This window comes from Oryctolagus cuniculus, unplaced genomic scaffold (genome assembly GCF_964237555.1).
Source record: "Oryctolagus cuniculus unplaced genomic scaffold, mOryCun1.1 SCAFFOLD_83, whole genome shotgun sequence".
NCBI lineage: Eukaryota > Metazoa > Chordata > Mammalia > Lagomorpha > Leporidae > Oryctolagus > Oryctolagus cuniculus.
The window spans coordinates 269,942-413,898 of record NW_027208362.1 but is presented as its reverse complement, the minus strand read 5'-3'; the positions used below and the strand labels follow the sequence as shown (position 1 = coordinate 413,898).

The 143,957-nt window shown below is 40.9% G+C and overlaps 1 protein-coding gene, 1 long non-coding RNA gene and 1 other non-coding gene across 4 annotated transcripts; 1 reads left to right on the top strand and 2 right to left on the bottom strand.

Moving 5' to 3' along the window:
- Window positions 1-23,526: 23,526 nt before the first annotated feature.
- Window positions 23,527-82,674, bottom strand: LOC127488235 (uncharacterized). Of its 2 annotated transcripts, none has more exons than XR_011386118.1 (3): window positions 82,566-82,674; window positions 47,822-47,989; window positions 23,527-23,846 (listed from the first exon to the last, which is right to left on the bottom strand). It is a non-coding gene; the product is annotated as an uncharacterized lncRNA (long non-coding RNA). The 2 variants fall into 2 exon arrangements; XR_011386119.1 differs by lacking the exon at window positions 23,527-23,846 and adding an exon at window positions 44,311-44,757.
- A 6,218-nt stretch (window positions 82,675-88,892) lies between these two features.
- LOC127488240 (U6 spliceosomal RNA) lies at window positions 88,893-88,998 on the bottom strand. Its single transcript, XR_007915788.1, has one exon. It is a non-coding gene; the product is annotated as a U6 spliceosomal RNA (small nuclear RNA).
- A 21,343-nt stretch (window positions 88,999-110,341) lies between these two features.
- On the top strand, window positions 110,342-115,947 carry LOC127489976 (uncharacterized). The gene is given in 4 exon segments (XM_070067839.1): window positions 110,342-110,361; window positions 110,835-112,109; window positions 112,111-112,325; window positions 112,328-115,947. Coding segments are annotated over 4 exon segments (1,602 nt in total). The 3' UTR covers window positions 112,420-115,947.
- Window positions 115,948-143,957: the final 28,010 nt, after the last annotated feature.

Genomic DNA, 143,957 nt, shown 5'->3' with positions numbered 1-143,957 from the left:
AAATAATTTTCACAATTTTAATAACATAAGGCCTGTCAAAGAAATAAGTGTACCTTTCAAAAAAAAAAGAAAGAAAGAAAGAAACCACACATAAAATAAATGAGTGGCCTACATTGTGGTACAGCAAGTTAAGCTACTGCTGAGACACTGGCATCCAATATGAGTTCTGGCTGTTCCACTTCCAATCTAGCTACTTCCAGTGTGCCTGGGAAAGCAAGAGAAGATGGCCTGAGTGCTTGGGCTCCTATACCACACATGGAAGGACCAAGCCAGCCCCAGCTGTTGTGGCCATTTGAGAAATAAATGAGTGGATGGAAAGTATGCTTTCTCCCTCTTTCTGTAAGTCTGCCTTTCAAATAAGTAGATAAATCATTTGAAAACAGAACATTTAAGGAGAAAGACCACCTTGACATTTTTGTTAAGATTGTATGTTTTATTAAGATTGTTAAGATTGTATGTTTTATTAATCCCTAAGAATGCTGGAGGACACTGGCTCCTGTTTTTAATGATACTATATCTGGGATTGTTTCCTCATTTCTTTTTTAGATAGTTCATTGTTAGTGTATACAGATGCTTCCAATTTTTTTTTTTTTGACAGGCAGAGTGGACAGTGAGAGAGAGAGACAGAGAGAAAGGTCTTCCTTTGCCGTTGGTTCACCCTCCAATGGCCGCCATGGCCAGCGCGCTGCGGCCGGCGCACCACGCTGATCTGATGGCAGGAGCCAGGAGCCAGGTGCTTTTCCTAGTCTCCCATGGGGTGCAGGGCCCAAGCACCTGGGCCATCCTCCACTGCACTCCCTGGCCACAGCAGAGAGCTGGCCTGGAAGAGGGGCAACTGGGACAGAATCCAGCGCCCCAACCAGGACTAGAACCCGGTGTGCCGGCGCCGCTAGGCGGAGGATTAGCCTAGTGAGCCGTGGCGCCGGCCAATGCTTCCAATTTTTAAAATTTTATTTAAATAATTTTTGATTATACATTACTATAGTGTACAATGCATTTTTTTTAAAGATTTTCTTTATTTGTTTGAAAGAGTTATACAGAGACAGGGAGAGACAGAAAGATAAATCTATCCACTGATTCACTCCCCAAATAGCCACAATGGACAGGCAGAAACCAAAACCCAGGAGCTCCATCTTGGTCTCCCACATGGACATCAGGGGCCAAAGTACTTGAGGCATCTTCTGTTGCTTTCTCAGGCACATTAGCATGAAGGTGAATCAGAAGTGGATCAGCCTGATCTTAAACTGGCACTCATATGGGATGCTGGTGTCACAGGCAGTTGTTTAACCCATAGTTAACAAGGCAATGCCTACTTTGGGATTTAAAATAAAAATTTTACATTATAATGGCCTAGATAATAAACATCTGAATGGCCTTCAAAACACATAATTACATGAGTCATTTGTAAGAGACTCACATTCCATTGAATTTAATTCTTTTTAGCTAATTTGTCATTAATATGTGACAGTTGCCAACAGAATTAAGAATTCATGAAGCATACAAACATTAAAGTTGATTCCCAGAGAAAATTCAGAAATGACAGTGAGTAGTTGTATGTACCCTTATGTTATTAAAATTGATGAAAATTATTTAAAACCCAAACAAGAAACTTTCCTAGTAAAATCTCTGGAAATGTTCCAAAAGACATACTGAAGAGCCAAAGTGACTCCATTTTTAAACAACAAAAAAAGCAGCCTACATTTCCCATAGCAGACCCAAGTCCTTGTAAAAGCAGGCATTCAGGCATTCTGGAGATATCAAAGCTTACCAGGGACAGCTAGCTCGGTAGACCAAGACAGCACAGTAGAGATTGCTGAACAAAGTAACTCCCTGTGCCCAAAGCCTCCGTGCTGTAAGCGCCCGCTGTAACGCCCTGTACCCAGAGCTTCCATGCTGTATGTAACTCTTTTCTCCTGCTGATGTAGCCCTTTTTTCCTTTAAAAACTCTCCCAAACAAAGACCGGGGCCTCACTCCTTCCTCCTCTGTGCTGGTTGGTTGGATGGGGTCCCTGTCGTGGCTTGTACTCCCGAATAAACCTTGCTTTTGCAGTTCAGTGTGATCGACTCTCTGGGGGTCTCTGCAGGGATCTAATGATCTGTGTACAACATATTTGGGGGCTCGTCTGGGATTGTGATCCCCAAAAGCCCCCCAGTGACCTCGACCCCAAAGGTTTGCTCCAGTCAACTGGGTGAGTTCATTAGTCTATCTGTTCGTTGTTTAACTGTGTCTGAGTCTGAATCTGTAGCATTGGCTGCCATTGCATCTGTATTCTGAATCTGTGGAGGGTCACTGTCCGAGTGGACATGCTCGCAGGGCACACCCTGGAGGAAATGGGAGACAACCCAATTCCTCGTCTGGGACCTGAGGAGGTCCAATCTGTATCTGGGGACCTGGGTAGGTCCGATCTGTATCTGGGGATGAAGAGAAGTGGGACTGCTGCAGAGTTCTCATCCCATCCATAAGGTCTTTGGTCTCCTTCAAATTCCTGGAGGTTTGCCCTCAGATGATCCCAGAGGTTCACCCTTGGAGCAGTTGAGACCTTCTGTAATATGACCACCTGAATCTGTTCGTGGAAATTCTGTATGGGCCCTGTGTTTGTTTGTCTTTTGTTAAGTGTTGTTTGTGTTATTTCTGTTGACAATTGACTTAACTGGACAGAACATGGGGGTGACTCCATCCTCTCCACTGGATGTAACTCTTGCACAGTGAAAAAATGTAAAAAAAAAAAAAAAGTGGCTCATGATAATGTAGGTTAAGGGCTGGGTCGGTCAGGCTGGAGTTCGAAGCAGAGTTGCAGAGTTGGGCGTGCGCCGCAGCTGGACAAGGCACTCCCCCCCCCACCCCGCACCTGGGGAGCAGGTGGCGGGGACTCTGGATGCAAGCTGGGCCCTTCCCATGGATCGCCCCAGCTGCAATAGGAGTTGCGGCCGCCTTCAGGGAGCCGGCAAGCGCTGCGCATGTGCATGGCGCTCCTGGGATCCAGATGCGAGGAGGAGACCACGCTCCTTTTCCCCTGGTGCTGCGTGGGGCGCACGGCCCCTCCCCCCCTGCTGGGCCCACCCCTGCAGTCATGGTTCTGTGCAGCGGCTTGCCTTGGTGGGCACCTAGCAGCAGACTTAGTACTCATGCGGACCAAGGGAATCCAACTGTTAAAGCATCGTGAGGGCCCGTGGCATGTGTTGACACGATTTGATTTCTGCCCAGTGCTCTAAATGTCAAAGTAAAGAAATTCAATGAAGCACAGAAAGCCAGCGGGAGCCCTGGGGGGCTGCCAGCGGCATCTGGTGAGCTCTTGCTGGCCCTTAAAAATCCAGGGAAGAGGGTGTAAATCTCACGCCGAGCGGTACCCATATCTGCAACAGGTCTCCAAGGTGAACAGCCTCTGGCATGTTGGGACAATATAAATGTTAAAAAGGACAATTACAATTGTGTTAATTTCCCTAAAGGAGAGAGACTCCATGTCTATCACCAGGCTCTGTTGGCAGGTCTCAAAGCAGCTGCGCTGTGCACAAGATTGACGCAAAATTTGAATTTGGCCTTAGAGACTGGTGTGGACTGGGTAACTCTCCTCCCCCTTGCCTTATCTCAGAATTTGAACTTTATCTTAGAATCAGGTCTGGTCCAAAGTCTACTCTCCCTGTCTTATCAATGAAACAAATCTGTATCCCACCCTTCTGATGGCTGTTCTATCTCATGTAAGCCAGAAGATATTGCTTTGTAACTTGCTGAACTTATTTTGCAATTTGTTTTAAAAAATTTCTGGGTGGTCAGTACTCAATAAAACAGTAATAGGTAATTAGCACTTGTTTTAGATAAATACAATTTTAATTTTAATTAAATTCAGACAGAGGTATATAATATCAGCATCTTAAGTCATTTAGGTGTAACTGCTAATTTAAATTGGGTAAAGACAAATGAGATAAGTGTCTAAATGTAAACTTTGGTACTTTCAACACCTTATGTTCTATAGAAAAACTACTTGAATTTGCTAGCATGCTTTCATAGATTGTCCATATTAAAAATAGTCCAACATCACTTAAAAGTAATTAATGCTGAAATTTGATGTGTTACCTTGTTTAAAAATGTTATCTTGATTTAAAGGTTTTTAATAGGTTATTTAAAAATATAAAGCAAGAAAATTGACAGATAAAAAACATCACAAGTATAAAAATAAAATGTTTCAAGTAAATTAAAGAGGGTGTGTAAAAGTCACAAAAAGTTATAAGGAAAATAATTTTGGACACGAAAGCTATTACTGATTCTCTGTTAGAGCAGTAAGTTAATCTTTGATGTTCTCTTGATGTCTCTGTTAAATTCTAGTTGTTTAAAAACAACTGAATTTTTATTAAGAGCTATGGGTTATTTAAATATGTGCTTATTTTCAAACCTTTAAATAATTACCCTGTAACAATGATCAAATTTGGTCTGTATTATGTCATGATATAAAATGGTATTAATACAAATGGCTGAAAATTATAAAGTCTGGTAATCTAGTGTTACTAATCATAATGGTCATCTTGGTAAAGGGGCCCCAGAGGCCTAAAAAAGTTAAGTGTGCCTTGTAAAATCCTACAGGTGCTTTCAAAAATGCTATGTAAAGTAAACCAGTGTCTCTTCTTGGTTAACAAGTTTGTAATTTTAAATATGACAACTTAAGGTCTTTTGTCATCCACAGTTTTGTATATCAGATTTACTGCTCATAAAACTAAAGCATTGTTGGTTCTGTGTTTAACTGTCCTCCTATAGGTTGCAATGGACTTTTTCCAGCTACATCTATTGTATTCAGTACTTTGGAATGACTCTGTAAACTGATAAGGCCAATAATGTATTACAGGTACCAACTGGAAAAAAGTAGTTAACTGAGGATACTAAAATCAGAAAGTAATTCAAATCAATTGATAATTTACAAAAAAGGTTTGAAATTTTAACAACTATCACTAAAACTACTTTATTGTTTTGATGTATGTGACCCTGTAGTTTGCTGTGAAACTAAATGTGTCTATCTGAATATAGTTAGCCTTTAAATCAACTCCTCTGTATCATTTATGTATGTTTTTCTAATGTCTCTGCTGGTCTAAATGTTCTGTATACAAAAAAGTTATCTCAAGTGTTACATATTGCTGTAGAGCTTGATTATATTTTAATCTGTAACAAAATGTTTCCCATAAGTTTAAACAGCTAAAGTTGATTGAAAATTCATGTAACCTAAATCTCTATAAACTTAATTAAAGAAAAAAACCTGAAAACAATTTATATACTTGTGCTTAAATTTGCTGGTTAAACAAGCTACACCATGTTGGGTATTTAAGAGATGTTTCCAAGTACATGTATTCTTAACATTTGTAAAAGACATTAAACCTTCTGGTAGGTGTTTTCCTAACTTGTTGTCTAATAATTAGATCTTCTTACTAAGTTTTCATTTGATATTACTCTTAAAATGTTTGTATATAAAAGAGCTGCCCTGCCTTTTTGACCCTACTGCAATATATGATTATTCCTTGTGAGATTACTTAATTACTTGGATTAAAGACTAGCATAGAAAATTAAAGCCACTGCCAGGCAACACAGAGTAATGTATCTGTTTTGCCTCTGGTGGTGCAAGGTTTTTAAGCATGGCTCATAACTGGTAAGATTTTATAGTGACAATCTGGCAGTATCCTTGAATAGCTATTTGGGTAAGAACATAAGTCAGTTCCATTAAAGGTCAACCAAGTTCAGAAATCAGAGTAACTCAGCCCAGCTAAATAGTCATCAGAAACATGCCTATGACTATAGACTTCTAGTCTAGGCAATGAAAATTAGAGGTGGGACTGAGTACCCCCTTGACTTGTATTCTGTGGTCTACTTTAACAAGAACCAGGAGGAAAAGAAAGCTGGACATCAGAAACAATGTAAAGATGGATGGCAGGCCTATTACAGGCAGCTCTGTACAGTGATCTGCCCTCAAGGAGACCCAACAGGCCAGTCCACTGCAGTGGCTTTCGATGTGGTAAGCCTGGGCTTCAGCAGAAGTCAGCTTATAAAGAGCCCTGGCAGCTCTGCCAGCCAAGAGTTGGATCACTGGAAATGGACCTGCCCTGGAGTCGAAGGACTTCAGGTCAGAGCCACAGATCTTATTGGCTCTGAGCTGAAAAGCCCTTCACTTAGCCCAGCCTCCAAAGTGACCACCACTGTTGAGAGAATGGCCAAGTAGGGGCCAGTAACATTGCAGACAGAGTTGCAAAATTTCCTGTTGGAGATGCCACCTGCCTTTACCTGGCCAGCTATCCTCCCAGGCCAGGTAAGTAATAAGAGTCAGCAGAGTGCCTTCCCCAAGGAGGTTCACACCTCCCTTAAAATGTACCCTATATAAAAAAAAAATAGGTCTAGGTCCTTTAACTTACAAGGCCTAAAGCCACCAGGTTATTATCAAGCCCCTTCTATCAGGTTCTTTTTGCCTCTCAATCGGAAAACTTATTTGCAATTTGGACAACACCTTCCTTGACTCCTCTAATAGCAACTCTGTCCTTTGTTCTGGACCCTGTCTGGCCCACTCCTGGGCCTCATTCCTTTGTAATTTTGTTGCTTATTAAAGTCAGTGGTACACAGACATTCTGTACATATCCTGTGGGGGCAGCAGTAGTATCTCTTAAACAGTATTACCGCAAATAGTGTACTTCAAAATGTAAATTACCTTGTTTAAAACTATGACTTTAACATCTGTATAATTAGTGCATACGGTATCTACTTTCCATTATCAGAATAATTTATTATTAGGTAAATTTGGCTAGTAGGAAATACAGTTCTGTGAACAGTGTTTCCTATTAAATATCAACTACTGTCTCAGATACACATAGCAGCAGCAGCTCCACCTTGTTCAGGAAAAGTAAATGCACAAAGTTAAAAAGTTAAAAGAAATGCATGCAAATAGTCATTATTCTGTGTATAAAAGTAGAGTAGAAATTAAACACTGAGGATTTCTGTAAATTCTTTGTTCTCGGTAGTAGATTGCCATTTATACTCCTAACATGTGTGTACTGGTAATCCTCTCCCACACTAATGAGTGGCTTTTCTCCCAGTTTTGGCTGGAAGCTGCTTTATTCTCATCCTGTCTCTATACTACAGTGTCTGTTTAAATGTTTGCAGCTGGTAATGGAGCGAACCAAGGCCTTCAGCAACCAGGCAGTCAACCAAATGCAACTACAGGAATGTGCTCGGCTCCCCACGCAGGAGACAGCAGCTTAAAACATCACCCCGTGGCAGCGAAGAGTGCCTTGTTGCTCCACATCAGCAGGGGTGGCTCTGAAGATGGATTGTCATCCCTCTGCACCTCTTGGACTTCTGGGACTGATGTGGTGGGCTGTGTGCCACTCTGGAAAAGAATGCTGCTTTTACACTGATCACTCGGGCCTAATAAAAAAATAATATGGCTGGCTAAATCAGGGAGGGGCTGGCAAAACAAAAAAGAGAACAGGAAGCCTCTCTGGGGTGGTTTGAGTCTTGGTTCAATTTTTCCCTGTGGCAAGCCACCCTACTATCAGGACTCATAGGGCCGTTATTCTCCTGATTTTAATTTTAACGTGTGGCCCTTGCTTTGTTAACAAACTTGTACAGCTTATGAAACAGAGATTGGGTACCATTCAATTAATGGTCCAACGGTCCCAATATAAACCCTTAAATGTTTGTAAAACCTATAAAATGTCAGTCCAAAACCCATGATTGGGTTTTTCAAACATGTACAAAAACAAGGGGGGAATGAAGAACCAAAGTGACTCCACTTTTAAACAATAAAAAAAGCAGCCTACATTTCCCATAGCAGACCCAAGTCCTTGTAAAAGCAGGCATTCAGGCATTCTGGAGATATCAAAGCTTACCAGGGACAGCTAGCTCGGTAGACCAAGACAGCACAGTAGAGATTGCTGAACAAAGTAACTCCCTGTGCCCAAAGCCTCCATGCTGTAAGCCCCCGCTGTAACGCCCTGTACCCAGAGCTTCCATGCTGTATGTAACTCTTTTTTCCTGCTGATGTAGCCCTTTTTTTCTTTAAAAACTCTCCCAAACAAAGACCGGGGCCTCACTCCTTCCTCCTCTGTGCTGGTTGGTTGGATGGGGTCCCTGTCGTGGCTTGTACTCCTGAATAAACCTTGCTTTTGCAGTTCAGTGTGATCGACTCTCTGGGGGTTTCTGCGGGGATCTAACCATCTGGGCACAACATAAGACATACAATGAGTAAAGCAATACGTACTGAAGAAAATGCCTTGTACTGGGCATGAGAACACTTGGATCCTGTCTTCCATTACATGTGATGTACACAGTAAGTACATCTATAGGAACAGCACATTTGTGTTGGCTTTGGTTTGGGAGAATTGAGGATAGGGAGGAGATAGAAAAAAAATACTACATTTATTTTATTTGTTATTTATTTATTTGAGAAGCAAAAGGAGAAAGAGGAGAGAGCAAGAACAAGAGCAAGCCGGAGCCGCGGCTCACTAGGCTAATCCTCCACCTGCGGCGCCAGCACACCAGGTTCTAGTCCCGGTCAGGGTGCCGGAATCTGTCCTGGTGGCCCCTCTTCCAGGCCAGCTCTCTGCTGTGGCCAGGGAATGCAGTGGAGGATGGCCCAAGTGCTTGGGCCCTTCACCCCATGGGAGAGCAGGAAAAGCACCTGGCTCCTGCCATTGGATCAGCGCTGTGCGCTGGCTGCAGCGTGCCAGCCATGGCAGCCATTGGAGGGTGAACCAACGGCAAAGGAAGACCTTTCTCTGTCTCTCTCTCTCACTGTCCACTCTGCCTGTCAAAAAAAATGAGAGCAAGACCAAGTACTCCCATCTGCTGGTTCACTCATCACACAGTTAAAACTTAACTATGTCAAAGCTGGGAGCATCAGGACAGTCATTGCAGTACAGCAAGTTAAACTATCAATTTGGATGGTCACATCCCCTTTCAGAGTGCTGAATCCGTTCCTGGATATTCCTTTTGATCCTTCTTCCTGCTGATACATATGGGAGGCAACAGATGATGACCCACGTACTTGGGTTCCTGCCCCTCACAGGGGAGAATCAGATGAATGCCCTAAAGGCATTCCGATCTGGCTGAAAAGCCCATGAGAGTATTTCAGGCATGGAAAGCCAAGACACTCTGGAAAAAAAAAAAAAAACACCTAAATGAAAGATCTCTGTGAGTGAGATCCCAGTGGAAAGAACAGGTCTTCAAAGAAGGAGGTACCTTTCTCTGAAGGGAGGAGAGAACCTCCACTTTGACTATGACCTTGTCTAAACAAGATAAGAATCGGAGAACTCAAGGGGCTTCCATGGCCTTGGAAACTCATGACTGGTGTATAGGGAGATTACTGATGCCATAAACAGGAGTGTCAATTTGTAAAGTCAACAACAGGAGTCACTGTGCACTTACTCCTCATGTAGGATCTCTGTCCTTAATGTGCTGTACATTGAGAGTTAATGCTATAACGAGTACTCAAACAGTATATTTCATTTTGTGTTTCTATGGGGGTGCAAACTGTTGAAATCTTTACTTAATGTATACTAAACTGATCTTCTGTAAAAAAAAAATAAGAAGAAGTAGATATTATCAATTCCCAACTTGACGCTCACTGGGATTAAAAATGACAATAGGTCTGATCTGATTTCATCATCATTTAAAAAATCATCTATTATTTTTCACTTTATGTTTCTGTGTGGGAGCAAACTGTTGAAATCTTTACTTAATGTATGCTAAGCTGATCTTCTGTATATAAAGAGCATCGAAAATGAATCCTCATGTGAATGGAAGGGGAGAGGGAGTGGGAAAGGGGAGGGTTGCGGGTGGGAGGGACGTTATGGGGGGGAAGCCATTGTAATCCATAAGCCGTACTTTGGAAATTTATATTCATTAAGTAAAAGTTAAAAAAAAAAGAAATAATTCAATTTTTATAATATTTATAATTTAAGTGCTTCAAACTTAAATCCACATAAAATGCAAAACCCTTCTGTAGGCAACATAGCATCTTTATAAGTAGATATGGATAGAAATGCACGAGAAATTGATAACACTGTAGAAATGGGGTAATTAACATTGATTGATTCAGGTTGGGATTCTTAGGAAAGGTGATGTTAATGTTACCTGTATATCCTTTACAAATATATTTATAAAATAAATTAATATAAACAAAACATAGTCGGACAGCATTGTAGCACAATAGTTTGGGTTGCCACCTGTGATGCCAGCATCCCATATGAGCACCAGTTTGAGTTCCAGCTGCTCCACTTCCAATGCAGCTTCTCTTTAATGTGCCTCGGAAAACAGCAGAAGATGACCCAAGAACTTGGGATCCTACCACCCATGTTGGAGACCTGGATGGTGTTCCAGACTACTGACTTCAGCCTGGCCCAGCATCAACCATTGCAGCTATTTGAGGACTGAACCAGGAGATGGAGCATCTCTCTACCTATTTCCACCCCCTCCCACCAATTACTCTGCCTTTCAAATAAATAAATCTTAAAAAAATTACAAGCATGTTCAGATTCAACATGGACATGACTAATAGTATTGTTAGTGATGAACCAGAAAAGAATGACCTCATGTCTTAGTGCTGCTTGGATCCTAAATTAGTCCCACTCTCTGTTTATTATTCCCTTTATCTTTACCACAGGGACAGTTAATTCTTCTGCATTTAGTACAACTTAAATATTAGAGGGACCAGAGCTGTGGTGTAGCTGGTTAAATTGCTGCCTGTGATGCCAGCATCCCATATGGGTGCTGATTTGAGTCTTGGCTGCTCCTATTCTGCTCCAAATCTGTGCTTATGTGACTGGGACAGTAGTGGAAAATGGCCCATGTACTTGGACCTCTGCAACCATGTGGGAGCTCCTAGCCCTGGCCATTGTGGCCATTTGGTGAGTGAACCAGCAGAGGGATGATATTAATTCTTACTCTCTCTCTCTCTCTCTCTCTCTCTTTCCACCTTTCTCTGTGACTTTGCCTTTCAAATAAATATTTTTTAAAAAAATCAAACATTAGAGGGGCTGGTGCTGTGGGCTAAAGCCCTGGCCTGAAGTGCTGGCATCCCATATGAGCACAAGTTCTAGTCTCAGCTGCTCCTCTTCCAATCCAGCTCTCTGCTATGGCTTGGGATAGCAGTAGAAGATGGCCCAAGCCCTTGGGCCCTTATACCTGCATGGGAGACCCAGAAGAAGCTCCTGGCTCCTGGCTTCAGATCAGCACAGCTCCAGCCATTGTGGCCATCTGGGGAGTGAGCCAGCAGATGGAAGACCTCTCTCTCTCTCTAGACCTACCTCTCTTTATAACTCTGTATTTCAAGTAAAGAAAATAATTTTTAAAAAAATCAAACATTAGAGTAACTTATGATCACTAAGTATTACATGGAGCTAAGAGAGAAGTGGTTACTTAAAGTCGGCTAACCGTAAGTGAGTATTGTGTTCCCACTTTTACAGTAATCCTCATGGAATCCACATCTCTAACCTTACTATGAACAACCCCTGCTAGTGGAAGTATGTGACCACCAGTATAGGAGCAATGACTCCTAAGAAAAAACAAAAGGATCAACTATTCCATGGTGCCAAGCTAGTTCCTTAATCCCTGCACATTTATTTTCTATTTCAAGGAATGTGACTTTGAGACCTTTGTGTTCAGGGTACAATTGTGTTCAGGGTACAATTGTGGAGGTACCTAGGCTTGGACGTTTGAGACTGGGATTCTTTGATTAGCAGAATAAACTCACTGAAGGACAATGTCAGGATCAGAGAAGACACAGGAATTAGCACAGGGAAAATTGTATCTTAGACATAGAGAAAACTAGACATTGGTTGGGGCCCAATGCCCGTATCCCTATCACATCCCCACTCAAGCCCATACCAACACTGACCAATGCTTATCATTTGTAGAGGAGTAGTGATTGCAGTCATATCTCCATGAAACACTTGTGTTGACCTTGCTGGATTTGTGGCAAAAATCAACAAATGGAGGGAAAACTGAAGTCTAGCTTTCAGGACAATAAGTGAGGATTTGTTAGAAATTTAAATGGACAGTCAATGGGTACACAAATGGATTTCAGGAGTTCCTAGGTAAATAAATACCAGACATTGGAAGTTTTGCATTTGTACAATGAATTTAGGATGAACCCACATTAAAACTTGGTATGCCATTCCAATATATGCAGTAGAATATTTTCCCAATGGGGGAACAAGATCCATGCATGGTTCAGGCATTCTTTTAGTAGATGAGAGCAAGCATCTTATTAAAGGGTTAGACATGAGTTGCTATAGCAATATTAGTTTTTTGTTTGAGGATATTAAAGTAAAATAGAGTCATTGTGATTTTCCTCGTGCTTTAAGCAAGCATCTGTAATAATTAGATGTGTGTTCTATATGTACAATATAATTATCAGAACTAAAAATGAAAATAAAACAGAATGACAGTTATTAACAAATACTCTACATGTATTTGAATTTCTCAATTGTTTGTTTTGCTTGCTTGCTTGTTTCTTTTCCCTCTTCACCCACCCCCATTTCTTTTTTCTTTATTTTTACAGATGTATTTTGTTATTTGAAAGAGTTACAGAAAGAGAGTTTTTAAAGATTTACTTATTTGTTTGAAAGGCAGAGTTACAGAGAGGCAGAGGGAGAGAGAGTGAGAGGTCTTCCATCCACTGGTTCACTCTCCAGATGGCCACAATGGCTGGAACTGCATCAATCCATGCTAGGAGCCAGGAGCTTCTTCCAGGTCTCCCACATGGTTGCAGGGGTCCAAGGACTTGGGCCATCTTCTACTACTTTCCCAGGCTATAGCAGAGAGTTGGATCAAAAGTGGAGCAGCCGGGACTTAAACTGGGACTTAAACTGGGATAATGGCACTGCAAGCTGTGGCTTTATCTGCTACGCCACAGTGCCAGCCCCAGGAGATCTTTATCTGCTGGCTCAACCCCCAGATGGCAGCAATGGCCAGGGCTGGGCCAGGCTGAAGCCAGGTGCTTCATATGGGTCTCCAACATGGGTACAGAGGTTCAAACACTTGGGTCATCTTCTGTATTTTCCAGACCATTAGCAGGGAGCTGGATCGAAAATGGGGCATCCAGGACTTGGAATGCCAGCATCAAAGGCAGCAGCTTTACCTGCTATACCTCAACACTGACACCCCACCATTCTTTCAAATGTGAGTTTCACAAGCCAAGAATTAATCATCAGAATTCCCTATGGCTGGCACATGGATGAGGACCAACTCTGATGCATCATAGCTGGTCTCCAGGCAGCAGGGCTGAATACATGAGCTATGCAAATCCTTCTACTTGTTTCCTAATGGAGAGGTACAGAAGCTTGTGTAGTTTCACCCTCCATGACATTTGTAGCACAGAACCATGGGAAGGGCCTTCTCTGATTGGATCTGAGCATGGACTGTTCTGCTTTCATCTCAGAAATTCTGGGCTCTTGTAGCTCTCTGATCCTGCAGCACAGGCTCTGAGTGGATTATGTATCTTTGAAATTTGGTGTCAGGAAGAAAGATGGACCCAGCTGGTCATAGGGAGCCCTACTGAGTGGAATATGTGTTCTCCACTTTAAGGGGTAGAAACAACAGTGTCTCAGGTGGGCAGTATTTGACATGGAGTTGTGATTCCCAGCCTGGGCCTATGGGGGAAGTCAGTCTGTCATTGGATCCTCAGACCAGGAACAGGGCAGGGATACCATGTGCTGTACTTTCAGTGATTGCATTTTTTACAATTTTATTCTTATTTTTTCAGTGATTACATTTTAATAGGTGAGTATTCTGCCATAAGCTGATGTGTTCTTTTAGAGATACAGAGCCCGGTTTCAGAAACTCCATAAATGGAGTGGTCAATCCAAGATGTCTTTTTTTGGGACATATTATAGCCTTACCATATTTCAAGTTCCATGTGTTTTTTGGTCTTTTCCAACCTATTGTTTAGCTTCAGTAGATTTTCATTTTAGTAACTATATTTTACACCTCTAGAATTTAATTATTTTTCTTTTTTGTTTACTTTTCTCCTAGTAAGCCCTATAATTTTTTCAAGTACTTTTATATAATCTTTTAAATACTAGAAGATATTTAGAGGCTTTTAACCATCTTGCCTGCTAATTGCAGCATTTGAATTAACTTGAGTTTTTCCTTTTAATAACTTTTCCCCTTGATCATGACTGAGATTTTCTTTTTTCACATATATAGTGTTTCTGAATTTTGTCCTGGGTGTTGTAAATTCTATGTTCAGGAACAGTGGATACTGTTGAACTCCTTAGAAAAATGATTTATATTTTACAAGGCAATTAATTAGCTGGATTCAGATTCCAAACTCTATTCCTTTCAGTGATCAATAAATGAACTTAGCTTCTGGTGGTTGTTTTTTATTCTTGCATCTGAAGTCTTCCATTATACATGTGTAGTGTAGTAGTCAACAATTTTGGTGAGTTTTTTTTTTTATGTCAATTTAAGCACTTAAGTTATTTTGTTCTCTTTCTTGCAGGGCTTATCTTCCTCCATGCTTTTATCTTACCTTCTCTAAGTTTTTAAAACATATTTATTTATTTGAAAGAGTGACAGAGAGCAAGATCTTCCATTCAGTGGTTTCCTTTCCAAATAGGTAAGCCACACTGAAGACAGAAGCCAGGAACTTCATCAGATTCTCCCATGCAGGAGGCAGTGGCCTGAATACAGTAGGCCATCTGCTGCTGCCTTCCCAGGCAGATCTGAAGGGAGCTGCTTTGGAAGACAAGCAGTCAGAACCCAAACTGGCACTCTGCTAGGAGATGCCAGCACGGCTAGCAGCAGGTCAACCTGTTGCACCACAATGCCTGCCTTTCTTCCTCCATTGTTCACTTGTCTTCTTTGCCATAGACTTTCTGGTACAATATACCAAGTCATTAAAACTGCAGCTTTTCCTTCCTCGTTTTCTATACAAGCAGAATTTCCTGTGATAAAATATCCCAAATATTTGACTTTTTTTCTTTACAGCTTTCCTGCCTTTTGTTTTGGTTCCTAGTCAAATCTCCATAGAGCTGTGCCTTAAATTTTGGTTGAATTGCATGTTTTTTCTTTCTTTTCAAGGGTTCATCTTGTAAAATATGTTGTCATCAGCATGATAATTTTCTGGTGCTGATAGTATAAAATCTGTCTTCTACAATCTAATCTCATAAGTCATTATTTCCACCCTGGATTATTGCTTTAGATATTGTCCTGTTTTATTTTTTCTGTTCAAATTGTCTTCCTTGCATAATGACTTATACAAATAAATATACATGTCAGATTTCACTGAATTCATTTTTATACATGGACCTATGTGCTCCTCTTTTGGTTTACTGATTGTAACATCTTAAATAGTAGTTTTGTTTTTTAGTAGTCATTGCTTTTAATATTCATATGTGTATTTGAAAGGCAGAGTTAGTAAAAGGGACACACACATACACACACAGATATCTGCTGTCTGCATGCTCACTCTCCAAATAGCCTAATGGCCAGTATTGGGCCAGGCTAAAACCAGGAGCCAGGGACTCCATCTGGATCCCCTACATTGGTGACAGGGTCCCAAATACTTGGATCACCTCCACTGCCTTCCCTGGTACATTAGCACAGAGCTGGATTGAAAGTGGAACAGCCAAGACTTGAACTGGTACCCATATGTTATGTCAGCATCATACATAGTGGCTTAACCCACTGTGTCCCAATGCCAGCCCTGAGTCATCATCTTTTACTTGCAAATCATATTATACATCTTTGGGTATGGTATAATAACTGAATTACTATACATCCAGTTATCTTTTCCTGGTTTCTATATAATGCTTGTCCTACATTTTACCCCTACATGTTATTAAGTCCTTCAATACATTTTTTCTGTCTTGCTTCAAAAGGTCAGTGATTTCTTTTTTAATGGTTCATTTTATATATTTTAAAGGCAGGGTTACAGGGAGAGAGAGGGAAAGATAGAGATCTTTGATCTGCTGGTTCACTCCCCCTGCAATGGGCAGGGCTGAGACAGACCAAAGCCAGGAGCCAGGAGCTCCTTCCAGTTCTCTCACGTGGGTGCAGGGGCCCAAGCACTTGGACCATCTTCCACTGCTTTCTCAGGCTATTAGATTGAAGCAAAAGTGCAGCAGCCAGGACTTGAATCTGCACTGACACGGGATGCTGGCATTGAAGTTAGTGGCTTTACCTGCTACACCACAAGGCGAGTCCTGTCAATGAATTTTTAAAGAGTTTGAAAATAAAAGGGAAATATATATATTTCTATGATTTGTATTTTATTTTTAATTAATTAATTTTAAGGGATACAAATTTCATAAGTACATCAGAAATGTAGTTATTCTTTCCACCACACCTGCCCTCCCAACCACATTCCCATCCCTCCCCCTCCTCCCTCTCCCATTCCCAGTTGCATTCTCCATTAAGAGTCATTTCCAGTTTACTTTGTACATAGCAGACCAACTCTGTACTAAGTAAAGATTTCAACAAGCACACACACACACACACACAAAGCTGTTTGTAAACTGGTTTCACAGTTAACTCTCATAATACAACTCATTGAGGAGCGAGGTCTTGCCTCCTAGAAAAGGATTGAATGTGGGGAGGAGAGAGCTGACTCCTTAGAGAGAGAGGGATACCTAAGAAAGAGACATACACAGAGAGGCTACCTGAGAGACCTCTCCCTGACCACAGTGTAGGGTGAGAATCTGGGGGCACAGACAGAAAATATCTGCTATGCCAAACTTCTCATCAGTGCCCAGCCCTATCAAGAGCCATGTGTATTCACTGTGAAAAAAAATATTCCAGATGAGGTTAGTGGGACAAATGAAGAAGGAAAAGGAGGGAGATGTTTGGCCAAGGTTCAATGTTTGACCCCAGGTTTGACTTACAGGGTGGCAACTAGGAACCTGGAGGGGCCTTAAAGCTCTCTTAACTCCAACTTAATTTGGATTTCATTCATTCCCTAACCAGGACCACACCTATTTTCCTTTGGTGGCTCTGTTCTCTGATAGCCACAGCCCTTCCCACCCACTGCTGCACTAATGGCTGAGCCTGAGGATCCAAGAACCTCCATGGCCACTCAGACTGCTCTGCTGGCCCACTTACCACCCTCACAAGTGAAACTTGGGCTTTTGGCCTTAGCAACTCTGTCTTAGGCCTACCTCAACCTCACTCTGCAACTCCCTACCCTGTGCCTAGCACCTTCCCTGATCTATGTTACAAAGTCCAACTGTGAACACAGCACAGCCCCTGCCTGTTGCCAGGGAAGGCAGACATGGACTTCCAGGCTAGTAACTCTCCACCTCTTTGTCTTTGCTCCTCCTTAGCCCCTCTCTCATCTTCTCCCTGTGCCTCAATGCAGTAGCCCCTGCATGGCCAGATTAATCCTGTGTCTTTCCTCCTAGCCCTCCCACAGATCCTCTTCCTGTCCAACCCCAGGAGGGCATAACCAGCTCCCAGCCATCTTTATGGGCTCCAGTCAGGAATCCCTCTGCCTTGGAGCCAAAGGGGAGTAGAAGCTGGAATGGGGCACCCACAGGTCCACTGGTAGCAGCCACTGCATGGACTTGGCCACATTATGGGCCTGAGTATTTTGGCCCTGCCCAAAAGCTGAAAGATGTAGAGTACTGGGATTTCTGGCTTTCATCCCCTACCAGATGGCTGAGAGAACATGTGCTTATTGAGACTTTAGCCATAGAAGCTCTTAAGAAACACAAAAGCCACTGGCTCTAATCCTCATCAACATGCTGGGCAACACAAACCTGATGTGGCACTCGAATTTCATGCTCATAGCTTGACACTGGGCCAGGCCTGTGCTGCTGTGCTCAGACCCTATGGAGCTGGTTGCCTTTCTACCTGCCCTGTCAGCACCTTGTACCTTTTGGCTTCACACCTACTCCTACATTTTTTTAATTTTTTTTTATTTTTTATTTTTTTGACAGGCAGAGTGGACAGTGAGAGAGAGAGACAGAGAGAAAGGTCTTCCTTTGCCGTTGGTTCACCCTCCAATGGCTGCCGCAGCAGGTGTGCTGCGGCCGGCGCACCACGCTGATCTGATGGCAGGAGCCAGGTACTTATCCTGGTCTCCCATGGGGTGCAGGGCCCAAGGACTTGGGCCATCCTCCACTGCATTCCCTGGCTACAGCAGAGAGCTGGCCTGGAAGAGGGGCAACCAGGACAGAATCCGGCACCTCGACTGGGACTAGAACCCTGTGTGCTGGCACCGCTAGGTGGAGGATTAGCGTAGTGAGCCGTGGCACCGGCCACCTACTCCTACCTTTAATGTAGCAACTCTCTTGCATGCATTGGCCACTCCCTGGAGTACCTGTTGTAGGAGTGCACTAATCTGGCTGTTCTGTGAAACTCATTGTGGTGAGCTGGCCTCCTTTCCCATGAAGCCTAGGGAGCCACCAAGCCTGGCCTTGCCAGCTCTTGTTCCCCCTTAGTCAGAGAACTTCGCTCTCCTCTTTCTGAATCCCTCTGTACCCTGAAAGTGTCATTCTGTTTAGCCCAGGAAGTGGTTGCCCTTAGCATCTCTTCCCTGACTCCTTTTAGGTAATCAAGCATCTCAGCATGGGCAGTGAAGAAGGCTGGCCCTAGGTCTAGGGGTCGGTCTATGGTTACTCTGCTCCTGGAACTTGGAATTTACTATAGGAGTTGCTTTGATGCAGAAGAGCCATGTCTCTCTCTCTCTCTCTCTCTCTCTCTCTCTCTTTTTACAATTTTATTTATTTTATTTGAGAGTTAGAGTTACAGACAGTGAGAGAGAGAGAGAAACAGAGATAAGGGTCTTCTATCAGTTGGTCCACTTCCCAGATGGCTGCAAAGGCCAGAGCTGCACCGATCCAAAGCCAGAAGCCAGGAGCCAGGGATTTCTTCCTGGTCTCCCACGTGGGTACAGGGGTCCAACGACTTGGGCCATCTTCCACTGCTTTACCAGGTCATAGCAGAGAGCTGGTCTGGAAGTGGAGCAGTCGGGACAAGAACCAGCACCCACATGGAATGCTGGTGCCGCAGGCAGAGGACCAACCCCACTGTGCTACAGCACCAGCCCAAGCCATGCCTCTTGAAAGTGCTCATAGCCTCACCTGCTGGTCAGTCATATCCCATTTACTTTTACTTCAATCTCATAAGAAACACCTGCCTGTGAGATTGTGCCCTGGGCTTTCATGAGAGTGAAAGAGTTGGAGTGACAGACACCCAAGAGTGTCCAACTTCATGTGCTTTTGTGGAGGTTGGAGTTGGGGCATTGAGATATGGGTGTGAGCATTGAGGAAAGAGACTAAGAATGGAGGTGTTCCTGCTAGCATGCTTACCTTGACAAGAGGGAAGTCATCCTGTCTGCATGCAAACTCCCTGATTTTAACCCAATGGGGCATTTAACCCTGGGGAAGAGCTGCTTACCAATCCCAAGGATGGCATTGACAATGAGCTGGAGCTTGGACATGCAGGAGATTACATCCAGGGACTGACTGTTCACACAGGAGAAGGTCCAGTGAAGGACTTTAAGGCCCTGAGTGCAACAGTCATCAAAGACATTTACCTCTGTAGCAGCAGACCTCCATCTGTTTGTGGTGCAAGACAAGGAGGCTGGGCCTTGACTGTTAAGTCCCCTAGAGACAGACCCTACTAGTAAGCGTGCAGGCATTGGACTTTGCTTGTTTCTTTAATCTGCTGGCTATGCTGTTTATTTTATTTATTTATTTATTATTTTTTGACAGGCAGAGTTAGAGAGAGACAGAGATAAAGGTCTTCCTTTTCCATTGGTTCACCCCCAAATGGCCACTGTGGCCGGTGCACTGCAGCTGGTGCACTGCGCCGTTCTGAAACCAGGAGCCAGGTGCTTCCTCCTGGTCTCCCATGCAGGTACAGGGTCCAAGCACTTGGGCCATCCTCCACTGCCTTCCCAGGCCACAGCAGAGAGCTGGACTGGAAGAGGAGCAACCAGGACAGAATCTGGTGCCCCGATTGGGACTAGAACCCAGGGTGTCTGCGCCACAGGCAGGGGATTAGCCTAGTGAGCCATGGCCAGCTGGCTATGCTGTTTTGCACTATATTAGGCATGCTAAGAAAAAAAGCTTTTGGAATTTGCAGTCTCTCTAAGAGTTTTCTGTGTCCTGTGTTTTCCAGAGAAGAGTCTTGCAGGTCCCACGGGCCCAGAGCCCCCACAGGACTGAATGTGCAACAAACGAATGTCTGCCTGTGTGGATGACATGAATGTGCGGCACATGTGTGAGTGTGGGGAAGTACAGATGTGATTTAAAGGCCTATAGGAAGAACACTAAAGGAGGAGCCAGAGAAAGGCCCCTAAAGTTACCTCATTTTCTGTGAAAGGCAGAGCTGACTCATCCCAGTTCTGGAAGGAGTTGCAGTGCAAGATCTCAGCTGGACTGGGCAAGAGACCTAACATTGACCCTGAGGTCCCAAAGACTCCTCTCTGCAGAGAAGACTCCATTTGTGGTGGGGATCTGAGTACAGATCCATAGCCAGGACGATCGTCACTCATCAACTGATTGGGCTTAGGTTAGCCGCTGGCTAACATGTTTTTGTGTACTGACAGCAGCAGCAAGTACACTAACCTGTAGACACCCTCCTTCAGCCCACAGCACCATAGACCCTAAACTTGCTAGTCCTCCAGATAGAACCAGAAATCCCACCCCAGGGACCTCTCATTTTGTTCCAGAAGCCTCAATAACTGTCTCTCCGCAGCTGAACTTCCTGATACCATCTTGTAGCAACTTGTAGTTTCATATCTTTGGACCCAAGCTTTGATTCAAAAGTCCCCTGATTCTCTAGGGGCCCCTATCCCAAGACCAAACCCCAGCCATAGCTATATCTATAGCGTAATGGAATGCTGCTTGTCCTAGCTGACTGCATTGGCTATGCTGTTAGGAAAGGATGCTATGGAATTACATATATATCTGGTAAGGGGCTAAAAGCATCCTTGTCCTCGGGGCTTCAGGAGCTCCTAAAGTTGTCTCCCCCACCCCACTTCAGGACTTGTGAGTTTGTCCCCCAGCAGTACTAGGACTGTGCTAAATTTGCCCTGGGTCAGGAGCAACCTTACAACATTCCCTCCTCCAGGGAGAGAACATCAGTCCACCTTTGTCTCCAAGTCCATGGGCAAGTGGTCCTCACTGTGGATACTGTAATCTTCAGAAGAACATGTCAGTTCACATCTCAATTTAAAAAGGGAAGTATAGCATATGGAGATGGCAGTTAATGTGCTGCTTGTGATGTAAGAATCCATATGGTTATGACTGTTGGCTACTCTGCTTTAGATCCAGCTTCCTGATTGTGTGCTCCCTGGGAGGCTGCAGATAATGGCTGGAGTATTTGAGTAGCTGTCACCCATTTGTAAGATCTGGAGAGGTTCCAGGCTCCTGGCTTCATCCTGGCACAGCCCTTGCTGTTGTGGTCATTTGTGGGAGTAAACCAGTGGTATTTGAGGTCATTCTCTATTTTTTTCTGATATCCAAATAAATAAAAGAAATGAGTCTATAAAATGTATTGAAAAATTAATCATTAGAATTTAATAAAGAACAGGACCATGCTGCAGTGACTCTGAGGGAACATACAAATGTTTCACTATGAGTTAAGTTGGACTAAAATATGCTGTAGCAGCAAACATTTCCCACATCTTAGTGAATTCCAAAGGAACTTTCTGTTTGCGTACAATGCACATCTGGCACAAACAAGAAAGTAGCTACTCCATCTAGTCCCTCAGGCAAAAGTGGGCTCCATCACCTAGAAACCATTTGCCTCAATAGTAACTACAGTTTAGATTTTCATTGTCTTAACCTGGAAGGCATGAACGTATTTTTGATTTCTTAAATGTCACAGATTTCATGGACTATTTTAGAGTTTCAGATATAAGAAAAATAAAGCAAAATTTAAAAGTAGTCAACAAAGGGAGACTTAAAATTTTTTGAAAAGTACATGACTACAGGTAAATCTTAATATATACTAAATATAAATTAGGAAGTACATATTTAAAATCCTTGATGAAATAACAGCATGTAGAAATCAAAATGACACCTTTATAATTCAATAAGGTTTATCCAAAATTGTCAAGGAATATTGGGACATATGATAATACAATATTTGACTTTGAAAAGTCAGATAAAATAGATAAAATAGTTTACTAACCTGATTCTTGAATGGCCAAAATACATCTTACATTAGACAAAAACACAAGTAAATATCTTAGTGTGATAAAATATATTTACTAGAAACTACTTTTTTTTTTTTGACAGGCAGAGTTAGACAATGAGAGAGAGAGAGACAGAGAGAAAGGTCTTCCTTCCATTGGTTCATACTCCAAATGGCTGCTACAGCCAGAGCTATGCCAATCCGAAGCCAGGAGCCAGGTGCAGGGCCCAAGCACTTGGGCTACCCTCCACTGCCTTCCCAGGCCACAGCAGAGAGCTGGACTGGAAGAGGAGCAACTGACACAGAATCTGGCACCCCAACCTGGATTAGAACCCAGGGTGCTGGCACCACAGGTGGAGGATTAGCCTAGTGAGCCACGGCACCTGCCTCAGAACTACTTTTCAATATTGTTATTAAGAAATCAATGCATTCTATTTACATTATTATTGTATTTATTCACCTTGCACTAATTTATGAATGCTATGATTCTATTGGTGTTCTATTGTAGGTTAAAGTTTGTTTTCATCTCTAATAGCTACTGTTGTCATAGGTTTTTGCTTTATATTGGAGGGAGAAATATTAAAGTGCTTGAAGATGGAACCCAGTGATAGGAGAGAGTATACATTGGAAAAAGCAATCTCTAGAAGTGATAAGACAAGATATTAGATAATAAGAAATTGATAAAGTGTGCTTACAGCTGATATTTGGGAATAGATCAGGTCAAATTCAGATAACATTTTCAGAAAATAAATGAAAGAAACAATGACCTGTCAATTTGTAGTTTAGTGTTCATAAAAAAAAAATCTGTGCCCAATGAAATTCTATTTGAAACAGAAGCATGGTCTCGATTTTGGAAACAAATAAGCAGGCAGAAAATGCCAAAATGCAGTTTTCCAATATGAAAGAACAACTACAATGGAATAACTAAAAAAATTCATTCTAAAAAAACATCTCCAGCCTTCCTCTTCAGAAGTAGGGTAACTGGACACTCAATCAGTAGTTGCAACTGGTTCCTTTACTTTTATAAAAGAACAGACATTTAGTCATTCACCCACATAAGTATATAAACTTTCTTTTATTAACATAGGACTGGACTAGAGACCATGGTAGTAAAATGTCTCATGTTCAACTTTTGTTAAAGTTCAGGCAGCAAGATATATCTATATATAACAGCTTACAAATTCTAACTGAGTTACTCCATATCTGCTATTGTTTCCTTGAATTAGGCCAACGATTAGAAACCTGGCTACCTTGGCTGCTTCATTTCTCTCTCTACACAACTGTCATAACACACCTATACTTTTGCACAGTCATATTTTATAACATTGAAGGTTGTTGTAAAAGTGAAACAAAGAACTATCTTTAGAACTTTTTATTTCTTTTAATGAAAGTATATAGCCATCCACATTTTTCACATCCTTAATTTTGTTTCAACTTTGAGCTCCATATCTGAACTTTTTTAAACAAAGGCCCAGCAAATGATTTTTCTTCACTTCTGAGAAATTAGTGTATTTGGATCTATTAGTTAATGTGAATCCCACCTCTGAAAGTGAATCTATTTTGTTTCAGTAGAATCAGCAATTCATCTTTAACTCAGTAGGACTTTGGCTGATAAATCTAAATCTTCTATTGCTCCTTCCTTTTGACTGTTTCTTCTCTTTGTATTTGTTGTTTATTTTCTCCTACATTAGTTCATTCAAGACTCCTCATATCTTCTGTGAGGTCAGCTGGACTATAATTTAAAGAGATAAGGCAGAAAACTCTCCTAAATTATTTCATATTTTCCTGGATTAAAGGTGAGTATGTAGATAAAATCTTCAATGGGGAAATGTGAATAAACATTATGAAAATAACATTTCTAGTACCAAGGCTACTTTTGAGGGACCTGAGGTAATATTTAGGGTTCAATAATTACTTTGTGGAGTAGTCTTGAAATATTGTATACTTGTACATTAGGAGAGTGCCTTCTCCCAGATAGCTCAGTATTCAGCAATGTTTGTGCAGAAAGAAGGAAAACTTTCCTTCCACTTGTAAGTTTTCACCATCCAGTCTCTTACAATTTGCATAATATGGAAAAGTATGTAATACTCATGTGACAGCAAGAGTCAGCCTTAGGCTGTGAAATTTGCACCTCAGTCACTAATATTCTTGCAGAGCTCTCAGCCTGTATCAATATTTCAATGTTACATCCAGGTGTCCACCTGCTACTTATGTCGTACCTCAAAAATGTGATGACTCCTGAAATTCTGTAATTTCTTTGTATTGAAATATTTTCAGACATTGATTTACTTATTTTAAAAATAGGAAATAATGAGTTACATAGGTGTGCAGTAATATTTCTCTGGCTTGGAGCAAAATGGAGAAGAAATATTTATCAGGGTGATTTTGAAAATGAATTATTCCTGTTTAAGTGACAAGCCAACATTAGCTCCCTTAATTTGGATTGAAGTCACACATAAATAAATTTTAGCTGCTATTAATAAATGGACTTAATTCACTCTTTGTGTACATGACAGTTTGTTGTTTGTTTATTTGGAGTTATACTGTTTTCAGGATTTTTAAAAATTTGTTTTCAAGGGTTCTTTGGGGAGGGGAATATTTCTTTTGTATTTTCAATTTAAAATTTTAGTTAATTTTTAACAGATTCAATATAGTTTATAGATAAAATTATGAGAATAAAATGATATTCCCTTCTTCTCTCCCTGTCCACCTCCCTCCCCCTCTCCATCCCACCATCCTTCTCTCTCCCTTTCTTGCTTGCTTTCTCATCTTACACTTGAAGATAACATATTTTAAATTTACATAACAATAAAAGGCTTATTTATTCACCAAATGAGAAGTTTAACAAGTAAAAAGCAACCTAGTTTGGCAGGAATATAAGCAATGGCTATACACAGTAGTTGAATGGAAAGAAGTGACCATTTCACTCATGTAAAGTGCATTTTAAAGCAATCACAGATCATGAAACTATAGTAGTATAATAGTCCTAACCACTGGTTTGGCAAAGCTAAAAAGCAACATTTTATAAAATTATATTTCCATCAATACTGATACACACAGGTATTTCTTGTTTCGTTTTTATTTTTTGATGGGCTGATTTTTTTAGATAGAAACTTCTAGCAAATCCCTCCACCCCACTCCAATCAACCTTTTTGTTTCTGCTTTAAAAAATAATGCAAAAAAATCCACAAACCCTGCTCTCTGTACCCAAGCCCTTCTATCAGGAAAGCTAGTCTAACTGTGAAATCTCACACTGTCTTTGTAGTCAGATAACAGTAACAATGACAACAATAATAAATAGAACAAGACAACTGGAAAGTACTATTGGTGTTTACCAACTGATGTTTCTGTTTTGTGCAAGCTGCATGGAAAGGGCAGGAACCTGTGTATTTCAGGGCAGCACTTGAACCCCAAAACCCACTGTGGTCATGGAACCAGAGACACCTGGCCCACCTTCAGAATTCCACTCCAGCCAAGACCTCCACTGCAGTCCACTGGCAACACTGTATCTCCTGGATGCTGCTGCCACATCTGTCACACCCACACTTCCCTGCCTCTCCAGCCTCTCCTCCCTTAGTGCTCTGGAGTAGAGTAGGAGAGGCACCCAGGCAGGATGGCTAAGAGTTGGAATATGGAAACTGTGGCCTCATTCTGGCCCTAGGAGCCTTGCCTCCTCATAATCCTGTGTAGGGGCAGGGTGAGCTGGTATTTGTCCTTCCTCTTTTCTTCATCTTTCTTTTGAAAGATGGGCTGTTGACCAGAATTGCTTGTCAATGCTTTCAATAGGATGGAAAAACTTGGTCTAGCCATGGGGGTGCAGGGAGACCAGCAACCAAACAGATGTGGTCTGCTCTTGTATTTTATTTTTGAGTACTCACAAACTCCATGGTGGAGGCTGTCTCTTGCCAGAAAGTGCATGTTAGGGGCCCTCACCTGCCCTCACATTGAAGCCTCTGTGTCTCAGCCTCAAGACCCCCAGATTCCTTGTGTATTCATACTCACTTCTCTGCCCTGCCTCATTGCTCCTTGTTTCATTGCCCCTTTCTGATCTGTGTTTACCATATTTTGTGAGCTGGCCTCTGCCTGAGAAAACACCCTGTGCATTGGAAAATACAGGGGAGAACAGAAAAACATATGTTGCACTTAAGTAAAATTAAAATTTTGTGTAACAAGTGATTCTATAAACAAACCAGAAACACAGTTCACAGAATGTAAGAGTACACAGGGATACTTAAGTTCATGGAGAGGATGTGTATTATAAGAATAATGTGTGTGGATTTCAAAAAACATGTTTTGTACCAAAATAAATCCACCTTTTAATTCCATCTCCCACACATTTTAAAGTACTGTCTTACCTGGAAATTATATACTGATAAGGAATTAGTACCTAGTATATAAAAAGAACAATCACCACCCAACAACAACAAAAACCCTGAATTTAAAATGGAGACAGGTTCAGAATAAACTTTTCTCCAAAAAACATTCACAGGTTGCAAACAAGTACTTGAAAAGATGCTCAGAATCATTCATCACAAGTCTACTTGTGAATTCACCTCCATATAAATTACTACAATAAAAATTAAAAATCATTGGCAAAAATCATGGAGAAATCTGATGTTTATATATCGCTGGTAGTAATGTAGAATAGCACAGCCACTGTGGAAAATAATTTTTCAGATTATTCTTCAAAATTCAAACACAGAATTAGATCGTTCTTCAAAATCCAAACAGAATTGTCATGCAATCATGTCATCCAACTCCTTAGTATATACTCAAAAGAATGGCAAACATTTTTATACAGACATTCCTGGATGTGTGATTCTCAGGAGCCAAAAGTGGAAAACAAGCCAAATGTGAATCAGCTGATGAGCTGATGCAGTGGAAATTGGCAACAAAGAGCAAGTTAGTGCTCATCCATCACAAGCTGTTGAGTGATCCATCCATTGATGAAAGATCACATATTAGATGATTTAATTTATATACCATACCTAGGATAGACTAATACATTCAAATGCATTCATGGTTTCCAGGAGTTAGTGGGAGGGAGAAATAGAGAATGATGGATAGTTGGTATAGTTTCTTTTTGTACTGATGCAATATTGTAAAATGCAGTAAAATAATAGAACGTTGTTCCCTTATTGTATTAGAGTGGTCCATTTAAGATTTTTTTAAATGAGATTACCTAAATAATGCAAATTTAGGTCATATTTATGAATGGAAAATTTTCTGTCATTTGATTTCCAATTAGAAGTATTAACACTTGGCCAAGACCATAATTTCTTCTTTTGTAAACACAGACAGATTCTACTTTCCTCAACTCTCATTTTTAAAATGTTGTTAAATGCTTTGAGAATGATTTATCACCAACAATCTTGTCTTTATTTCCTTGATGATAAGATGATTTAATGGGAAAGATGAGTTGTCTTGCATAAAATAGAAAAGGCTTTCTTCATGCTTGCTACAAACTTGGAGGTTCTTGGTTTAGAGCCAGATGCTCACATTTACACCAGGTCTTCTGTATCTTTAAATACATGTGCAGATACTTCTTTTTTTATTTTTTGACAGGCAGAGTTAGTGAGAGAGACAGAGACAAAGGTCTTCCTTCCATTGGTTCACCCCTCAAATGGCCACTATGGCCAGTGTGCTGTGCTGATCCAAAACCAGGAGCCAGGTGCTTCCTCCTGGTCTCCCATGCGGGTGCAGGGACCAAGCACTTGGGCCATCCTCCACTGCATTTCCGGGCCGCAGCAGAGAGCTGCACTGCAAGAGGAGCAACCTGGACAGAACCAGTGCCCCAACTGGGACTAGAACCTGGGGTGCTGGAGCCACAGGTGGAGGATTAGCCTAGCAAGCCACAGCACCAGCCTGCAGATACTTCAATAAGTCATTCAGATACATATATACTGGAACTAATAATCCTGGACAAGGCATTTGTAAAATTTTATGTATTTTGAGAGACACAGAGAACACACACACACACACACACAGATGAGAGGGAGGGAGGGAGGTGGCGGGAGAGAGAGAGGGAGAGAGAGAGAGAGAAAAGAGGAAGAGGAAAAAGCATGCAGATAGAGAGCACCCATCAACATGTTCACTACTCCAATGTCAACAGCAGCCAGGTTGGGCCAGGCTGAAGCTGGGAGCCATGAACAACTCCCAAATTAGTGGCAAGATCTACCTACATAAACCATCATCTGCTGAATCCCAAAGTGTGCATTTAGCAGGATGTTGGAATTGGAAGTGGTGCTTTACATGGGTTATGCACATCTCAACAAACTTCTAAAAGTCTGCTTCCATGTAAATGGAATGACATTTTTAAAATTTTAAAATGTAAGACATTTTTAAAAACTTAAGACTCACAAAACATTGTTGAATTATTGATATTAATCCAAGAAGTTGCTAAGCTTTGACCTCATCATGTAACTTGCTTGTGGCCCAGTGATTTTTGCAAAAGAAGAAAATATTTGTAGAACAATTTGAAAAATATTACTGTTACTAGAAAATGTTACTGTTGAGAATGATATTGATAAATCTTTTTATTTATTTGAAAGGCAGAGAGAGAGAGAGAGAGAGAGAGAGAGAGAGACTTCCATCTGCTGATTCACTTCCCAAATGGCCACAAAGGCCAGGGCTGGGCGAGGTCAAAGCCAGGATCCAGGAGCTGCTTCTGGGTCTCCCATGTGGTTGCAGAGGCCCAAGCACTTGGGCCATCCTCCACTGTTCTCCTATGCCATTAGAAGGGAGCTGGATCAGAAGCAGAGCATCTAGGACTCAAAAAGGCACCTATTAAGGATGATGGTGCTGTAGGGAGAGGCTTAATCTGCTATACCACAGTACTGACCGTGAGAAATGATATTGGAAAATAGAAGTTCTGGGGGCAGGCGTTTTGGCATAGCAATTTAAACCACTGCTTGTGGTGTCTGCATCCAATATATGGAATGCCTGCAATTTAGTTTCACCTCTGCTTCCAGTCAAGGTTCCTCTAAATGCACCTTGGGAAGTACTGAGTGATAACTCAAGTACTTGAAACCCTGCCACCCATGTGTGAGACCTAAATGGATGTCCCAATGCCTGGCTTCAACCAGGGTCAGTCCTTGATGTTACAGACTGTTGAGGAGAAAAAAGATCTCTCCTTCTTTCTATATTTTTTTCTTTTGAAATGCAGTTTTAAATTTATGTAATATTTAACAGATTCAATATGATATACTTGCACATCTAACAACACAATAATATAACCTTCTTCCCTCTTTGTCACCCTCCTTCCTTCTTTTTTTTTTCAGTTTTTGAGACAACATATTTTAAATTTACATTACAGTAAAAAGGGTTAATGCATAACTGAGTAAGAAGTTTAACAAGTAAAAAGCTAAATGTCCCTAGATTAATGGGAATATAAATAATGGCTATGAACAATTATTGAATGGAAAAAAATGGCCATTTCACTCAAATATAGTAAATGTTTAAGTAATCATAGATCATTCAAACTACAGTAGCACAATATTCTTAACCACTGGTTTTATAAATGTATAAAACAGTTTTACCCAATTATATTTGCAGTGATACTGATACACACAGACACTTCTTCTTTTCCATTTGTTTTTAAAATTTTCACTCCCACATGTAAGGTAGAACCTGTGTATTTTTCTTTCTGGGTCCAGCTTATTTCCCTCAACATGATGTCTTCCAGTTGCATCCATTTTGTTACAAATGGTAGAATTTCATTTTTTATAGTTAATATTCCATTGTGTATACATACCACATTTTCTTTATCCACTCATCTGATGATGGACAACTTGGTTGGTTCCAAATTTTGGTTACTGTGAACAGTCTTGCAATTAACATGGTGGTTCAGGTATCTCTTTTATACATTGTGTTCAAGACTTTTGGGTGTATACCCAATAGTTGGATTGCTGGATCATTTGTCAAGTTTATTTCTAGTATTTCCACACTGTTTTCCTCAGTGGCTTCACTAATTTACATTCCCACCAACTATGTTTAATATTTCCTTTTGTCCACATCCTCACCAGCATTTATTAGTCTCTGTTTTTAGCCATTCTAAGAAGAGTGAGGTGATATATCATTGTGGTTTTGATTTGAAATTTCCTGATGGCTAGTGATGTTAAGCCTTTTTTATACATTTGTCAGCCATTGATATTTCTTATTTTGAGAACTGTCCATTGATGTCCTTTAACTACTTCTCAGCTAGATTGGTTTTCTTTTGTTGTTAAATTGCTGATATATTTGGGTTATATTTTGGGTTATTAATTAATTTGTGTTGTAAGTGAAGGACATTTATACATAGACTATGTTCATTATTTTAGCATGTATTTATATATTTAGATGATAATTCTAATTGATTTATCTACTTCACTGACTTTCTAGTTTGCCCTTACAGACACTATCTTGTCTTTCTGTCTTAAATTATTTTCTCCTGGTGCCTTTTCATTCTTGCGTAACTTTCTATTATCTTTTCCTAATTTTTAAAACTTTCTTTACTGGTTTTCTTGTTATTTGTGTTCTACTATATTTTTTCATATCTTCCAGTTAATATTCCCCATTTTTCTATAGACAGAATAAGATCACATTGAATTTTAAGATTTTAATCAATCTTGCAGACTAATGAAACAGCATTTATTATTTCCATCTGCATTTAACATATGATTCAAGTGGTTGTTCAAATTAAGCACCCAAAATTTAAAGCACATAATGATTTATCTGGATACAATAAGTGGCAGAAATTAGGTATAATCCCAAGTTTCTTTTTTCTAAGTCTGCTACTCTTCTTTGTAATTATACAGAAACGAATTTTTTTTAGTGTTCTTACTAGATGAATAAAAATGGAAGAAGCAGTTGAACCCAATGGAAGGAAGTTTAAGAAGAAAAGGTCAGATTTGAAGAGGAACATTATTGACATGGATAGGAAAAATGCTTTAAAATGTTCTTTCTCATTTTTTATCTATTGTTATTATTTTCTATTTCTTTTTTGTTGTTGTTCTTTACTTTCTGTGTTCCTTTCCCCTCTTTTCCTTTTATTTTTTCTATTTTCTCATTTTTTCATATCCTCTAAACTTTGTTTTTTATTTTCTCTTCATCTTTACTTTATAAATTTTTTTCTTTAATCTTATTTTCTTTCCTCCTTGTTTTCATTCTCCTTTTTCACCTCTCTCTCTCTCTCTCTCTCTCTCTCTCTCACACACACACACACACACACACACACTTTCATTCACCTCTAGGTAATACAGTCTAATTCCTATGTATTGATTTTTTTTAACTTTTATTTACTGAATATAAATTTCCAAAGTACGACTTATGGATTACAATGGCTTCCCCCCATACCGTCCCTCCCACCCACAACCCTCCCCTTTCCCACTCCCTCTCCCCTTCAATTCACATCAAGATTCATTTTCGATGCTCTTTATATACAGAAGATCAGCTTAGCATACATTAAGTAAGGATTTCAACAGTTTGCTCCCACACAGAAACATAAAGTGAAAAATAATAGATGATTTTTTTAAATGATGATGAAATCAGATCAGACCTATTGTCATGTTTAATCCCAGTGAGAGTCAAGATGGGAATTGATAATTTCTTTTTTTCTTTTTTTGTTTTACAGAAGATCAGTTTAGTATGCATTAAGTAAAGATTTCAACAGTTTGCACCCCCATAGAAACACAAAGTGAAATATATTGTTTGAGTACTCGTTATAGCATTAAATCTCAATGTACAGCATATTAAGGACAGAGATCCTACATGAGGAGTAAGTGCACAGTGACTCCTATTGTTGACTTTACAAATTGACACTCCTGTCTATGGCATCAGTAATCTCCCTATGCTCCAGTCATGAGTTTCCAAGGCTATGGAAGCCCTCTGAGTTCTCCGACTCTTATCTTGTTTAGACAAGGTCATAGTCAAAGTGGAGGTTCTCTCCTCCCTTCAGAGAAAGGTACCTCCTTCTTTGAAGACCTGTTCTTTCCACTGGGATCTCACTCACAGAGATCTTTTTGCCAGAGTGTCTTGGCTTTCCATGCCTGAAATACTCTCATGGGCTTTTCAGCCAGATCCGAATGCCTTTAGGGCTGATTCTGAGGCCAGAGTGCTATTTAGGACATCTGCCATTCTATGAGTCTGCTGAGTATCTCACTTCCCATGTTGGATCACTCTCCCCTTTATTTATTCTATCGGTTAGTGTTAGCAGGTACTAGACTTGTTTATGTGCTCCCTTTGACTCTTAGTCCTTTCATTATGATCAATTGTGAACTGAAATTGATCACTTGGAATAGTGAGATGGCATTGGTACATGCCACCTTGATGGGATTGAATTGGAATCCTCTGGTATGTTTCTAACTCTACCATTTGGGGCAGTTCAGCTTGAGCATGTCCCAAATTATACATCTCTTCCCTCTCTTATTCCCACTCTTATGTTTAACAGGGATCACATTTCAGTTAATTTTCAACACTTAAGAATAACTGTGTATTAATTACAGAATTAAACCAGTCATATTAAGTAGAACAGACAAAAAAACTACTAAGAGGGATAATGTATTAAGTTGTTCATTAACAGTCAGGGCTATGCTGATCAAGTCACCGTTTCCCATAGTGTCCATTTCACTTCAACAGGTTTCCTATTTGTTGTTCAGTCAGTTGTCACCGATCAGGGAGAATATATGGTATTTGTCCATTTGGGACTGGCTTACTTCACTCAGCATAATGTGTTCCAGATTCCTCCATTTTGTTGCAAATTACTGGATTTCATTGTTTCTTACTGTGGTATAGTATTCTAAAGAATACATATCCCATAATTTCTTTATCCAGTCTACCGTTGATGGGCATTTAGGTTGGTTCCAGGTCTTGGCTATTGTGAATTGTGCTGCGATAAACATTAGGGTGCAGACCGCTTTTTTGTTTGCCAATTTAAACTCCTTTGGGTAAATTCCAAGGAGTGGGATGGCTGGGTCGAATGGTAGGGTTATCTTCAGGTTTCTGAGGAATCTCCAGACTGACTTCCATAGTGGCTTGACCAGTTTGCATTCCCACCAACAGTGGGTTAGCGTCCCTTTTTCCCCACATCCTCGCCAGCATCTCTTGTTGGTAGGTTTCTGTATGTGAGCCATTCTCACCGGGGTGAGGTGAAACCTCATTGTGGTTTTCATTTGCATTTCCCTGATTGCTAGTGACCTTGAACATTTTTTCATGTGCCTGTTGGCCATTTGGATTTCCTCTTTTGAAAAATGTCTATTGAGGTCGTTGGACCATCTCTTAAGTGGGTTGTTTGTTTTGATGTTGTGGAGTTTCTTGATCTCTTTGTAGATTCTGGTTATTAACCCTTTATCTGTTGCATAGTTTGCAAATATTTTTTCCCATTCTGATGGTTGTCTCTTCACTCTCCTGTTTCTTTTGCAGTACAGAAACTTCTCAATTTGATGCAATCCCAATAGTTAATTTTGGCTTTGACTGCCTGTGCCTCCCGGGTCTTTTCCAGAAACTCTTTGCCTGTGCCAATATCTTGAAGGGTTTCTCCAATGTTCTCTAATAACTTGATGGTGTCAGGACATAGATTTAGGTCTTTAATCCACGTTGAGTGGATTTTTGTGTAAGGTGTAAGGTAGGGGTCTTGCTTCATGCTTCTGCACGTGGAAATCCAGTTTTCCCAGCACCATTTATTAAATAGACTATCCTTGCTCCAGGAATTGGTTTTAGATCCTTGATCAAATATAAGTTGGCTGTAGATGTTTGGGTTGATTCCTGGTGTTTCAATTCTGTTCCATTGGTCTATCCATCTGTTTCTGTACCAGTACCATGCTGTTTTGATAACAACTGCCCTGTAGTATGTCCTGAAATCTGGTATTGTGATGCCTCCGGCTTTGTTTTTGTTGTACAAGATTGCTTTAGCTATTCGAGGTCTCTTGTGCCTCCATATGAATTTCAGCATCATTTTTTCCAGATCTGAGAAGAATGTCTTTGGTATCTTGATTGGGATTGCATTGAATCTATAAATTGCTTTTGGGAGAATGGACATTTTGATGATGTTGATTCTTCCAATCCATGAGCATGGAAGATTTTTCCATTTCTTGGTATCCTCTTCTATTTCTTTCTTTAAGATTTTGTAATTCTCATTGTAGAGAACTTTAACGTCCTTGGTTAAGTTTATTCCAAGGTATTTGATTGTTTTTGTAGCTATTGTGAATGGGATTGATCTTAGCAGTTCTTTCTCAGCCGGGGCATTGCTTGTGTATACAAAGGCTGTTGATTTTTGTGCATTGATTTTATATCCTGCCACTTAGCCAAACTCCTCTATGAGTTCCAATAGTCACTTAGTAGAGTTCTTTGGATGCTCTAAGTACAGAATCATATTGTCTGCAAAGAGGGATAGTTTGACTTCTTCCTTCTTGATTTGTATTCCTTTGATTTCTTTTTCTTGTCTGATGGCTCTGGCTAAAACTTCCAGAACTATGTTAAATAGCAGTGGTGAGAGTGGGCATCCCTGCCTGGTGCCAGATCTCAGTGGAAATGCTTCCAACTTTTCCCCATTCAATTGGATGCTGGCCGTGGGTTTTTCATAAATTGCTTTGATTATATTGAGGAATGTTCCTTCTATACCCAATTTGCTTAGAGTTTTCATCATGAAAGGGTGTTGAATTTTATCAAATGCTTTCTCTGCATCAATTGAGATAATCATATGGTTTTTCTTTTGCAGTCTGTTAATGTGGTGAATTACATTGATTGATTTGCGAATGTTGAACCATCCCTGCATACCAGGGATGAATCCCACTTGGTCTGGGTGGATGATTTTCCTGATGTGTTATTGTACTCTATTGGCCAGAATTTTACTGACGATTTTTGCGTCTATGTTCATCAGGGATATTGGTCTATAATTCTCTTTCAGTGCTGCATCTTTCTCTGGCTTAGGGATTAAGGTGATGCTGGCTTCATAGAAAGAATTTGGGAGGATTCCCTCTTCTTCGAGTGTTCTGAATAGTTTGAGAAGAAATGGGATTAGTTCTTCTTTAAATGTCTGGTAGAATTCAGCAGTGAATCCATCTGGTCCTGGGCTTTTCTTTGTTGGGAGGGCCTTTATTACTGTTTCAATTTCTGTTTCAGTTATGGGTCTATTTAGGTTTTCTATGTCTTCATGGTTCAATTTTGGTAGATTGCATGTGTCCAGGAATCTATCCATTTCTGATAGATTTTCCTGTTTGCTGGCATACAGGTCCTTGTAGTAATTTCTGATGATTCTTTTTATTTCTGTAGTGTCTGTTGTTACGTTTCCTTTTTCATCTCTGATTTTATTGATTTGGGTCTTTTCTCTTCTTTTTTGAGTTAGTTGGGCCAATGGGGTGTCAATTTTGTTTATTTTTTCAAAAAACCAGCTTCTTGCTTGGCTGATTTTTTGTAGTGTTTTTTTTGGATTCAATCCTGTTAATTTCTTCTCTGGTTTTAATTATTTCTCTTCTCCTACTAGATTTGGGTTTGGTTTGCTGCAGTTTTTCTAGGTCCTTGAGATGCACTGAAAGCTCATTTATTTGGTAGCTTTCCAATTTCTTGATATAGGCACCTATTGCTATAAATTTGCCTCTCAATACTGCTTTTGCTGTATCCCACAAGTTTTGATATGTTGTGTTGTTATCTTCATTTACTTCCAGAAAGTTTTTGATTTCTCTCTTGATTTCTTGAATGACCCAGTGTTCATTCAGGAGCATGTTGTTCAGTCTCCATGTGTTTGCATACTTTCTGGGGTTTCCTGAGTTGCTAATTTCCAGCTTCATTCCGCTGTGGTCTGAGAAGCTGCATGGTATGATTCTAATTCTTTTAAATTTGCTGAGACTTGCTTTATGGCCTAGTATGTGATCAATCCTAGAGAAGGTTCCATGCACTGCTGAGAAGAATGTGAAGTCTGTAGACGTAGGATTGAAAGTTCTGTAAATATCTGTTAGATCCATTTGGGCAATAGTGTCAATTAAATCTGCTGTTTCCTTGTTGATCTTCTGTCCGGATGATCTGTCTATTTCTGAGAGTGGAGTATTGAAGTCCCCCAGTACAATTTATTGGAATCTAAATCTCCCTTTAAGTCCCTTAACATATCTTTTAAATAGACCGGTGCCCTGTAATTAGGTGCATATACATTTATAAGTTACATCTTCCTGTTGAATTGAACCCTTAATCATTATATAGTGTCCCTCTTTGTCTCTCTTAACAGTTTTTGTATTAAAGTTTATTTTGTCTGATATTAATATGGCTACACCTGCTTTTTTTGGTTTCTGTTGGCATGGAATATCTTTTTCCAACCTTTCACTTTCAGTCTGCATGCCTCTTTGTTAGAGAGATGTGTTTCTTGTAGGCAACAAATAGTTGGGTTGTGTTCTTTGAGCCAATCAGCCAAACGGTGTCTTTTAACTGAAGAATTCAGACCATTAATGTTTAATGTGACTATTGATACGTAGTGACTTTGCCCTGCCATTTTCCCGGAAATATTTTCTAGTATATGCTTTGAGCTTCCCATGCTCTTTTACTGGTAGGTGTTCTTCCTTTACCTTCTTTCATATTGATGGCCGTGTTTCTGTGTTTCTGAGTGTAGCACATCTTTAAGTATCTTTTGCAGGGCCGGACGAGTGGCCACAAAGTCTTTCAATTTCTGTTTGCTATGAAAGGTCTTTATTTCACCTTCATTCACAAATGAGAGCTTGGCAGGATATAATATTCTGGGCTGGCAATTTTTCTCTCTTAGCACCTGTGCTATGTCTCACCATTCCCTCCTAGCCTGTAGTGTTTCTGATGAGAAGTCTGCTGTGAGTCTGATTGGAGATCCTCTGAGAGTAATCTGATGTTTCTCTCTTGCACATTTTAGGATCTTTTCTTTATGTTTCAGTGTGGTAAGTTTAATTACCACGTGTCGTGGTGAGGATCTCTTTTGGTCATGTTTATTGGGGGTTCTATGAGCTTCCTGTACTAGGATGTCTCTGTCCTTCTCCAAACCTTGAAAGTTCTCTGCTAGTATCTCACTTAAAAGGCCTTCTAATCCTTTCTCTCTCTCCATGCCTTCAGGAACTCCTAGAACTCGAATGTTGGTTTTTTTTAATAGTATCCTGTAGATTCCCAACAATATTTTTTAGATTTCTAATTTCCTCTTCTTTTCTTTGGTTTGACTGTATGTTTTCCTGTGCTCTCTCTTCTAAGTCCGATATTCTCTCTTCTGCTTCACCCATTCTGTTTTTAAGGCTTTCTAATGTGTTGTCATTTGATCTATTGAGCTCTTCATTTCATTTTGATTTCTCTTCACTATCATACTTTCCTGTTCTACTAGTTTCTGTGTTTCATTTTGATTCTTCCTTAAAATTTCATTTTCATGAGAGAGATTTTCAATCCTGTCCAATAAGGATTTCTGTAGTTCAAGGATTTGCTTTTGAAAACTTCTAAATGTTCTTATCATAAATTTTTTGAAATCCGTATCTTGAATTTCTTCTATCTCATCATCTTCATAATCTTGTTTTGGGGTGTTATGTTTATTTGGAGGCATCATAGTGTCATCATTGATCTTGTTCCCTCAATTTCTGTGTTTGTTGCTTGGCATAGTTAATTCTTCTTTCGTCACGGTGCCTTTTTTTTTAATTTTTTTTTTTATTTTATACTATGTCTGGGTTAAGTGGACTGCCTGCTGTTGGAGGAGCCTTGGAGGTTTGAGATGGGTGTGGCCTGAGAGCTCTGCTTGGTTCTTCCTGGTTACGGGTGTGCAAAGGTGACACCCTCAGGTTATGCATGGTAAATCTCTCTCTATTTTATTTATTTATTTATTTTATTTATTCGGGGTGTAAGTAATACCACACGGCACGGCTGTGCAGAATTGATGGTATTTAGCTTCCAGTCTCTGGCTTCTACCCAAAGAGTCTGTGTAGGCTCCTCTGGACTCCCACTGGGTTGCCTAGGCTACTGAATTGTAGTGACTCAGTTCCTTAGCTCTCCCCTGTTGATATGTAAATCCAGAGAGGGGGCCTGCTCTTTGTCTCTTGTGAATTCTTCAAGCCTTGCAGCTTTGCAACCTTTGCAAGGTTGGGGGAGAGAGAAACCCCCAAGCTTTTTTTTTTTTTCCTTCTTTCTGGTAGTGAGTCTGCTGCACTTTCCGGCCCCCTCTAGATTCTGACACCCGTTTCCCTGCCAATGTCTCGGGTTATTGAGCTCACCTCCCCTTCCAGCGCCGATGTGTGGACTCGGAGCCCTGGATGTCCCAATTCTCCCCGCTGGTGTCTGTGTGACATGCACTCCCCTTCCTGCACTGGCGCGCAGACCCTGCGACTCCCGTGACACCCGCGGCTCCCGCGGCTTGGCTTCCGCCCAGTGGGCGACCTTGTTCTCCCATTAGGTCCTCCGATTCACAGCCACTCGATCCAGAAGAGTTTCCTCTGCAATATTTTCCTGGTTCTTTTTTCTGAGGCTACCGTAACTCCCCTTTTATTAAACTAAATTTTCCCAGACTATCAGTGCACGCCCTCACTATTCTGCCATCTTGGCTCCGCCCCTTAATGAATCTTGATCCTTAACTATATCAACCTCAGTAGACTTTCTGACTTTGATGCCGGAAGATATGACAGAATATAAATAGATCAGAACACTCAAACCCAATTTTTCTCCTTTGACTTGAATATGACTCAGGCTTACAATCCAAATGAAAGCTCACTTGGGTGGGAAAATGTGCTTTCCCCCTGGATCTCCCAGGACTAAACAAATGTCCCCAGGACCAAGTGCTATCTGGCTTCCCTCTTGCACACATTCCAGGCAGGGCCCTGGTACAAGAAGGAGACAGAACTACATGAGACTCAGCTACACTGCCTTAGTTCACAGTCATGCTCAAGTTTAAATCCAGACTTCTAGGAATAGGACTTGAAGAAGAAATAATGTAAGCAGCCAACATGAGATGGTCTCAGGGCTCCCCTCCCCTTTGCCCTTTCAAAAGGTGTGAATGTTCCCAACTTCAAAGGAAGATCCTGAAGAAATACACAATCTCTTAGCCTGTGGTGCCTTTTCCAGCCCTCCCCTTGCAGCCCATGCCAGTAACCACCTTTGCAGGACCTGGATGTGTCTTCATGTAACACAGCAGCAGGCAGTGGGATGGCCTTTTTCTTGGTCAGAAACCCATGTCATAAAATTTGGCCTATATGAGCAGAGGGATATGCTCTGGGATACGCTGGTCGATGAACCTGTGTACCATCTCAGTGGAAACATAGTACCTGAGACACAATATTATGATTCTATTTGGGTTGTCATGTACACATCTATAAGCAGCAATTCAGGATGAGGAAAGGTAGCAACTCCTAAGGTCTAAGAAATCTGCTCTTCCATATTTCTTTCCAAATGTGTAACTAACTGTAAAGTAAATCAATAATTTATACATGTATTTATAAAAACATTGATACCACAAAGACAGTCATACTTTTTTAAAAATCACTTCTGCTGATTAAAACACTATTAAATCAAACCTTTATTGTTATTATCCCATATAATTATAATTCCTATACTTTTCTTCATCCTGAATTATTTCCTATAGATGTATACTTGACAACCCAAATAGAATCATATTATTATGTCTCAGTTCCAAGCTGTAAAAAATACAATTCAACATATTTTTCTTTAATTGTCATCAAGACATTTACATACATATATACATCCATTTATAATATAAGATAATATTTGGCCATATGATGAATTGAAATAATATTTGGGTTTTTAATTATATTTTATTTCTTTGAAAGTCAGAGATACAGTGATGGAGGGAGCTTTAGAGAGAAAGATCTTTCACCAGCTGGTTCACTCTCTAGATGGTCACAATAGCCACAGGTAAGCCAGGCCTGAAGCCAGGAGTCAGGAACTTCTTCCAGTTTCAAACATGGGTAGGAGGAGCTTAAACACTTAGCCATTTTCTGTTGCTTTCCTGGGCCATAGGCAGGGACATGGATTGGAAGTGGAGTAGCTGAGACATGAAACAGTGCCCACATGGGCTGTTGGCATTGGTGGTCACAGTGCCAGTCCCAATCTTTGGGTTTTAGATACACTTTGTTTTAGAACCCAAATGATGATTTCACTCTAAGCCTTAGGAAATATTTTATGCTATACTACACTGACTTAAATAAATGAATCTTGCATATTAGTAAAATTTTACTATGCAGAAGCAATGCAGTTAGCACATAATTACATTACTAATCATAGATTGATCATTATAAATTTACGAAAGTCCTATGGCCATATATGGAGATGAATAAGTCAAGTCTAAGAATCATATTTGTGGGCATCTGGCCAATAGTTAAGAAACCAGTTAGAATGGCTTCATCCCAAATCAGAAAACCTGGATTTGATTCTTGCAAGGGGCTCCTGATGGCAAATTCTTGTTATTGTGCTCTCTGGGAGTGAGCAGGTGATTCTGAGGTGGCTGATTCCTTGCTGCATATATGGCAGACCAAGACTGGTCTACTGGCTCCTGGCTGTATCCTGGGACAGCATTGGCCAATGAAGTCATTTTGGGAAATAACTGTTAGATGGGACATCTCTCTTCCTCTATCTCACCAATCTAAAATAATCTTTTAAAAAATGAAAGAAGTATGTTTCACATTTTAACATCAGTAAAAATTATGCTGAAAGATGTAAGTAGCAATGGACAGTTCTCAGAATTCCCAGGTGATTATCTTCTTCTCCTAATCCTAATGCAGATATCATGTCTATAAAATGTAGTTAATCATTCATGAAAAAATGTGTACTGTTCATGTTAAATACATACACATTGATGAATTAAATACATGCTCATGAATATTCAGCAACTAAAAGCAATAGCAAGAAAGAATTACAGATGTTTGAAGCAGTTAAAGAAGGATAAGTTGGGGCAGGCATTATGGTGCAGCAGGTTAATCCACCACTAGAGACAACTACTTCCCATCTCAGAGTGTCATTTTGAGTCCTAGAAATTCTGTTTCCAACCCAGCTTCTTGATAATGTAACTGGCAATGAAGTAGGTAATGATTTAAGTACTTGAGTTCCTGCCATCCATGTGGGAGACCTGGATAGAGTTTGAGGTTTTGACTTCAATGTGACTCAAACTCAGCTGTTGGAGGCATCTGGGGAGTTAACCAGCAGATAGAAATGAGATCTCTCTCTCTCTCTCTCTCTCTCTCAATTCAAATAAATAACTGAGAAAACAAGAACAAAAATTATAAAATAAGTCTTTCTAGGAATAGTATCAGAAAGAAATGGATATCATATTTGGATCTACCCACTGTAGTTTTTCTAATAGCATAAGGAAAAGTTTTGTATAAACTTTTATAAAGGCATAAGACACAAAATCAACATATGAAAGGAGAAGTATATTTATACACCAGTAATGATCTTAATGAAAGAAAAATCAAGAAAGAAATCGTATTCATAATAGCTACAAGAGTTATATACTCAGGAATAAACAACTAAATAATTGAAAGAGTTACACAATGGAAAATATGAATTATTGATGAAAGAAATCATCAAAATCACAAAATGAATTGGAAGAATTAATGTCATTAAAAGTCCATAGTCTCCAAATCAATTTACAGGTTCAATGCAATCCCTATCAAAATAACAATATTAGAATTAGAAGAATTAATTAGAAGAAACAATGCTAAAATTCATATAGAACCATAGTCATAGGATAGAAAAAGTGATCCTGAGGAAAAAAGTCAATTAGGTGCCGAGGAGCTGCAGAGGGCAAGAAGCCCAGCATCCCAGGTTACTGCAAGCCCTGCAGCTTGCGAGTCCCAGAAAGCAAGCACTCTGATCAGCCCCAGCCTTCAGTGGCCCGCCCCTCACACCTAAATTTGTAGTCCCTGTTGCCTGTTCTTGTCTCCAGCCACTACACCACTTTCACCAAGCAAACAGGAGCGACTGCCCTTGGTCTGCTTCACCAGCCTTGGCACCTTTGTGGTAACCAGTGATTTAATCCTATTTGTTGGCTGGCGCCGCGGCTCAATAGGCTAATCCTCCGCCTCCAGTGCCAGCACACCGGGTTCTTGTCCCGGTTGCCCCTCTTCCAGGCCAGCTCTCTGCTGTGGCCAGGGAGTGCAGTGGAGGATGGCCCAAGTGCTTGGGCCCTGCACCCCATGGGAGACCAGGAGAAGCACCTGGCTCCTGGCTTCAGATCAGCGCGATGTGCCAGCCGCCGCGCACCAGCCGCGGTGGCCATTGGAGGGTGAACCAACGGCAAAAGGAAGACCTTTCTCTCTGTCTCTCTCTCACTGTCCACTCTGCCTGTCAAATAAATAAATAAATAAATAAATAAATAAAATAATCCTATTTGTCATTTTCACACCTGATGGAGGAGCTGAAGAAAAACTCACCCTTCTGAAATGGGAAGGTAAAACCTTCATTGTTGAGACTTCTGGCCACCCTCACCGCCTCTCAAGACTAAGGATAACCCTGTAGATGAACGACTGGTTTCCAGTCGACCTCCCAACAGGGTGTTTCCAACCTCTGAGTGCACAATCTCTGTAACCAAGCAACGCTCCAGAACACAGGTGCACATACACCCTCTAGCGGTCAATGGCTGAGCATGCGCACAGAAGTTTGGAGGCAATGGGTGCTCCATGTGCACTTGCAAAGTTTCTATCTCTCAAACAGGATGGATTTTGTTGCTTCCAAATGTCAGTGGGATTTGACTGAGTGTTGAGGTCACTGTAGGAAAGTAACACTCGTGCCTGTGGGAAAGCAGTCTGCACTGGACCAGGACTACAGTGGAGTGCAATTTCAGGATGCCAAAGGCCTCATCTAAGTAAACTTTTAAAATCCTTCTCTCTAAATCCCCTTATTGCTCTTTATTCCCCCTCCACATCCCTTTGAGTCCTAGTTGGTTTCAATGGGACTTTTTAACAGATGGTAAAACAAAATCATTTTGCATGATTTCAGAAACTGTGACCATATGTGTCAACAAGTGTGAACTTGGGACAAGAAATCAACACAGATTTTCCAGAAGTAATGAAACCACCGTTCGTTGTGCCTCTTACACCTCTCATTTTGCCCATTTGAGTTTTTGCTATTATTTCCCTTAACTGAATCTTTAGTGAATCCATACTTGAATTTGGAGCATCATGTGGTGTTTACAAATTTTTGTAAAGTGGCTGTTCACTTATCCCAAACACTTCATGTTTTGATGGTATGTTACAATGCCATTTTTAACCTGAAATATCTAAGTATGCCTTTTTTGTTTCTGGCTTTTACATTGTGTTCTATTAAGCGGTCTGCTTCTCTCTTTTTTTTCTTCTAATCCATGAACATTTTATTCCATCACCAACCACTGTGCCCCATCTAAGCAACAGTCCATAAGTCATCAATCAATTACAATCCAGTTGTAGAATGATCTGAGGCATTTACAGTATTTTTAAGTTTGAGGAAACAGAAATCAAACCAAAGAATCTCCAAATCCTTTGCCCCAGTCAATACAAGTAATGCAGCAATTTTATGTGTATTACATGTCCGATACTCCAGAGGGACTCCACAGCTCGGGGACAAAACCCCTACATGATCAGGCTATGAAAGAAGCTGATGACCTCCTCCTCCCCACTGTGACTGACCCACAAGGGAGAGGAGACTTCAGATAGCTTGTCAATGTTGGGGAATGCATAGAAGCAGGAAGTGTTTCTGGAATCTGGAAAAGCCTGCTGTAGACTGAACACTTGAGAGGAACAGAGGATGACTGCTGTGCTCTGGTACCACCAGGCCAAGTCTACCATGGGCACAGTCCCAGTAGATAGACACCCACACTGGATAAAGTTCTCAGGACCAGACCCAGTTCACAGAGCCTGCCATGCTATGTCTGCATGGAGGTTCTTCTTGGAGGATTGTCCTGGGCTCAAGTTGTAGCCTGAGTATCCCTAGATGTACCTGATATGCGAGATGAAGCCATCAGAAAAGCTGCACATCCAACTCAGTTCCTCTGCATTACTGTTGGAGAACAGCTAGTAGAGGCTGCAGGGCACGCAGTGCATGGACATGCAACCCTGCCAGTTGTGACTGGTCGAGTGCTGCTGGTACTGTCAGTCACGCATTTGCTGATGTGCAGTTTGCGCAAGCACCAGGAGCCAGGTCTGGGCCTCAATGACTACTGGTGGTAGAGGCTAGGGCCACAGCAGCCTTCTGAGCAGGCACCCTGGGGCTTTGCTGCTAGGGAGCAAGCACCATGTGTAGGTAGGCTCCGGCTTCAGGAAAGCTATTTTGGTGGCACTGTGGTTCATCAGGGCAGACAGCAGAAGAGCCAGCACAGCTCTCCTAGTGAGAAATCCACTCATCTTGGACCTGGTTCTTGGTACCCAAGGCCACTGGCCAGGAAAGCAGAGCACAGGGCAAGTGGCCCATGGACAGCCTGAGCACATGCTCAGGTGGTGCAGCCTGCTCAGCCTGCCCCAGAAAAGGTGACACCCAGATTATCAGTGCACCTTAACTCACTCACCTCTGAAGTATGCAGGATGTTGGTGTGAGTGTTTAGAACATTGGTTAGGATACCACGTGGGATGTCCACATCCCACATAGGACTGCCTCGGTGCTTGGATCAAGTCTAGGTTCCTATTTTTCCTGGCCCATTCCCAGTTGTTGCTGTCATTTTGGGAATGGACCAGTGACAGGATGATCTGACTCTCTGTCTCTGTCACTCTCTGCAATTAAAATAACATGAAAGGAAATAAAATATTAAAATTTTAAATGGACAGTATTTTAAAATTTGTTACAGTTAGAAAACTCCCACCTTTTTTTCCCTTTCAGGATTCTCTTGGCAATAATTATTATTATTTGAGGTTAATTTTTAAACCTGTGCAATTTTTTATTCTATATAAATTTAAATAGAATATGCTTTGGGATTTTTATTGTGATTAGGTTAAGAATAGTATTTTAACTGTACACCCAAATGTTGCCTTCCCCCTACTTTTTGTCTTATTTGTTCTTAAAACCCATTTGAGAGGCAGAGTGGGTGTTCCTGCATTTTCAGGAAGCAAGCCAGGGAATCTTGTACCTAAAAACAATTTCTCTAACTCCCTTCTCTGATGTATTTGTTGTCTAAATGTCCATAGTACATGATTTAGCACATTTAGCACATTCCTTTGTGATCTTCTGATACAATATCCTTGGATAGAAGGGAGAACAATGTGAGTTGGGCTTAGAAGAGTAGTATTTGAATTATAACTCTTTAAGTGCTAGCAGTGAGCTGCTGAAGCCTGTTTATTCATATATGAAATGGCTGTAGCATCCCTAACTCATGTAGTATGGGATTAACAGTGATTGTGTTTGTCCAAGGGAAACTGGATAATAAAATGATTTTTTTCGTTAGTTGACATGAAGATTTGCCTTAATGGGGCCATCATTGTGGCTTAGTGGTTTTGTCACCAGCTATCATTTGGGTGCCATTTTGAGTCCTGATTGTTCCACTTCTGATCCAGCTCCCTACTAGTAGCTTGGAACTGAATTCTGATATTTCACTAAAGCCCATCAGTCTGGGTTTGGTTTTCTAGGAAGGTATTTCATTGATCTGATCAGATTTGTTTGCTTCTTGGAGAAATGGATTTCTAACACTCTAACACATATTCCTATGGTTTTTCTGCTCATCTAATGTTTTTATGTTTGTTTATAAGAGGAAAAATCTGTTGGGCTTGGATAGGAATGGGTTCAATAACCTTCTCCCTGAGCTACCTCCAGGGGATAGATAAGTTTATAAGGTCTACTAAGACCAGTGTCCTGACTTCTGAATACTGTCCTTGTGTCCCTGAGACCTCTTTCTTCCACTTAATCTACCCAGACTCAGAGGGCTTTGGCTTACTCCTGGCCAGATGTTTTCCCTTTGGTCGAACTGTGAAGATAGTTCACCATCTTTACAGATTTTTTACTTCCCATGGGGCTTTTTCAGGCTAGCAACACATGTTTTCCACCCTAAACACCTGCTTCCTTCATGTTTCCCACCACCACGGTAATGTGTGCATCTATCCTCTGGCGCAGTTTCACCAGGGACAACTTAAAATTGCAATGGTCATTTTGAGAGACCTTTGGACATCTCCAAAAGAGGTACTTTGAATAAATAAAGCACTGTGGCCTGGCAGGTAAGGTTGCCACTTGCAGTGCCAGCATCCTATATGGGCACCAGTTCAAGTCCCGGCTGCTCCACTTCTGATCCAGCTCTCTGCTATGGCCTGGGAAAGCAGTAAAAGATGACCCAAGTCTTTGAGACCCTGCACCCATGTGGGAGAGCTGAAAGAAGCCCTTGGCTCCTGGCTTAGGATCGGCACATCTCCAGCCATTGTGGCCATCTGGGCAGTGAACCAGCAGATGGAAGACCTCTCTCTCTCTCTCTCTGCCTCTGCCTCTCTGTAACTCTTTCAAATAAATAAATAAATCTTTTTTAAAAATTCAGAGGAAACTTCTTCAGTGGACTATCTTGTTTAAGAGAGATCATTTTGTTTAATGTAGAAGATATAACCTCTTCAGTTTACATATTTGGGGTTTAATAAATACTAGCTAGCTATTTAATTATAACTTGATAGAGTTGACAAAGATCCATGTAATGTCAAAAGCAGCTATTTTCCACTCCCTTGTGGGTGCATATGTTTCAAAATCTGTATTTCTACATGTTAACATTCTTTTTGCAAAAGAAACTTAAGTAGCCTTTTACAGTGATAACTGTAAATTTGATTGTAGCTGACTCCCTCTTAATTTTTTCTTCTGTCCACTTCTTTTCTTTTTCTTTCTCATGAACTTTTAAAGATCAATATGTGAAAAATTCATTTGTTGTCATGAATATACTTTGGGAATACAGTCCAGATAAATTTATCTAAAAGCAAAATTTAAAGTAAGTAACATTGAGGGTACGCTGTTTCCTAGGCATCATTGTAGCCATGAAAGAAACAGAAGTTAAAAAAAAGAAAAGAAGGTGGACGCCCTCAGTAAAGTGGTTAAGATGACACCTGAGATGTCTCAATCCCTTATCAGAATACCTGTGTTGGAGTATAACTCCTCTCCCAACTCCATCTTCCTGTTAATGCACACCTAGGGAGGGAGCCTGTAATGTCTCAAGCCCCTGAGTCCCTGCCACCTGGATTGAGTGTCAACCTCCTGACTTCAGCCTGGGTCTTGTGGGAATTTGAAAAGTGAACCAGTAAGTGGACGATCGCTCTGTCTTTGTATCTCAAATACATTAATTAAATAAAATTATTAAATGAAATTTAAAGGATATCTATACAATTGTATTCAACTAATGGAATGATAATAATGGAGATCTTTCAAAGGCTGTAATTTCATGAAATGCAATGCTATGAATCATGACAACTCAGTGATAACCAAGTTGGAATTTCCAAATTCTCAGCTAATTTTAAGAACTTAGTGCTAATTAATTAAAAATAATCTTTGGGTGTTTTTACTGTTCCAGAAGAAAAAGAAAGTAAATACACTGATTTACACTGACTTTTTAAATGACAGTATGATAATAAAGCATGCAAATTTTCTTGGAAAATATTATATAGGTGTGTATATATATTATATAGATATATATACTTATATACATATTTATTTTATCATATATACATAATTAAGTTTTCAGAGGAGATATATATCTACTTCTTGCTTGTGAGATGAAGGGAGCTTTGCTTAACAACCCTGTAGCTCTGTTTCCTCAATTGTAAATGGAGATACATAGCATCTTACTCCTAAAGCTGTTTTAAAGAATAAATAAATAATTACCTTCAGGGCACCCAGAATGCTGACACCAAGAAGGAGCTCAAAGAATATTTGCTGTTATCATAAGGAGTAGCACTGTGTTTCTGCATTTTCTTGCTGTTTTTCCAGTTATAATAGAAGATTGAATTTCAATTCATCTGGTGTGGTTCATTTAAGCAGGTTAGGAAGCCTCTGGGAATAAATAGGAAGAGATCAGTTCCCCTAGGGAAGTTGGAAAATAATCCTGGAACTTGTTAATTAAAATCTTGCTAATTAACCTGCTTATCCATGGTCTATTAAATAATCAATGAAGTTTGCCACACAAGTAAAGGCCTTGCCAAATGCCTCCTTTCCCAATTCTCCTGGCCCAGCTCTAACTGTTAATGGTCTCACCTAAGGGACACAACCTTCCAAATTCTTCCAAATCTGATACAGTCCCTTCATCTCATCATAGTGGTTGAGCACAGAGTACAGCTATGCTTTCATCCTAGAAAAAGATCTCTAGGGCAGAAGATGGTCACATGTTGGTGTGATCAGCCTCTCATCTCCTTTCCTCCAAGCTGAGTAATGCCCAGGTGTTTGTCCCCAGTGTCTTCAACACTCATCTGCACTTCTGTATGAACCACACAAATGATCTGCATAGTCCTCTCTATGAGCATGATTCCTGCTACAGAGATCTGCCCTGGCAACCAAAGAGTTCTGAGAGTGTGACTCTGCATCCAGAGCTTGCCCAGACCCAGGCTACACCTTGCCTCCTCCCAGGCAGTCACAGTGCTTTCACAGTCTCAGCACCCAGGGCTCCCATGTTCAAGGACTGCCAGAGGGTACACTCTGCCCCACTAGCCTGTTCTGCCCAGACTGAGGAGTTCCTGGAGCCACAGCCCATGTATTCTACCCTGGCAGATGGAGCCTCTCAGCCAAACTGAAAGTCAGTAGGGAATGTGAATTTTTCCCTCTGGCAAAATCTTTGGGTGACATGCATGTGCAATACCTGCCAGCCACAGCCCCACTCCTTTCACAGTTGTGCTGGCTGTGTACAAGTGTCCCAACTGGCAACATTTCCCTTTGGTTGCAATAGATTCTCCTCCAAGCCTATTGCAGGTTGAGCATGGAGGAGCTGGTGTTTACCTGATGACAAGGTGGAGACAGTAACCACCAATTTACTTAAAGTGCTGTGGTTGCCCCTGCCAACAGTTCTTGCTAGTTGCTGTGAAACACAGAGTAATAGAATTCACTAAACTGTACATTAAATTTCCATGAAGCTGCAAATGTTTGAGAAGTCAGAATATTGTAAGTTGAAAATGCTATTTAAATCTGAAAATCCTAATATTATTCTGTACACTTTTGAAAAAGTTTCAAGATTTGGAAATACTTTGAGCAAAAACTGAAAACTTGAAAGTAGTTTATGTAAGCGCTTTTTGTGATATTATTTTTGAGACTTATTTCATGTTTTGGTGAATTAAAAAGCAAATATATATTGGCCAGCACCACAGCATGGGAGACCAGGAGGAAGCACCTGGCTCCTGGCTTCAGATTGGTGCAGTGCACTGGCCATAGTAACCATTTGGGGGGTGAACAAACAGAAGGAAGAGAAACATGAGAAATCCATAGAGATATTTTTGTTGGTAATTGTCATGAGACACATATGATGAAAGGCATTTAGTTTAAATTCTCATTTCTAATATTTCTAAGGAAGATCATAATAGAATATTACAAAAAATTGTAGCTTTATAAAGCCCTATTTAAAGCATATCAGACATAGACAGTTGTGATAGAGAAGTAGATGTATTTATAGCAAGCCAGGGTATTTTATGTTATTTGACTTTATATATATGTATATCAGAATATACATGAGAAGGGTGGCATTATCATGACATTTTAAAAGCACATTTCCAGGAGAAGTCTTATAGATTTATATATATATATATATATATATATATATATATATATTTAACTTTTATTTAGTAAATATAAATTTCCAAAGTACAGTTTATGGATTACAATGGCTTTTCCCCCCATATCTTCCTTCCCACCCACACCCCTCCCATCTCCCACTCCCTCTCTCATTCCATTCACATCAAGATTCATTTTAAATTATCTTTATATACAGAAGATCGATTTATTAGATTTGTAATTATTTAAAATACAAAGTGGTGAAACGAAGGGCTGGCATTATGGTGTCATGGGTAAGGCTGCTGCCTGAGATGCCAGCATTCCATATGGGCACCAGTTCTTGAACCAGCTTACTCAACATCCAATCTAACTCCCCACTAATGTCCTGGGAAGATCAGAAGAAGATGGCCCAAGTGCTTTGCCCCTGCTCTCCATGTGGCAGAGCTGGAAGAAGTTCCTGGCTCCTAGTTTTGGCCTGGACCATAGCTAGCAATAGCCATCTGGGGAGTGAATCAATGCATAGAAGATATCTTTCAATGTCTTGATCTGTCTTTCTGTCTCTCTCTCTGTCTCTCTCCCTCTTCTTTTTTCCCTCTCTCCCTGTAACTCCTTCAAATAAATAATTATTTTTTAAAAATAAACACTAAAGTGAAATATTCACCAGAACAATAAGTTCAAGAAATATAAGAATGACTTGGTTTCTTGTCTCAGAATTAATTAATTCTATGCAATTTCCAACTAAGCACAAAAAATAAAAACAGAATATAACTACAGAAAAATATAATCCATCTATATGACTCTTTAAATGATGCTTGAAGCTCTACATGCACTCTTTAAATACGCAAAAACCCAGTGACAATTATTTTTTTATTTCATATATTTGGTTCTGCATTCAATTATGACTGCCACCAAAAACTTGGTGTAGACTGAAGGTATTAATAATTATCAATTATTTACCATTATTATTCATCACCATATGCTTTTCACTTACCCTTATATCTGGATAGTGAGCAATCAATAAATAATGATTCAAAATTGAATGGAAAACTGGTTAATATTTCTAACTCTTTCAGAAGCTAACTAAAACCTTTCTTAAGGAATTTCTCTTGTCCTAGCAGATTCATATCAAAGATGTCAAAAGCCTGCTTTGAATATTATAGGCTTTATTCACTATTTGCTAAGTTAAGATGCAGGAAACCATAATTTAAAATTATATAATAAATTCAAAGCAATAATTCCTTTACCACTTTTTTGCAGAGAAATAATTTCTTCAGTCTGTTGGGGGTTGAGAGTGTAGAGGAATCACTGAGCCATATATTTCAAATAATTATTTAATGTTAGTTTTATTATATTATCATATTTGAAACAAATTCCTATGCCATCATGTGTTCTGAACACAATAATAAAATGAACCACATATGTTCTTCAACACATGCTGGTTGTCATAACAGGAATATCATTACATCATTACAGTGCAAGTATATGCTGCTTCCCTGAGCTTGCAGAGTGCATCTGTGAGTTACTGGCAGGGTGCCTTTCTCCCCATGGAGGCCCTATGCTGTGAATATGTCAGAGGCCAACAGGACACTGGAAGTTCAAGCTTGGACTGGTTGAAAAGTTTATTTGTGCTAATGATTGAAGTGCATCTTTTGCAGTAAACAAGAGAGCAGGGAGAGAAGGATTCATATTATATTTGAAACTAATCCTTGGAGCTTGACACATTATCTTACAATATCAACATCCATTTGCTTAAAAAATCTTGGAAGTAAACCTCATCAATTTTCAGAACGTAAATAGAGAGTAATATAGTATGGTTGGTTGTATTTCAATGGTAGAAGCACTAGGAAATGCAATAAGGAGGAGGTTTGATGTATTTGAAGGTTGTTGGGAGGAGTAACCATCAAAGTAGGATGATATAGGGAAATTTTGTTTATCACTTTCTATTTTTCCCATTGTTTTTATCCCCTAGACAAAGTTCTAGCAAAAAAGCATAAGTAATAACAGAGAGGTGGGAACAGAGAATGTTCTAGTGGTCTGATTCCTTAATTCTGATGGAGTCAGTTGCCAGAGACTTGTTTGGTTTTCAGCCATGCAGCAAAGCAACTGTGTTGGGAGACCTGGCACTAAATGCATCATGTCATCAGATTTTAGGGCCTGCAGCATTAATTAGGCATTTCAGCCAATGGTAAAGTTTAGGGAGCAGCCAGTTAGGACCTTATCCACAAGTTATGGTCCCAACTGATAAAAATAAGACAACAAATTTTATTTCAACTGTTGTTTCAAGCATTCAAGAAAATATACAATAAAATTATTAAAAAGTATAAAATAGGCATGATTGAAATGTGAATTACAAACAATAAAGATGGTTGCTTATTTTTTGAAATTTTTTCAGTTTATGAGTTTACTCAGTTGGGAGTGCATCACTTCTAGGTTATTATACAATTCTTGGTGATAGGTTTACTCATGTGGTGCCACTGCAAAGAAGGTAATAGTGAATGATTTCAGTCTGGAAAATGTCCTCTGACATTCTGTATTTTGACAGAGGGAACTTGAGTTGGTTGTCTTGCATTTACTGTTTAATGCACATACATACAATGAAATGCACGTTCTTTGGAAGTTTTCTGTAAGTCTTATGTGGGTAAGTGCCAATGTATCTGAGGTCATGAAAAATTCCACTTCATCTCCATTTCTATTTCTCCAGACTTATCCTCTAGGGGAAAATAAACAAGGAGTAGAGGAGTGAAGAGAGATGAAAAATTCAATGTCTGTGACTTGAAAAATAAACTACAGATGAATATTTTCTTTAGAAATTCATATGTAATACTTGAAACCCTATTTTAAAAATTAGGTTCTGTTTCTGATAACAATTCCTTTTACAAACCATTTTTCAGACCTTTCATTAATTTATCTAGAAGAAAAAATACATATAAAGCATCCTATTATTATATAAGGCACCATATTTTGAACATCAAAGTTCACACACAGAAACATATGCATATAAAACACATATATACTATGAAATTCTGTATAAGAACATGACACCAAATTAAGTAGTTATCTAAATTGCTGTGTCATTGTTGCCTTGTAATTTAAAAAACTGTAAGATATTTTTATACAGTTTAATGTAATTTGTCTAAATACCATGACTCACAAAGGAACAATATTGTATTTATATGGCTTAGTGTGACATAGACATTAATGTCCTATTCATAATTTTATCATAAGCTTTAGTAAAATTATGCAAAGAATGTAGAAAAGCAAATCCATTATACACACTACTCCATAACAACAATTTCATCACATTAAAATATTTATTTATTTATTTATTTATTTTTAAGGTTTATTTATTTGAAAGGCAAAGTTATAGAGAGGTAGAGGCAGAGAGAGAGAGAGAGAAGGAGGGAGGGAGGTCTTTCATCCAATGGTTCACTCCCCAGATGGCCACAATGGCCAGGTCTGTGCCGATCCAAATCCAGGAATCAGGATTTTCTTCCAGATTTCTCACATGGGTACAGGGGCCCAAGGACTGGGGCCATCTCCCACTGCTTTCCCAGGCCATAGCAGAGAGCTGGTTCAGAAACAGAACAATCAGGATTTGAACTGGTACCCATATGGGATACAAGCACTGCAGGAGGAGGCTTTACCCTCCATGCCCCAGCACTCTCCCACAGCACTAAAACCTTACAGTGGAGTCTTTCACTGAAAATATAACTGAGCAAATTACTTTGTTAATATTGTTAAGCCATAAAGGCCATATTAACATATTTTAGAAATTATGTTTAGTTAAGATGTCACAGTAATGTGTTGCCAATAGAACAATGTATTTTTTGCTTTCAGATCATTCAGTTGTTCCATTAGCAAGGGTGATAGCAATGATGATACTTCTGGAATCTCAAGGAGAAATTTAAATGGGATTACGGAGGAGAGACATTGCTTGTTAATGTAATATTATCAATATAAAGATCATTTCAAATGAAAGGAAAAAAAGTCCATTGCTGGCAGGCTTTGTGGCTCATCAGATTTATCCCCACTAAACATAATTTGGAAAACAGATGTTGAAAGGGTAAGAACTGATTCCCATTGTGGTAAGGCTGCCTGGCATGGCCACAGCGGCTGTTGCTCAGGAGAATGGCAGGAGACAGGGCCAGCACCATGGTGTGAGCATCCCCTATGAATGGTGGTTTGAGTTTCAGCTGCTCTACTGCTGATCCAGCTATCTGAGAATGTACTTAGGAAAACAGCCAAATATGGCCCAATGTTAGGGGCCCTCCATCAATGTTGGAGACATGGGTGGATTTCCAGGCTTCTGGCTTTGTTCTGGTGCAACCCAGGCCATTGCAGCAACTTGGGCTGTAAACCAGTAGATGGAAATGTGTGCTCACTTGTGCTCTCTCTCTTTTCTCTCTCTTCTGTCCTTCTCTCCCTCTCCCTCTTCTTTCCACTCACTCTATTTCTCTTATTTTCAATAAATGAGATATTTATAAAAACTTAAAAATATTTCTCTGATTTCTCCAGTTTTGACTAAATTTAGTAAAAAAAAATTAGAGTGGAGACAGGTTGTTCATATCCATGTTTGACAAAGAGCACTGTCATGGAATTGTAGGGAGTTCACCAGTGTGTGGCAGTACATCAAAAATACCTCTGGATGATCAACAACAAACAGCACAAAGAAGCACTTGAGGTTTGGGCTATAGGCTCTCTGACATGTTCCATGACATTCTCAGTTGAATGATTAACCAGACATTGGCAGGGTCAGATAGCATTGTGACTTCATCAAATGCTGCATTGTCCTGAAATGGCTGATGGATATATTCAGACACTGCCATATGTATCAGGATGGTAGGATTCAGGTGTGTAATCAGCAGTACCTTCACATGGTCCTCAGAATCATATAACATCAGCCTTCTGTGATTAGCCACACAACTATGCAGGAAACACTGATGCCAAATATCTTACCTTTAATGAAACAGAACACAGTACTAGATTTTATATAGTTAATATCTGAGGACCTGTTAAATATGTGTATAGTTGATTCATGTTTCTGTAGTTCAGCAGTATTATGATAATGCAAATATTGCAGTTATGATGGTATCATGGTGAACACATTGGGTTTGGTAACTCGTTAACTTCAACAGCCTTTGTATACACAGGCAATGCCATGGCTGAGGAAGAACTGCTAAGATCAATCCCATTCACAATAGCTACAAAAACAATCAAATACCTTGGAATAAACTTAACCAAGGATGTTAAATATATCTACGATGAAAATTACAAAACCTTAGAGAAAGAAATAGAAGAGGATACCAAAAAATGGAAAATCTTCCATGCTCATGGATTGGAAGAATCAATATCATCAAAATGTCCATTCACTCAAAAGCCATTTATACATTCAATGCAATACCAATGAAGATACAGAAGACCTTCTTCTCAGATCTGGAAAAAATGATGCTGAAATTCATATGGAAACACAGGAGACCTTGAATAGCTAAAGCAATCCTGTACAACAAAAACAAAGCCGGAGGCATCTCAATACCAGTTTTCAGGACATACTACAGAGCAGTTTTAATCAAAACAGCATGGTACTGGTATAGAAACAGATGGATAGACCAATGGAACAGAATAGAAACACCAGAAATCAATCCAAACATCTACAGCCAACTTATATTTGATCAAAGATCCAAAACCAATTCCTGGAGCAAGGACAGTCTATTCAATAAATGGTGCTGGGTAAACTGGATTTCCACGTGCAGAAGCATGAAGAAAAACCCCTACCTTACACCTTACACAAAAATTCACTCAACATGGATTAAAGACCTAAATCTATGACCCAACAACATCAAATTTTTAGAGAGCATTGGAGAAACCATGCAAGATATATGCACAGGAAAAGACTTCCTGGAAAAGACCCCAGAAGCACAGGCAGTCAAAGCCAAAATTAACATTTTGGATTGCATCAAATTGAGAAGTTTCTGTACCACAGAAGAAACAGTCAGGAAAGTGAAGAGGCAACCAACAGAATGGGAAAAAATATTTTCGAACTATGCAACAAATAAAGGGTTAATAACCAGAATCTACAAAGAGATCAAGAAACTCCACAACATCAAAACAAACAACCCACTTAAGAGGTGGTCCAACGACCTCAATAGACATTTTTCAAAAGAGGAAATCCAAATGGCCAACAGGCACATGAAAAAATGTTCAAGATCACTAGCAATCAGGGAAATGCAAATGAAAACCACAATGAGGTTTCACCTCACCCCGGTTAGAACGCCTCACATTCCAAGATCTAACAACAATAGTTGCTGGGGAGGAGGTGGTGAAAAAGGGACACTAACCCACTGTTGGTGGGAATGCAAACTGGTTAAACCACTATGGAAGTCAGTCTGGAGATTCCTCAGAAACCTGAATATAACTCTCCCATAAAACCCAGCCATACCACTCCTTGGAATTTACCCAAAGGAAATTAAATTGGCAAACACAAAAGCTGTCTGCACATTAATGTTTATTGCAGCTCAATTCACAATAGCTAAGACCTGGAACCAACCCAAATGCCCATCAACAGTAGACTGGATAAAGAAATTATGGGACATGTATTCTATAGAATACTATACAGCAGTCAAAAATAATTTAAACCGGTCATTTGCAAAAAAATGGAGGAATCTGGAAAACATTATGCTGAGTGAATTAAGCCAGTCTCAACGGGACAAATATCATATGTTCTCCCTGATCGGCAACAAGTAACTGAGCACCAAAGGGGAAACCTGTTGAAGTGAAATGGACACTATGAGAAACAGTGACTTGATCAGCTCTTGTCCTCACTGTTGATGTATAATGTAATACGTTATCCCTATTAGTATTTTTTTTGTTCTTGTACTATTGGTTGAACTCTGTAATTAACACACAATTATTCTTAGGTGTTTAAATTTAACTGAAAAGTGATCCCTGTTAAATATAAGAGTGGGAATAAGAAAGGGGGGAGATGTACAATTTGGGACATGCTCAATCAGACTTGCCCCAAATGGTGGAGTTAGAAATGTGCCAGGGGATTCCAATACAATCCCATCAAGGTTGCAGGTACCAATGCCATCTCACTAGTCCAAGTGATCAACTTCAGTTCACAATTGATCACACTGATAGGTCTAAGAGTCAAAGGGATCACACAAACAACACTAGTGTCTGCTAATACTAACTGATAGAATCAAAAAGGGAGAGAACGATCCAACATGGGAAGCGGGATACACAGCAGACTCATAGAATGGCAGATGGCCTAAACAGCACTCTGGCCTCAGAATCAGCCCTTAAGGCATTCGGATCTAGCTGAAGAGCCCTTGAGAGTATTTTAGGCATGGAAAGCCAAGACACTCTGGCAAAAAAATAAATAAATAAAAATAAATGAAAGATCTCTGCAAGTGAGATCCCAGTGGAAAGAATGGGGCCATCAAAGAAGGAGATACCTTTTGCTGAAGGGAGAAGAGAACTTCCACATTGACTATGACTCTGTTGGAATAAGATTGAAGTCAGCGAACTCAAAAGGCTTCCATAGCCTTGGCAACTCATGACTAGAGCCTAGGGAGATTATTGAGGCCATAAAGAAGAGTGTCAGTTTGTTAAGTCAACAACAGGAGTCACTGTGCACTTACTCCTCATGTGGGATCTCTGTCCTTCATGTGCTGTACATTGTGATTTAATGTTATAACTAGTAGTCAAATAGTATTTTTCACTTTGTGTTTCTATGTGGGTGCAAACTGTTGAAATATTTCCTTAATATATACTAAACTGATCTTCTGTATATAAAGAGAATTGAAAATGAATCTTGATGTGAATTGAATGGGAGAGGGAGCTGGTTATAGGAGGGGTGTGAGTGGGAGGAAAGTTATGGTGGGGGGAAAGCCATTGTAATCCATAAACTGTACTTTGGAAATTTATATTTACTAAATGAAAATTAAAAAATAAAAAAAAATCATAAAATTACAAATGTAGAAGGAGATATTATAGGTGATACCACAGAAATAAAAAAGCATAAAATTACTATGTATAAGTACATGGTAACAAATTTTAAAATCTCAAATAAAGCGATAAATTCCTAGTTACATATATTATAGCAATTACAAGGTTTTTTACAGGTTTTTAATTTTATTTTTTGGAAGGTAGAATGACAAAGTGAGAGACAGTCAACGAAGTGATCATCAGTCTGATTGTTCTTTCTCCAAAGGACCTCAATTGCCAAGGCTGAGTTCTGCAAAAGCCATTAGCCTGGGAATCCATCTGAGTCTCCTAATGGATGGTAGGGGCCCAGCTACTTGGTCCATCATTCTCTGCCTTTTCAGGTACATAAGCAGGGAGCTGTGTTGGAAGCAGAATAATGGTGATGTAAACAGGCACTCTAGTATGAAGTGTCAGCATCACAAGCAGTAGCTTAATCTGCTGAGCCACATGATGGCCCTCATAGTTGGTTTTTTACCCAGGGGGTAACATCATTAGGTCTAAATTTTTGAAAATACAAAAGAATATCTGAAAGTCTGAACAAGGTTTCAGGAGGCAGGGTTGAAAGGAACACAGTTCAAAGATTACTGCAGTAATCCTCGGGTACATAGTAGTAACCCGAACTTAGGTAAAGACATGGGAGAAGCAGAATCAACAAAGACTAGAAATGTCACTCTCACTGAGGAAAGTACCCTGGGAATTATATTAACTCCTTGGCTGAGAGTTACCTTATACAACATTTTTATTCAATTTAAATATAAAGATATTTCTGAGATAGACAGCACTATGACATATCAGTGCTTGATGTGCAATGCAGATATTCTTAGAATTACAGCATATGTAAATATTTCTTTTATAAGTATTTTTAAAACAAATTATTTATTTGACAGGTAGAGTTACAGAGAGAGAGAGAGAGAGAGAGAGAGAGAGAGAGAGAGGTCTTCCTTCCATTGGTTTGCTCCCCAAATGGCTGCAACGGCCAGATCTGCACTGATCCTAAGCCAGGAGCCAGGTGTTTCCTCCCATTCCCCCATGCAGGCACAGGGACCCAAGCATTTGGTCCATCCTCCACTGCTATCCCAGGCCACAGCAGGGATCTGGACTGGAAGTCGAGCAACCGGGACTAGAACCCAGTGCCCATATGGGATGCCAGTGCCACAGGCAGAGGATTAAACTAGTGTGCCACAGTGCTGGCCCCATAAAAATTTCTTATATTCTTGCATTGGTCTTATGTTTACAATGAATTCCATGTTGTTCAATTAGCAATATTGAAAGTTTTAGAATAAGGCCACTCAAAATCCTCTCGTGTTGTTTCAGGTGACTGAGTGATAGCATGGCCATCTGTAAAAATTATACTAGTTGTAATTTTAAAAATACTTGTACCATATTCTTAAATGTAGAGAAGTACTAATTATTTTTATGAGGAAATCCGTAAGTACTTGTTAATAGAACCTATTGATTGTCAAGTGATGTTTAATCACACTTTCACACTAAATCCATTTGCAAGACAATTTTTTTCATTTTTCCTTTTATATTTTAAATATGCATTTTTGTTGTTTTGAAAAAGAATACTTGTTTTTTTTTTTCATCTACTTGAAAAGCAGAGCAAGAAAAAGAAAAGAAATAGACAAATCTTGCTGCTGTTATACTCTCTAAATTACAAGAACTGTCAGGGCTGGACAAACTACAGCCAGGAGCAAGGGCCCATGAGCTAGAAGCTCCATCTGTGACTCATGTGGGTAGGCAGAAACCCAAATGATCCATCATCTACTGCTTTTCATGGTGGGCTGGCCGAAAGTCAGATTGGAAGGCAGGTTTCCAGGACATGTGTCAGCACTCAAATACTATCATGGGAATAACAAGTGATGGCTTATTTCACTGTGCCACACCTCACCCCTACCTTACTCTCTTGCAATATATCACTTTGACTTTATAATGTGTTTGTCTAGGGAAGTCAGTTGGCCATCCTTTATAAGATACAAAATATGTTATGCAAGTCATAGAATTTTGTTATTGTAATTAAAGTGAATTTAACAAATTCATACTGCTTAATAATAATCATTTCATGGGATGTCCTGCAATGAAATTAAATATTTAACAAATAGTTTTCAGTACCCAGAGATGCTTGTCTTTATTGAAAATATCTTTAAGGGTGGGCATTTGGCTTAGTGGCTAAGACACCACTTAGTATTCTTGTATCCCATATTGGAGCACCTGGGTTCAAGTCCTGGGTCCACTTCTGTTTTCTGTTTCCTGAATGACAGATTGTGGTCCAAGTACTTGGATCCCTGCCACTGCTGTGGAGAACTCAGATTGAGCTCTTGGGTTCTGACATTGGCTTAGTTCATAACCGGATGTTGCAGGCATTTGGGTAGTGCACAAGTGGGTGGATGATATATCTTGGTCTCTCTTTCTCTGCCTTACGAATAGAAAATGAATTTAAAAAATATTAAACTTGGTTTATTTCTATCAAACACAATGAGTAACTTTCTTTTTCCTTTTGCTTTGACAGAAAGCTTAATGTAAATTTGATTATATATTGAGTTAGTATGAGCGGCATGATTTTCTTTGTCCCTTAATATTATTCATTCTGTTTCCAATTTAATCCCCATGTATAATATATAAGTTACATAGAAACTATCACTAGGAAAAAAATCAAATTACAATTTGCATTACAAACACAGATATTCTATATAAGAGAATATTTTACCCATTTTAATTTTTAGCTTTACCCTACCCATTTTAAATTTTATTTTCATGTTTTTAATTTTTAATTTTATTTAAGCATTTTAATTTTTGTCTGTTCTTCCCTGAATCTTTACTCAGAAACAAGTGCTGGACCCTAAGTTGTGGATACTTTAGTCTGAACCATAAGTTATTTCTCTCCACATGAATTCCCCATAATGTATACAGTGTATAAAATGAAATGCGGACATTAAAAATCAACTATGGGAAACAATCAATTTTGTTCAATCACTTATCACCTGCCAGTGAAGTGTACTATAGAGGGGATTATGATGAACTTGGACACCGACTGAGGTTTAGGCTTTGCTTCTGCTGCTCTGAAAGGCGGCCTGGGTGCTTCTCCCTCTCAGGGAAGGAGGGCCTGCGGGAGCTGGGCACCCAGTGTTCCTGGTCACAGGAGGGCGGCCTCGGCCACTGTTCCTGAGCAGCGGAGCTGCTGCCCTCAGACGTCCTCACTCACGCTGGCAGCCTTATCCTTGTCAGGAAGAGGTACCTGGGCTGTGATTTTATCCCATTCGCCATCTCTCATCCAGCGGAGGAGCTCAAGAGACATGCACCCCCTTCAATGGGGAGGTAAGACCTCCTTCACGGCTGATCCTTCTAGTGGCTTTTCCCAGCATGGGAAGCCCTGGCCTCAACGTCCCAGCACACAGGCTTCCTGTTCCCACAGAATTAACTCACAGCTCGAAATAGAATGTTTTGGCAGCTCCTCCTTTCAACTCTTTCACAAGTCAGAAAGATAAGTTTTCATCTGGAATCATTAAATTTAGAGAAAATATCTAATGTGGGACAGCAAGATAAGAAAAAATCAATTAGGGAACTGTTTAAAAAACTGTCCAGTAAGAAAGGTAGGAGGTAGGAAAGAGACATTTCACTACAAAACTTGATATTGAAGACCTACAAATTAGATAAATGTAGTTTGAAAATGTTTCCTGTCACCATTTAGAAAACAGCAAGCCTATTGAGAATAAACACAATGACAGGAACTTTCTTTGAAAAACAGTAAAGATGAAATGAAACAGATGAATTAAGATTTGTTTAAAATATCCTCTGAAGTGCTTTATAGGTCTCTGTGAAGAAATGGAGTTGAAATGTTTTTAGTGCAATTTTGAATGTTGGCATTCTGGGTAAAAAGATACTACAACATTTTCTTGCCAAATATACATCTTTTTGAAAGACCAACCTGCTTTGATAATTAATTAGAAAATTCATTAGAGTTCTCTCAAAGAATAGAAAATACACTAACATTTCATAATGCAATATTTAATCATAATGGTAGAAATAATGTTATAACTAATTTCTATTCAGATAAATGACTATCAAAATGTATGCTAGAATGTCATTTTATGTACTTAAAGACATATAAAGAGGTATTTACAAAAATTTCAATTAAATATGAATTTAATAAATTAGTAATTTTATAAATTGTAATATAAATGCTTTGCTTTGAGTTATTCTTAAGGATTGATGTTTTATGATTATAAAGGCACACAGTATTTCTGCTTTATTTTTATTGAGACACTATATAAGACACTGATATTTCTTAAGTTTATTTGGTGTGAACATTAGATTCAGCTGGGAATTTCATTAAAATTTTAATAATATTTTAAAAAATGAAGTCACATTTAATAATGACATCAGATCTGTATATAAATTTAACAAATGAATAATTACAAAGTAACAAAAGAAGAGCATAGTTTGTTTCCCATTATAATTCCCAGTATTTTCACCCTGTCGTAACTGTAAATTCAATTCTTCAGTCCCCTCTGCTCACTCTGCTGTGGCATGACACAACTCTGTCATCATGAGACTGAGCTGGCTCATTCTCATTTCTAGCATAGCTCCTCCTGTCAGCTATGTCATCCCACTACAAGATGGAAACCAGCATGAGAGGGATGGTGGTCTAAACTAATATCTAAAGATAGTTCTGAACCCATGGTCTCCTGAGTCCATAACCTCTGTAAGTATGGACTGAGCATGAGAATATCTTATTTTTAAAATTGTCTCTGACCAAGTTAGCTGAATGGTGACTTCTCACTCTATCACTAAGGAAGTGATGTCACATTTACTTCCTTACCTGATCCCTCTCCTCCAATAGGAAAATTCCAAAATCATTCTCCATTGATTTCCCAGAAAAATTAGCAGGGAGTTGGATTGGAAGTGGAGCAGCTAGGACTTGAAATGCTACCCATAAGGGATGCCAGCACTGCAGGCTGGGACTTTAACCCACTGTGCAATAGCGCTGGCCCCTAATGGTTACTTTTGACTTTCCTATTTTCCATTAAAATGGTTACATCAGTCTACACAAAAGCAGAATATTAAAACAATAACTTTCTGGAAATTTATGCTCATTAAATAAAAAAAAGTTCATGGAAAATAAACTTTATCTCTTAAAAAAAAGATAACTTTCTACCACTACCTGTATTATAGATAAACATGTAGCTAAAAATTCTTTTAAAATTATGTATAAAATGCAAAACCTAAACCACATCCCCATGAATCATTCATTCATAAATTGATTTAATTTAAAATTTTAAACTATAGTTTAAAACTAGTTTTATAGTTTTAAACTATAGTTAAACTATAGTTTCTTTCTCATGCTAATAGTTCCTACTTAATAATTGACTCATATAGACTCATTTCATTTACTCTACAGCTGGATTTATTTTAATTGCAGAATTGTGAGAATGTAGCAAGTTAGTATGTAGGTAGCAAGTAGGTAATCACTTTGGAAATCTTCAAAATGAACCCCGATAAAATGAAAACCTATTAACCATATGAACAAAATACAATTGTCTAAGAATCTGGACTTCAATAAGGCCATCAGATATCCAGAGTAGTGACTTCATTCAAAAGATTTGGAAGCAGATAAAAAAGTTAGAATTGTGAAATTGGAGATTATGTGGTGATCTTCTGAATTATTTGGATCAACATGAAGCTAAAACAATATTGGAAGAGAATCCTTAGGATTGTGGTGAGCCCTAATCCATTCTAACTGGTGTCCATATAAGAAGAGACACACAAAAAAGACCCCAGAGGTGTGTGTAGGCAGAGGTACAACCAGGCTGGGATATAGGAAGAAAGCTACTATTCTGGACTGAATGTGTCCCCCTAAAAGTTGCATGTTGAAACCTAACCCCTAATGTGACAGCATTAGGAGATGGGTCCTAATTGTGCCAAAGGGTGGTGCCCTTGTGCATGAGATTAGTGCCCTGGTGAAAGGGACCCAGAGAGCTCTATCATGGTCTTTCTGGCATATAAGACACAGGAGAAGGCAGGTGTCTGAAACAGCATAGAGGTCACCACCTGACCACAGTGCAGTCATGCTGGTATTCTTGGTCTTGGACACCCCATCTCCAGAACTGTGGGAAATGTACTTCTGCTGTTTATAAAAGCCTGGTCTGTGCTACTTTGTTGTATCAGTGCCATACCAAGACAGTGGTCATCTGCAAGTCAAGGAGAGAGGACTTAGATGACACCAGTCCAGTCTGACCATGTCACATTCAACATACCTGTTCTTGTCTGGTCTCAGGACCCATCAAAGTTGTGCCTGGTTCATACTTGGAGGGGAGAAGAAACCAAACCTGAAGACACCTTGTTCTTGAGTTTTCAGCTTCCAGGACTATGAAGAACGAGTCCCTTTTGTTTAAGCCACCAGACTGTGGTATTTCGTTATGTTAAATGAAATGAAAATCAGATCTTTCTTTCTCACTAGACTCTGAAGGAATGGTTCAATGATCATTCAACCTCATGGCTCCTGGCATGTTCTAGGCATTTGGTGGATGTTTATTCAGTAAGTGGATGTGCAAGTGATTGAGTTGCTTGGAGAGGGCCCTCAAGATCATCTGGTTCAATTTAAGTCACCTATTTCCCAGACTCATGCCCTTTCTGCCACTCAGATGGAGGCCTTGCACGTTCTCTGCAAGTTCAGATGTTCTCATGTGTTGTTTACAGTGCCATTAAATAATTTAAACAGGTGAGTCTAAGCCACTAAACTTTTCTAACAGTTTGTTCTTGCTTGACCTCCACTCCCATTTCCAGAAAAAAGCCACAGAATATTAAAGCCAAAAGGAATTTTTGTGGTTACACAGCTGAATCCCTTAACTGATACTTTTCTCCTTCCTAAATATAATCTCAGAATATTGGAGAAAATTTTGAAAATACAAGGAAATAATTATTCTTACCAACTATTGGTATTTTGCATATTTGTTACCTCCATGTTTTTCTCTATATGGTGGTTACTATAGTATGTGAACAGATTATTTTTTAAAAACAAAGAATCATTGATTGATTTGCAAGGCAGAGTTACAGAGAGAGAGAGAGAGGGAGGGAGAGAACATCTTCCATTTGCTGATTCACTTTCCAAATGGCTGTAATGGCTGGAACTGGGCCAATCTGAAACCAGGAGCCAGGAGCTGCTCCCGGGTCTCCCATATGGGTGCATGGCCCCAAAGTCTTGGGTCATCTTCTACTTCTTTCCCTGGCTTCAGCAGAGAGCTGGATCAGAAGTAGGGCAGATGGAACTTGAACGGTGCCCATATGGATGAAGGCACTGCAGAAGGCGGTTTTAACACCATATACTACATAGAGTATATTCCATCCTACAGTAATCTATATATAATCTAATATATATAGTAATATATATATATAACTAATATACTCTATATTGCTAATATACTATGTATAGTAATATACTATATAATTATATAGTATATTAGTATATAGTTATATATATTACATATTATATACTACATATTATATATTACATATTACTATACTATGTATAGTAATATACTATATATTATTATAGTATATAATTATATATAGTATATTAATATATAGCTATATATGTTACATATTATAGTAATCACCATATAGAGAAAAACATGCAGGTAACAAATATGCCAAAATACCAATAGTTGGTAAGAATAATTATTTCCAGAGCTGGCCCATGAACAGATTTCTTTTGTTTCCCCACTTCATGAGTATGTTGCTGTCATTTCATACAATTAAAAATTTTTAGTTTCTTAATTTATTTTCATTTTTTTGAAAGAGAGATATAGAGATAGATCCTCCATCTGCTTGTTCCTTCCCCAAATGCTTGCAATAGCCAGAGCTGAGCCCAGCAAAAAAGAGCAACCCAAAACTCAATCACCATCTACTATCTGGGTGTCAGGGACTCAAGTATTTAAGGTATCATCTGCTTCTTCCTTGGGAGTACATTAGCAGGAAGTTATATTAGAAGTAGAAGAGTTGAGACTCGAGCTGACACTCCAATTTGGGATGCAGGTATCTAGTGGTGACTTAACTGCTGCACCAAATGCCCACCTCCATAGCATTTTTAGTGATTGCATAACACTCCTTCCAAGTATATGCGTTCCATCTTCTTTGTGTTCTCCTTTGAATATTTAGATTGTTTTATTTTGAGGCACAATATTCATGAATATCTGTGTTCTTATAAATAAATGTTTTCCATTTTCTTGGGAGAGAGCTCCCAAAGTAGAATTACCAATCAAAGAACAGTTTTGTGGGGCCAGCATTGTGGTATAGTGGGCTAAGCAGCCACCTGGGATATCAAAATTCCACATGGGTGCCAGTTTTAGTCTGAGCTGCTCCACTTACAATCCAGTTTGCTGCTAATGTGCCTGGGAAAGCAGTGGATGAAACTCAGGTCTTCTGGCTTCATCCTGGATCAGCTCTGGTTTTTATGGCCATTTGGGAAGTGAAACAGCAGATGGATGATCTCTCTCTATTTCTCTCTCACACTCTGCCTTTCAAAGAAACAAAAAAATAAATAAAAATAAATAAATAAAAAGGGGTACAGTTTTGTGTTTCTTGAAACTATTATCAAATTGCTTTCAAAAGAGCTGTCTTAATTAAATTGCTCTGTTTCTCTCTATTTTATTTCAGAAATGGAAGCCCAGAGAGATCAAATGAAATATCCTAAGTTATAAAGGTAATAATGACACATCTAGAGTTAAAACCCATCTAGGTCCAACATCCTTATTCTGTTGTTTTTTTATGCGGCCATAGGTGACTCAAATTTCCTGGGCATGCCTGAGAAGGAATATGCACAATCCTAGAGTATTACATCTCCTAATCCTCAAACACTAATGGGCTGCTTTTATGAATTTTTTCTACTTCTATTATTATATACTTCATACTTTTTATCTAAATTCATTTTACAAAACACCATCACTGTATGCAGTATTATATCTGAAATGAGTTTGAAGTATGCTTAGGTTTATTTCTAACATGCAATTAAAATAAACATGTAACTATTAAAGTGAAAAAAAGCTAAGTTATATTCCACAGAAAATACATTTTAGGAAACATGGATATGTAGTATAAGCATGGGCTTTATATCCAGATACGTGTGAGGTCAACTATTGGCTCTGTGGCTTAGCTATGTTGTCTTGGACACATCACTTAGCCTCCTTGATCTTTGATTCCCCGATGTCTAATCTGAGGGCAGTAATGTCTCCCTCACAGGACTTTTGGAGCTCCAGTGGCTACTTAATGCCCAGGCAGGCAACGCGTACATGATGCTTCCTTTGTGGCTATTACTAGGACTGCTGCTTATTCCCAAGAAAAAGTCCATACTGGACTCTCAGGCTGGTGGCTTTCTGCTGACATGTGTATGTGAAGAAGTTACTTCCACTCCTTAGGAATTGCAGTATGGCTGTCTGTATTTTGATTTCCCCCTTCCACTACATGTGCACTCTGTGATTTTTGGAATAATTGCTTACCTTCTCTGTGCCTCATTTACCGAATTTGTATTCTTTAAATTTACACATGAACATGATACGTATTTATAAAGAACAATGTGATGTTTGATGTATACACACACACACACACACACACACACACATATAGTCATCTTCAAATTGCAGAATGCATGTCCATCTCTTCAAACCATTATCATTTCTTTCTGATAGCTCTTTTTTTTTAAAAAAAATTATTTATTTCTTTGAAAGGCAGAGGAAGAGAGAGAGAGAAAGAGAGAGAGGTTTTGCTATCTACTGGTTCACTCCCCAAATGGCCACAATGACTGGAGCTGTGCTGATACAAAGCCAGGAGCCAGAAGCTTCTTTTAAGTCTCCCATGTGGGTGCATGGGCCCGAGCACTTGGGCCATCTTCCACTGCTTTCTCAGGCTATAGCAGAGAGCTGGATCAGAAGGGGAGCAGCTGGGTCTCTGACTGGAACCCATATGGGATGCTGAAATTGCAGGCAGCGGCTTTTCCCATGTACGTCACAGTGCCAGACCCTCTGATAGTTCTTTTGAAATATATAGTCCATCATCCTTGCACCTTACTATACAGTAGGACATATGAATTTATTTCCCAAAATTATAACTTTGTCCTAATTTGTAAAATGTGGCCAATAATAGTATGGTGGACACAATGGTTAAGCATAGCAGTTAAGATACCACTTAGGGGGCTGGTGCTGTGGTGTAGCGGGTAAAGCTGCTGCCTACAGGGCTGGCATCCCATATAGGCACTGGTTCAACATGCTCCAAACTCATCTCGTACCTCCCTGCCACAGCCCTGCCATTTCTCCAAAGAGCTCTGATCCCTTTCATGGGAGGAGAGTACTGACAAGCCCAGGGTACTAGATATGCCCTTGCTAGCAGGTGACATTGGTCCTGGACCCTCTAGTGGACAGACCTGTGAAATAATATGTGAGGACACACATATTCCGAAAAAAAAAAAATTCATGGAAAAATACACACATAGTTTCTTCTTAATAGGAACTTTTCATGAACTTTTAAAAAGAGTATCTATTTGGTAGGCAGAGATGACAAAGAGATAAGTTCTCACTCACAGATTCACTTCCTCAAAAGCCTGCAATGGCCAGGATGACAGACTGAAATCAAGATCTAGGATCTCAATCCAGGTCCCCCATGTGGGTGGCAGGGACTCAACAACTTGAGCCAGTACCACTTGCTCCAAGGTTATGAATTAGCAGAAATCTAGACTCGGGAGCAGAGTTGGGACTAGAACCCAGGCACTCTGATAAGGGATACAGGTGTCCCATATGGTATCTTTAAAATAAAAAAGATTTTAAAGATCATAAAGTAAGCAACTGCTTGAAAAATTATTTAAGTATGTCAAAACCTCATAAAAGGGGGTGGAGCCAAGATGGAGGAATAGTGAGGGCATGCACCAATAGTCCAGAAAATTTAGTTTAATAAAAATGGAGTTACGGTAGCCTCAGAAAAAGGATCAGGAAAAAATTGCAGAGGAAACTCTTCTGGATCTAGTAGCTATGACTCGGAGGACCTATTGGGAGAACAAGGTCGCCCACCGGGTGGAAGCCGAGCTGCGGGAGGCACAGGGTCTGCGCGCCAGTGCAGGAAGGGGAGTAGATGTCACACAGACACCAGAGGGGAGAGTTTGGACGCCCAGGGCTCCTCGTCCACACATCGGCTCTGGAAGGGGAGGTGAGTTCAGTAACCCGAGACATTGGCGGGGAAACGGCGGTCAGAATCTAGAGGGGAGGGGGAAAGTTCACCAGATTGACCCCAGGAGAGAGGAAAAAAGGTGGGGGGTTTCTCTCTCCACCAACCTTGCAAAGGTTGCAAGGTTGCAAGGTTTGCAAGAGTTTGCAAGAGTCTGCAAGGTTTGCAAGAGACAAAGAGCAGGCCCGCACTCTGGATTTACATAACAACAGGGGAGAGCTAAGGAACTGAGTCACTACAGTTCAGTAGCCTAGGCAACCCAGTGGGAGTCCAGAGGAGAAACAGAGCCTGCACAGACTCTTTGGGTAGAAGCCAGAGATCGGAAGCTAAAGACCATCAATTCTGCAAAGCCGTGCGGTGCGGTATTACTTACCTCCCAAATAAATAAATAAATAAAATAAAATAAATAAATAAATAGAGAGAGATTTACCACGCATAACCTGAGGGTGTCACCTTTGCACACCCGTAACCCGGAAGAACCAAGCAGAGCTCTCAGGCCACACCCATCTCAAGCCTCCAAGGCTCCTCCAACAGCAGGCAGTCCACTTAACACATAGTATAAAATAAAAAAAAAATAAAAAAAACAAACACTCAGTGACAAAAGAAGAATTAACTATGCCAAACAACAAACACAGAAATCAAGGGAACAAGATCAACGATGACACTATGATGCCTCCAAATAAACAAAACACCCCAAGTCAAGATTAAGAAGATGAAGAGATAGAAGAAATGCAAGATACGGATTTCGAAAAATTTACGATAAGAACATTTAGAGGCCGGCGCCACGGCTCACTAGGCTAATCCTCTGCCTAGCAGCGCCGGCACACCGGGTTCTAGTACCGGTTGGGGCACCAGATTCTGTCCCGGTTACCCCTATTCCAGGCCAGCTCTATGCTGTAGCCAGGGAGTGCAGTGGAGGATGGCCCAGGTGCTTGGGTCCTGCACCCCATGGGAGACCAGGAAAAGCACCTGGCTCCTGGCTCCTGCCATCGGATCAGCGCGGTGCGCCGGCCGCGGTGGCCATTGCAGGGTGAACCAATGGCAAAAGGAAGACCTTTCTCTCTCTCTCTCTCTCTCACTGTCCACTCTGCCTGTCAAAATATAAAAAAATAAAAATAAATAAATAAATAAAAAGAACATTTAGAAGTTTTCAAAAGCAAATCCTTGAACTACAGAAATCCTTATTGGACAGGATTGAAAATCTCTCTCATGAAAATGAAATTTTAAGGAAGAATCAAAATGAAACGCAGAAACTAGTAGAACAGGAAAGTATGATAGTGAAGAGAAATCAAAATGAAATGAAGAGCTCAATAGATCAAATGACAACACATTAGAAAGCCTTAAAAACAGAATGGGTGAAGCAGAAGAGAGAATATCGGACTTAGAAGAGAGAGCACAGGAAAACATACAGTCAAACCAAAGAAAAGAAGAGGAAATTAGAAATCTAAAAAATGTTGTTGGGAATCTACAGGATACTATTAAAAAAACCAACATTTGAGTTCTAGGAGTTCCTGAAGGCATGGAGAGAGAGAAAGGATTAGAAGGCCTTTTAAGTGAGATACTAGCAGAGAACTTTCAAGGTTTGGAGAAGGACAGAGACATCCTAGTACAGGAAGCTCATAGAACCCCCAATAAACATGACCAAAAGAGATCCTCACCACGACATGTGGTAATTAAACTTACCATAGTGAAACATAAAGAAAAGATCCTAAAATGTGCAAGAGAGAAACGTCAGATTACTCTCAGAGGATCTCCAATCAGACTCACAGCAGACTTCTCATCAGAAACACTACAGGCTAGGAGGGAATGGTGAGACATAGCACAGGTGCTAAGAGAGAAAAATTGCCAGCCCAGAATATTATATCCTGCCAAGCTCTCATTTGTGAATGAAGGTGAAATAAAGACCTTTCATAGCAAACAGAAATTGAAAGACTTTGTGGCCACTCGTCCGGCCCTGCAAAAGATACTTAAAGATGTGCTACACTCAGAAACACAGAAACACGGCCATCAATATGAAAGAAGGTAAAGGAAGAACACCTACCAGTAAAAGAGCATGGGAAGCTCAAAGCATATACTAGAAAATATTTCCGGGAAAATGGCAGGGCAAAGTCACTACGTATCAATAGTCACATTAAACATTAATGGTCTGAATTCTTCAGTTAAAAGACACCGTTTGGCTGATTGGCTCAAAGAACACAACCCAACTATTTGTTGCCTACAAGAAACACATCTCTCTAACAAAGAGGCATGCAGACTGAAAGTGAAAGGTTGGAAAAAGATATTCCATGCCAACAGAAACCAAAATAAGCAGGTGTAGCCATATTAATATCAGACAAAATAAACTTTAATACAAAAACTGTTAAGAGAGACAAAGAGGGACACTATATAATGATTAAGGGTTCAATTCAACAGGAAGATGTAACTTATAAATGTATATGCACCTAATTACAGGGCACCGGTCTATTTAAAAGATATGTTAAGGGACTTAAAGGGAGATTTAGATTCCAATAAATTGTACTGGGGGACTTCAATACTCCACTCTCAGAAATAGACAGATCATCCGGACAGAAGATCAACAAGGAAACAGCAGATTTAATTGACACTATTGCCCAAATGGATCTAACAGATATTTACAGAACTTTCAATCCTACGTCTACAGACTTCACATTCTTCTCAGCAGTGCATGGAACCTTCTCTAGGATTGATCACATACTAGGCCATAAAGCAAGTCTCAGCAAATTTAAAAGAATTAGAATCATACCATGCAGCTTCTCAGACCACAGCGGAATGAAGCTGGAAATTAGCAACTCAGGAAACCCCAGAAAGTATGCAAACACATGGAGACTGAACAACATGCTCCTGAATGAACACTGGGTCATTCAAGAAATCAAGAGAGAAATCAAAAACTTTCTGGAAGTAAATGAAGATAACAACACAACATATCAAAACTTGTGGGATACAGCAAAAGCAGTATTGAGAGGCAAATTTATAGCAATAGGTGCCTATATCAAGAAATTGGAAAGCTACCAAATAAATGAGCTTTCAGTGCATCTCAAGGACCTAGAAAAACTGCAGCAAACCAAACCCAAATCTAGTAGGAGAAGAGAAATAATTAAAACCAGAGAAGAAATTAACAGGATTGAATCCAAAAAACACTACAAAAATCAGCCAAGCGAGAAGCTGGTTTTTTGAAAAAATAAACAAAATTGACACCCCATTGGCCCAACTAACTCAAAAAAGAAGAGAAAAGACCCAAATCAATAAAATCAGAGATGAAAAAGGAAACGTAACAACAGACACTACAGAAATAAAAAGAATCATCAGAAATTACTACAAGGACCTGTATGCCAGCAAACAGGAAAATCTATCAGAAATGGATAGATTCCTGGACACATGCAATCTACCAAAATTGAACCATGAAGACATAGAAAACCTAAATAGACCCATAACTGAAACAGAAATTGAAACAGTAATAAAGGCCCTCCCAACAAAGAAAAGCCCAGGACCAGATGGATTCACTGCTGAATTCTACCAGACATTTAAAGAAGAACTAATCCCATTTCTTCTCAAACTATTCAGAACACTCGAAGAAGAGGGAATCCTCCCAAATTCTTTCTATGAAGCCAGCATCACCTTAATCCCTAAGCCAGAGAAAGATGCAGCACTGAAAGAGAATTACAGACCAATATCCCTGATGAACATAGACGCAAAAATCGTCAGTAAAATTCTGGCCAATAGAGTACAACAACACATCAGGAAAATCATCCACCCAGACCAAGTGGGATTCATCCCTGGTATGCAGGGATGGTTCAACATTCGCAAATCAATCAATGTGATTCACCACATTAACAGACTGCAAAAGAAAAACCATATGATTATCTCAATTGATGCAGAGAAAGCATTCGATAAGATCCAACACCTTTTCATGATGAAAACTCTAAGCAAATTGGGTATAGAAGGAACATTCCTCAATATAATCAAAGCAATTTATGAAAATCCCACGGCCAGCATCCAATTGAATGGGGAAAAGTTGGAAGCATTTCCACTGAGATCTGGCACCAGGCAGGGATGCCCACTCTCACCACTGCTATTTAACATAGTTCTGGAAGTTTTAGCCAGAGCCATCAGACAAGAAAAAGAAATCAAAGGAATACAAATCGAGAAGGAAGAAGTCAAACTATCCCTCTTTGCAGACAATATGATTCTGTACTTAGAGCATCCAAAGAACTCTACTAAGAGACTATTGGAACTCATAGAGGAGTTTGGCTAAGTGGCAGGATATAAAATCAATGCACAAAAATCAACAGCCTTTGTATATACAAGCAATGCCCCGGCTGAGAAAGAACTGCTAAGATCAATCCCATTCACAATAGCTACAAAAACAATCAAATACCTTGGAATAAACTTAACCAAGGACGTTAAAGATCTCTACGATGAGAATTACAAAATCTTAAAGAAAGAAATAGAAGAGGATACCAAAAGATGGAAAAATCTTCCATGATCATGGATTGGAAGAATCAATATCATCAAAATGTCCATTCTCCCAAAAGCAATTTATAGATTCAATGCAATCCCAATCAAGATACCAAAGACATTCTTCTCAGATCTGGAAAAAATGATGCTGAAAGTCATATGGAGGCACAAGAGACCTCGAATAGCTAAAGCAATCTTGTACAACAAAAACAAAGCCAGAGGCATCACAATACCAGATTTCAGGACATACTACAGAGCAGTTGTAATCAAAACAGCATGGTACTGGTACAGAAACAGATGGATAGACCAATGGAACAGAATTGAAACACCAGAAATCAACCCAAACATCTACAGCCAACTTACATTTGATCAAGGATCTAAAACCAATTCCTGGAGCAAGGACAGTCTATTCAATAAATGGTGCTGGGAAAACTGGATTTCCACATGTAGAAGCATGAAGCAAGACCCCTACCTTACACCTTACACAAAAATCCACTCAATGTGGATTAAAGACCTAAATCTACGTCCTGACACCATCAAGTTATTAGAGAACATTGGAGAAACCCTTCAAGATATTGGCACAGTCAAAGAGTTTCTGGAAAAGACCCGGGAGGCACAGGCCAAAATCAACTATTGGGATTGCATCAAATTGAGAAGTTTCTGTACTGCAAAAGAAACAGGAGAGTGAAGAGACAACCGACAGAATGGGAAAAAATATTTGCAAACTATGCAACAGATAAAGGGTTAATAACCAGAATCTACAAAGAGATCAAGAAACTCCACAACATCAAAACAAACAACCCACTTAAGAGGTGGTCCAACGACCTCAATAGACATTTTTCAAAAGAGGAAATCCAAATGGCCAACAGGCACATGAAAAAATGTTCAAGATCACTAGCAATCAGGGAAATGCAAATGAAAACCACAATGAGGTTTCACCTCACCCCGGTTAGAATGGCTCACATACAGAAATCTACCAACAATAGATGCTGGAGAGGAGGTGGTGAAAAAGGGACACTAACCCACTGTTGGTGGGAATGCAAACTGGTGAAGCCACTATGGATGTCAGTCTGGAGATTCCTCAGAAACCTGAATATAACCCTACCATTCGACCCAGCCATCCCACTCCTTGGAATTTACCCAAAGGAGTTTAAATTGGCAAACAAAAAAGCGGTCTGCACCCTAATGTTTATCGCAGCACAATTCACAATAGCCAAGACCTGGAACCAACCTAAATGCCCATCAACGGTAGACTGGATAAAGAAATTATGGGATATGTATTCTTTAGAATACTATACCACAGTAAGAAACAATGAAATCCAGTAATTTGCAACAAAATGGAGGAATCGGGAACACATTATGCTGAGTGAAGTAAGCCAGTCCCAAATGGACAAATACCAGATGTTCTCCCTGATCGGTGACAACTGACTGAACAACAAATAGGAAACCTGTTGAAGTGAAATGGACACTATGAGAAACGGTGACTTGATCAGCATAGCCCTGACTGTTAATGAACAACTTAATACATTATCCCTCTTAGTAGTTTTTTTGTCTGTTCTACTTAATATGACTGGTTTAATTCTGTAATTAATACACAGTTATTCTTAAGTGTTGAAAATTAACTGAAATGTGATCCCTGTTAAACATAAGAGTGGGAATAAGAGAGGGAAGAGATGTATAATTTGGGACATGCTCAAGCTGACTTGCCCCAAATGGTAGAGTTAGAAACATACCAGGGGATTCCAATTCAATCCCATCAAGGTGGCATGAACCAATGCCATCTCACTATTCCAAGTGATCAATTTCAGTTCACAATTGATCATAATGAAAGGACTAAGAGTCAAAGGGAGCACATAAACAAGTCTAGTACCTGCTAACACTAACCGATAGAATAAATAAAGGGGAGAGTGATCCAACATGGCAAGTGAGATACTCAGCAGACTCATAGAATGGCAGATGTCCTAAAAAGCACTCTGGCCTCAGAATCAGCCCTAAAGGCATTTGGATCTGGCTGAAAAGCCCATGAGAGTATTTCAGGCATGGAAAGCCAAGGCACTCTGGCAAAAAGATCTCTGTGAGTGAGATCCCAGTGGAAAGAACAGGTCTTCAAAGAGGGAGGTGCCTTTCTCTGAAGGGAGGAGAGAACCTCCACTTTGACTATGACCTTGTCTAAACAAGATAAGAGTCGGAGAACTCAGAGGGCTTCCATAGCCTTGGAAACTCATGACTGGTGCATAGCGAGATTATTGATGCCATAAACAGGAGTGTCAGTTTGTAAAGTCAACAACAGGAGTCACTGTGCACTTACTCCTCATGTAGGATCTCTGTCCTTAGTGTGCTGTGCACTGGGGCTTAATGCTATAACGAGTACTCAAACAGTTTATTTCACTTTGTGTTTCTATGGGGGTGCAAACGATTGAAATCTTTACTTAATGTACACTAAACTGATCTTCTGTAAAAAAAAAAAAAAGAAAAAAAGAAATTATCAATTCCCAACTTGACTCTCACTGGGATTAAACATGACAATAGGTCTGCTCTGATTTCATCATCATTTAAAAAAATCATCTATTATTTTTCACTTTATGTTTCTGTGTGGGAGCAAACTGTTGAAATCCATACTTAATGTATACTAAGCTGATCTTCTGTATATTAAGATAATTGAAAATGAATCATGATGTGAATGGAAGGGGAGAGGGAGTGGGAAATGGGAGGGTTGTGGGTGGGAGGGATGGTATGGGGGGGAAGCCATTGTAATCCATAAGTCGTACTTTGGAAAATTATATGCATTAAATAAAAGTTAAAAAAAAAAAGATAATCGAAAATGAATCTTGATGTGAATGGAAGGGGAGAGGGAGTGGGAAAGGGGAGGGTTGTGGGTGGGAGGGACGGTATGGGGGGGAAAGCCATTGTAACCCATGAGTCGTACTTTGGAAATTTATATTCATTAAATAAAAGATAAAAAAAAAAGAAATTATCAATTCCCAACTTGACTCTCACTGGGATTAAACATGACAATAGGTCTGATCTGATTTCATCATCATTTAAAAAATCATCTATCATTTTTCACTTTATGTTTCTGTGTGGGAGCAAACTGTTGAAATCTTTACTTAATGTATACTAAGCTGATCTTCTGTATATTAAGATAATTGAAAATGAATCTTGATGTGAATGGAAGGGGAGAGGGAGTGGGAAAGGGGAGGGTTGCAGGTGGGAGGGATGTTATGGGGGGGAAGCCATTGTAATCCATAAGTCATACTTTGGAAATTTATATTCATTAAATAAAAGTTAAAAAAATTATCATATGTAAAAATTAAAATTGCATTTATCCAACACAAGTACTAATTACCCATTGCTGTTTCATTGAGCACTGATTACCCAGAAATCTGTTAAAATAAATTGCAAAATAATTTCAGCAAGTCACAAAGCAATATTTTTAAGGCTAGTGAACATCCTAGATTCAAAGAAAAATTAGTTGCCCTCCCTCTTTTTTTTAAAGAATATCTCAGGCCCCATGACATCATAGTCTCAGGCCCCACGACATCATAGTCTACCAGCCATGTGGGGCTGCTTTTGAAACAAAGGTTTAGGCAGCTGACACAGTTCCCACTCTAGATTTTCCTGTCTGCCTTGCTCAAGATAAAGACAAAAGAGCCATCAGAAGGGTGAGATACCTAATTTGTTTCTCAATAAGCAGGGAGCCCAAGGATGGGATTACCACTCCCTTGCTATTCTTATGGTAAAACTGAAACAAGAGAGGGACAAAAGACCAATTGGAAATCATGGAGACAACCATTAAGACGAGGAGAGCAGGCTTTGGAACAGGCCTGGTTCTAAGATAAAGTCCGAATTCCTAGGCACAAGGGGGATATATAGTGAGCTGAGATAGTGAAGTTGGGACCACACATGTGGAAGGCAGAGGTTTAGGTAAGGCCAGTAGTAGCCAGAGGCACTTTCCCTCCCAGTGACGAGAGGTATTGAATTGTCAATGGAGAGAGAAAAAAAAAAAAAAACAGCCCTAGGGAGTACTCTACCTAGAGATATCTGGCCATGCCTGCATGGGAGCATCAGGCCATGTTGACTGGAAGAGAGTGCAGAGAAAGGCCATGGTCACCCATTTACAGGGAAGACTGTGCACACCAGGGCCTAGCAGGACTGGCCACGGGGTTGGGTAAGCACGCTGTTTACAAGATGGCGACAGGGAATCTAAGAGAGGGGAATAACCATAAAGGGGTGGCCACATGGGCAGAATTGGAGGCTCGGTGGGTTGAGGCAGCACTAGGCCTTTAGGGGTTGCCACCACACCTGAAGACTCCACCTTCGTTTTAACTGCCTCTGGGGATTTATGAGCCTCCCTCAGGCCAGCACAGGCTGTCTGATGATCAGCATTCATTTCTTCCCAAACAAGCATCTTAACAAACTGATACAGAAGGTGCCCAGCTGGGAACTTTTTTTTTAACTTTTATTTAATGAATATAAATTTCCAAAGTACAGCTTATGGAGTACAATGGCTTCCCTCCCCCATAACTTCCCTCCCACCCGCAAACCTCCCCTTTCCTGCTCCCTCTCCCCTTCCATTCACATCAAGATTCATTTTCAATTCTCTTTATATACAGAAGATCAGTTTAGTATATATTAAGGAAATATTTCAACAGTTTGCACCCACATAGCAACACAAAGTGAAAAATACTGTTTGAGTACTAGTTATAGCATTAAATCACAATGTACAGCACATTAAGGACAGAGAGCCTACATGAGGAGTAAGTGCACAGTGACTCCTGTTGTTGACTTAACGAATTGACAATCTTGTTTATGGCATCAGTAGTCTCCCTAGGCTCTTGTCATGAGTTGCCAAGGCTATGGAAGCCTTTTGTCTTCACTGACTCTAGTCATATTTAGACAAGGTCGTAGTCAGAGTGGAAGTTCTCTCCTCCCTTCAGAGAAAGGTACCTCCTTCTTTGAAGACCTGTTCTTTCCACTGGGATCTCACTCACAGGGATCTTTCATTTAGGTCATTTTTTTTTTGCCAGAGCATCTTGGCTTTCCATGCCTGAAATACTCTCATGGGCTTTTCAGCCAGATGCGAATGCCTTAAAGGGCTAATTCTGAGGCCAGAGTGCTGTTTAGGACATCCGCCATTCTATGAGTCTGCTGTGTATCTCACTTCCCATGTTGAAGATTCCTCCATCTTGTTGCAAATGACCGGGTTTCATTGTTTTTGACTGCTGTATAGTATTCCACAGAGTACATGTCCCTTAATTTCTTTATCCAGTCTACTGTTGAGGGGCATTTGGGTTGGTTCCAGGTCTTAGCTATTGTGAATTGAGCAGCAATAAACATTAATATGCAGACAGCTTTTTTGTTTGCCAATTTTATTTCCTTTGGGTAAATTCCAAGGAGTGGGATGGCTGGGTTGTATGGTAGGGTTATATTCAGGTTTCTGAGGAATCCCTGATTGACTTCCATAGTGGCTTAACAAGTTTGCATTCCCACCAACAGTGGGTTAGTGTCCCTTTTCCCCCACATCCTCTCCAGCATCTATTGTTGGTAGATTTCTGAATGTGAGCCATTCTAACCGGGGTGAGGTGAAACCTCATTGTGGTTTTGATTTGCATTTCCCTGATGGCTAGTGATCTTAATAAAAGCTAAAATATACACAGTTTATAGTCACATATTACATATAATGAGTATTTCAAAATATTTGAGGAGTGTGAAATTCAAAGACAAATTTACTTTTGTGCAAGAAAATTTGTAATCCATTTATATAAAGGATCTTTAAAAACACATTGAAAATCTATTTTAAGTTTTTCTTAATATAAATCATTTAATTCCACTTTATGTGAAATTTTACAGTATCATTATACATATTGTTTTGAAATATGTATGTATTGTGTAATGGCTTAATAAAGAGAATTAGCGTACATATAAACTTGTACATTTTTCAGGGGTAGAACATTTTCAATCTATTTTCTCAGTAATTTTGGAGATTAAATTACTTTGCATTGACTATAATCACCAGAATTCACTTTTTTCTTTAGCTTCGAGGTCAATACTTCCATATTTTTCTTTCCCTCATAAAGATGATTAAATATGTGTTTGCTTCAACTTAAAGGCAATCTTTCTAGCCTTCATACTGAAAGTTACTCTCTGTCATTATGTTTTATAAAATATTTATTTATTTGTTTGAAAGTCAGGGTTACACAAAGAGAGAAGGAGAGGCAGAAACAGAGAAAGAGGTCTTCCATCTGCTGGTTCACTCCCCAGATGGCCACAATGGCAATTGCTGCACAGATTGAAGCCAGGTACCAGGAGCTTCTTCCAGGTCTCCCATGTAGGTGCAGGGGCCCAAAGACTCGGGCCATCTTCCACTGATTTTTCAGGCCATAGAAGAGAGCTGGATCAGAAGTGGAACAGCTGGGACTCGAACTGATGCCGTATGAGATGCCAGCACTGCAGGCAGTGGCTGTACCTGTTATGAAATAGTGCCAGCCCCTGTCATTATGTGTTAAACTCAAATAATTGCCCATAGTTGAGTTTTTCAAAGTGTTAGAGCTGAGGTAATCTTTGTCCTCTGCATTAGGACCTATCAATTATTTTATTTTTTCTCCAGAGCACTTTAAAAACTTAACTATTTTTACATATATAATTTGTAAAACCATCTTCATATATGCTCTGTGAGGGTGGAGTTTTGCCATTCAGGACACTCCAGTAAATAGAAAAATCAGTTATATGAATCTCATTAGCATCAATAAAATTTGGCAATTAAATAACATCCCCATAAAGAAAAAAATAAAAACTGATGATGAGTACAGATCAGATGATTCAGATGTTGTCAGTAGTAAATAAGGGAATGTCTACCTAAGATATCTGGGAAATTTTAGTTGCTTCTCTAAAATAAATCAGGAGAGACATGGCTCTATGAGGATGTGATAGGTTTTGAGGGCTCATAGTTCTTTTCCAGACATGGAAATGGTAGTTGACGTGCTGAGATTACTAGGCATACAACAGTAAAGAAAAGGAGTGCAATGATTCTGTTACCAATCAGAACATATGGGTTGCAGACATTGAGACACATTTAGCCTGTGTTGGCTGCAGGCCCATGGGGGTTGAAACATTGATAGACAGACAGGGCCTGCATATACAGCGTTTGGAAACACAAGAAAGAATAAAGAGAATGCAGATAAATCAGTGCCTGGAGATAATGTACAGCTTTAAATTATGATGTTAAAATAAAATACTGAAAATCAAAGATTTTTTTTTGTAATCAAAGATTTTTTGTAATCAAAGATTTTTTGTAATCAAAGATTACCTCAGCTCTAACACTTTGAAAACTTTGTCAAGAATAAAAAATATTGAGAGAATATTTAATAAAAGCAAGAGAAAAAGATAACGACAGACATCTATGAAATATCATATAAAGTACCACAAAAAAACAAGGATATAATTTTTTTTAATAAAAATGTTAACAATGTTAACAAGCCATTAAAAAAAAGCATTTAAGGAAACAAATGGGACAGTAACACAAACAACTGTCTCCATAAGTTAAACAAGATCATTATTTTCTAGAGATTATAAGCCTTTTCCAAGATATAAGGAGAAAGCTGTGAAAACCTTAGAGGTAAAAATATGACTACAGAGTTCAAAATTCATTGTATTTTGAAAATCAGTTTCCAAAACAAAAATACAAATTAGAAAAAACTCATATAAACCAAGTAAGTTGAATCACATTTTAAAAATTCCAACAAATCAATAATGAAAAAAGTCTCACAAATCTAGATTTCAGATACAGATTTAAAGAATACCTCAGACTTTCAAAGAGGAAAATGCAAATCTACATTTCCCATACATACTCAAGTGGAAATAAGAAGAAAAAAATTTTTAAATTTCTTTTGGAAAATCAACATTACATTAAAGATGATGCAAATGGACCAGAACTTACTTTTTTTAAAGTACCCCTTCAATAAACACAGCTACAAGTATCTTAAGCAAAATATCAATATAGTAAATGAACTCATTTCATAAAAATGTAACATATCCATAGCAAGCAAGAAGTAATGAAAAATGCAATAGTGGTTACGATTTCCAGACCAGGCATCCAGGAAGTAAACAGTAAAGGGAAATCACACGATCATGTAGATTACGTGTTGAAAAGCATTGGATAAAGTTCAGCATCTAGTACAAAATAAAACTGCTAAGAGAACAAGAGAAAAGTCAGTGATCTCCTTATATGATCAAGAGCAAAAGGAACCTATAAAAAACTACACAGCTAATACAGGATCATTGAAAGTATTTTCCCTGGAAGTAAACTTAGACAATGCCTGCACTTTCTCTCTTCAACTTTCTACTGCAAGAGTGGTCAGGGAAATAAGCAGCAAAAATCAAGCATAAGTTGTAGAGATCAATTCCTATGTAATACAACGTGAATATTTTGGATTATGCTTATATACAGATAATTGATGAAAATCTTTTAAAAAAAACTGATAAATGAGATTACTAGAAAGATCATAAAATCCAGTCATTACTAAGAATCAGTATGAAACAAATAAAAATAATACTAAAGGACAACAGAGACACTTGAAAAAATCTGCAAGAGAAATGGAAGCAAAAGGATTAAATTACCTGTCTCTAAATGTTCTTTAAAGCAATATAAAAACAACTGTAAAGTGCGTCACACATACGATGAAAAATGCTCAGGAGCTAATAAACAGCCTTTAAATTGTTTTTTTTTTCTTCTTCTTCTCCTTTTTCTTTCTTTTTGACAGGCAGAGTGGACAGTCAGAGTGAGAGAGACAGAGAGAAAGGTCTTCCTTTTCCATTGGTTCACCCTGCAATGGCCGCTGTGGCCGGCGCGCTGCACTGATCCGAAGCCAGGAGCCAGGTGCTTCTCCTGGTCTCCCATGTGGGTGCAGGGCCCAAGCACTTGGGCCATCCTCCACTGCACTCCCGGGCCTCAGCAGAGAGCTGCCGTGGAAGAGGGGCAACCGGGACAGAACCCGGTGTGCCAGTGCTGCAAGGCGGAGGATTAGCCTAGTGAGCCATGGCGCCGGCCTAACAGCCTTTAAATTGTTACTGTTCTGAAGCAGGTTACTGCGAACCCAGGTAGGATCCTCGTAGGAAAGACCTTGGAGGCAGGAGTGGGCCCAGCTGGCGGTGGACCAGGGAGGTGAAAACCCCTGCGGTAGGACACAATTTCAGAACGGAACACAGGACTCACCACTTATTTTTCCTTCCCGCAACATCTGAAGTTATCTGTCAGCACTGTGGAGGATGCTGATTGATGCGACTTTGGTAACGTGCATGCTCACGGATATCCACACTGTCCAATCAGGCGTTGGGCGTAAATGCTACGTAATCACGCGAGATCTTGACGCCATAATAGTCTTCCAGCGTCACAGCGGAGAGAGGTCCAGGGCGGGGCCTCTGGTGTTTACTGAATTCTGGTGTAACTCAGCGTCAGGACAGTGCTCCCCTCGGAAGCTGTCATGGTGAGTGTGAGAGTCCCGGCATGCAGACGTGGGGAAGGAGGAGTTGGGGAAAGTTGTGGAGAAGGCTGGTCTGAGGCGGGCCTCCCCAGGGTCCTCTCTGGGAATCTGTGGGCTGCATCTCCTTGCTGGCACGGCCCTTCCCTTGGCCCACTCTGGTCCTCAGTGTCAGGGCTGGGCTGACAGCTGGGACTCCTGGAGTCCTGTCTCCTCACAGCCAGTTGTCGGCTGGGACCAGTTTCTGAGAACCAGTGTTGGTGGCATCCCCGGCCTCCCAGATTGTGCAGTGAGCACGCGATGGACACCAGGGAGAACCCAGACCCTGTGTGTGGGGTTCATGCAGGGGAGGAGTTGTCCTTCATGGAGTGCTCCGTTATTTTTTCCAAGACTGACTTCATTCCCTTGTTTTCTGATTTTGTGAGAAGCAGGGTCTCAGCACAGCTCTTTCTGAGTCTTGCCCCTGCTTTCTGTTGACAATAACAGTGTCCTAGACTAGGTAAATTAAAAACAAAGTTTTATTTGACTCAGGTTTTTGTCCAGGTTATGGGAGGGCAGGAGGACACTGTATATTGATATATGGATGTCATCTTAGCCATCTTACATGGGCAGGCTGTCATCTGCTTCTGAACTTTCAAAATACAAATTTTAGCTGGTCATATTTCTGTTTTAAAAACTGTTTATGGTCCTTGATTATCTTTCCACCTCAAAGATATAAACCCAGATTCCTAAGTTAGTTTTTTTAAGTTTTAGTTTGATAGAGGTGATTTTTTAAAGATTATTTAAGTATAATTGACAGACAAAATTTGTATACATTCAAGGCCTGCAACATGTTTTGCAATGTGGGGGACTTTTACAAGCTTATGGAATAATCACATTATATTTTAAGCCCTTTATCAGAAACCTTTTAGTGTCCCCTTATACATATATATTGTGAAGTGATTAGGACAATTAACTATCTATCACCTTACATAGTTTTTAAAAGATATTTCAGATGTTAACCTGTTGTATCTAATACTGTATTCATATCATTACTGTGCTCTATTATACATCTCAATGTTAATTTATCTCCTAACTGCAAATGTGTCATTCATCTAACATCTTCCAGTTTCTTTCACCCTTAGCCCCTCGCAACCCTCGTTATATTCTGTGCTTATGATTGACTTTCTTAGATTCCACAAATGAGTAGCATTTATTTTTTTGTGAGTATCATGCTCTATCTTTTGATCTGTTGACAGACAATGTGGTTATTTCAATATCTTATTCTTGTAAATAATGCTTCCATGAACATGGATGTTCAGGTGTACCTTTGAGATAGTGATTTTATTTCTTATGGATGCACATAAATTAATGAGATTGTTTTGTCATTTGTTCCATTTTTTAGAGGCATCTCCATAGTGTTTTTCATGGTGGATGTACCAATTTACATTCCTACAACCAATTTATATGTTCCCATTTCTCCACACCTGGTTCAATACTTGTTACCTTTTTTTGTACTTTTTGATAATATCCATTTTTACGTATATGAGATGATAACCATTTTAGTCTTGATGATCCATACTGAGCCCCTATTAGCTGTTTGTGTGTCTTCACTGGAAAAACAGATCAGATCATTTGTCCAAACTGATTAGGTCATTTATCAATTTTTATTATATTTGCTTTTGATTTCTGTATGTCTTATGTATTCTTTCTTTAATCATACTGTTTGCTAATATTTTCTCCCCTTCTTTGCTTTCTGTTTTTGTCTTTTCCTTTAGCATGTAGTTTTTTGTTGTTGTTCTTTACAGTCCTATTTCCTTATTTCATTTTTGTCACCTGTGTTTGGTGTTATATCTAAATCATTGTTGAATTTTTAAGCATTTGTGAAGTGACAAGTTGAAGAGAGTATTTTTTTCTGTCTTTCTCTTTGTGTGTCTCTTTTTTAAGACTAATTAATTTCACCCCCCTCAATGAAACCTTTTATTTAAGGAATGCAAACTTTATGCATTTCATAAGTACATGTTTAGTAACATAGCTATTCTTCCCACCATACCTGCCCTAACACCCACTCTCTCACTCCTCCTCCTCCCTTTCGCATCCCCAGTTCCATTCACCATGAAGACCTATTTTTGACTAACGTTATACACAGAAAACCAACTCTATACTAATCAAAGAGTTCAACAATTTGGACATCAATAAAAAAACTGTTCCTCAACAGTCGAGACAAAGGCTGTTCAAAATCATTGCATCTACAAGTTAATTTCACTTTTTTGTTAGAACCTTAATTTTTAAGAAGCACCCAAGAATGATATGCCTTTTGGGAGCACTTTGACATGTTTATAATAGAACTCTTTGAGGACAGAGTTCCTGCATGGTAAGTTAATGCACAATGAATCTTTTGGTTAATTTAACAATTAACACTCTTATGTATGACATCAGTGATCACCCGAAGTTCTTGGCGTGAGCTGCCTAGGCTATGGAAGCATTTTGAACCTACAAACTCCATCAGTATTTAGACAAAGCCATAAACAAAGTGGAAGTTATCTCCTCCCTCATTCTTTGATGACTACTTCTTTCCTCTGAGGTTTCACCCGCCGAGTTCCTTCATGTAAGACATTTATTGCCACAATATCTTGGCTGTCCATTCCTGAAATGCTCTCATGGGTATTTCAGCCAGGCTAGAATACCTTAAGGGCTGATTCTGAGGTCATAGTGCTATTTAAAGTGATTGTTTGTTATTTTGTGAGTCTGCTGTGTGGAATGCTTCCCATGTTGGAGCATTCACCTCTTTTAATTTCTTTATTATTATTACCAGAACCTCAATCCTATTCATATGATAACTTTAGCACTTAAGATGGTATTTTTACCCCCAGCTTAAGGGATATGGGACCTCATGGAAAGTTTTTAACCTGTACCCTTAGAAGTAAGACTGTAGGAATGTATGTGGAGCTTTACAGCCAGAAACTTCATACACTTCATAATTACAACTTTAAGTATATGGTGATCCTTCCCATCATACCCATCCTCTCACCCATACTTCCAGACTACTCTTCCTTCTTCCTCTCTTATTTCCACTCTTTACTGAGATCTATTTTCAATTGACTTTATATACAAGAGTTCAAAAAATAATATAAAAAATGCTCTTCCACTATCAAGACAAGAGCTGTTCAAGTCACTGCTTCTCAAAGTGTCAATTTCACTTCTACAGATCAGCTTTTAGGTGCTCTACTAGTTATCACAGGTTAGGGAGAATATGTGGTATTTGTCTTTTGGGGACTGGCTCATTACACTAAGTATAATGTTTTCCAGATTCTTCCATTTTGTTGGAAATGACTAAATTTCATTTTTAGCACTATGTAGTATTCCATAGTGTACATATCCCATAATTTATTTTCCCAGTCTTCAGTTGATGGGCATTTGGGATGATTCAATGTATCAGTTATTGTGAATTGAGCTGCAATGAACACGGGTGTGAAGATAATTCTTTCATATGATGGTTTCATTTTCCTCGGGTACTTTCCAAGAAGTAGAATAACTGGGTCATATGGTAGACCTATATTTAGATTTCTGAGGTATCTTCATTCTGTTTTTCATAGTGGCTGTGCCAATTTACATTCCCAGCAACAGTAGATTAGGGTACCTTTTTTCCCACATCCTTGCCAGCATTTGTTGTTTGTTGATTTCTGTATGAATGGCATTCTAACAGGGGTGAGGTGAAACCTCCTGGTGGTTTTGATTTGCATTTCTCTAATGACTAGTGTTTGAGCATTTTTTTCCTGTGTCTGTTGGCCATTTGCATTTCCTCTTTAGAAAATGTCTGGGTAAGTCTTTTGCTCATTTCTTCACTGGATTGTTTGTTTTGTTGTTGTTAAGTTTCTTGATCTCTTTATATAGTCTAGTTATTAATCCTTTTTCCATTGCATTCTGTTAGTTGTCTCATCAGTTTCCTGAGTGTTTCTTTTGCAGTACAGGAACTTTTCAACTTGATGAAATCCCACTTTTGAATTTTTGCTTTGATTGCTTGTGCCTCTGGGTTTTTTTTTTTTTTTCAAGAAGTCTTTGCTTATGCCAATGTCTTGCAGAGTTTCCCAAATATTCTCTAATAAGTTGATGTTATCAGGTCATAGATTTAGGTTTTAATCCATTTTGAGTGGATTTTTGTATAAGGTGCAAGATGAGGGTCCTGCTTCATACTTTTGCATATGGAAATCCAGTTTTCTAAGCACCATTTGTTGAAGAGGCTGTATTTGATCCAGGGATTGATTTTAGTTCCTTTGTCAAATTTAAGTTGGTTATAGATGTTTGGATTGACTTCTGGCATGCCTATTGTGTTCCATTAGTCTATACATCTGTTTTTGTATAAGTACCAGAATGTTTTGATTATAACCACCGTGTAGTGTGTCTTGAAATGTGGTATGTAAAAGCTATTTAGATAATTGACACCAAATCTGAGTTAGATTATGGCTGTTAGTTCCTAGTCTTACATAGAATGCTGGGGTGACTGTAGTACACTGTAAAGTATTCTATACTTTATAAGCAAATAGAACAACAGTGTTCCAAGGCTTGATCATGAAGTGCGATTCCAGAGAAGGGAGAATGTTGCCTACCCTGATTTGATCAGTAGCCACTGTTTTCAGTGATTAAAATTTCACATTGTAGCCCATATATATGTATAACTATAGACAAAATAAAAACTCAAAAAGCACCTCACTCAGTGTTTAAAATTAAGGAGTGTTAAAATATTTAAATTAGTATCACAGCTAAAATTATGATGTTTGCAAGCAGTTTATTAAGAGAAACAATCTGGAAATTACTGAATTGATATTTTGTCATGGTACATGGTTTGGTTAGGAATCAAAAATTTCCTTAAATTGGTGATTAATACATCTTTTACATTGTTTCACATAAGAAAAATGAGATATTTCTCAAGCATAAGTGGAATTAATTTGAATTAGAGCAATTGAACAATCTCAAGCAATAAATGAGGAATTAAATGGTGTAAGAATTTCTAGAATCATATGCATAGTTCTTTCACACAAAAACATTGTCCATGAATTTAAGTTCCCTCATATTATAGTTTTATATATTTTTAACCAAATTGAGGGTGTTTTAATTTCATATTCTACAAAGCATGTGAAACTCTCTCATATTTGTGTTTTTTTCTTTTTTTTTAACTTTTATTTAATGAATATAAATTTCCAAAGTACGGCTTATGGATTACAATGGCTTCCCCCCCATACCGTCCCTCCCACCCGCAACCCTCCCCTTTCCCATTCCCTCTCCCCTTCCATTCACATGAGGATTCATTTTTGATTCTCTTTATATACAGAAGATCAGTTTAGCATACATTAAGTAAAGATTTCAACAGTTTGTTCCCACACAGAAACATAAATTGAAAAATAATAGATGATTTTTTAAATGATGATGAAATCAGATCAGACCTATTGTCATGTTTAATCCCAGTGAGAGTCTATTTGTTTTTTTAAGATTTATTTTATTTATTTGAAAGACAGAGCTACATAGAGAGGCAGAGAGAGAGAGAGAGAGAGAGGTCTTCCATCTGCTGGTTCATTCCCCAGATGGCTGCAACAGCCAGGGCTGTGCCAATTCAAACCAGGAGCAAGGAGCTTCTTCCAGGTCTCCCACTCAGGTGCAGAGGCACAGGATTTGAGCCATCTTCTACTGCTATCCCAGGCCACAGCAGAGAGCTGGATAGGAAGTAGAGCAGCTGGGACTAGAACCAGTGCCCATAGGGTATGCTGCCACTTCAGGCCAGGGCTTTAACCTGCTGTGCCACAGTGCCAGCTCCAACTCCCTCATATTTGTTAATTTTCACTTTATTCTGTGAAGACCAAACTCAGGATGCTATCTGCCTAGACCTAACTGCCCCATGTTTTAAGTGAGTATTCCACACTTTCTAAAATTTTTGGAATTACATAATGATTACCACAGTCTAATATAAGCACATTTTGTTAATTTCAAATAATCAGTATTATTCACAATAAATCCTCATTCACCATCAGCAACAGAGAGGCACTAATTTACTAATTTAAAATCTGTTTTCAGAGATTGAACTTTTTTTTTTAAATATGGAATGCTTCATGAATTTGCGTGTCATCCTTGCACAGGGGCCATGCTAATCTTCTCTGTATCGCCCAATTTTAGTATATGTGTTGCCGAAGCGAGCACAGAGATTGAACTTTTTTGGATGTGTCCTAAAATTGGAATCATAGAGTCTTACAGTATTTGGGGTTTTACTTTTGATTTCTTTTTTCTTGTGAATTTCACTAGATCTGTAGTCTGTCATTTCATAATTAATTATGATTGCCAAACAGCATACCATTATGAAAGATGTACTTCATAACATATTTTCTTATACTTCGGTATTTGTGTTGCTTTTGCATTTAGCTTTCATGAATATTGCTGCTGTGAGCCTTTGTGTGCATGTGGATTTTGAATATTTTAGTGGCATAGCTGGGAGAGAAACTGCTGAGGCAATAAATTGCCCATTGTAGAGTTTTTTTTTTCTTTCTTTATGTGATTTCTTTGGCAGAATCCTCTACTCAACTGATGAATAGAAGTGTTAACAGTATCTGTGCCTTATTCCCATTTATTGAAGTCTGCTATAGATTTCCTATATGTGCCTTTCTTGTGGAAATGCTCTTCAATTCATAGTTTGTTTATGGTTTTAACGATAAGGCGAATTCAGTCAAATTTTTCTTGATTAATGTGATTAATGAACCTTTACTTTCATTTATTAACATAGCTTATATATTAATGCTTATCATTAGTAGTAGTAGTATGTTAATTTGAGTGGCAGAGATGGACACAGCTCCTAACTCCCGGTTCACTTGCCAGATGTCTGTGATGACCAGATCTGTACACTGTAACTGGAACCAGAACCAGAAGCCATACTTATAATCCTAGCCTCCTAAGTAAGTAGCAGAGACCCAATTATTTGTCACATCATGACTTGTCATATTTAACATTGACAGGAAACTTGAGTCAGGAGCCAGAATTGAACCCAAATACTGTAGTATGAGATGTGGACATCTTTTTTTTTATTATTTTTTTAAAGAGGCAGAGTGGACAGTGAGAGAGAGACAGAGAGAAAGGTCTTCCTTTTTCCATCAGTTCACCCCGCAATGGCTGCTGTGACTGGCATGCTGCTGCAGCTGGCGAAACTGCACTGATCCAAAGCCAGGAGCCAGATGCTTCCTCCTGGTCTCCCATGAGGGTGCAGGGCCCAAGGACTTGGGCCATCCTCCACTGCATTCTTGGGTCATAGCAGAGAGCTGGACTGGAAGAGGAGCAATCAGGACAGAATCTGGCACCCTAACCAGGACTAGAACCTGGTATGCCGGTGTCACAGGCAGAGGATTAGCCTATTGAGCCACAGCACTGGCAGGGATGCAGGCATCTTAAACAGCATTTTTACTGAGAGACCAAATGCTCACCCTTAGCTTCTCTATTCCATTACTTTGATCTTTGCATCTGTGTTCATGCTACTTCCACAATTTTTGATTACATTTCCTTTTGAATTAAGGGATTGTGAGACTTCCATCATTAATATTATTTTTGAGAATATGTTGGGCATTTGGATCCTTTGTCATTCCATATGGATTTTCTGTTTTTTTTTATTTTATTTTTAAATATAACTATTGGAGTATTATAAGGAATCATTTGAATCTATAAATCAATGATATCATTTTTATTATTTTTATTTTCAATTATTTACATAAGGTGAACAAATTTGATGTTTCTTATATACAGATTTAGGAGCATTGTGATACATCCTGCCCTAGCCTCTCTCCTACCCATGCTACCAACCTCTCTACAGCCTTCTTTTCTTATTTTTTCTTTTCATAGTTACATTGACTTACTTTCAGTTTATGTTACTTAGCCTTCCACTGAGCAAACAATTCAACAAGTAGTAAGTACAAAAAAAAAAAAAAAACTATTCCTCAATAGTATAAACAAGGGTTATAAACAATAGTTAAATCTCAAAATGTCAATTTCATTCATATAATATACAGTTTTGTACTCTGTATCATAGTTACTACAAATCAGGGAAAATACAGGATATTTGTCATTTTGGGGGACTGACTTATTTTATTAATCATAATGGCTTCCAGGTCCATTTGTTTTATTACAAAAGGCAGGAATTCATTATTTTAAGGCTGAGTACTATTCCATAGTGTGTGTGTGTGTATCACATTTTCTTTATCAAGTCATCAGTTGATTGCCATCTGGGATGATTTCACATCTTAGCTATTGTGAATTGTGCTGCAATAAACATGGGGGTACAGATCACTCTTTCATATGCCAATTTTATATCTTGTGGGTACATCCCCAGGAGTGGGTTGTCTGGGTCATATGGTGAATATATTGTCAGATTACAGAGAAAATATGGTACTGTCACCAATAATGGTTATACTACTTTATGTCATAACAAAAGTGTACTAGGGTGCCTTTTATCCCTCATCCTCACCAATATCTATTTATTTATTTATCTATCTATTTACTTATTTATTTTTGGATGATAGGTATTCTAACTGGAATGTGGTGAAACTTCACTGTAATTTTTTAAGCTTTATTTATTTATTTGAAAGAATTACAGAGAAAGAGAGGCACAGGCAGAGAGAGAATGTTCCATCTACTAGTTCACTTCCCAAGCAGCTGTAATGATCAGTTCTGGGCCAGATCAAAAGCATCAGCTAGGGGCTTCATTTGGATCTCCCACATGGTATAGGGGCCCAAGGACATGGGCCATCTTCCACAACTTTCTAAGGTGAATTAGCAAGAAGCTGGATCAGAAGTGGAACAACTGGGACTCATATTGCTGCTCACAACGATGCTGCAGGAGATAGCTTCACATGCTACAAGGACAGTCTGGCCTCTCATTGTGTTATATATTTGCATTTCCCTGGTGGCTAGTGATTCTGAGAACTTTTTTATTGTTGTCCATTTGAATTTCATCCTTTGAAAAATGTTTGTTCATGTCCTTTGCCCATTTATTAACTGGATTGTTTGTTTTGTTTATGTTAAGCTTCTTGAACTCTTAATACATTCTGGATATTAATCCTTTATTTCATAATTTGGAAATAATTTAACCAATTCCATTAATTACCTCTTCACTTTGCTGAGTGTTTCCTATGCAGTCTAGGGTCCTTTTAGCTTAAGTTAATTCCATTTGTGTATTTGCTTCTATTACCTGTAATTCTGTGGTCTTTTCCAAGAACACATTTCCAATGCCAATGCCTTGCAATTTCCTTAATGTCTTCTTCTAGTAATTTGATTGTATCAGGACATAGATTTAGATAGACATAGATTTAGATTAGGACATAGATTTTGAGTTGATTGTTGTATGAGATGTAATGTAGGGGTCTTGTTTCATGCTTCTGTATGAGTAGATATAATTTTCTGACATAATTTGTTGAAAAGACTCTTTTTTTACAAGAGATTAATTTTAGCTCATTTGTGAAAGATTAGTTGGTTGTAGATGGGTATTTCCATATATTAAATCTTCCAATCCAATCCACAGATATGGAAGAGTTTTCCATTTTTTTGTGTGTCTTCTTCTATTTCTTTTTTTTAATGTTTTTAATTTTTATTATAGAGATTTTTCACATCCTGGGTTAAATTTATACAAGGTATTTAAATTTTTAGCAAATATTGGGAATGATACTGATCTTACAAGTTCATTCTCAGCCATGGAATTTTCTTTGTATACAAATGTTATTAATTTTTGTGTGTTGATTTTATTTTCTGCAACTTTACCAAACACTGTTATGAGTTCCAATAGTCTCTTGGTGGAGTCTTTTGGTTTCACTATATATAGGGACATGCCATCTGCAAACAAGGATAATTATTCTACTTTCTCCTTTCCTTTAATTTCTTTTTCTTACTAATGGCTCTGGATAAATCTTTGAAAACTATATTGAATACTAATGATGAGAGTGGACATCCATGTCTGGTTCTGGATCTTAGTGGAAAAGCTGCAAACTTCTCCACATTCAGTATAAGGCTTGCTATGAGTTTGTAATATATTGCCTTGATTGTGTTGAAGAATAAAGACTTTTATCATTAGATGATATATTTTATCAAATGATTTTTCAGCATCTATTAAGATAATCTTATAAATTTTATTGTTACATTTGTTAATGTGATGTGTAATATTTATTTATTTCCATATGTTGAACCATTCTTGCATACCAGAGATAAATTCAACTTGTCCAGGTGAATGCTCTTGCTGACATGTCATTGGATTCAGTTAACTGTTATTTTGTTGGGGTCTTTATATCTGTTCATCAGGAATATTCATCTATGAGTATCTTTCTTATATCTTTTTCTGCTTTAGGAATTTAGGTGATGCTGGCCTCATAGATGTAGTTTGGGAGGATTACTTCCTTTTCAAATATTTTGAATAGTTTGAGAATTGGAATTAGTTCCTCTTTACAAATTTGCTAGAATTCAGCAGTGAAGCCACCTGGTGCTGGGCTTTCCTTTATCTGGAGGTTGTTTATTTCTGAGTTAAACTCCCTGTTGGTTATTGGTCTGTTTAAGAGTTCTATACCTTCAGGAACCAATTATGCCAAATAAAACAACAGAGTGACTATTCTCAGGCAATAAGTAAATGCTTGTGAGGATGCATAGAAACAGGAGCACTTACAATTTGTTAATGAGAATGAACTTCACTACAGCCACTCTGGAGACCAGTATAGATGTTCCACACAAAATTTAAAAAAAAGCTCTGATTTATGATGCAGCTATCCCACATCTAGTCATATGTTTGAATGAAATGAAATTAACACATAAAAGAGAACCTGTGCTCTCATGCCTGGCTTTATACACAGTAACGAGGTATGGAATCAATGTAGATGTCAGTTGATTCATGAATAGGAGAAGAAAATTCAATACATAGAGACAACAGAATATTTTTGAGCCATGGATAGAATGAAATTCTAACATTACCCAAATATGGATCCAACTGGAAATTATTATATTAAGTGAAATCAGCCAATATTTCCCAAAAGAAAGTTGAAAACAATGTGTTATCACACTTATATGAAAGTTTAATAAAAAAATATCTGAAATTGTAATAATAACTACTGAAGATTAGGCATTATGGGGTCAGGGTAGAGAAAGGTTGGATAAAGAGTGTCAAAACATAGAATTAATAAATTTTAATATTCCATAGTACAGTAGGATAACTATAGCTTATAATAATAAAGTTGATGTTTACTTTTTTGAAAACAAATCCATTGGAAATGGGGCAGGCAGGCCTCAAACCGGAACCCATATGTGATGCCCACACCACAAGCAGAGACTTAGCATACTAAACCACAATTCCAGCCCATGCACCTCCTTTTCTTGAGTTTGATTCTTTAGGTCCAATTAACTTCATGATGGAAGAATTCCTAAATCAACAATTCAGATATCAGATCTTAGAGACTGACCATTCCTCCCACCATGGGGTCAACCAGCCCAATGTTGGAAAGCGGAGAAACTCCACCTGATGGTGACGTGGACCATAAACTTAATCATTCCTTCCATAAATTGTATCCTCAGTATCTGATGGGTCCCTGGAGCCCATTAAGAGGGTCTCAAGGCATGCAGATCCTTGAGTACCATCTCCCAGATATGGCCCTACTTGTAGAGCAAGTCCAGGGGATTGGTCTCACACACCTAACTTTGAAGACTGCCCATGAAGATTCAGATTTCTTCCATGCCACCACACTCCTCCACCCAGAACATCATCCACACTGTCAGGTGATGTGTCTCTTCACAGCCCATGAGGATATCACCCTCACCTATGCCCAGGTCTTCCTATACCATCCACATAGGCTCCAAAGCACTCTGCACGCTCCAATGCACATGTTAATCACTTCTAACTTTCAGCTTCTATAGTAATTGGATGATTATTGAAGAATTTCAAGTTATCTGTGTTATAATTCAGATTAATAAACAGGAATGCTTCTCTATACAAATATATGTGCTCATGCATATATACATAAAGATATCTTCCTTCTCAGTTTGAATGTGTTTTCATTCTTGCCTAATTAGTCTCATTAAGTCTCCTAGGGCTATGTAGATTACAAATGGTGAAAGTTTTCTTTCATTATTTATTATGTTGAGATAGTTTTCTAGTACTAATTTTTTGAGTCTCTTTATCATGAAAAGGTGTTGTGACTTTTTTTGCTGTATCAGTTTAAATGGTCATATTTTCCCCTTCATTCTGATAATGTGGCATTATGACAATGATTCATTTTCATAAGTTGAACTAACCTTGCTTTCTAAGAATAAATCCTTTCTGTAGAATCTTTTAAACAAGCAGTTGCATTTATTTTGGAATTGTTTTGTACAGATTTATTGTATCAAAATGCATAATAGGTATGAATTTTTGGGATCCCTCTTTTTCTTTTTCTTTTTTTTTTTGACAGGCAGAATGTACAGTGAGAGAGAGAGAGAGACAAAGAGAAAGGTCTTCCTTTTCTGTCGGTTCACCCCCCAATGGCCGCTGCGGCTGGCACACTGCGGCTGGTACACCATGCTGATCCGAAGCCAGGAGCCAGGTGCTTCTCCTGGTCTCCCATGCAGGTGCAGGGCCCAAGGACTTGGGCCATCCTCCACTGCACTTCCAGGCCACAGAGGAGAGCTGAACTGGAAGAGGAGCAACCGGGGCAGAATCTAGCACCCCGACCAGGACTAGAACCTGGGGTGCCAGTGCCACAGGCAGAGGATTAGCCTATTGAGCCGTGGCACCAGCTTGGGCTCCCTCTTTTTCTAGCAGCTTTGCCTGCCATTCTTATTAGGGTATTGTTTTCCTCTTATAATAAATTAGAAATGTTTCCTTCCTTAATTTTCTGTTTGGAAAGAATTGTTATTAATTATTTTGTATTTTTTTTAAATTCATCCATGAATGCATTCGTCCTCAGCTTTATCTCCATTCTGGGGTTTCATTATTAATTCATGTGTATCTCTTATTAATTTTCTCATTAATTATAATTTGATTTAAATTTTTATAACTTTTTTAAATCTCAAGATATCTATTTCACTCCATTACATTATATTTTATTTTATTTTATTTTATTTTTTTTTAGGTTGAATGTCTTTTATTTTTTTTTTATTTTTTTATTTTTTTTTTAATTTCTTTTTTTTTATTTTTTTTTTATTTTTTTTTATCTTTTATTTAATGAATATAAATTTCCAAAGTACGTCTCATGGGTTACAATGGCTTTCCCCCCCATACCGTCCCTCCCACCCACCACCCTCCCCTTTCCCACTCCCTCTCCCCTTCCATTCACATCAAGATTCATTTCGATTATCTTAGTATACAGAAGATCAGCTTAGTATACCTTAAGTAAGGATTTCAACAGTTTGTTCCCACACAGAAACATAAAGTGAAAAATAATAGATGATTTTTTTTAAATGATGATGAAATCAGATCAGACCTATTGTCATGTTTAATCCCAGTGAGAGTCAAGTTGGGAATTGATAGTTTCTTTTCTTTTTTTTTTTTTTTTAACAGAAGATCAGTTTAGTGTACATTAAGTAAAGATTTCAACAGTTTGCACCCCCATAGAAACACAAAGTGAAATATACTGTTTGAGTACTCGTTATAGCATTAAGCCTCAGTGTACAGCACATTAAGGACAGAGATCCTACATGAGGAGTAAGTGCACAGTGACTCCTGTTGTTGACTTTACCAATTGACACTCCTGTCTATGGCATCAGTAGTCTCCCTATGCTCCAGTCATGAGTTTCCAAGGCTATGGAAGCCCTCTGAGTTCTCCGATTCTTATCTTGTTTAGACAAGGTCATAGTCAAAGTGGAGGTTCTCTCCTCCCTTCAGAGAAAGGCACCTCCCTCTTTGAAGACCTGTTCTTTCCACTGGGATCTCACTCACAGAGATCTTTTTGCCAGAGTGTCTTGGCTTTCCATGCCTGAAATACTCTCATGGGCTTTTCAGCCAGATCGGAATGCCTTTAGGGCTGATTCTGAGGCCAGAGTGCTATTTAGGACATCTGCCATTCTATGAGTCTGCTGAGTATCTCACTTCCCATGTTGGATCACTCTCCCCTTTATTTATTCTATCGGTTAGTGTTAGCAGATACTAGACTCCATTACATTATATTTTAGATACTATGTTAGTTATCCCAGATCCAGGAACACATATGGTATCTATCATCTCAATATTGTCTTATCTCGCTCAGTATAATGGCTTTCAGTTGTGACCATCTCGTTACAAAAGACAGGATTTCATCTTTTTCTCAGCTGAGTAATATTGCATAGTGTAAATATAACAAAATTTCTCTAGCCAGTCATCAGTTTATGGGCATCAGCATTGATTCTGTCTTAGCTATTGTCAATTGTGTTGTAGTAAACATGGAGGTTCAGGTAACTCATCTACTGTTTTGTTTTGTGTAAATTCCCAGGAGCGTGATGGTCTGATGGCTACACTGTATGGTAGGTCTATATTCAGATCTCTGAGATCTCTGTCTTCCACAGTGGTTGCACCAGTTTACATTTCCACCAACAGTGTACCAGGGTACTATTTTACCTACATGCTCTTCAGCATTTGTTGATTTCTGTATGTGGGCTGTTCTAACTGGGGTGAGATGAAACCTCATTGTGGTTTTGATTTGCATTTCCCTAATGGTTAGTGACCCTGAACATTTTCTAAGTGTCTGTTGGCCACTTGAATTTCCTTTCTTGAAAAATGCCTGTTCAACTACTGTCCCATTTCTTAACTTGGTTTGCTGTTATTGTTGCTGTTGTTGTTGAGTTTTGTAGTTTGCAAATAATTTCTTTGATTCTGTCCATTACCTCTTACTTATGCTGACTGGTTCTTTTGCAGTGAAGAAGATTCTCAGCTCTATGTAATCCCATTTGTCTTATTTGGATTTGATTGCCTGTGCTTCTGGAGTCTTTTCCAAGAACTCTTTTCCTATGCCAAAATCTTGCCTAGTTTCCCCATTGTTCTTTAAAGATTTCATGGTATCAGGTCATAGATTTTTGTCTTTGATACATTTTTGAGTGGATTTTTGTGTGAAGTGTGAGTAGGAGTCTAATCTCATACTTCTGCACATGGAGATCTAGTTTCCCCAGAGCCATTTGTTAAAGAGACTCAGTTCTCCAGTGGTAGATTTTAGCTTCATGATCAAAGATAAATCAGTTGTATGCATGGATTCACTCCTGGAATTTCTATGCTGTTTCATTGGTCTACCAGTCTATTTTTTGGCCAGTACCAGGCTGTTTTGATTATAACTTCCTTGTAGTATGTCTTGAAATCAGGTATTGTGATGCATCTGCCTTTGTTTTTATTACATAAGATTGTTTTAGGTATTCGGGGTCTCTTTTGTTTCCATATGAATTTTAGCATCATTTTGTTCTGGACAGGTGAAGAATGTCTTTAATATTTTCACTAGAAATACATTGAATCTTCAAATTACTTTTACTAATATGGGCATTTTGATTATATTGATTCTTTCAATCCATGAACATGGATAATTTTTCAATTTATTATGTCCTTTTCTATTTCTTTGTTTGGCATTTTGTAATTTTCACCTTAGATATCTTTGACATCCTTGGTTAAATTTACTCCAAGATATTTCATTATTTTGGAACTATTGTGAATGGAACTGATCTTTCTCAACAATTACCTTGTCTGTGTATACAAAGACTATTTTTCTGTGTTGGTTTTATGAAACTCAGAGTCAGTGCTGATGCTAATTTTCCCCATGGTAAAAATCCATATATCACAAGAGTTCACATTACCCACCAGCCACAGCCCTACTCTTCACAATTGTACTGGGCAGGTACAAGAGTTCCCATGGGTGGCACTTTCCTTCTGTGGTGCTGGCTCCCATTCCACACCCATTGCAGGATGAGCACAGTGGACGGTTGTTGTCCCAGTGTCTGTATGGGGGCAGACCCCAGCAGTGCTCTCAAACTGGTCTATTTGCCTCTGCTGACAGTTCCTTCTAGCTTCTGTGTGTGCACAGAAGAGCTGGAGCAGCTGCTACTGTTTATGTCTGAAATGGCACAACCTTTTCACAGTTAGCCACAGGGCATTGGTGTGGAGGAGGAAGAAATGGAGACAGATGCACCGCTTACCCCACTCCCCATTTGAGCAGTATCCTATCTCTCCTGAGGGTTCTGGGCCAGACTCAAACATGGTGTTGTCTACTAGGCTGCCCTCCAGCCATATCAACAGTGGAACGGGCCAGTGCAGTCTTACCTCAACTTGCTAGCCAGTGTGGGCTGCTAGGTTCTTTGTTGCTTTCATGCTGTGTGCTCCATGCTGCATGCCTGTATCTTCCACTCAGGTCCAGATCATTTCCACTACTTTTACATCACCTCCCACTGCAGTTGTCCCTGCAACTTTTTTTTTCACCAATTTCATGGAACCTAGAGCAGACCTACCTGCTACTATTCCATCATCTTGCCTCCCCCATAACATACTGTTGATAGACCATGCTTTTAGAAATTTTTAGGCATGGAAATATTTGTGAATGTGACTTATAATAGTTATAGCTATTTAAGGAGTCACTATTTTGTCATGTTTTATCTTTCTTTGTGTCTTGTAGTATTTTTGTCTAATTCTACTTATTTATAGCAATACAGCCTCTTCTCTCTTTTGATTACCATTTTCATGAAAAAACTTGTCTCCATCCTTTTCAGTTTCAAAATAAGAATCTGTTTATATATGATTTCAATCTCTTATAGGCACTATATAGTTTAACCTCTGTTGATTTTTATCCATTCAAGCTATCTCTGATTTTCATTGGGAAACATTATATTCTATGTTCTCATTGGGAAATATTAAATATGGACTAGATTACTTAGTTTTGCCATGATGTTCTGTGTTGTCTCTAGGTCTTATATTTTCTTTTTCAGTGACCCCTACTTTTGTTGGCTTCCTTTCTTTTTTTGACAGGCAGAATTAGACAGTGAGAGAAAGAGAGACAGAGAGAAAGGTCTCCTTCCATTGGTTCACCCCCCAAATGGCTGCCACAGCCGGTGCACTGCTCCAATCCGAAGCCAGGAGCCAGGTGCTTCCTCCTGGTCTCCCATGTGGGTGTAGGGCCCAAGGACTTGGGCCATCCACTGCCTTCCCAGTCCACAGCAGAGAGCTGGACTGGAAGAGGAGCAACTGGGACAGAATCAGACACCCCAAATGGGACTAGAACCCGGGGTGCTGGTGCCACAGGCAGAGGATTAGCCAAGTGAGCCATGGCACCGGCCTTTGTTGGCTTCCTTTATGTTCACTTTTTGACACATTCTGAACATCTTCTCATTCCTTTTTTGAACATAAAATGTCTTTGTGTGATTATATTATTATTTTATCTATGGGGATTATAAATGTTGTTCTAAAGTTGTAATGATTCATGTCAAGTTGATTCTGACTTAAGTGTATATGCATAAATAATTTTTCCCTGATTTGTGGTAATTAATAAATTACCTGAAATGTAATATGTTGGAGTGAAATTGACATTTTGAGATTCAATGATTGTTTATTGCCCTTGTCTTTTCTGTTGAGGAACAGTGTTTTCTTATTCATACTATTTGTTGAACTGCTTTCTCAGTGCAGGGTTAATATAATTAGTATAAAGTAAACTGAAAATAGATCTTTGTAAAAATTAAGAGTGAAAATAGGGGAGAAAGGAGGATGAGATGCGGGAGCATGGGCCATAGAAAGGATAAGGTGGGAAGTATCACCATGTTACTAAATCTGTGTATATGAAATATATACCTTAAGTAAAATTTTAAAATATATTTCTTATTGGGAAATTTTATTCCTGGACTGATGAATTAATTTTGGCAACAAAGTACATAGTTTTCCATGTTCTGTGTTGTCTTTAGGTCTTATATTTTCTTTTTTAATGTTTCCTACATCATTGGCTTCCTTTGTGTTTAACTGATTTTTTTGTAGTGACTCATCCTGATTACTTTCTCATTCCCTTTAATATATAAAAATGGCTCTGTGGTTATTATGGGGATCATGCATATTGTTCTAAAGTTACAATGACTCATGTTAAATTGATACTACATTAAATGTATATGCATACAAAAATTTTAATTCTTTGTAGAATTCATTTATAATAATATTAAGTCTTTAAAGTTTATATTATTGATGACACAAATTATATCTTTGTATACTACAAACCATCAGAAGTGATTCATTTGGAAAATTATTTTATGATTCATTCATTTATTTGAAAGCAGAGTTACAGAGAGAGAGGGAGACACAGAGGGATGCCTTCCATCCACTATTGACTCCCCAGATGGCCACAACATCCAAGGCTGGGCCAAAACAAAGTCAGGAGGAAGGAACTTCATGTGGTCCCCCACGTGAATAGCAGGGACTCCACAGCTCCAGCTCCTCAGATCCCGGCTGCTCGGCAGCTCTAGCTCCTCCTCAGTGACCAGCCGCTCCAGCTCCAGCTCCTCATCAGCGTCCAGCCAATCCAGTTCCAGCTCCTCCTCATTGTCCAGCTGCTCCATAGCTCCAGCTGCTGCTTGGCATCCAGCCACTCCAGCTCCAGGCCCTCCTCAGCCCTCAGACGCTCCAGCTCCAGCTCTTCCTCAGCATCCAGCTGCTCCGCAGCTCGAGCTCTTCCTCAGCCCCCGGCCACTCCGCAGTTCCAGCTCCACCTCAGCCCCTGCTGCTCCACAGCTTCAGTTCCTTCTTGGCATTCAGCTGCTCCATTTCCAGCTCCTCCTCGATGTCCAGTCACTCCACAGCTCCAGCACCTCCTCGGTGTCCAGGCACTCCAGCTCCAGCTTCTCCTCAGCATCCAGCTATTCCAGTTCCAGCTCCTGTTTGGCATCCAGCTGCACCACAGCTCCAGCTCCTCCTTGGCATCCAGATGCTCCATCTCCAGCTCCTCCTCAACATCCAGCCACTCCGCAGCTCCAGCTCCTCCCTGGTGTTCAGCCTCTCCAGCTCCAGCTCCTCCTCAGTGTCCAGGCACTCCAGCTCCAGCTCCTTCTCAGAATCCAGCTACTCCAGTTCCAACTGCTGTTTGGTGTCCAGCTGCTCCACAGCTCCAGATCCTCCTCGACATCTAGATGCTCCAGCTTCAGCTCCTCATTGTCCCATTGCTCCAAAACTCCAGCTCCTCCTCAGGTCCTGGCAGCGTGGCAGCTCCAGCTCCTCCTTGGTGTCCAGCCACTCCAGCTCCAGCTCCTCCTTGGTGTCCAGCTTCTCTGCATCTCCAGCTCCTCCCCGGTGTCCAGCTGCTTCAGCTCTAGCTCCTCCTTTGCCACCTCCTTTGCCGTCCAGTCACTCAGCAGCTCCAGCCCCTCTAGGCCCACAGCCACTCCAGTTCCAGCTCCTCCTCTGCATCCAGCCACTCCGCTGCTCTAGCCATTCCTCAGCCACTGGCTGCTCTGCATTTCCAGCTCCACCTCAGCCCCTGCCACTCCACAGCTCCAGTTCCTCCTCGGCATCCAGCCTCTCCAGCTCCAGCTAATCCTCAGCGTCCAGCCACTCAGCAGCCCCAGCACCTCCTCAATGTCCAGCTGCTGCACAGCTCCAGCTCCTCCTCAGTGTCCAACCGCTCCAGCTCCAGCTCTTCCTCAGTGTCCAGCCACTCCAGTTCCAGCTCCTCCTTGGCTCCCAGCCACTCCAGCTCCATCTCCTCCTCAGCATACAGCCACACGACAGCTCCAGCTCCTCCTCAGTGTCCAGCTGCTCTGCAGCTCCAGCTCCCCTCCACATCTGGCAGCTCGGCAGCTCCAGCTCCTCCTCGGCGTCCAGCTGCTCCAGCTCTAGCTCCTCCTTGGCCCCTGTCACTCGGAAGCTCCAGCTCCTACTCGGCTCCCAGCCACTCCAGCTCCAGCTCCTCCTCAGTGTCCAGCGGCTCCAGCTCATCCTAGGAGTCCAGCTGCTCTGCAGCTCCAGCTCCTCCTCAGCCCCTGGTTGCTCCATACCCCCAGCTCCTCCTTGGCATCCAACCGACCAGCTCCAGCTTCTCTCGGTGTCCAGCCACTCCGTAGCTCCAGCTCTTCTCAGCCTCCGGCCGCTCTGCAGTTTCAGCTCCTCCTCGGCATCCAGCAGCTCCAGCTCCAGCTGCTCCTCAGCGTCCAGCCAATAAAGCTCCAGCTCCTCCTTGGTGTCTAGCTGCTCTGCAGCTCCAGTTCCTCCTCAGCATACAGCTGCTTAGTGGCTCCAGCTTCACCTTGGCATCCAGCCGCTCTGTGGCTCCAGCTCCTCCTTGGTGTCCAGCTGCTCTGCAGCTCCAGCTCCTCTCGGTGTCCAGGTGTTTGGCAGCTCCAGCTACTCCTCAGCGTCCAGTTGCTCAAGCTCCAGTTCTTGCTCAGCATCCAGCCACTCTGCAGCTCCAGCTCCTCCCCGCATCCTGGCAGCTAGGCAGCATCAGCTCCTCCTTGGTGTCCAGCTGCTCCAACTCTAGCTCCTCCTTGGCCCCCAGTCACTTGGAAACTCCAGCACCTCCTCGGCTCCCAGCTGCTCCAGCTCCAGCTCCTCCTCAGTGTCCAGCAGCTCCAGCTCTAGCTCGTCCTAGGAGTCCAGCTGCTCTGCAGCTCCAGCTCCTCCTCAGCCCCTAGTCACTCCATACCCCCAGCTCCTCCTTGGCATCTAGCTGACCAGCTCCAGCTTCTCGGCGTCCAGCCACTCCACAGTTCCAGCTCCACCTTGGCTCCCAGCCACACTAGCTCCAGCTCCTCCTCAGCCCCCAGGAGCTCCAGATCCAGCTTCTTCTCGGCATCAAGCTGTTCCAGATCCAGCTACTCCTCAGCTCCCAGCCACTCCTCCTTGGCATCCAGCTGCTCCAGCTCCAGCCCCTCCTCGGTGTCCAGCCACTTGGCAGCCCCAGCTCCTCCTCGACGTCCAGCCACTCTGCAGCTCCGGCACCTCCCAGGCTCCTGGCCACAAGGCATTTCGAGCACATCCTATGCATCCAGCCGCTCCAGCACCAGTTCATCCTTGGTGTCCAGCTGCTCTGGAGCTCCAGCATCTCCTCGTCCAGCCCTTCCAGCTCAAGCTGTTAACCAGCATCCACCCACTCTGCAGCTCCAGCTCCTCCTCAGCTCCCGGCTGCTCGGCAGCTCCAGCTCCTCCTCAGTTCCCAGCTGCTCAGGAGCTCCAGATCCTCCTCAGCTCCCAGCTGCACCAGCTCCAGCTCCTCCTCAACCCCAAGGAGCTCCAGCTCCAGCTCCTCCTCAGCATCCAGCCGCTCCAGCTCCTCCTTGGCATCCAGCCACTTGGCAGCTCCAGCTCCTCCTCAGTGTCCAGGCACTCCATGGCTCCAGCTCCTTGGCATCCAGCTGCTCAGCAGCTCCAGCTCCTCCTCAGCCCTCAGATGCTCCAGCTCCAGCTCCTCCTCAGCATCCAGCCGCTCCAGCTCCTCCTTGGCATCCAGCCACTTGGCAGCTCCAGCTCCTCCTCAGTGTCCAGGCACTCCATGGCTCCAGCTCCTTGGCATCCAGCTGCTCTGCAGCTCCAGCTCCACTTCAGCCCTCAGCCGCTCCAAAGCTGTAGCTCCTCCACGGTGTCCAGCCACTCCTTCCCTGCTCCAGCTCCTCCTCAGCATCCAGTTGCTTGGCAGCTCCAGCTCCTCTTAGGCCCCCAGCCTCTCCAGCTCCAGCTCCTCCTTGGTATCTAGGCACTACAGCTACAGCTCCTCCTCAGCATCCAGCTACTCCAGTTCCAGCTCCTGTTCGGTGTTCAGCTGCTCCACAGCTCCAGCTCCTCCTCATCATCCAGCCGCTCCAGCTCCAGCTCTTCCTCGTTGTCCAGTTGCTTGGAAACTCCAGCTCCTCCTCAGCTCTGGGCAGCGCGGCAGCTCCAGCTCCTCCTTGGTGTCCAGACACTCCAGCTCCTCCCTGGTGTCCAGCTGTTCCAGCTCTAGCTTCTTCTTTGCCCCCAGTGTCTCGGCAGCTCCAGCCCCTCTAGGCCCTCAGTTGCTGGCTGATCCGCAGCTCCACCTCAGCCCCTGCCACTCCACAGCTCCAGCTCCTCCTCAACGTCCAGCCACTCAGCAGCCCCAGCACCTCCTCGACGTCCAGCCACTCCACAGCTCCAGTTCCTCCTCAGCTCCCGGCCACTCGACATCTCCAGCTCCTCCTCGGCATCCAACTGCTCCAACTCCAGCTCCTCCTAGTGTCCAGTCTCTCCAGCTCCAGCTCCTCCTCAGCACCCACCACTCTGCAGCTCCAGCTCTTCCTCAGCATCCAGCCATTCCACAGTTCCAGCTCTGCCTCAGCCCCTGGGCACTACGCAGTTCCAGTTCCTCTCTGGCATCCATCAGCTCCAGCTCCAGCTACCCCTTGGCATCCAGCCACTCTGCAGCTCCAGCTCCTCCTCAGTGACCAGCTTCTCCAGCTCCAGCTCATCGTTAGCATCCAGCCACTCCAGCTCCAGCTCTTCCTCGGCTTCCAGGCACTCCACAGCTCCAGCTCCTCCTCAGAACCCTGCTGCTCAGCAGCTCCAGCTCCTCCTCAGTGACCAGCCGCTCCAGCTGAAGCTCTTCATCAGCATCCAGCCGCTCCAGCTCCAGCTCCTCCTTGGTGTCCAGTCACTCCAGCTCCAGGTCCTCCTCGTTGTCCAGCCCGTCCAGCTCCAGCTCCTCCTCAGAGTCCAGCTGCTCCAGCTTCAGTTCCTGCTCAGCATCCAGCCACTCCAGCTCCTCCTCAGCATCCAGCCACTCTGCAGCTCCAGCTCATCCTCGGCATCCAGCCGCTCGAGCTCCAGCTCCTTCTTGGAGTCCAGCGGCTCCAGCTCTAGCTCTTCATTGTCCAGCTGCTCCAGCTGTAGCTCCTCCTCAGCCCCCAGCCACTCCAGCTCCAGCTCCTCCTTGGTGTCCAGATGCTCCACAGCTCCAGCTCTTCCTCAGCCCCCGGCTGCTCTGCAGCTCCAGCTCCACCTCAGTCTCCACTGCTCCACAGCTCCAGCTCCTCCCCAGCGTTCAGCATCTCCAGCTCCTCCTTGGTTTCCAGGCACTCCAGCTCCAGGTCCTCCTCAGTGTCCAGTCACTCAGCAGCCCCAGGTCCTCCTCGGTGTCCAACTGCTCCTGCTGTAGCTCCACCTCGGTGCCTAGGCACTCCAGCTCCAGCTCCTCCTCAGCATTCAGCTGCTCCACAGCTCCAGCTCCTCCTAAGCCCCTGGCCGCTACTCAGTTCCAGCTCCTCCTCGATGTTCAGCCGCTCCAGCTCTATCTCCTAGGCACCCTGCTGCTTTAGTCTAGCTCCTCCTTGGCCCCAGTCACTCGGTATCTCCAGCTCTTCCTCAGCCCCCAGCCGCTCCAGCTCCAGCTCCTCCACAATGTCCAGCTGCGCAAGTTTCAGCTCCTGCTTGGCATCCAGGTGCTCCAGCTGCAGCTCCTCCTCAGCCCCCATCCGCTTGGCAGCTCCAGCTTCTCCTAGGCATCCAGCCACTCCAGCTCCAGCTCCTCCTCAGCCCCCATCCGCTTGGCAACTCCAGCTTCTCCTAGGCATCCAGCCACTCCAGCTCCAGCTCCTCCTCAGTGTCCAGCTGCTCTGTAGCTCCAGCTCCTCCTAAGACCCTGCCACTCTGCAGCTCCAACTCCTCCTCAGATCCCTGCTGCTCAGCAGCTCCAGCTCCTCCTCAGTGACCAGCCGCTCCAGCTCAAGCTCTTCATCAGCGTCCAGCCGCTCCAATTCCAGCTCCTCCTTGGTGTCCAGCCACTCCAGCTGCAAGTCCTCCTCAGTGTCCAGCCGCTCCAGCTCCAGTTCCTAATCAGCGTAAAGCCACTATGCAGCTCCAGCTCCTCCTCGGCTCCCGTCCACTCAGCAGCTCCAGCTGCTCCTTGTTCCAGGGCTGCTCAGCAGCTCCAGCTCCTCCTTGCTGTCTAGCTGCTCCAGCTCTAGCTCCTCCTCGGTGTCCAGCAGCTCTAGCTCCATCTCGTCCTTGGTGTCCAGCCACTCTGCAGCTCCAGCTCCTTGGCTCCCGGCCCCTCAGCAGCTCCAGCTCCTCCTCAATGTCCAGCTTCTCCAGCTCTAGCTCCTCCTCAGCATCCAGCTGCTCCAGCTGCAGCTCCTCCTGTGTCCAGCTGCTCCAGCTGTAGCTCCTCCTTGGCCCCAGCTACTCCACACCTCCAACTCCTCCTTGGCTTCAAGGCACTCGGCAGCTCCAGCTCCTCCTTGGTGACGAGCTTCTCTGTGGCTCCAACTCCTCCTCAGACCCCGCTGCTATGCAACTCCAGCTCCTCCTCAGCATCCGGCACTCCTCAGCTCCAGCTTTTCCTCGGCATCCAGCCATTCCACGGATCCAGCTCTTCCTCAGCCCCGGCCGCTCTGCAGCTCCAGCTCCTCCTTGGCATCCAGCCACTCCACCTCCAGTTCCTCCTCGGCATCCAGCCACTCCGCAGCTCCAGCTCCTCCTCAGATCCTGGGTGCTCGGCAGCTCCAGCTCCTCCTCAGAGTCCAGCCGCTCCAGCTGCAACTCCTCCTTGGAATCCAGCCACTTCAGCTCTAGCTCCTCCTCAACCTCCAGCTGCTCCAGCTCCAGCTGCACCTCAGCATCTAGCCACTCCACCTCCAGCTCCTCCTCAGTGTCCAGCTGCTCCACCTCTCCAGCTCTTCCTCAACCCCCAGCCGCTCCGCAGCTCCAGCTCCTCCTTGGTGTCCAACCACTCAAGCTCCAGTTCCTCCTGAGTCCAGCCACTCCAGCTCCAGTTCCTGCTCAGCGTCCAACCACTCCAGCTCCTCCTCATTGTCCAGCCACTCTGCAGCACCAGCTCTTCCTTGGCGTCCAGGCCTATGCCACTCCAGCTCTTCCTCAGCCCCCAGCCACTCCAGCTCCAGCTCCTTGTCAGTGTCCAGCCGCTCCAACTCTAGCTCCTGCTCAGTGTCCAGCCGCTCCAGCTCCAGGTCCTCCTCGGCACCCTGCTGCTCAGCAGCTCCAGCTCCTCTTCAGTGTCCAGCTTCTCACCTCCAGCTCCTCCTCGGTGTCCAGCCACTCAAGCTCCAGCTCCTCCTTGCCTCCCAGAAGCTCAGCAGCTCCAGCTCCTCCCAAGCCCCTGGCCACTCCTCAGCTCCAGCTCCACCTCAGTGTCCAGCCACTCGGCAGCCCCAGCTCCTCCTCGACGTCCAGCTGCTTCAGCTGAAGCTCCACCTCGGTGTCCAGGCACTCCAGCACCAGCTCCTCCTCAGCACCCAGCTGCTCTGCAGCTCAAGCTCCTCCTCAGCTCAGGCCCACTCCAGAGCTCCAGCTCCTCCTCAGCATCCAGCTGCTCTGCAGCTCCAGTTCCTCTTCAACCCCCGGCTGCTCCAGTTCTAGCTCCTCCTCAACACCCAGCTGCTACAGCTACAGCTCCTCCTTAGTGTCCAGCCACTCCACTTTCAGCTTCTCCTCAGTGTCAGCTGTTCTGCATATCCAGCTCCTCCTCGGCATCCAGCCACTGCAGCTCAGCTCATCCTCAGCATCCAGCCACTCGGCAGCCCCAGCTCCTCCTTGAAGTCCAGCTGCTTGGCATCTCCAGCTTCTCCTAGGCATCCAGCCACTCCAGCTGCAGCTCCTCCTTGGCTCCTGGCAGCTTGGCTACTGCAGCTCCTCCTCGCCATTCAGCCACTCCAGCTCCAACTCTTCCTGAACATCCATCTGCTCCAGTTTCAGCTCTGCTTGGCTTCCAGTTGCTCCACAGCTCCAGCTCCTCCTCGGTGTCCAGCTGCTCCAGCTCCTGCTCCACCTCAGCATCCAGCCACTGCAGCTCCAGCTCCTCCTTGGTGTCCAGCTGCTCCAGCTCCAACTCCTCCATGGCTCACAGAAGCTCGGCAGGTCCAGCTCCTCCTCGGCATCCAGCCACTCAAGCTCCAGGTCCTCCTCGGCATCCAGCCACTCTGCAGCTCCAGTTCTTCTCAGCCCCCAGCTGCTCCGCACCTCCAGCTCCTCCTAAGCATCCAGCCACTCCAGCTCCAGCTCCTCCTTGGCATCTAGCCATTCCACAGCTCCAGCTCTTGTTCGGCCCCCAGGTGCTCCAGGCCCAGCTCCTCCTCGGCGTCCAGCTGCTCCAGTTCTAGCTCCTCCTCAATCCCCAGCTGCTACAGCTCCAGCTCCTTCTCAGTGTCCAGCCACTCCAGTTCCAACTACTCCTCGGTGTCCAGCTGCTCTGCAGATCCAGCTCTTCCTCAGCATCCAGCCACTCCAGCTCAGCTCCTCCTCAGCATCCAGCCACTCGGCAGCCACAGCTCCTCCTCGAAGTCCAGCCGCTCCAGCTCCAGCTCCTCCTTGGCTCCCGGCCACTTGGCAGCTCCAGCTCCTCCTAGGCTCCCAGCCGCTCCAGCTCCAGCTCCTCCTTGGCTTCCAGCCACTCCAACTCCAGCTCCTTTTTGGCTTCCAGCCACTTGGCAGGTCCAGCTCCTCCTCAGTGTCCAGCCACTTCAGCTCTAGTTCCTCCTTGGCACCAGTCACTCCCCAGCTCCAGCTCCTCCTTGGCATCCATCCACTCCACAATTCCTGCTCTCTTCAACCCGTGGCCGCTCTGTGGCTCCAGCTCCTCCTCAGCTCCCAGCCACTCCAGCTCCAGCTCCTCCTTGGCCTCCAGCTGCTTGGCAATTCCAGCTCTGCCTTGGCATCCAGCTGCTCCACACCTCCACTCCTCCTTAGCTACCGGCCACTCCAGCTCCAACTCCTCCTCATCATCCAGCCGCTTCAGCTCTAGCTCCTCAATGACCTCCAGTTGCTCCAGCTCCAGTTCCACCTCAGCATCCAGCTGCTGCAGCTCCAGCTCCTCCTCAGTGTCCAGCTGCTCTGTGGCTGTAGCTCCTCCTCAGCCCCTGGCACTCTGCAGCTCCAGCTAATCCTCAGCACCCACTGCGCTGCTGCTCCATCTCTTCCTCAGCTCCCGGCTGCTCTGCAGCTCCAGCTTCTCCTTGGCATCCAGCTGCTCCAGCTGCAGCTCCTCCTCGGTGTCCAGCCACTCTGCAGCTCCATCTTCTCCTTGCATCCAGCTGCTTCAGCTCCAGCTCCTCCTTGGCATCCAGCCACTCTAACTCCAGCTCCTCCTTGGCTCCCGGCTGCTCGGCAGCTCCAGCTCCTCTTCAGTGTCCAGTCACTCCAACTCTAGCTCCTCCTTGGCCACCAGTCGCTCCTCAGCTCCACCTGCTCCTTGGCATCCAGACACTCTGCAGCTCCAGCTCCTCCTCGGCTCCCGGCTGCTCCAGCTCCGGCTCCTCCTTGGCCTCCAGCTGCTCGGCAGCTCCATCTCCTTGGCATCCAGGTGCTCCAGCTCCAACTCTTCCTTGGCTCCCCCCATTCATCAGCTCCAGCTCCTCTTCACTGTCCAGCCACTCCAGCTCTAGCTCCTCCTTGGCCACCAGTCACTCGGCAGCCACAGCTCCTCCTTGGCATCCAGCTGCTCCAGCTCTAGCTCCTTCTCAGCCCTCAGCCCCTCCAGCTCCAGCCCCTAATCATCCAGCCATTCCAGTTCCAGCTGCTCCTCAGCATCCTGCTGCTCTGCATTTCCAGCTCTCCCTCATCTCCTGGCCGCTCAACAGCTCCAGCTCCTCCTCGGTGTCAAGCTGCTTCAGCTCTAGCTCCTCCATGACCTCTAGCCACTCCAGGTACAGCTCCACCTCCGCATTCAGCTGCTCCAGCTCCAGCTCCTCCTCAGTGTCCAGCTGCTCTGCATCTCCATCTCTTCCTCAGCCCCCGACAACTCCACAGCTCCAGCTCCTCCTAAGTATCCAGCCACTCTGCAGCTCCAGCTCCTCCTCAGATCCTGGATGCTCAGCAGCTCTAGCTCCTCCTCGTGGTCCAGCTGGTCCAGCTCTATCTCCTCTTTGGCACCAGTCGCTCGGCAGCTCCAGCTCATCCTCAGCCCCCAGCCTCTCCAGCTTCAGCACCTCCTCGGTATCCAGCTTTTCCAGCTCTATCTCCTCTTTGGACCCAGTCGCTCTGCAGCTCTAGCTCCTACACGGCCCTAGCCACTCCACTTCTAGCACCTCCTCAGCGTCCAGCCATTCTGCAGATCCAGCTCCTCCTCAGTGTCCAGCTATTCCAGCTCCAGCTCCTCTTCAGCAACTAGCTGATCCAGCTCCAGCTCCTCCTCAGAGTCCAGCCACTCATCTCCAGCTCCTTATTGGCCCCCAGCCACTCCAGCTCCAACTCCTCCTCAGCATTCAGCCATTGCAAATCCAGCTCCTCCTCGGTATCCAGCTGCTCAAGCTCCATCTCTTTCTTGGCATTCTGCCACTCCACAGGTCAGGCTCCTCCTCAGCCCCCAGCTGGTCCGCAGCTCCAGCTCCTCCTTGGCCCCCAGCCGCTCCATCTCCATTTCCTCCTCAGTGTCCAGCCCCTCCGCAGCTCCAGCTCCTCCTCGGCTCCCATCCGCTCAGCAGCTCCACCTCTTTTTTGGTGTCCAGCCACTCCAGCTGCAGCTCCTCCTCAGCCCCAAGCTGCTCCGCAGTTTCAGCTCCTCCTTGGCTCCTAGCCACTCAGTATCTTCAGCTCCTCCTCGGTGTTCAGCCCCTCCAGAGCTCCAGCTCCTCCTTGGTGTCCAGCAGCTCTGCAGCTCCAGCTCTTCCTTGGCATCCAGCTGCTCCACAGCTCCAACTCCTTGGAGTCCAGCTGCTCCAGCTCTAGCTCCTCCTCAACCCCCAGCTGCTCCACAGCTCCAACTCCTCCTCAGCATCCAGGCACTTGGCATCTCCAGCTTCTCCTCAGCATCCAGCCGCTCCAGCTCCAGCTCCTCCTCAGCATCCAGCCACTCCACATCTCCAGCTCCTCGGCTCCTGGCCACTCGGCAGCTCCAGCGCCTCCTTGGTCCAGCTGCTCCAGCTCTAGCTCCTCAGCATCCAGCCACTCAAGCTGCAGCTCCTCCTAAGTGTCCAGCCACTTCTGCTCCAGCTCTTACTCAGCCCCTGGCCACTCTGCAGCTCCAGCTCTTCCTCAGCCCCTGGCTGCTCCACAGCTTCAGCTTCTCCTTGGTCTCCAGCTGCTCCAGCTCTTCCTCAGCCCCCAGCTGCTCCACAGCTTCAGCTTCTCCTCAGTCTCCAGCTGCTCCAGCTCCAGCTCCTCCTCAGCATCCAGCTGCTCAGCTCCTCTTTGGTGTCCAGTCGCTCCACAGCTCCAGCTCCAGTAGCTCCTCTGGCTCCCCGAATGCCTCCTGTCACAGGCAGGACAACAAACGGTGCCTGTGCTCCAAATCCAAACCACCTAAAATGGAGAGGAAAAGATGGAGCACATCTCCTAAACCCACCAAAGTGCACATTTGGAGGCTCACCAGGAACGTGACCAAGGACCACATCATGGAGATATTTTCCACCTATGGGAAGAGTAAAATGATTGACATGCCTGTCGACAGGATGCACCCATCTGTCTAAAGGCTATGCCTGTGTGGGGTTTGAGGAGGCCAAGAAGGCACTGAAGCACATGGATGGAGCACAAAATGATGGCCAGGAAATCACTGCTACTGCTATGCTGGCCTCCTGGCCCAGGCCACACCCTTGGGGATTCATTCCTCCCAGGAGAATGCTTCTGCCACCTCCTATGTGGCACGGGTCACCCCCCATGGATGAGAAGGTCTCCTCCCCGAGTCCAGGTCTCCCATGCACCAGCAATCTTGCTCTCCTGGCTGCCTCCACCACAGGAGCCCCTCCAGCTCCAACTCTTCCCACTGAAATTTGTTCCCCTGTAACTTATATCCCAGCCACCTCAGTTCTGTCGCTTTTCTGGCTGGAAAAGGATCAGTAGGAAAGGGAATTCCTCACGCAGGCAGGCTTCAGTGTCCACAGTGGAGTCATTTTCTCTACAGGTCGAGTTCTGGTTGCAGAGCCTTGAGGGTGTGGGGTTGTGCCTGGGAAGATGCCCTCCAGTTTCAGAGCCAAAAAGCTCACCCATTCCTGGCTCCCAAGAGTCCCTTCATCAGGGACAAGTGAGGCTTCTGATACAACGAAGCTCCACCTGGCAGTGCAGTGACCCTTCCACAGGTGGCCTGGGCCAGGCTGTAGCCTTCTCACACCCTTGCTGGGCACTGCTGTCCTACAACCAGCTGCTGTTGGCCCAGAGGGGTGGCCACGAATGGCTCTGTCTCTCCACATACTCCTCACACCCCTCTCCAGGTCCCATCACTCATTGACGTTGTTGAGTGAGCTGAGAGGCCGCTCTGCAGGGTCATCATGGAAACCCCCCATTGGCACCTGCCACTCATGGTGGGCTTGCTGGTTACCTTGGTATTGCTCTTGTTGGCTTTTATTGTATAGTCAGTACTATCAAATTCTTGTTTTGAGTTTTCTAACTTTGCAACATTTTAGGTAACTGTTGTGGTTGTTCTTTGTTGTGTATAGCGAAAGAATTGTGTTGAATGAAGCTAGGGTTAGAATGCAAAAAAAAAAGGATGTTTATGTTAATACTATATTTTCTAATTTAATTGTGACACCAACATTTAGAAATTCCAATTACATAAAAATGTTTTGTTACAAATTCATTTACTCTTCTACCACATTGGAGCACACAATAAAAGAAAGATTGTTTCCTTAAATTTTTCTTCTGAATTTTCTTCTTATGCCTTAACCTAATTGATTTGGATTTGAGCAAGCTGACTTATGCTTATATCCTTGTTTTATTCCCAAGCTATTGACTGGAACACAACTGGTACTTAAATTTGTAAATTGTCACCAAATCAATAACTGGAATTGATCTTTGTCTTAATTAAGCCATACTTCCATATCTAATTTTTATCTCTGCTAATTTTGACCACCCAGATATAATTTAACAGATTTTTCTTCAATTTTTTGCTAAAAATATATGTACCTGAAATTTTGTGGGAAAAATGTGTATAAAGCAATTTCTATTCTTATTAGTGATTCACAGTGTCTTGATTTATGATGGAACTGAAAAATTTGGCAGCACTTAGAACTGAAATGATATTTTGAGGTTAGAACTTGGATCCAATGTGTCGCTCCCCCTCTTCGTGGAGGAATGACACAGGACCCTGCGCTGTTCTTTTTTCTGCTCGGCCCTTCCCAGGTTTGCTGCTGGTCCTTCCCGGGTTGGCTGCCGACCCTTCCACCTCCGTGGAAGGGCAGCTCCCCCTGCCACTTTCCCTACTTCTGTGGGGGAGTAGCACACCACCAGCCGGCTCTCTCAGGGGCTGCTCAGATGTTATCCGTACGTTCCTGGTGCCTGTTGTCTCTCTCCTCCTTTATAGTCCTCTTCCACCAATCCCAACTCTGCTACCCACACGCCGAGCACACTGCTCTCCTCCAATCAGGAGCAGCTCCTGCAGTTTATTGGTCAAACTGGAGGCAGTTGTGTAGAAGTTGTTTACTCCTCTCCCAGCACCATATTGTGGGAGAGCAGATGCATAGAATAAGTCTTAATTCCAGTAACTTAGCCTAGTCTCAGTTGCTCCCCACACAATGGATTTCACATTTTGAGCGTTAAATACCTTTGTGTCCTTGGAAGAAAACTCTGAGACATTTCTATCCTGTTTTTAAAATTCATCAAAACATGAAAGAAATTTCAAAACTAACCTCACAGAAAGTGCTTATGTAAACTACTCTCAAATTTAAAGTTGGTGCTCAAAATATTTCCAAATCTTGAAACTTCTTCAACAGTTCATGAAAATTACACTATAGTAGCATTTTCAACTTTAAATAGTATTTTCCATTTCCAATCATATGTGACTTCATAGAACTTTAATCTGTACCTGAAATTAAAAACATACAAATGAAACAGAGATCTATAAAGTTTATTTAGGTGTAAAATATAAATTATCCCAGAGTTCATATATACATACATATTTATGAAGGCCATCATTTACTTCAATCATCCACAAAGAACAGATATTCAAATAAATTAAGTTGCACTGTTAATAACATGTAATATTTAGTTAGGCTTACAATGGTTACATCTGTTTTGAATAGGTACATAAGTTTTTCATCTTGTCAGTATGCCATGAACAATACAGTTTGAAAAGTATTTACAAAGAATGTACTTGGTATTCCATACCATAATATATTTAGAGATTAAAGTATGTAAAAGAATGTGCATAGATTATTTGCAAAAACTCTGATATTTTATGTTGGGTACTTGAGCATGCATGTAATTTTGCATGTATACCAAGTGGAAATGTATTTCATAACTAGTATGGTAACAATCATTCTAACCAGAAACTCAGCTACTCAAAAGAGAGGCTAGTCAATGGGTACTGACTGAATATCAGCTTTTCTCTAAGATAGACAGAAGATACCAACAAATAGATATGTGTACACAATGTAAAATAGTTCCATATTAATCATCTTGAATCATACAGAAGGCAATTTATTGTCTCCTAAGCTTGGTTTAACTGGGGCCTTCCTGTAACCTATTGTATCCTGTCAGGGAGTCTACTATGCCGTGTTTGCCTATTTTCTTAACTGTGTAGCTTACTAAACTGAAGCTTTGGGTCAGAGATTCTCCTCATTCAGCAATGGATTTTCTTTGATAGCACACTATCCTTTACATATTGCTTTATAAAATCAAACATAATTCAAAGGAAGTATAAAATAGCGTCTGACTTCAAGAGCCACAGATGACTACTGAAACCACAGCAAGTTAAAGGCATCTCCCAAGTGAATTGTATAGATTTTGAAGGTATTGCCCTCCAGACCTTATTAAGTAAACTGTAGTATCTCAAAGGGTTATGAAAGATGGAACTTACTGACTCTTTATGCCTGGAAGAACAGGAGCCCTTTGAAAGCCTGGAGCCCCTAGGGTCAAATAGATAAGGCATCTGAGTGACCAACATCAGCAGAGATGGAAATTAGAGATAGAAATATGACTTAACTAAGTCACATATTAATGACAGCTTTTGATTTGATGACATTATCAAAAGCTTAACTGATACCACTATGTTACAGTTTGTAGCCAGGGGAACAAAGCAAGAACATAAGCAAAAGTCAAGTTCTTCAGTAGTCAATTCAATGAGGTCAAGGTATAAGAAGAAAATCCAAGAGAGGGTTCTATGGGAAAGCATGCTGTCCACCCTTTATCTTGTGCTTCAATTGTAAAGAAGAGTAATTATATTTTATATTTATTCATTTCTAAATACTGGTATCAGAATGTAAATGGGAAGCATGATTTTACCATGGCATTTTTAAAAAGAAATTTCCAGGAGAAATATTGTAAATTTATAATAGTTTAAAATACTAAATGGTGAAATTAAATATGCACCCAAATAAAAAGTTCAAGAAATGTAAGAATGGCTTGGTTTCTTGACCCACAAATCAGCTAATTCTATGCAACTTTCAGCTAACCACAATAAAAAAGTACAAAACAAATGCAGCAAAATTTTATTCAATGGTATGATTTGGCACTTACCCTTATGTCTAGGTAGTGAGCATTCAATGAATGATGATAAAACAATTGACCGCAAGACTAGTTAAGTATTTCTAAGTCTCTCAAAATCCCATTAAAACCTTTCTAAAATGTTTCTTAATAAATTCTATAGTCTGAGTACAATCATATCAAATATGTCAAAATCCTGCTATACACATCTCAGACTTTATTCTCTATTTGGTAAATGAGCAGAAAATTTCATAAATGAAACTGATAAAATTAATACAAATACATAGTTTCCTTGCAAATACTCACAGCAGAATCACTTCTCCAGTGTATTGGGAATGAGATTATAGACTGAACACTGAGTATGTCATTTGAAATAATTAGTTAACATCAATTTTATCACATGTGAGGCAAATCCCTATGTCATTATGTGTCCCCAACACAATGAGAAAATTAGCCATGTATGCTCTTCAAGAAATTTTTTTTGACACGCAGAGTGGACAGTGAGAGAGAGAGACAGAGAGAAAGGTCTTCCTTTGCCATTGGTTCACCCTTCAATGGCCACCACGGCCATTGCTCTGTGGCTGGCGCATCGCGCTGATCTGAAGCCAGGAGCCAGGTGCCTCTCCTGGTCTCCCATGGGGTGCAGGACCCAAGGACTTTGGCCATCCTACACTGCACTCCTGGGGCATAGCAGAAAGCTGGCCAGGAAGAGGGGCAACCGGGACAGAATCTGGCACCCCAGCTGGGACTAGAACCCGGTGTGCCAGCACCGCAGGTGGAGGATTAGCCTACTGAGCTGCGGTGCCAGCCTCTTCAAGAAATTTTGATAGTGCTGAATAGCATCACATCACCACAGAGCAACTATGTGCTGTCACCTTGAGCTTGCAGAGTGCACCTGTGAGGTGCTGGTAGGATGACTTTCTTCCTTCCCAATTGTGAACATATACTAGGAGTATGTCAGAGTCCAGCTGTACATTGGAGGGTCAAGTTTGGATTGAATGAAAAAGGCATCTTTGCAAATGACTTAAAGACACTTTTGTATTTACTTCCCAGGATGATGGAGGAGCAAAGAAAAGAGAACAACTAATCGTTGGACCCAATAAGTCATCTTATAGTATAAACAAATAATTGATTAAAAAAATCCTGGCAGTTACCATCATCAATTTTCAGAATCTAAACAGTAAAACAGTGTGGTTGGTTTTATTTAATGCTAGGAACCTTAGGAAATACAGGAAGTGGGACACTAGATCAGTTTGGATACTGCAGGGCAGCAGTGCCTATCAGAGTTGTAATGGTAAAGGGAAATTTTTGCTTATCACTCATATTCTCATTTTCTCCCCTGCCTCAGTATCATCCAGTAGAGAAAGTTCTAGCAAAGCCATATATGTGATAACAAAGCAGTGGATGTAGCGAGTGTTCAAGTGACACAAATCCTAAGTTCTTATGGAATCTGTTACTAGGAACTTGTTCATTTTTGAACCAAGGAGTGAGGAAAGCAGTTTTAGTATAATTGGCTTTAGTGTATCATGTTATTAGATTTTAGGTCCTGGAATATTAATCAGGAAGTTCAGCAAATGGTAGAATTTGGGGTGCAGCCAAAAAGGACACTATCTATAAGTCATTGTCACAGGTCATTAAAATAAGACAATTACCTCTATTTCAACTACTGTTCAAACATGCAAGAAAATGAAGAAAAAATTAAAAGGTTTAAAATCAAGATGACAATGTTAATTATAAGCAATGGGTGTGGTTACTTATTATTTCTGATTTTTCTTCTCAGTTTGAAAGTTTGATTCTCAGTTGGGAGGAAATCTCTGTTAGGCAATAATAGAATTCTCTGGTGCTATGAGGGTTACCCATGTGTTGCCACTAGAAAGAAGGTAATAGCAACTAGCTTTCACCTGGAAAATGTCCTCTGACATTTAAGATTTTCATAGAAAGGAACATGAGTTGATTGCCTACATTGAGAACCTAATACACATGCATACAATGAAATGCATGTTCTTTATTTTTGGAAAATTTTCTGTATGCCTATGTGTATAATACCCATATACATGAGATCCTCAAAACCCCACTTCACCAATATCTCTGTTTCTCCAGGTTCATCCTCAAAGGGGAGAAAAATATGTAGAGAAGTGAAAAGAGATGAAAACTTTAATGAATGAGACTTGATGAAAATAAGATACAGATGAATGACTTCTCTCAACTGTTCATATGTAAAATCACAAACATTTTTAAAACTAGATTCTGTGTCTGGTGCTGTGGTATAGTGGGTAAAGGCACTATCCATAGTGCTGACATCAAGTCCTGGCTGATCGAATTCTGAGCAGGGACTTGATAATGTGCCTGGGAAAGCAGCAGATGTCCTAAGTCCATGGGACCCTACACCATGAGGGAGACTTGAATGAGGCTCCTGGCTTTGACCTAGCCCAGCCCTGAATGTTGCAGCTGTCTGGGGGTGTCCCAGCAGTTGGAAACTTGCTCTCTCTCTCTCTCTCCCCCACCCTTCTGCCTTTGACTTTCTCTGTGATTTTGTCTTTAAAATCAGTAAATAAACCTTTAATAGTCTCTGTAAATGCAATTCCTTTTACATGTAGAGCTTCTGATAATTTATCCAGAAGAGAAAAATGCATATTAATCATCTTAGTATTATCTAGGGTACCATATTATGAATATTAAAATTTACACACAGAAACCCACCCATGTATATAGAGAAATACTATGAAATCTTGTATGATTACATGACACTGAATTAAGTAACTGCTTCTTAAAATGCTATGTACCATTGTTTCATTGTGATTGAAGAAATGAAACATGACTCACAAAGGAACAATAGTGTATTTACATGGCTTAGTGTAATATACACATTCATGGTCTATCTATAATTTTATCATAAACTTTGGTACAACTACACAAAGACAGAAGGAAGGCAAATATATTGTTACACATTATTCTGATTCATATACTTAACATTAAAATCTACAGTTGAGCTTTTGATTAGAAATATCATTAAAATTATGTTTTCTGTGATGTTAAACAATATCAGCTATAATGGCATCATACTACCAGTTTTTTTCTTTCAATATTACATTTAATTAAGTTGTCAGAGGGGCCAGCCCTGTGGCGTAGCAAGTAAAGCCACCTCCTGGAGTGCTGGCATCCCATATGGGTGCCTGTTCAAGTCCCAGCTGCTCTATTTCTGATCCAGCTCTCTGCTATGGCCTGGGAAAGCAATAGAGGATGGCCCAAGTCCTTGGGCCCCTGCGCCCACATGAGAGACCTGGAGGAAGCTCCTGGCTTTGGATCAGAACCAATCTGTTGTGGCCAATTGGGGAATGAATCAGTGGATGGAAGACCTTTCTCTCTCTCTCTCTTTCTGCCTCCCCTCTCTCTGTGTAACTCTGATTTTTGAATAAATAAATAAATCTTTTAGAAAATATGTCACAATGATGTAGATCCAATAGAACAATGTATTGTTTTTCTTTCAGATCATTTCAGCGATTCTATCCGCAAAACTAATACCTACTCCGAAAATTCTAGAATATGAGAAGAAATCTAAGTGGGATTACATATGGGAGTCATTACTTGTTAATATATTATCAAAATAACATTTTTAAATGAAAAAAATATCTTTTGCCATTAGGCTTTGTGATGCTTCAGGTTAATCCCTGTTAAGGATACTTTGGGAAATAGATGTTGACAGTGTAAGTAAAGAGAACTGAGTTCCCACTGTTGTAAGTGTGCCTGGTAGAACCACAATGTCTGTCACCTAGTAAGAGGGCAGGATAAAGGGCCAACATCGTGGTGTAGCAGGTTAAGCCACCACCCATGATGCAAACATCATAATGAGTGCCAGTTTGACTTCTAGTTGGTCTACTTTGGATGCAGCTCCCTGTGAATGTGTTGAGGAAAGCAGAAGAAGACTGGCCAGTATTTGGGCCTTAGACATACAAATAGGAGACCTAGATGGATTCTGAGGGCTGGCTATTCCTTGAACCAACCCAAGACATTACAGCCATATGGGAAGCAAACCAGTAGATGGAAGATTCTTTCTCTTCCTTCCTTCCTTCCTCCCTCCCTCCCTCCCTCTCTCTCTCTCTCTTTCTCCCTCTCTCTCTCTCTCTTTCTCCCTCTCTCCCTTTCTTTCTCTCTCTCTCTCTTTCTCTCTTTCTCTTTCTTTCCTTCTCTCTCTCTCTCTCTCCCCCTCTCACTCTCTCACTTTCTCTCTCCCTCCTTCTCTCCCTCCTTCCCTCCCTCTCTCCCTCCCTCCCTCCCTCCCTATTTCCTTCTCTCTCCCTGTCATTTCCACAATCCCAGTAACCCTGAGGTTATAAGGGTGGACAAAATGAAGTGCGGATTAAGGCATAAACTTTTTTTCTTGACATTTTGAGTCCTTATTAAAAACTGAAACTTCAAAGCAAAATGAAGAATGAGATCTTACATTTTCACCAGGATTTCCAGAAGGACACTCTGAACCACATGTACCAATACAATTCCAATAACAACAACAAAAAAGGAAAAAGATACTCATATCTGCTAACATAATACATTTATTGAAATAAATGAAAAAATGTCACAGATAATTATGTCAATACTCTGTGATAGTATGAAGTATCCCTCCCTCACATCCTGTGTTCAGCAAGAAAATAAAATTATCTGCACAAGTAAAAATATCTAAGAACCATAGACCAAGTACATTCAGAGTATTTTAATTCAGATACTCTACCAAAAGGAACATATTGCTTAAGCCACTCAATAGGACAGAACTCCCAAACTAGATTGTCATTTCTTGTTACATTAGGACAGACCTAGAAAAATAAATAATGGGAGAATCCTGTATAACTAAGTCTCCATGCTTCCTTGACATGTCCAATTGGTACAAGTTCACAAGGAGTCCCTGTAGGTCTACTACCGCCATCATCTTGTTGTTCATCACTGACATCAATTACATTTTTTATTTTTATTGGCAGTCAAACTCCATGAACATACTGATGATAGTGTGGCAACTTTATTAAAGTTTTTCTAAAAAATCTTCCTAATGTTTATGAAATGACTATAAACATAAAATACCCCTGTGCCAATATTTTATTGGTATTCAATAGGCACAGTGGAATAAGTTGTTCTATTTTGTTTTTAAAAAGATTTCATTGATCTATAATCCTGACCATTATTTCTGGTAATATCATAAGGTAATGACTTTTTGTGAGGCAATTTCATATCCTCACAGTTGGCATATAGTCCATTATGTGAGTTTTCAATATGGCATGAAATAAAGATCTCTTATTTTAGAAGTCAGGGCACATAATCCATGGTATTGGAAGGCAAGTCACATAAATGATAACTATTTAGGCACTGAAGAAAGTTTGAAAAATATTGCATGGATTTCTGTGATTAAAAAATTACTTAATATAACTTACCAGTGGACATTATAATGTGCAATTTAAAGGACAGCCAAAAGGAATCATGTCACATTGATTTTGCTTTCCTTTGTCTATACTATAAAATTCAATCATAAGATCTTACTTGCTGCCCACATAAATCTTGAAGTTTCCTTACACCAAACTGGAATCTTTAAAAAAATAATAATTATGCAGTGCTCACATTTAGTTCTCATTCTAAAGCTGGCTTAAGTTTAGAATCTGTAAAGTGAAGCTTTGGCAAAGGGACTGAGGATATTCTTTCTGCATTCACTTGGAAGGCAGCTAACCTCTACAATCACCAGGAGGGCAGCTAACCTCAAGGCCAGGAAAGCTCAGACAAAATTTGGGATTATGAGGGCTGGCGCTGTAGCGTAGTCAGTAAGGCCAATGCCTGCAGTGCTGGCAACCCCTATAGGCACCGGTTGAAGTCCCAGCTGCCCCACTTCCAACCCATTTATTTGCTATGGTCTGGGAAAACAGAAGGTGACCCAAGTCCTTGTGCCCCTGCAGCCATGTGGGATACCCGGATGAAGCTCCTGGCTCCTGGCTTCAGATCAGCACAGCTCTGGCCATTATAGCCATCTGGGCAGAGAACCAGCAGATGGAACTCCCTCTCTCTCTGCCACTCCTCTGTCTGTGTAACTCTGACTTTCAAAATAAGTAAACCTTAAAAAAATTGGGATTATGTAATGCTATCTGTGATATAAAGGAAAGTAAAAAAAAAATGCCCAGACTCACCCAAAGTCTTTAGTACAAGTGTGTTGTTTAAGTTGTTTCCAAGATGGCAAAATAGCAACAAGATGATCTGAATCATGTAGGACAATATTAATATTTAAAAAAGAGAGAAGATATACAGCTGAGATAAAGCTGTGGGAAATTTGAAGTGGGAAACCTAGTGAGAACAGCAGAAATGCTCCAGGTCTGCACTGAAAGCAAATAAGGAAAACAAAAAGCAGAATCTCAAACCTGGGGTTGTGAGTGCTGGCCCCTGGCAGACCATGTGAGAAGTGAATCCACAGGTCCACAGAGCTGCGGATAGCAGCAGGAAGGAGAGCTTGGCAAACTGCCTTTGAAGATCCAAGCAGGAAAAAGAAATATAAAGGAACAAATAGGGAGATTGGGCATCTCCCTCCCCACTTCCTCCACCCTGCAGGGACTAGAAGCTGGCCAGGAAAAAGCATTTTGCTCCTTTGTACTTTAGGAGGCAAGCAGATGGCTGCCATCCTTGCCTTCTGTGCTTGTGCCCAGCAACAGCAAGGATCACCTCACTTCATGTCCCCATCCAAAAATGAAGACCTCAACAATTCAGAAGGATTTCATCCCCTACCATGCAAGCTGTATGACAAGGAGAAGCCACACTTATTGGAAGCTCACAACACTGAGAATGAGCCAGTTTCCAGTAGGTGGAGCTCCAAGCACCAGCTTGCAAAGCATAGACCTATAGCAGCTCATAACAGAGGGAAACATGCTCACAGTAAGTCTTCATAGATAAAAAGATGCTGTTCATTAAGCAGTGCAAACTAATGCTGAACACAGCAGGGAAGAGCACTGGGGAGTCCTGCTACTATGAGGATAAAAGCAGGTCACACCAACAAAAGTGAGCACCCTCTTCCAACCAGATAACATGAGGAAAGCTACAAAGCCCTATGGGGCCTTACCTTTGGTAATTGCTTTATCCTGAAATACTTAAGAGAGAACATAGGTCACATCCAGCACATGCCTCTTGGTACTCACGGAAAGTATAGATGTCCCACTAAAGCACAAGAAACAAATCAAAGAGAAAAGGAGCCAGCCTGAGTGGTCTGAACATAGACCTACCATGTGACTCAGCCATCCCTCTCCTGAGAATTTACCCAAGGGGAATGAAATCAGCATATGAAAAAAACTATCTGTACCTCCATGTTTATCTCAGCTCAATTTGCAATAGCAAAGATATGTAACCAACACAAATGCATTCTTTCAACAGAAGACTAGATAAAGAAATTATGGGATATGTACACCATGGAATACTACACATCAGTAAAGAAAATGAAGTCTAGTAATTTGCAACAAAATGGATGAAAATGCAGAGCATCATACTTAGAGACATAAGTCAGTCTCAAAGGGACATCTTCTATATGTTCTCCCTGAGCTGTGATGACTAATACAGCACCTAAAAGGCAACATGTAGAAATGAAAATCATTGAGAAGCAATGATTTTTACTTCCTTTCCTTTGACTGTTGAGGAACCACTTTTTATTCTGAATTTTTTATTTTTTTTCTTTATAATAATTTTCTTATCTTTTTTCTTTCATAGAAATCATTGAACTCTATAACTTACTTAGAGTTAAGCATATATCTATAAAGTTAATTGAAAAAGATCTTAGTAAAGAATAACAGTGAAAATCAGGGAAGAGGAAAGGGTTGATTATGTGGGTGGGAGGGCAAGCACAGTGGGAATAATTCTGAAGATCCTAAAGCTGCAATTGTGAAATGTATGAAGTTTTTAACTGCAAAGCATTATAGTACTACATACTTTCCAGTGGACTTACTTCTAAGGGTACAGCTTAACAACTTGCCATAGGACTCCCAAATCTCTTAACCTGGCTCATGAAAACAGCAGCTTAAGTATTAGAAAGATCAACTGAATAGGATTAAGTGGAAAAGAGACCATAAATATAGGACCAAGTGATAAAGCAATCTTATAAGTAGGACTAAGTGTTTGGAAACAATAATAGATAGAATTAAAAAGGAGTGAAGGCTACAACATGGGAAGCAGTCCATAAAGCAGACTTATAGCATGACAATCACTTTAAGAAGCACTCCAACCTCAGAATCAGCCCTTATATCATTCTGGTCTGGCTGGAAAGCTGGGGCGGGGGGCATTTTCAGTCATGGGAAGCCATGGAACTCTTATAAAAAATGTCTTGCATAAAGGACCCTTCTGAGTGAGACCCCAGTGGAAAGAATAGCTACCAAAGGAGGAGGTACTTTTCTCTGAAAGGAGGAGATAACTTCCACTTTTCTATGGCCTTGTTGAGATAGTGAATTCAAAATGCTTCCATAGCCAAGGCAAGAGCCTTGTGTTATCACTGATGTCATTTATATGAATATTATTTGTTAAATAAACAAGAGTTACTGTGCACTAACTTTTCATACATGACCTCTATTCCCAATGAGTTGTACCATGAGACTTGTTCTCAAGGGTCACTTCCTCTTAGTGCATTAAATGGAGGATATTAAACTATATTTATGTCTAAGAGTTCATAAGCTATAGTTATGTCTAAGAGCTCACAACAGATGTATCATCCTTGGGTTCTTTAAAGACAATTAATTTTCCAACAGCAAAGAAGTGGGAGGAAGGAAGGGAAAAAGGGAAGGGTGAAATAAAAAAGCAAAGTCACCTTAGAGATGAAATAACATAGAACAGTTCTTGTATAGACTGTTGAGGAACAGTCCTTATTCTTTTTTTCTTTCTTTTTCTTTTCCATTCTCAGACAAAACAGGAGAGTGAAGAAGAAGTGGGGGGAGTATGGGTGGTAGGGTGGGTATGGTGGAAAAAATTACTATGTTCATAATGTTGAATTTATGAAATACATACAAATAAAAGTAAAATTTAAAAAAAATGCTTTGTTTAAAGGATGATTAGTGGCATCACCCTGGATGCTTCAGCACAGTCTCTCTTCAGCCTATGACTCCTTCTCCTAGAGCCTTTGTCTCTGTCATTCTTCTGATCCATAAGAAGATCCTTTGGAAGTCTTCCAGAGCTCTTGTAGATAAACACAGATAGAGGGAGATAGCCCACAGTGAGTTTCATTCAGGGGTATCCAGTGGCATATGGACTTCATTTAACCCAGTGACTATCAGTTAGATCATACTATGTTTGACAAGAGACTGGTGAACTTCAGAGAATTCACCAGTGTGTTGAAGTACATCACAAGCTGACAAAATAGCTTCTGTTTGAGACAACCTCAGGATGATTGACAATAAGAATCATAAGCAAGTACTCTTAGCTTTGGGCTAAAGACTTTCTGATCCATTCCATGATATCCTCACTTGAATTGTTAACAATGATGGGACAGAAAGCACTTGCTACTTCATCTAGAGCAACATAGTCCTGCAGTGATTGATGAATATATTTCAATGCTGCTATATGGATTAGGATGGGAGGGATTAGGTGTCTTATGGACAGTACCTTCCATTATATTCAAAAATCATATAACACCATTATTTTTTGAATAGGAACACAAGAGACAGTAAAAATTCCAAGTACTATATTTTATATAATTAATAACTGTTTCCCGTTTGTAAATATATGGATAGCTGATTTTAACAGTATCATTATTATGTAAAAGCTACAATTATAAAGAAATTGTTATGCAAATATTGGGTTTAGAAACTCTTTAATTGCACTACTACATATATTTTATTGTTAAAATCAATAATGTGTCAGGAATTCTGCTTAGAAAAACAGATCATGTATTTTTCTAAGTATTTCTACTTCTACAGTAAAAATATGTGTATCCATCAATGTTACTTTACTACAGAATTTGCATGGATAGATTTTGTGTGCCTTACTTTTAAAAGAGGTGTGTTCATTGGAATATGTACTGTAAGCAATAAAGTAATACCTATTAAAAGAAATAATACTTTAAATCTTTCCAAGTATTGCATGGACATCTAGATTCAGAAGGCTCAAGAACCCAAAGCAGACTTGCAAAAAACAAACATACTCCAACAAGTATTTTAGTCTGTCTCCCTCTCCCTCTGTGGCTCTGCCTTTCAAATAAAAAAAAAAAAAAAAACTTTAAACAGAGGAAGTTAATAATTATTTTAAAAACACCCAACTATATGCTGCCCACAGTAAATTCACAACAGTACAGAAACACATAAACTGAAAGTGAAGGGCTGGAAAATGATATATCAGGAAAAGGAAACCAAATATAAATGGCAATAGCTATACTGGTATTAAATAAAAAATCATATTAAACAAATGCAACATAAATAAAAGTCAAATTATTCAAATACTGTAGAAACAGACAAAAGGGTCATTATATATTGCTAAAAAGATTCACTCAGTATGAGGGAATAGCAAGCATAAATATATATTCTCCTAACACAACACCATATAAATAATATATTCATAATGCATATTATTAGACTTAAAGGGACAGATACACTCCAATACATTAATAATGGGTAAATTCAATGCCACATTATGATCAATGAACAGATTACCCAGACAGAAAATCACTAAAGGAACATAAGAGTTGAGGCTGGCTCTGTGGCACAGCGGGTTAATGCCATAGCCTGAAGCACTGGCATCCCATATGGGTGCTGGTTCAAGAGGTGGCTGCTCCATTTCTTATCCAGCTATCTGCTATGGCCTGGGAAAGCAGTAGAAGATGGACCAAGTATTGGGTCCCTGCACCCACATGGGAGACCCAGAAGCTCCTGGCTTCTGGCTTTGGATCGGTGCAGCTCTGGCCATTGCAGCCAATTGGGGAGTGAGCCATCAGAGGCAATATTCTCTCTCTCTCTCTCTCTCTCTCTCTCTCTCTCTCCTCTCTATGTAACTCTGACTTTCAAATAAATAAATAAATCTTAAAAATAAAAAAAAACATAAGTGTTGAACCATACTATTGAATGAATGGACCTAACGCACATTTTAAATACTCTATCCAATAGCTATAGAATGCACATTCTTCTCATCAGTACATGGAAGATTTTCTACTATTCATACATTAGGCAGAAAATCAGGACTTAGCAAACTTTAAAAGATTGCACTATATAAGTTCTCAGGCTGCAAAGGATTAAAAGTAGAAATTATCAAGAGTAATAGAACATTTGAAATACATGGAAATTAATCTACCTGCTACAGCATGACTGGAGTCATTGGAGGAATTGAGAAGGAAGTAAAGAAAAAAGTTCTTAGGAAAATGACAATAACATATTAAACCTGTAGGGAATAGCAAAATCCACATAAGAGGAGATTCTATCACAATATGTTTTTACAGTTAAAATCAGAAAGAGCTCAAGGAATGACTTATGCATCTCAAGGATTTAGTAAAACAAAAATCAATGCAAAATTAGCAGGAGGTGAGAAATAATAACATCAGGGTGTAAATAAATGGACTTCAAACTAGAAAAATGATACAAAAGATGAACAAAATCACAATCTGATTTGTAGAGAAGATAATAAACTTTTATACAAAGAAAATAGAGAAAATTCAATTAAATAAAATTAGAGATGCAAAGTTGATACCTTATATATCAGATATTCAAAGGATAATAAGAAACTACTATAAAACTGCCTGCTATCAAGTCTTAAAATCTCAAAGAAACAGATAAATCCCTGAACACATATGTTATAGGAATAACAAATGATTGTTGGATTTCTAAAAGATATTTTTAAATTTTTTTTGAAAGCAGAATGACAGAGTGAGGGAGAGACAATAGAGAAGGAGTTCATTGATCTGCTCTTTCACTCCCCCAATGACCTCAGTGGCTTGCGCTGACCTGGAACACAGGCAGTAGACTGGAACTCCTTTGGGTCTCCCACATAGGTCACACAGCCTCAACTACTTGGGTCATCATCCATTGCATTTCCATATGCGTAAGCAGGGAGCTGGATTGGGAGCAAAAAAACTGTGACTTGAACAGGTACTCTGACATGTAATGACATCATCACAAGCAGTGACTTAATCTGTTGTGCCATAGTGCTGGCCCCTATGGTTTGGTTTTAAGCAAGCAAATAACATCATCAGATACAATTTTTGAAAAAAAATTTTAAGAAAAGCTGCAGATATGGCCAAGGTTTCATGAGGCAGCGTGGCAAGGAAAACAATTAAAATGTTACTACATGGATTCCTGAGTAGTGCATGGTAGTAATTCTGACATTGGGTAAAAACATAGGAGAATCAGAACCAACACAAAAGACCAGGAATGCCGTTCACACTGAAAAAACTACACTGGTAAGTATATGAATTCCTTGGCTAAGAATTCCATTATACAACAGTTCTTATTCAATTTAAATATCCAGGACATTTCTAGATAGCACTATAATGTATCAGGTATTGATATGTAGATATTATTACAGAAATATCTTAGAAAAGTATTATATTCATGCAATGATCTTATCTGTACAATGCATTTCAAGTTGTTCAATCAGCAACACAGAATATTAAAACAATTCATAATCCTCTCAGGTTGTTTCAGATGAATGAGCAATATCATCATGGCCATTTGTAAAATAAACATTCTGGCTTTGATCTTAAGAATTATTTGTACCTTAATCTTAAATGTATATATGTGCAAATTATTTGTATATGAGCAAAACAAAAATTAATACTTTAAAGAGCCAATTTCTTTTCAAATTACAGTTTCTTAATCACCCATTACAACTAAGTTCCTTTTTAAACAAAAGATTATATTTGGGGTCAGTGCTGCCTCATATAAAGTTAAACCTCCTGCTGCAGTGTCAGCATCACATATCAGCACCTGTTTGCATACCAGCTGCTCCACTGAGAAAGCACCAGAGAATAGCCCAAGTACTTGGACCCTTCACTAACCTGGGCTACCTAGAGGAAGCTCTTGGCTCCCAGGTTTGGCCTGGCCCAGCTCAGGCTCTTGTGGCTATTTGGGGAGTGAACCATCAGATGAAAGATCTCTCTTGCTCTCACTCTCTCTCTCTCTCCTTTTCTCTCTGTATCTTTGCTTTTCAAATAAATAAATAAATCTGTAGTAAAGATTATTTTACTTTGCCTTTTATATTTTAAATTTGTATTTAAATAGTAATTTATTTTTATCTGTTTGAAAAGCAGAGTAAGACAGAGAAAACAGATACAGAGAGAGATCTCCCATCTGATTCTTTGTGCCATCAATTCTCACAAATATCAGGGTTATACAAGGCCACAGCCATGAACAAGAACCCAAGAGCCAGGAACTACACCTGTGTCTCCCATGTTGGTGACTGAAGCCTATACACTTGATCCATCATTAGCTGCTTTCCAGGATGCATTATTCAGAAGCTCAGTTGGAATTGGAGTTACCAGGACACAAGCCAGCAGTGCAATATTAATGTGAGTGTTCCAAGTGGTAGCTTAACTCACTGTGCCATGTTTCTGCCTTGCTTACACTCTTGCAATAAAATGATATGGGCAAGTCAGGGATATAGATTATGTTCATGAGCTGAAGACCACACCTCACCTGCCTCCATGTGATCCACCTGTATCCTCCTAGCTGTCAGATTATGTAACTGCTCCCATTTGGAAGTGAGTAAGAAATCTGGTGAAAGGGAGGGGCATTCTTTTTTTACTGCTTACTCTTTCACTTGCTTGGTCCTCTGGATTGCTCCTGCACTCTCTTTCTTTGTGGGCTCCTGGAATGACTGGTATGAAGGTCCTCATTTACCCTTTCTAGTAAACTCTCCCTTAATAATGTCCTCATGTCCTTTTGTATTTTCTCACTTTCTAAATAAAACAAATCTTACTATGCTGCATGTCATGTTTGAGCCTATGCTTTGAATTCTGTAAGTAAAAGGCAAAAGCCAAAGTTCTTAATTTTTAGGTTAATATAGCTAACAACATATTGTTGACCATGAATGTCTAGACATTTGTTTCAAAAGTGGCAGCATGGTAAGTGGTTTGCAATATCTATCTTAGCATAGTGTGGTTTCTTTTTCTTTTTCTTTTTTTGACAGGCAGAGTGGACAGTGAGAGAGAAGAGAGAAAGGTCTTCCTTTTCCATTGGTTCACCCCTCAATGGCTGCTGTGGCCAGTGTAATCCGGCCGGCACACCGCACTGATCCAAAGCCAGGAGCCAGGTACTTCTGATCTCCCATGTGGGTGCAGGGCCCAAGGATTTGGGCCATCATCCACTGCACTCCTAGGCCACAGCAGAGGAAGAGGAGCAACCGGGACAGAATGCAGCACCCTGACTGGGACTAGGTCATCAAAGAAGGAGGTACCTTTCTCTGAAGGGAGGAGAGAACTTCCACTTTGACCATGGCCTTGTCTAAATATGATCAGAGTCGGTGAACTCAGGGGGCTTCCATAGCCTTGGCAGCTCATGACAAGAGCCTAGGGTGATTACTGAGGCCATAAACAAGAGTGTCAATTTGTTAAGTCAACAACAGGAGTCACTGTGCACTTACTCCTCATGTAGGATCTCTGTCCTTAGTGTGCTGTACATTGAGATTTAATGCTATAACTAGTACTCAAACAGTATTTTTCACTTTATGTTTCTGTGTGAGAGCAAACTGTTGAAATCTTTACTTAATGTATGCTAAACTGATCTTCCGTATATAAAGAGAATCGAAAATGAATCTTGATGTGAATGGAAGGGGAGAAGGAGTGGGAAAGGGGAGGGTTGAGGGTGGGAGGGAAGTTATGGGGGGGAGCCATTGTAATCCATAAGCTGTACTTTGGAAATCTATATTCATTAAATAAAAGTTAAAAAAAGTTACAGATGCTAGTAGAAGGTGGACTTTAGAACATAGGGTTATACTCTCAATGCCCTCAATGGAAAATTATTAAGGAAATACATGACTCAACCCATCAGAGGAGAGGAGCTTTAGTGTGCATAGTCTCTCGAGTGGTTAGATTGAAAGGAGCAAGTGTTGTCATAAGGGAAGTAACTCATTCTTGTCCACTTTGTGTTTTTTTTAAGATTTATTTATTTATTTGAATGTCAGAGTTACAAAGAGGGAGAAGGAGAGGCAGAGAGAGGAGAGGCAGAGAGAGAGAGAGAGGTCTTCCATCTGCTGGTTCAATACCCAGTTGGCCACAACGTCCAAAGCTGTGATGATCCAAAACCAGGAACCAGGCACTTCTTCCCAGTCTCCCATGTGGGTGCAGAGGCCCAACGACTTGGGTCATCATCTACTGCTTTTCCAGGCCATAGCAGAGAGCTGGATCAGAAGTGGAGCAGCTGGATCTTGAACTGGTGCCCATATGGGATGCCGGCACTGCAGGTGGCAGCTTAACCTGCTGTGCTATAGCACTGGCCCCTGTCCACTTTGTTTAAGAATAACCCTGGTGATCATGTGAGGCCACCTTCTTTACTGACTCCTGTGAAAGAAGAGAAACATGTTTCAGGTGAAGATTGGCAGATTGACTTTACTAATATGCCTCCAATAAATAATTATAAATACCTTCTAGTTTTAGCTGATACTTTTACAGGATGGATAGAAGCTTTTCCAACTTGAACAGTCACGAAAGGTATCCAAAGCCATTCTGAAGGATATTGTGCCATGCTTTGGACCCCCACCATCACTCTAGAGTGACAATGGACCTTAATTTGTATCTAAAATAACTGAAGAGTTAGCTGCTGCTCTAGGAATTTTTTTATCATGTCGATGCCTCTTAGAGATCTCAGTTGTTGGGTAAAATTGAAAAAGCTAATCATAATCTTAAGAAAATTGTAAGATCTGCCAATGGACCTCAGAAAATTGGAAGAAACTATTGCCTATTGCCCTTCTCAGAATGATAATACCATCCAAGACTGTCTTCAAGTTTAGTCCATATGAGATGCTGTTTCAAAGGCCATTCTTCACTTCTGACACCCTCTTTGATTAAGAGATTCAGGATAAGATAGCACATAGTATCAATTTAGGCCAGGTACAGAAGGCTTTGATAGGGTGATAAAGTTCTCCCAGTGCCAGATTCTAAGTCACATGAGTAGCCTATTTCCTCAGGAAATTTAGTTTTGTTGAAAACTTGGAAACAAGGATCACATTCAGACCATTTGCAGCCTAAATGGAAGGGACCCTGCCAGGTACTACTGAACACGCCTACATCAGTGAAATTATAGGGCATCCAAAGCTGGGTGCATTTGTCAGGATTAAACTTCTACATCCTAAGTCTTTGCCAGATGCACTTGAAAGATATTATGGCCTTCTACTATGAGCCAATGGAATGTCTACAATAAGTGAAGCATTTCTTTTTGAAACATCAAGACTGCTGCACTTACAGCAGACATGCTGTACCTCCCTCTTCTTTTGATTCTTCCTTGGAGCTGTTATTGGCAGAAGAAATCCTTAGTATTTTTTTCTATTATAATATTCAATGATCACACTGAGCCAAATGAATCTGATTTTAAAAACCTGGCCACTGATTTAGGCAATCTGGCTTACACTTCAGGCCAACCTTTACAGCAAGTACTTATGTCTGTTGGCATTCTATTGAAGGTAGTTATGGACAGTTGACAGGCCTTGTAAAATATGTTAAAAAAAAACAAAGAGGGGCATGCACAGTGATTAGTGGGATCTACCACCTCTACTTTAACAGTACTATGAAAGATATTAAAAAACTGCTACACTCAGGCAAAATGATTTTATAATCTGCATAAAGATAGCCTGTCACCACTCACTATCCGGGAGTCTATAAAATATATTATTTCCATCTTAAAGGACATTCCACTTCCAATTTGTTTTGTTCCAGTTTTGCTCATGCAGATTGATAAATTTGTATGTTTTAGAATTCAACAACTTCTGAGAGTAATGATGACCATGTTGGGGACACAGGAATCAGCCATGACTGAATATACTCCAGCTCATGAAATGAATTCATTAGATTACTTGGGAAGAGACTCCAGACTCAGGACATGCAGGGCCTGTGTCCACGATGAGCTGGAAGTAGATACAGAAAATATGATGAGCCTATGCCCTTCAGTGAAGATGAGGGCTCTTTTTTTCAGTATTTGCTCTCTAACTTTCTCAGTTCTATAGCTTGCTCCCACTCTCTCCTGCTGAACCCTTGGAATGAGTGGCATAAAGATCCCCATTTACCCTTTTGAGCCCACTCTCACTTAATAAAGCCCTAATGTCCCTGTGTATTCTTCTCACACTCTAGACAAATCTTACAATGCTGCATGCCATGTTTGAACCTGTGCTTAGACTTCTTCTCTAAGTAAAAGATAAGAGCTTCTGAAATCCATCTGTCCATCTAAATATCTAACAAATCTTCACTTACTGTTCTAAGGAATGGATCTGAACTTTTCCCTCTACTTACTGGTTTATGTTACAAACTAGGCAAAAAGGTCAACAGAGGGTTTCATAAAACTCTCAAATGAGGATGGCCAGAATTGAGATGGCCTTGAGTGAAGTAGGACAGGGTACTGACTCTTGTCCCACAGCCTATCCCTGGCTTTCTTTATGCCTCACCTATGGTTTGTCCTGTTGAAATTCCCAAGCCTTCTCTGATCCTGCCATTGCCCATCAGTGACTATTGTGCAAAAGCAGGAACTTCAGTCTTGAATTTATAGCCTAGGTACCCTCATCTCAGGACACAGAAGAAATTGCATGCTTAAAAATGGGTCTCTATGGCATATTCCTTGAAATAAAATGAACTTTCATGGATAAAAGAACTAGCCTAGCAACACAGAGTACTGGTTTCTCATACCCATTCCCAGGAATTGTTCCCTTGGTCATCACACACCTCTGTCAAAAGGGGCTGTTCCTACTGGGGTTGGATATTTGGATTCAATGAGGAGTCCTGATATGAATAAAAGTGGGAAGACCATACTCACAAATAGATGGCTAATCTTACGCAAATTCTTTATCTGTTTCTTAAGTATAGATATCATATGACAATTGTAGTTCATGATTTTGAGCACCAAGTCATGACAGCAGTTCTAGTAAGTAATTTGTACTGCATGAATGGGAATAAAGAATCCCTGTAGTATAAAGGGATAGATGAATAGAAAGGAGATTGGGTAATTAAGATTCCACCACAAGGATTATGAAATGAGGTTGATCTTTTTCTTTTTTAAAAATTTATTTGAAAGGGAAATAAGGAGAGAGGCAGGAGAGGCTGACAAAGAGATAGATGGATCTTCTTTCTTGTGGCTCACTTTCCAAGTGTCTGCAACAGCCAGGGTGGGGCCAGGAGTCAGGACCAGGTAGTTCTATCTGGGTCTCCTAATCCTATATGGCTGGTAGGGATCCAAGTTCTTGGGCCATGTTCCACTGCTTTCCCAAACACACTCACAGGAATGTGGATCAGAAGCAGAGTAGCTAGGACTCAAAATGGCATGCCAATATAAGATGCCAGCATTGCAAGCACTGTCCTAACCCACTGCACCACAATGTCAGTCCCAAATGTTAGTCTTCTCAGATTCATCTCTAGTAAATTATATATTCAATGTTTCTGGTGTCTGACCATGTTTTGTTTCATGTTAATTCATTTCTTAATTTTATTCTCAGAAAAGATATACAGAAAAGATTAATGTCATCTTTTAACCAATATCCCTTGGACCTGAATAAATCACTGTTCTTTATCTAGTTAATATGCTGTCATCACTTGGTCCTACATTTATATTCATATTTATATTTATATGTAAATATAAAGTCACATTTTATGTGCATTGGAGTTTGAGACACTAAAATATATATTACATGAAAAGTTTGAAATAATACAATATATTCTAAGTCAAATAATTTTCTTAAATAGCATAATTGAGATATAAATGCAACTTACCATGAGATTCACCACTTAAGAGTATCTATACAATTCACTGTTTTCATTTAGTTGTAACCATCACCATCAACAATCATAGAATATTTTTTATCTCCTTAAAGTGTTGAAGTTGAGTATAGTGTTTAGTACACTGCTTGGGTCAGCACATCTCAGACAGCCTGGGTTTGAGTCCCAGCTCAATCCTAATTCAGCTCCAGCTTCCTGCTAATGCTCATCCTAAGTCTTTATCACCCAGAAGGTAGAGGCTCAAGTAGCTGGGACAACTAGCTACATTAGTGACCAAAATTGAGTGCCTAGTTTCCAATTTATAACTGTTTAAAAATTAATTTACTTGAAATGAAGAGAGAGTGACAGAGATTTTCCATCTGGTGGTTTATGTCCCGATCTCCCCAAATACCTACAATAGCCAAAGTTGGGCCAAGACAAAATTAGGACTGAGGAACTCCATGCACGTCTCATCTCCCATACTGGTGTGGGCCAACATGTGTTGCCTTCCCAGGCATATTAGGTGAAGCCGGATTAGAAGTAAAGTGGCTGGGATCTGAACTGACCCTCTGAAAAGGGAAGTGAGCATCCCAATTAATACTTAATTCTCGGTCGGCGCCATGGCTCAATAGGCTCATCCTCTGCCTTGCGGCACCAGCACACTGGGTTCTAGTCCCAGTCGGGGCGCTGGATTCTGTCCCAGTTGCCCCTCTTCCAGGCCAGCTCTCTGCTATGGCCCAGGAGTGCAGTGGAGGATGGCCCAAGTCCTTGGGCCCTGCACCCCATGGGAGACCAGGAGAAGCACCTGGCTCCTGCCTTCAGATCAGCACGGTGCACCAGCCGCAGTACGCCGGCCATGGTGGCGGCCATTGGAGGGTGAACCAATGGCAAAGGAAGACCTTTCTCTCTTTCTCTCTCTCTCTTCTCACTGTCCACTCTACCTGCAAAAAAAAAAAATACTTAATTCTCAGTGTTATCATGCCTGTCTTACCAGCTCCCAATTTTAACTTAGCTCACCCTTATTTGTTTTGAATGGAGAAAGACCCAGCAGATGGAAGCTTTCTTTCATTGCTATTTGTCTTTGCTTATAAAATAAAAAAAAAAATAAAAAGAAGGCTGCCTCCTAAATATCCCCAATACTTTCAACCTAAAGTCACTGCAAATGTACTGTTTCTATGGATGTGGCTACAGTGGACATTGCATGTTGTGGGAGATGAGATCCAAGTGTCCTAATGCCCAATACAGAGTCTCCATTATTCAAGTGTGGTCTGAGCCCTACCTCTCAGCTACACTCACCCAGTACATAGTTCTGGCAGCAGGCAACTGAGGACAGAAAGAAAAATGAGGATGTCATCCCAAGCTGGCAGCTAGCAGGAGAGAGGGCCATGTGTTCTCAGTTGCACTTAGGAGTGGAGTTTCCATTGCACTGAGTCATGATAGGGAAGGTAGGAAACTGGTCTGGACCCATAAGCACTGAGTCTCTCTGCTTTTAACAAATATGTCTTCAGTAAATATTTCTTTACTTGCAAGTGTCTTTGGAACCATTTCTAGGTAAGGTACAAGAATTTTCCTTTTTTTTTTTTAATAAAATTTGTCAGGGCTGGCATTGTGGCACAGTAGGTTGAGCCACCACTTGAACTACTCGGCATCTGCATTAGAAAACCAGTTCCAGTCCTCAATACTATGAATCTGATCTAGTTTCCTGATAATGCACCTGGAATAACAACAAACAATTGTCCAAATGCTTCAGCCCCGGCCACATATATGGGAAACCAAAAGGAATTTGGGGCTACTGGCTTTGGCCTTGCTATGCCTGGATCCTTGGAAAACTGATGGCGTAAACTCTCCCACCCTTTCTTTGTCACTCTGCCTTTCAAATGAATAAGTAATATATCTTTTTAAAACATTTTTATATATCCTACTAAAATGAAGGCACACATATGCTCACACTGTCATGCCAAAATGCTTTCTAGGGAACATACAATCTTAATGCTTACATGCTTTATCAATTATATTTCTAATTGCCAAACAGTAATGACACATTAGCCATAAAAATTAAACTAAATCAAATATCTCTAATAAATTACTGATGTGATAATTTATGTGCTTTGGAGGCTTTGAAGATTTTAGGGAGACCTATGTCATTATAATATAAATTTCATTTTAAATCCTGCAATGGTCACCCCAGTGTTCACTGAACTGGCAATATCAGTGCCTGTGTTGAAAAAACACACTCAATGATAAATTTGTAAATTTCTTAAATGCTATAAGTGGTATTCAAAGAGCAGAAAAGCCCACCATAATTCACAATTTAATTAAGTAGATAATATTTAAAAAATATGAAACAACAATGAAAAAGGTACTACAGTGGTATTGGATTTATGCTTTTGGTAATGTAGCTTGCCATTGTGTCCCTATAATGAAAAGTTTAAGTTTAGAGTAATTATAATTTAAAATTTTGAACATGTTAAGAAAACATTCCTCTGTTTGCTGTTTATGTTTTAGAAATTATATATTGGATAACACACTTATTAAGTTTTATCATTTTCTATTTTTCATCATGTTATAATGTTTGTTACTGTGTCATTTTTAATAAAATCTGTTTTATTTATGTGAAAGGCAGAGATGCAGAGAGAAGGGGAGGAAGGGAAGGAAGGGGAGGGAGAAAGGGAGAAGGAGACGGAGGGAGAGATAGAGAGAGATGGAACATCCATCCATCACTCCCCAAATGGAAGCAACAGCTGGGGCTACACTAGTCTGAAGCTAGGAGCCAGGAGCTTCTTCTAGGTCTCCCACGTGGGTGCAGAGTCCCAAGTACTTGGGCCATCTTCTGCTGCTTTCCCAGGTGCATTAGCAGGGGGCTGGATCAGAAGTTAAGCAGCTAGGACTTGAACCCGCACATATATGGGGTGCTGGCACTGCAGTCAGAGGCTCAAACTTCTATTCCACACTGCTGGCCCCACTATGTCATCATATGGATTACTATATTTACTTTATCTCCATGCAACCATTAAACATCTTCACAATAATGTATCTATGTTCACAGGGGTTTGTGCACATGTGTGTTCATTCATGCACCAATATTTACATCAATATTGAAAATAATACTGTGAGAAACATTAACACACATTTCAGAAACTAAGTCTTCCTTGGAGACAGCTGCTTACAGGGCAAATCCCTGGGCCCTTCTAAGTATTACAGGCTGATATGTATCTCTCTAAAATTTATATCATGAAATGCTGACAACCAATGTATCTCTCTAAAATTTATATCATGAAATGCTGGCAACCAATGTGACACTATTTGGAGACAGGACTTTAAGCAAATAATTGACATCAAATGATATCATAAGCATGAAGCCCTGATCCAAACTAATCAATGTTCTTATAAGAAGGGCTGCACATAGACAGAGGAAATCCATATAAGGGTGCAGAAAGATGGTGGCTATGTGGTAACCAAAGAGAGGTCTCAGGAGCAACCAAACCTATTATCATTTTGCTCTCAAATATTTAATCTAGAACTATGAGAAATATATTGCTGTGATTCAAGCCACATATTTGACAGTATTATGTTATGGCCACCCAAGCAAAGCAATGCACTTTTTATCTCTGCCTATATTTCCTACAGCCACCTAGAAGGCACCACAATTATCAGACAAACACAGAAACTAAAAGCCATGGCTGGCGGCCAGCATTGTGGGACAGTGGGCTAAGGCTCCACCTGCAGCACGAGCATCTCATATTGACACTGATTTGTCACCTGGCTGCTCCACTTCCAATCCAGCTCTCTGTTTATGGCCTAGGAAAGCAGTGGAAGATGGCTCAAGCCCTGGGCTACTGCACCAATATGGAATACTTGGAGGAAGCTTCTGGCTCCTGGCTCCTGGCTCCTGGCTTTGGATCAGACCACCTTCCAGCCCTTGGGGACATTTAGGGAGTGAAGCAGTGGATGTAGACCTTTCTTTTCTCTCTCTTTCTCTCTCTGTCTGTAACTGCTTCCCAAATAAATAAATAAATTCTTTAAAAAAAGAGATAATTGATATCACAGATATATAACAGATCACTGGGACTATTAACAGCAACTAATAAACCAACAGGTGGCAGCTCTACCTGGTATGCCACAGTGTTGGCCCCATCTTGCAGAAATTTAAGGAGTGAACTAGCACATGGTAGATTACTCTGTTTCTCTGCCTTTAATGAATTAAATAAATGAATAAAAATTTTTAAAATATAAAATAAAATTACAAAAAATATTTAAAAACAAGAATCGGCATGGGCATTTGGTGCAGCAGCTAAACACACACCAATTTTGATAACCATGTCCCATATCAGAGTGCCAGCTTTGAGTTCAGCAACCCCACTTGTGATTCAATTTCCTGTGAATGAACCCCCTGGGAGGCAGTAGGTGATGGCTCAAGTTATTGGGTCCCTGCCACACATGTGTGAGACCAGGATGGACTTCCTGGCTCCTGTGTTCAATCTGGCTGAGTTGCAGCTGTTGTAGGTTTTTTTTTTTTTTTTTGGAGGGGATGAAATAGCCAATGGAAGATCTCCCTCTCTCTGTCTCTCTGCCTTTCAAACAAACAAAAATCAATAAATAAGACTTTAAAAAAATAACAGAGAAAGCAATTGCAACCATATTACATACTAACCCACTTACATGGATAATCACTTTAAATGTACATTATCTAAATACACTAAAGATAGAGATTGACATGGGAAAAATAAAACCAAGACCCAACTTCATGCTGTCTATAGGAAAACCATTTAAATATACAGACACATGAAGGGGATTTGAAGTCATCTTGGCCAATCACATTTGGTGTAGGAATACATTCAAGAGGTATGTTATGCAACATGGTGAGAATAGTTAATAACAAAGTGTCCTACTACAGAAAAATAAATAATAAGAGTTTAGACTTTTAAGTATTCTCATCATGAAAAATAGGTATATAACGTAGTGGATGTGATAACTGCCTTGCTTTGTTCATTTACATTACATAAATATTTCCAAATTCCATTCTTATCAACTTAAGACACATATATACACAACTGCCTAAAAATAAAAATATGCAGAAGAATAGTCCATTATAATATGAATCCAATGAAATGTAGAAAAACAGCATTCATTTCAGACTAATCAGAATTTAGGTCAGACTACTACAAGGGTTACACAGTGAGACAACCGGCAGTTCTCCAAGAAGACATTACAAGGCTTCCTACCAGTGTCCCTAAACAGAGCATTAAGATACCTACGAGAAAACTTGTATAACTCAAAACAAAAATACAAATTCACCATTTGTAATCAGTACAAATATATCAATGGTATAAATACCCAACCAGTGGCCATTAGTAACTAGGAATATGGTACCAAACAGAAACGTCAGTTAACACCAGGTGGGATAAATAATAAGGTCACTCTAAGTGCTGGGAAATCAAAAACTAAGTGCATAAGCATGAGAAGTTAGATACTTAATCCTCGTACTCCACTAAGTGCTCACACCACCTGGGGTTGGCCTCCCCCACACTCCATTTGTCCACGTGGGATCTGTGCCATCCCAAGCCTGCACCAACAGAAAGTCCATCCCCACACCCTGCCCCTCGTCCTTGTTCCAAAAGCGTGTGGTAAATATACCACTGAGTCGCTGCTGTTATTTCATTAGCAACAAAATGCTGACTCAGAGCCTAGGGAAAGCTATGGACCTGAGACCCTGGTGCCCAACTCAAGGAAATCAGGTCACCTGTGAGGTTCAGATTTTCCTTCTCCCCACACAACCTGGAGAGGTGAGGCCCGGGTTCAGGCAGAGTCTCTGCATGCTGAGACAGGGCAGCACACCAGGGCCCCAGCGGCCCACCCCTCTCACCTCTTGTGGGCCCGGGACTCACACTCACTGCTTCCGGTGTCCAGGGACTCTGGGCCTCTTCACAGGGCCCTGTGCTGAGGGGAGTTCAGGGTAGAAGTGTCTGAGCCAACCGGGGCTGTCGGGAGCAGAACCGGAAGCTGACCTTGGCAGCAACGGAAAGAGGATCCCCCAGGGTCTGCAGTGCTGCCCTGGGGTGCCTGATTCTACAGTCACAAAGGCGACACGACGTCACAGAGGATGCACCCAATCATCATCGTCCCTAGCCTGAGGGCGGACCCTTAAGGTTGTGCCGGGTGGGGGCAGAGAGAGGCGGGGCTTGGCCTCAGGAGTGAAACTTGGCCTTCCCGACAGCAGGGGGCACTGTCCTGCCCTCAGGATCCCATCTCCTGAGATCCTGTTCAGACCTTGAAACTGGAGCTTGCCATAATCTTCAGGTGATTACGGATTCTGGGCCTTTTTCTCTTTGTGTTCTTGGCTTATTTTTCTGTTCGGTCATTTGATTTTGTTAAATATGGATTTGAAGAGTATTTCTAATACAGATATTCATTTTCTGGATTGTACTTTGTCTGTTACCATTGTTTTCTATTTGCTTTTTATGCGTACCTGGTAACCCACTTGATTGTATTGATCCTGCACCTAATAATCTTGCTTAATTCATCTATCATCTTATATTTGGTTTTGGCTAATGTTGGATTATCTACATATATACTAGTATCATTAACATATATTAAGTGTTCTATTTCTTAAAAGCTGACCCTATACCTTACATTTCTTTTTGTTTGTTTAATTTCCCTAATTATGCATCCAGGACAATGTTGAAGAAAGAAAGAGGAGAAAACCTTGTCCAAGATTATTTCCAGGGAAAAATCGTTTAGTGTTCTGTGTTAATTATGGCGTTTATTATTACTTCTCTGTAGCTAGTCTTAATTACAATTAGGGAATTGCTATTATTTTTTCTGTTATTTTTATAGTTAAAGCTGTTTTATTGAAAGCTTTTCAACATTTAATCTCAGTGATCATGTGATTTACTTAGATTTTTCTTACACATGAATTATTTACTTGGATTATTTTGGTACGTTAAATCATCTTTTTATCTTCTAATGTATCCTGCTTGTTGTTGATCTCTTCTGTTTTCATATTTTGCTTAAAATACCTGTATCTCTTATTAAAGATTTATGTTAAGTTCCTTCCACATGATCTAACTGTGTCACTAATGTAAAACAATGAATTCAAAAGAAATTCAAATATATTCTCTGTTTATTGCCACTTGGATGAATCTGGGAAAATGAGGAACAACCTTCCTTGAATGTCTAGAATTTTCTGAGTCTGAAATTTTGCTTGTGGAATTTTCAAATTCATTGATCTGATTTTTCCAATACTGATTAGTCTTATTTAACTTATATGGAAGTTCTCTCCATTATGCATATCTTTCTTACGGTATATTGGTTTCCAAAATACAGTGACTTTTGATATCTCTTTAAAAAATTTTTACTCCAAACTATTTCTCAAAATCCTTACTATCTTGTTAAGGCTTATAAATGGAGGAGGGTAGCTGGGGGATTTGTGGTGTAATGGGTAATGCTGCTGTCTGGGATGCCAGCATCCCATAAAGGCACCAATTTAAGTCCTGCATGTTTCCCTTCTGATGTAGCACCCTGCTAAGTGGCCTGGGAAAGTAACTGAAGATGGCTCAAGAGTTTGAACCCCTGCAACCCACACAGGAGACCCAAGTGAAGCTCCTGGCTCCTCACTCCTGGCTTCTGCCTCCCTAGCCACTGTAGCCATTTAAGTAGAGACCCAAAGGATGGAAGATCTCTCTCTCTCTCTCTCTCTCTCTCTCTCTCTCTCTCTCTCTCTCTCTATCTCTGTGTGTGTGTGTGTGTGTTCATGTGTATGTGTGTAGCTCTTTTTCTTTTTTTTTCTTTATTCTGCTGCCTCCCCTGTAACTCTGACTTTCAAATAAATATTTAAAAAGAAAAAAAAATTGAAGATGATGCTATTTGGATTGCTGAAGCTGGTTGTTTGTATGGTATTTCTCTTTTATTTCCTTAATGACTTATACTAGTTTTTATTAATTTTGTTAATATGCTTTAAAAACTCTTTTTCCTTATTTCTACTGTGCATTTTTCTACAGGTATTTCATTGATGCCTGCCTGTTTTTACTTGTCTCTATTGTATGGTTTATTCTATAGTTAATTTTAGTTCTTAAGAAAGAAACTACAGGGCCAGGCATTGTGGCATAGTGGGTAAAGCTGCCACCTGCAACCCCAGCATTCCATATTGGTGCCAGTTTGAGTCCAGGCTGCTCTATTTGCAGTTCAGTTTCCTGCTAATGGTCTGGAAAAGACAGCAAGAGATTGCCAAAATGCTTGGCCCCAACACTTATGTGGGGAATCCAGAAGAAGCTCCTGGCTCCTGGCTTCAGACTGGCCCAGCTCTGGCCATTAAAACCATTTGGGGAGTGAACCAGTGGATCGATGGAAGATTCTCTCTCTCTCTCTCTCTCTCTCTCAGATAAATAAACAAATCAGTTTTAAAAAGGGAAGCCATAATGACTGGTTCTCAATCACTTGAGGCTCTAAATTTTCTCTAAGCAGGTCTCCAACTACTGTGACAATTTATATTGCATCTCCTGTATTTTTTGCTGTGTTTCCAAATCCTGTAATAATATGCCCCATCTGCCTCCTAATGTTTCCAGTTCCATGTGTCTGCTCACTTTGCATATTTAATCCTGTTCCTAAAGCCCATATGTTATTTGCTATTTCAACATCTCCTTTATCTGGGACCCTTGTTCATTTTGATAGTTTTGTCATTTAAAAAGTGTCATCCAAGCCAGCTCTTTGAAGCTTCTACTCCTTGTGTCTGCAGTATGCACCAGCTGTGAGAGTGCTCATCCCTTTTATGTACAGCACATCTCTCTGCAAGTCTCCTGCTGGGCCTGTACACCATGCCAGTCCTCATGGGTCCCCAGCCACTCTGTATGTAGCCCTAATTTTCCCTAAGTGCTGACCTCCCTTGTCCATACAACTTGTCAGGACTTGTGTGTCTCCAGTCCTTCTCTGTATAGAGTGACCTTTCTCCTGACCTGCAGTGACTTCCTCCCTTTACTCCCAGTTCATGGAAGCCTGTGGGTACCACTCTGCCCTTTGCTTACAACTACATCT